Consider the following 139,362-nt stretch of genomic DNA (forward strand, 5'->3'; position numbering starts at 1 on the left):
TCAATAAAGATCTCTATAATGTTTGTTTTTTTAAAATAAAAGGATTAGATGAAAACTTATGAAAAACTACATTGCATTATAGCAATTTATGCTTTGGTAATTTTCTTTATATATTAATTTATTAATAAATAATCATATTACATAATTAATTATATTACATCATAATATATATCAAATGATTATCAAAGTTGTTAAACTAAACTCAGTTCAAGATTTGGATAACGGGTTGGATGGGTTGACTCAAATACTTCTAAAATGAAATTATTTTAATTTTAAAAAATAAAATAAAACAATATCATATAATGACAAGTACTAAAGTATTACGCTAATGTTATGATATTATGTAATATATTGCATCCTTCTTATTATACACAATATAAATATTAAAAGAAATTATTATAATTAATTAAGCCTTTTATTATTCACAAAATTTGTTAGTATCAGAGCCCTCCTTGTGTTATTTCTCTTAATGGGTCCTAGAAATAATCAAACCATGGCCTCCACAAATCAGTCTAATATGCTAATTATTGCTCCTTCTCCATTTTCTACTGCACCGATGACTAATTTATAGTTAATTGAACAAACCGAACCCTCACCGAACCAAGCCTAATCTAACTCTCTCCTAGCCAAACCCAACCGAGGGTAAGAAAGAAAGGAGGAGGGGGAAAAATTCAAGTCTAACCGAACCTAATCCTTTCTTTAGTCAAACTCAAACTAAGATGGGAAAGAAATGAGGAGGGGAGAAAATTCAAGCCCAGCCGAACCTTCTCCAATCCTGGCCTAATAGAACCTCGTACCTTGTAAAAGAGCCCGAATTTGTTCGAAGTTTTTCACGATTTCATTAGCAACCACACATGTTTAATTGCAAATTTGCAATCAAATATTTTGTTTTGTTTTTTCTGATCCCAACCGAGCTTGCAACCACACGTACGATTACGACCCAAGATTCATTTTTGCAACAAATTTGTGGCTGCAGAAGTACTAAGGTCACGGATTTAGATATGGACGCAAAAAAAAATTACAGCCCGATCACACGATCTCTCCTTCTCTCTCACAATCTCCAGCCACCATACCCACCTCAAGCAGCCACTTCTCCTCAAATGTTATTGCCTCCATCACGCGCTTGAGGTGAATATTTCTCTTTCTCCATCCAGATCTCCCATGTCCCTTGGGTTTTGTCTAACAATATCGTGATGGTTTTTTAATGTTGTTCTTGTTGCTTTCCTCTGTTGACTCCTTTTCCTTGAGTTTATTGTTAGCTTTTTCTGTCTTGCTTCAGCCAGTTGTGTTGGGAGATTGCTTTTCTGGTTCAGTTTGCTAGTCGGGTTTGCTTGCTCTAATTTTTCCACGTTGAGTTCATCACTTTTTTTCCTAATCTAATGGTTGTGCTAGATTATGTATTTATTTGCTCTCTTTTAAAAAAAAGATTTTTAGCTGTCTATTTTGGAGCTGGCAAGGGTTTTTTTTTTTTTTAAAAACAATAGGTTTGGCTCTAAATTAATCTCATGTCTTGTTGAGAGTTTCTAGTCAGTTTTGGGGTCTAGTTAGCCATCTATTCAATCCCTTATTTATTTTTTCCTTGGTTTCTATTCTTTAATATATTTTATATTCAATTCAAATCAAGAAAGAAATAAAAAAACAAACAAATTAACGATTCCAATATAAGCTGTTATTTACTTTGGTTTATTGATTTATTTAATCTAATTTTCATGAAAATCTATTTTTTTATTAATTTTTTTAGTGTTTTTGAATTGTTTAGATATATTGATATTAAAAATAATTTTTTAAAAAAATATTATTTTTATATAATTTTAAACGAAAATACTTTTAAAACAACAGATAACATAATTTTAAAAACCCCTCGTAATATTAATTAATGATGTTAGTTTACGAACTTTATGGAATTTTCATTGGGTAACCGAACTCTTAACTCATATTTTTTAAAAAATCCTATTTGTAAAATTATTTATTTGGATTTGCTATAATAATATTTCTGATTACTAATTGAATTTTAAGTTTTCAATTATTTCACAATATTAACATGTTGCTTTGATGTATGGGAGGGTTGCTTGACAAGCTTTGTAAAATTAAGTCTATAATAATTTTTCTGATTACTATTTGAATTTCAAATTTCAAATTCTTACAATATTAACACGTTGCCTTGATTTATGGCAGGGTTGCTAGCTTGGCAAGCTTTGTACGTAAAAGTACGTGTAAGAGAGGACACTGAATAAATTTAGAGGAAAACATTTAAGATTTATGTACAAGAAGTAGAGCCAATAACATTTGGCTTGTAAATCTTAATCGTGCTATCTATATTTAATTGAAATATTTAAATTTAGAATAAAAATTGGAATTTCAATTTATTTTCAAATTGATAAAAAAAAAATTAAATTATTTACAACCAAGATTCAGTCACAAACGGAAGCACCCCTTTAAAATTATATATATATGCGTGCGTGCGTGCGTTTTCATTTAATTAAGTGATTTTTCAATAAAAATGACTTGATACATGCAAAAATCTAAATTATATATAAAAGAATCCTATATAAGACTAATGAAACTTAGTCTAAACTAGTTATGGCTTGTGCTATGTTATGGATTTGTATTTTTTTTAAAATAAAAAACAATGTCTTATGTGCTGCTAATGCATTTTAAAAAAATTTAAAAAAATAATAACTCAGGTTATAGCCCTGATTAAATTTAATAAGCTGGTTTTATTTTAATTAAATGTTAAAAAAATGGACAATAATAATAAAATAGCAAAAGAATTCTTAAAATAAAGATCATGATAACTTAAAAATAAAACTTTTAGAAGCATTAAATTGAATAAAAAAAAGATAAAAAACCCAATCTGAGATAGCATGATTGATATGTAACCTGGGTAATATGGGGCGAGTCAACCCAGGTTATCTGACAAAACATTATACCTAGATCATAAGATCAGAATAACACTATATAAAAAATCAAAGAAAACTACAAGGAGAATTTTTATATATATATAAAAAAAAACAATGTTGAATGAGGAAATAAAAAAAATAAGTAAAAGAATATATATCAACATGTTAATTATACTAGAAGCATCATACATGGAAATACAATGAAGCCCAATCCCCAGCAAATCAAACGCTAAAATATAAAATTTAGGGGGAAGTTTAATTAAACAAAAATATCTAAAATAAAAGATGATAATTAAAAGAATGAGGGTGAAAATCAAACTAAAAAATAAATTAGAGGGCAACTAAAAATTTATAATTGAATGGTTAAACTGAAAACAAAAATAACTTTAACAAAAAGAAAAAAAATAAAAGAATGAGGATCAAATTGAAAAAAAAATAAAACATAAACTTTGATTGACGGATGAAATTGAAAATCGATAAAACTTTTATAAAAGGGTTAAAGAGAAAAATCAAAAATAAAAAAAATAAGGACCGGATTGAAAAAATAATATATGACAAATTAGAATTGAACCATTAAATAAAAAACAAACAAAACTTTTACAAAAAGACTAAGGATAAAAATTAGAAATAAAAAGAATAAAATCGAAGTTAAAATATCAACAACAAGCAGGATTACCTTGTAATTATGGGGGGTGAAGAAAAAGAAGAAGAAAATCAATCAGTGACAAACGGTCCACCCGTCACCAACACGCGCCTCATCAAGAGAAAGAGAATGTAACAAAGCTTGTAACAATACGACATAAGGGCAGTGGTGACCACTAAGAGGCACCACACACACTATTCAAAATATACGGGCGCTTCTTGTGCTCTGGCACGTGCAATGCATGCATCGACAACTTTTTATATTTTAATATTATTTAATATTGATTAAATAGTAAGTTAAAAAAACAACTTGAAAAGACAATAATGACCCTAGACTGGAGGTAATTTTTTTTTACTTTAAGGGCATTTAAGTAATTTAAATGTGTATTCAAAAGTGAAAAACTAAAATTGCCCCTAGACGCCATGCAATTTTTTTTTGTTGCTTTCAAGGGTATTTTAGTAGTTTTAGTGTTCATAAAAAAAACTATCATGTCTCTGTTAGCCAGCCTAAATGTTATTTGATTGAGAGGCACGCATGACGTCATGGGTCGGACCAAACTTTTTCTCAACATGAAAAAACAAAGCTCAAGAGATAGTTGTGTTTTTAAAGAAGTAAAAGAATTCGATAACCAGGTTAAACCTTGTTTAATTTGATAATATAATAAAAAATTAGACAACAACAACAAATAAAATTTTCTTTAAAAAATTGTTTCGTTCAAAACTGGGTTAACACGCGAAACTCGTAACCTATCACATGAGATTGTCATTTGTAAGAAAGGACATGGAAAAAAAAATTCCAAACCAACCCGGTTAAATCTTTCTAACTCGTGACCCAAGAGGCTAACAAAGTTTTAATCAATAAAATAACGAGGGATGAAACAAAAAAAAAAATTAGTGAAAAATAATTAAAAACAAAACAAATAAATATCAAAAAGAATAATAACTAAAATATTGAGGAATGCAATTGAAAAGATAATTCAATTAAAAGAATAATTAGAAATAAAATATCAATATTAAAAGAACGTGGACAAAATCTTAAAGGTGAAAAAACCAAATGATGATTAAATTGAAAAAAAAATTCAATTCCATTGATAATCTAAAACAAAATAAATAATAGTAAAAAAAAAATAGATCAAATATAAAAGAAAAATAAATTGAATGATTGTTTTAAAAATACATAGAAGAAGGATTTGAGATCGAGAAAGAAAGAGAAAAGAATGAAAAAAAATTATCATTAGTGCAAAGTGCAAACCCCTATATTTTTTTGCCACACCAGTAGTCCAAGAATGAAGGCGACATTGTGAGAATTAAAATGCCATCATGAAGGCCAGAGTATTGCCGCCGGATGACATCTCATACAACCAAGAGAAAAAAATAAAAAATAAAAGCCAGGGCAAAGACAATTTCAATGCAAGGGAAATTTGGTGATTTAGATGCACACGTGAAAAGAAAAAACTGAAAGTATCCCCTTCCTATCAGTCCATTATTTTTGGCATATTGGTCATTTTACAGTGGAAATTAAAAAAAATAATAATAAAGGCACAATTGTTATTTTAGTGCTATAATCTATATATAATGAGTCAATAAAGGAATAAATATTATTTTACTGTTCTAATATGTAGCGAGTCTGTATATAGTCATAAATCCACGGCAAAGCGGGGAGCCCTTGTAGTTTCTTTTATTACTTTTTTTAATTAAATTAATACTGACGACGAGTCTTCCTGCCATTGTTTTGGCTATCTTTAGCTACTGAAAAATCGAAAGCCACCAGTTTTGGCCCCCGAAACTAATTTACCTCACACCAACTTTTTTGGCTGTTTGTTTATTCTAGGCTGCAGGTTTTAAAGGGTTTACAATACAAGCATTTCTCCATGAAACCGTCTGAGAGCGTCGAGTCCGTACAAGAACTGAAACTGAAATGGTGCGTGCCATTGAATCAAGAAGATCTGCATACAAGCGTGAATCCTCCTTTCAAAATGTCTTTTTTGCTGTCATTTTAGAGAGAGCTTTTTGTTTGCATGTTGTTTCGATAGAGAGAGAAAGTGGAGGGAAGCTTGAGAGAAAACCAGAGGACACGAGGTCTGCGTGTGCATTTATTTTTTTAGTTTACTTTGAGGGAGAAGGTGAGGGTGTGGTTTTTAGGGCAGGATAATTGTCATTGGCCGTTGGATGTGTTGACTTGGTGTGTTGGATGATTGAGATTGATTGCGAGATTAATCCGGTAACACGTGAGTTAACTAGGTGTCCCACGAGTTGGATTGATAACTATGAACATATGAAACGGAAACTGAAATTAGTGACGGAGGCAGTTATAAACCAACCAAAACCGCCATATCAATACCTTTAGATCTTTTCCACCAAGAGGGCGGATTAATTCGAACCATTATAATAAAAAAGAATATTTAATTTGATCACTTTGGTGTATACAAAGTTCAGTTCTAAACAAATATTATAAACCAGTTCATTGCCAGTGCAATCAATTTTTTTAAAATGTAAAAGAAAAAGTGAAGGGAAATTTTTGTTTGATAGTTTTATATCAAATCATATGAAGCCGATTTGACATGAATCACCGATTTCAGGAGTCAAGAGACAATTTTAATTATTAATAAAATATAATTTAAATTTTTATAAAACTTCAAGATCATAATTTTTTTTAAAAAAATATTGAGATGATATCAGATTAGATGGAGCTCGGTCACCTCACAACCTGAGTCATAGACTCCACTTAGTTAGTTTTTTTTTAAAAAATATTTTTTATTTAACTAACAGTTGAATAAAATAGATAATACCATGATTATCTTTCCCACACTAATTTGATATCAAGATATTTTATTTATATATAACAATAGAGTAAAAAAGAAGAAGAAATTAAGCAATAATTAGACGTGATCTCAACTCAAAATCATTTTTGTGAAACACTTTCAATTACAACGTCAAACACATGTTAAACATGTTACCAAATAACAAGCTGAAGAATCTCTACAAATGCTAAAAGTTTTACGGTTGCTGAGCAGGATGTCATGTCTGTGTGCACACAACCAGATTTTCGTTTCGCCGCAATAATTCATTGTTTTATCGTGGCCACCAGCGAGATGCATTCATGAATAATACTGTTCTCATTTGATACCCCATGAAGATCTGGTGATCAGCTAAAACAAAACGAAACCACTCTTCAAAATTAAAGAACTCAAGAGATTCAAAAGATCTTCTCGCCGTGAATATGGTAAATTAACACTAAACTACACATCTGGTTAGTATCATTTTTTTTAATATATAAAAAATTAAAAGTATAAATAATATTTTAATAGTATTATTTAAACCTAACCAAGTAAATTAATTTTTAAACCTATAGTCAACTCTTTACCAAACCCAGAATACAACTTTCATATCTACAACTCAATTCATCATATTATTACATGGATGAATCCAAGCCGGAATAGGAATTAACCATAAAGGAAAATAACTATTAAATCGATCACAGTAACACCAGTTACAATACCTATTATCCAAAGAGAAATCTTTTCAATATTATAGGTTATTTATCCCACTTTCCTTCGTATTTAATGAAGCAGTTCCGCTAGATACATGAACAATCATAAATAATTACGTGATTATATCATTTCGACGAGATAAAAAAATTTATTCTCTTATTTATTATTTTATTACTCTTTTTTTAAATTTTTAATTAAAAAATAAAACAACAAGTAAGAAAATGATTAATAACCCCCAGTTATCGATGTAAGATAGAAGCTTGTAAAATGGTGGCACATGTAGGAGCTATCTGGATACTTAACAGATTTTGCTAGAGACATGAACAGTAATAATTATGTGATGATATATGAGATAAAAGAATGTATGCTCTTATTTATTATTTTAATATTTTTTTAATTAAATATTAATTAAAAAAATAATTAGAAAATAAAACACTAAGTACAAAAATAATTAATAACCCCCAGTTCTCAATGTAAGAAGTGGATGAAAGGGTCTAGAAGCTTGTAAGGTGGTACGTATATAGTAGTTATTTGGATGCTTAACAGATTTTTTTTCATGTGCCTTTTCTTTCATCTATATTTGTTTTCGTGGTGGTATTGTGATTTTAAAAAGAATTGTTTTTTTTTTAATTTAATTTATTTTTTAATTTTTTAAATTATATGTTGATATTAAAAATAAATTTTAAAAAATTTAAAAAATATTATTTCAATGCAATTTTTTATTTTAAAAGCTGCTATTGTCCCAATGTTAAACAGTATATTCGTATAAGAAACCCAAATTCCTGAGATAGCAATACGTGTCAAAAGTTTAACAGAAACCCAACTGAAATATTTGAATCGCGTGTCCTGCGGGTTACGAAGTGTACGTATAACAAGATGACTAGCTGTTGCATTTTATTTACGAAGGTAAGGGTTGAAGTAATTAATACAACAAGGGTATATATATATAGACAAAAATACCATCAAAATATGGAGAACTTGCAAACGCCTGTATATGACATAATCTCTAAGCAAACTGAGTGGAAGCATCGCATGTTCTTATTATTCTAAGAAAAAATAAAATTCTCATTCAATTGTACAATTGTCGTTGAACGACACCATCCACTTGCAGATACTCAACACCCTTAATTGTTTACCTCAAGTTAGGAGAGAGTTAAAATCTCCCCCCTACACCTCCATCACATGGGCAGATTGTCTACCAAACTATGAAGACTCTCCGCGCAATTAGCCTCCTAATTACTACTAATTGACTGTTAGTGTAGATGGTTGTTTGATTCCACAACAGATCAAGCAAAGTATGCATGAACGTGGGCGAGGAAACGAGAGAGAAAAGTCTCTGTATGGCCGCCGGCTGCTATGAAGAGGCAGGTGGGTACAAGACCGCGTTTGTTTGGAAAAGTGAAGGGCTCTTTGGATTTGACTTGGAAGCAGTCCCAGTCTTCACTTCACTCACTCCATCAAACAGGGCCCACAACAAGAGTTGCATCATAAGCTCGCAACTGGGTGTCCTTGTACTATTCTCTTGCTTTGACCGACTCTGGTCAGGTCAGTCACTCTTGGCCACCAAGAAACTCAAAATTGGCCACCAAGAAAAGGTGCCCTTCCCTAATAACACTAAACGTGCTCCACTCCGTTTATGTTTTGGATTCCTAACCCTTCAAATATTTTATTACGAGTTTCACATCCTCTTACTTTCCAACCACCTGTCACGCAACTTCCTTCTCCAGTTTTCCCTCCCCCTTATATAACTAACCAACATCATCCCTCACTCTCACTCATCAAGTTCACACAATTCACTCCTTTCCTCTCACAAAACAACAGCTGCTCTCTCTTTCTCTTAAGTTAGCAATTCACCCTCCTTCTCTCCCGAGATTCAGATCAAATAAAGCAGGTCCGATGGCACTAGAAGCCTTAAACTCTCCAACTACTGCAACCCCATCGTTTCAGTTTGAGGAGTCAAGCACCCACTGCGTGGTTGAGCCATGGGCAAAGCGCAAGCGCTCTAAGCGTCCACGTCTTGACCACCAACCAACCGAAGAAGAGTATCTCGCTCTCTGTCTTGTCATGCTAGCTCGCGGTTCTACAAATCTCCCAATCCCCGCCTTAGACGGCCACCACAAAAAATCCCTCGCCCCGCCAACTGCATCCACGTCATCGGAGCAAAAAATAAGTTACAAGTGTTCCGTATGCAACAAGGAGTTTCCTTCATACCAAGCCCTAGGCGGGCACAAGGCAAGTCACAGAAAACTCGCTGGGGGCGGCGAAGACCAAACTACTTCCTGTACAACTACTTCTGCCACGACAACACCCGTGTCTAACGGAAGTGGCAGGGTTCATGAGTGCTCAATCTGCCACAGAACTTTTCCCACCGGACAAGCCCTGGGTGGTCACAAGAGGTGTCACTACGAAGGCATCATAGGAGGCGCCGAAAAGAGTGGTGTGACTTCAACTTCTGAAGGAGCTGGATCTACAAACACTCGCACTCATAGCCACAATCACAGTCACCATGACTTTGACCTTAATGTTCCAGCCTTGCCAGAGTTCTCTTCAGATTTCTTTGTATCCGGTGATGATGAAGTTATGAGCCCTCTACCGGCAGCAAAAAGGATTCGTATTTTGATGGCACCCAGAATTGAAGTTTCTCAAGCTCAGTAGAAAAATCGAACTTCTGTTAGGTTGTACTGCTAGGAATTTCCATTTAGGGATTTAATTATTTCAGTTGTTTTGATTGATTAATTTTTTGTTTTTTGTGTGTAGCAGTTGAATATTTCAGTTGCTTCCATGGAATGAATTCATTTAATTATAATTTTCTTAGCTAAATTTGTTGGATCAGTTAAATTAAATTTGTTTTTCAAGTTTCCATGTATTGGGTTATTACTCTTTTATCTATTCGATCTCCAAACGCACGATCGAATCCTTTTAAGTTTTTACCTTTTGGGCATTGTGCTTGGACCTTTGTTTGTGCGATGACCTAACCTCCTCATGATGAGCTGCACAACCCCGCTTGAGCGGCGGGGCAAGTGGTTGTGGTAAGTTTGTTGGAAATCCAGTTTGAGGCCACCTAGCGCAGCATGAGTCACGAAGCAGCGAAAAAAGTAAGACAAAAAGCAGAGAGTGACGGTTGGAACACATTGGCATTCTAGTTACAAATGCAATCCATGAGCTTCACGCGCATGTTGTAATTATTATATTATATATATTGTTTTGATCTGTGCATTTGGCATGTTTTCATAATGCAAGTGATTAGGATGCCAAGTGGCATCTACTTCAGCAATTGTCCTTCGAAGGAGAGTTGCCATTATATAGAAGTAATATAATGTTTACTGCCGGTCACCTTACCTTGTCCAAGTTTTCATCGTCGTCCACCACTGTCCCTTGATGATCGTGTTCTCACCTGAAAGTTCGTCGAGAGGGAAGGGCGGGGCATCAGGGCATGTACGTGACCTAATTAACCTTCCATATAAAACAACCGGACGCGTTTTGAGATCAAATCAAGCACAACTCGATACACAGGTGACATGCTAACAACACCACATCATTATTAGTGCTGATCTGGCGTATCTAACCATATCTTTACAGACATGACTTGTGATGAGAATGAGTCTTATAATATACAGAAAATTAATGCAAACTACATATGAATAATTGGTTGCCATTTGGTGTGGTGCCAGACGAAATTAAGAACAAGTAGGGCAGTATTAATCGGTTCAAAGTCACCAATTATTTTAGGTCAAGTATAATGTTGTACAGTATGTAAACACGATCCGAAGAATATGAAATTATCGAACGTCGAATAGCAAGATTCTGCTAGAGAATGTGAAAGCGTTTCCGAGCGGTCGACCAATGGACGGTTCCCATCCAATTGAAGGTTGCTCGAGGATCTGACCAAGCCAGATCAAGTTGCTTTGGACATGTTTTCCTCATTGCCAATATTAATAGAGTAGTTACAAAATGAAGGAGTGGCATTTGCGTGTGGGACAGACGGTTGATCGAGTAAAACAAGAGACGGAGAAGAAGGAAGGATGCTGAGAAACTTTGTGAGAATCTCAGTCATTTGGCACGAGATTAATTGAACTTCTTAACGGAAGATAGGAAATATGAAGAAGTCAACTGTATGAGACTATTCCACGCCACTAATTAAGAAAGTATGCTTCCAGGGGGGGTTTTATGTATCTCCACCTATCTGTTAATTAATTATGCTGGTCTTCTAGATACAGTGTCTATCGAGTGAGCAAGGCCCGTTTAGCATTGGATTTTTTTAAAAAATAAATTTTAAAAATAATTAAAAAACATAATTAATTTTTAAATAAAAAACTATTTAAAAAGTAATATCTACTATATTATCAAATATGCCCTTAATATACTCCACTTTTAATAGCAACTCCGTGTGATTTCTATTCATTAATCAATAGCTATTGTTTTATAACGTGGTTCAATCATATTTAAAAAAATTATTTTTTTTAACTTTAAATTTTTTAAAAAAGCTGAATAAAAATAAATTTTTAGTTTTTATTTATTGAATTTTTTTTAAATTAATTTTTAAGTATTTTTATATTATTTTAATATGCTAATATAAAAAATAAAATTTTAAGAATATATTATTTTAATATATTTTTTTAATAAAAATACATCTCAATCACAAAGTCACTCTCAGCGTGAGCTATACAATCGTGGTCCACTCCACCTATCTTAAAATTTCAGTTGATCAATGAATTATTAGTCGGTTCGGTTGGCAAAATGAGTTAAGGGGAATAACAGGGATCTCAGAGAATTAAATAATTAATATTAATGAATTAAACTCGCCTTGTCAAATAGCTCTCGTAGCTCAGTTGGTTAGAGCACCCGTTTAGTAAGCGGGAGGTCTTGAGTTCGACTCTCAACGAGAGCAACTTGGTTATTTTCCCAGTATGTCGAACTTCGAGTTTTTGCCGCACAACATAGGGCATAATTTTTTTTTTTGAAAAAAAGAGCGAAAGATGAAGACTGGTTCTCAACATCTTCAATTTAGTTACCAGATATGAAAATATTCATTTTAAGCCAAGTCTTCGTGAGAAAAATATGTACGGATCGAGGGCTGATAAGCTTATTGTAAACAAAAATGTCAACAAAAAATCATGCATCGGAGTAGACAACCAGACGCCTTCATGATGTTATTTGAATTGAATGTCACCGAAGATCATTATTTCATCGGTGAGAGTGTAATTTGAAAAGCAGTTAAAATTCTGAGACCAGATGTTCTGGAGAGTGTTTTGAATTGTGTTTAGCTGCGTTTTAAAAAAATATTTGTTTTAAAAAAAATATTAAATTAATGCTTTTAATATTTTTTAATAATTTTGATATACAAATATTAAAAAAATATTAAATTTTTTAATATATTTTTAAATAAAAAATACTCAACAACATAACACGCTATTCAACTACAAAGTAAATATCTACTCCAAAGCACCATGTTTTGACAAGTTCTTTGCATCAATTGATTGTACTTGTACGATATTGTATGATTTCAAAGATGATGTTCAAGTGTACTTGAGGTATTAGTCTAGTGGTGGAAGAAACTTGTTTTTTTTTTTTGCATCCGGGTTCGAACCTCCCTGTACACGCCTGTCACCCCATGGTGTCTTACATGCTCACTCGGTTTACAGGATATTTAGTGAACCATGAGATTAATCATGTACGTGCAAGCTGGCCGGACATCCATGTAAATTAAAAAAAAAAAAATGGCGTCCAAGTCTAACAGGTGAAGATTAATTTTTTATTTTATTGAAATTGGGGCTTGAAACCCAAAAAAAACTTAAATGAAACACGGTAACATTGTCCCAATGAGGTCAAAATACATAAGGAAATATAACCCCGATGGAGGATGATAAGAAGTAGCAGAGTACGTGGAGGAAGTGTTGCATGGCTCAAGGAGCTGAATACGTGGAAGCAGCTGAGTTCGTGGACTGCTATTGTTTTGGTTTTATCATTGTTTTTATCGCCAAGTTGAATTAGTCAAATAATCAAAGTGGTGGAAGTAGGAATGCTAATCGCAATCCTGGTCTTCAGCTCCACTTTGGGAATCCCTGTTATTTCGAATTATTGTTATTTTGGGTGGCCTATTTAGGTTCACAAACTCTGTATGGAAGAGGGCATTGAATTAATAAAACAATCTTTCCTTTCTCTCCTCTGTTCCTTCCTTATCTCTTGTCCCAAATTCTCTTCTTATCAGTGGTATCAGAGCCAGGTCCCGGAGTTAGCCATGATGGATGAATCCTCGGAATGCCGAACAAAAGGTGGTGGGCCCCCAATCACGATGTAATCCATGGATCAGCTCTATTGGATAGGCGGTGTGCTCCAGATGCTTCATGAACGTGTCCTGATCCCAACACGGTGAAGAGGAGTTGACCTAGAAAGAGCAAAAACTCTCAAGTCAGGTAGTGCTCTCCGGATGCTTCATGGACGTGTTCTGACCCCAACACGGTGAAGTAGAGAATGAAGAATCCTGGTTGGTAGAGAGTGGACAGATGAATGATCGGTTTGAGGGGAGGCTCGGTGGTCCTTTGTTCGAGGGGAGGATTGTTGGGTATACGACCAAAGTCCCACATTGGCTAGAAATGGGGAGGATCATGGGTATATAAGGATGGACAAATATCTCCATTGGTATGAGGCCTTTTGGGTATAGCCCAAGAGCAAATCCATGAGGGCTTAGGCCCAAAGTGGACAATATCATACCAATGTGGAGATAGGTGGTGTCCATAATCCTTACAAGTGGTATCAGAGCGCGGTTCAACCCATGGACACGCGTGGTAAAAATAATGCAGAGTTTCGTGCTAAGATCACTGAAGCTCTTGGACGACACGACGCCAATTTTGATGAATTAAATCAGAATTTTAATCGGGTCAACGACGCTCTTCAAGGAGTCATGGCTGAACTCCAAGCAATGAGAATTGCTCAGACCCATCGTTCCAGTGAGAGGGAAGTAAATCCTTTTGCTGGGGGAAGTTCTTCTCATGACAGGTCATCTTCTTCACACACTTCTACTTTCGACAGAAGTCATTCCAACCTTAAGCTGAACTTTCCAACCTATGCTGGTGAGGGTGAAGACCCAACAGGTTGGATTTTTAAGGCAGAGCAGTACTTTGAATTTCAGAATGTTGATGCTCCGCGACAGGTTCAATTGGCTTCTTTTCACTTAACAAGTGTAGCACTCCAATGGTATCGCTGGTATACCAAGGGCAAAGGGCAGCTACGCTGGCATGAGTTTGTCCAAGCTCTGCTCCATCGTTTTGGACCAACTGATTATGACGATCCATCTGAGGCACTTTCCCGTCTTAAACAAGTCACTACTGTCAATGCGTATCAGGAGGCATTTGAGAAATTATCTCATAAGGTCGATGAGCTCCCAGAGACGTTTTTGGTGGGCTGTTTTATTGCAGGGCTGAAGGATGAAATTCGTTTGGATGTGCGAGTGAAGCAACCAAAAACACTGTCGGAATGCATTAGCGTCGCTCATCTAATTGAGGAACGCAACCAGTTCCAAAGGAGGACGAACAACACATTCAGAACTACGGCAACCTCAGGCCAGGTGAGACAGCAGACTTCCACAATGGGACTACTAGGACCTGCCCCTTCTCAGCGACCACCACAGGTTTCCCATTTCCCTGGTGGACCTGCACGAAGACTTACTGGACAGGAGGCACGAGAACGGCGGGAAAAGGGCTTATGTTTTTACTGTGATGAAAAGTATGTTCAAGGGCATCGTTGCTCCAGACCCCAATTATTCATGATGGTAGATGTGCAGTCGCAGGGGGATGAAGATGAGGTGGACATGGATATTGAGCCTGACGAAGAAGCATTACCCGAAATATCATTCCATGCATTAGTGGGTACATCACACCCACGAACTTTTCGGGTAACAGGGAGGATTGGCCACAAGGAATTAATTGTGCTCATTGATGGGGGGTGCACCCATAATTTTATTGATCAATCGGTGGTCATTAAGTTAGGATTGCATGTGGTTAAGGGGAAGACATTCAAAGTGACAGTAGGGAATAAAGAAGTAATTGAATGTACGGGGAGGTGTTTTGGACTCTCATTATCTCTCCAAGGAATCACGATTCGGGCTGATTTCTTTGTTCTGCCCGTGGCTGCCTGTCAAGTAGTGCTAGGAGTCCAATGGCTAGAAACTTTGGGACCAATCAAGACTGACTACAAGAAGCTTCGGATGTCCTTCAAACAATCAGGCAGAACCCACGTTCTACACGGAATAACAGGTTCAGAGTTGGCGCCGCTGAGTGAGAAGGAATTGTTGCACTTATCTGGTATGGGGTTCTTTGTTCACATGGTTTCGGAGGTGCAGTCCAGCCAAGACACTCCATTACCACCAGACCTGGAGCAAATTCTATCACAATATTCTCACATATTTGATGAACCCACCAACCTGCCACCTACGCGCAGCCACGACCATCGCATTCCTTTACTACCAAATCAACCACCAGTTAACACCCGACCTTACAGGTATCCCCACTATCAAAAGAATGAGATCGAAAAATTGGTCAAAGAATTCCTTCAGTCCGGAATTATTCGCCCAAGCCGGAGTCCGTTTTCATCACCCGTCTTATTGATAAAAAAATCAGATGGGTCTTGGCGCTTTTGCGTCGATTATCGGGCACTTAATGAGATTACGGTCAAAGATAAATTTCCCATACCTGTCATTGATGAGCTTTTGGATGAACTACATGGCGCGAAGTATTTTTCAAAATTAGACTTGCGCTTCGGTTACCACCAGATCAGGGTACATCAGGAGGATATTCAGAAGACGGCGTTCCGCACTCATGATGGTCACTATGAGTTTTTGGTAATGCCGTTTGGGTTGACCAACGCTCCAGCATCCTTTCAGAGTCTCATGAATGATATCTTCAGGCCACATTTGCGAAGATTTATCCTCGTTTTTTTTGACGATATTTTGGTGTATAGCAGGTCTTGGGAGGATCATCTGCTGCATGTTAAACAGGTGCTGGGAATTCTGGCTGACCACCAGCTATTTGTCAAACTCTCCAAATGCCAGTTTGGGGTGCTATCGGTGGGGTATTTGGGCCACCTCATTTCTTCGGAGGGTGTGGCAGTGGACCCAGAGAAAATACACGCCGTTCAGAACTGGCCGGTGCCAACATCTCCTAAAGGTGTCCGTGGCTTCCTGGGTTTGGCTGGTTATTATCGCAAATTTGTAAGCGGATTTGGTGTAATCGCGGCCCCCTTAACAAAACTTCTCACTAAAGATGGGTTTTGTTGGACTGAAGAATGTGAATTGGCTTTTGACAAATTAAAGGAAGCTCTCGTCTCCCCCCCAGTTTTACGACTGCCCAATTTTTCCCAGCCATTCGTTGTTGAATGTGATGCTTGCGGAGACGGGTTAGGGGCAATCTTGTCTCAAGACAACCAACCGATTGCCTACTACAGTGAGGCTTTGAAGGGCAAATCAAAGTTATTATCCACTTACGACAAGGAGATGTTGGCAGTGGTGAAAGCCGTGAGGAAGTGGCGACCTTACCTGTTGGGCAGACCCTTTGTGATTAAGACAGATCACAGAAGCCTCAAATATTTATTAGAGCAACGCCTCACAACGCCGTCTCAAGCTCGGTGGCTGCCAAAAATAATGGGTTTTGATTACACCATTCAATATCGCCAAGGGAAGGAGAACCAAGGTGCTGATGCTCTCTCACGCGTGGCGGCCTTCCAATTTCAGGCCTTGACTGTGCCAATTGCCGATTGGTGGGAAATCTTGCAGCAAGAGGTACTCAATCATCCTTATTATAATTCCTTGCTTACTAATCAACCCTTAAATTGTGTTCAACGAGATGGAGTTTGGATGCAAAATGGACGAATTCTTTTAAGTCCCAATTCCACGCTGTTACCTGCTGTCTTGGCCGATGGACATTCTTCACCATCAGGTGGCCATTTTGGTTATTTAAAGACCCTCACGAGAATCTCAGCCAGTTTTGTGTGGCCTGGTATCCGCACCTCAGTAAAAAGCTTTATCCGAGATTGTGAGGTGTGCCAACGTTGCAAGCATGAGACTCTCCGACCAGCAGGTTTGCTTCAACCCCTTCCTATTCCTCAACGAATCTGGACAGATATATCCATGGATTTTGTCGAAGGATTGCCACTGTCACAAGGATATAATGTGATCATGGTGGTGGTAGATCGTCTCTCAAAGTATGCCCATTTTGTTCCCTTAAAACATCCCTACACGGCGGTATCAGTAGCAAAAAAGTTCCTCAATAACGTGGTGAAGCTTCATGGGATGCCTCTCTCCATTGTGAGTGATCGTGACAAAGTTTTTCTTAGCACTTTCTGGAAGTCCTTGTTCAAATTACAGGGAACAAAGTTGTGTTATAGCTCCAGTTATCATCCACAATCCGACGGACAAACGGAGGTGGTCAACCGAACTCTTGAGCAATACTTGCGTTGCTTCTCTTCGGATCAACCAAAAGGCTGGGTGGAATGGCTTGCTTGGGCAGAATATGGGTATAACACAGCAGTTCATTCGGCAACAAAAATGTCTCCCTTTGAAGCAGTTTATGGGGTTCCTCCTCCGAACATGACCTCTTACATTCCAGGCACAACAAAGGTCCAAGCAGTGGATAACTTACTGCAAACAAGGGAAGTCATCATGCGCGACCTCAGGAGAAATTTGTTGGAAGCACAAACTCGTATGAAGTCTCGAGCTGACCTGCATCGACGGGAGGTCACCTACGATGTTGGAGATTATGTGTTTCTTAAGCTTCAACCCTACCGTCAAAAGTCTGTAGCGTTCAGGAGTTCTTTGAAGCTTTCTCCCAGGTTTTTTGGACCATTCAGAATTTTAGCTCGCGTGGGGGCTGTGGCTTACAAGCTAGACCTACCAGCAGGGGCACACATTCATGATGTGTTTCACGTCAGCTTGCTCAAAAAGAAATGGGGACCGGTTGTTGACGATACCGTGATAACTCTTCCCCCTGTGTCTACAGATGACGTCATACTACCAGAACCTGAATTGATTTTGGATAGAAGGGTGGTCCAAAAGGGCAAATATCGTCCCAAAACAGAGGTCTTAGTTCAGTGGAAGGGAGCCTTGCCAGAAGATGCTTCGTGGGAGAATTTGTGGCGTTTCGCCAAGACATATCCTCAATTTAACCTTGAGGACAAGGTTCTTCGCAGGGGGATGGATTGATAAGAAGTAGCAGAGTACGTGGAGGAAGTGTTGCATGGCTCAAGGAGCTGAATACGTGGAAACAGCTGAGTTCGTGGACTGCTATTGTTTTGGTTTTATCATTGTTTTTATCGCCAAGTTGAATTAGTCAAATAATCAAAGTGGTGGAAGTAGGAATGCTAATCGCAATCCTGGTCTTCAGCTCCACTTTGGGAATCCCTGTTATTTCGAATTATTGTTATTTTGGGTGGCCTATTTAGGTTCACAAACTCTGTATGGAAGAGGGCATTGAATTAATAAAACAATCTTTCCTTTCTCTCCTCTGTTCCTTCCTTATCTCTTGTCCCAAATTCTCTTCTTATCAGAGGATCGCTAAGGATCCAATCGTTTCTATCAAAAGGGTTTCTAGACAGCCTAGAATTAGCTAATCAGTCTGCTGCTACATTTACTTCGTGGAAAAGCATGTTGCACCTGAACATCCCTAGTTCTCTTCAACAATTACTTTACTTAGTTATTAAAGTAAAATTCAAGTCCATTACAACAATATCTTGTGTTATGAGTGTAACAACTAGCATGAAATCTGACTCTAGGTCGAATTCCCAGCATCTAGACTAGCTCAAACATTAAATATGACTTCCATTAATATATTTTTGGATTAAATATCATGTAATGGATAAAACCCTCTAACCTCTTTACAATAATTCATTTTATACAACCCTTCACGTAAAACTTGATACATCAAAAAATAATCATCCATTACTTATATAAAATCTATATAGAATATTGATGACAATATGTAATAACAAAATTTCTGATTTAAGAATAAAATCGATAAAATATGAAACGTACCCATTAAATAAGCTATTATTTATTTCATTATAAAATATTAAAATTACAAAATCAAATTCAATTTTATCAAATGACAAACAAATATAATTTTTTAAAATCTCAATCAAACTCTAACAAGTACAAATCATACATTCATACAATAAATTTCTATAGAAAAAGCTACATATATTACATAAAAATGTTAAAAATTAACATTTTAAAAATGAACCACAACAAAAAATGGGTAGTTTTTCTTATTTGATATGGTGAATCTTCAAAAACAATTTAATAAGAATAGGGATACTAACATATCGTGTGTTGGGGTTGTCGAATTTGTGATGATAAGAGCTTGATTTGTGACAAAATGAGAGGGCGTTGTGTGCTATTTTCTATAGAATAAAAGGGAAGAAGAAGAAATGGGGGAGGGGGTGGTCGTCTGCCAGGTTATAACTTAAATATTACCAACAAGTATTAGCGACGTGCATATTTTCTCAGTAATTTCATTTGTAATAATGACGTGTTATCTTTTTTTCTTCTTCATTTCCAACTGTAATCCCTCGGTAGTCATCGACGATAATTTTTCTTTGATGAATACCGAGAGAAATAACAAGGTAATATCCTGTCAGTAAATATCACTATAATTTATTAAAAGTATTGTTTTATATATATATATATATATTTCTACATGTATTTGATAATTTTCTTGTGACCAGATCATTAGCACTAGCCTAAATAAGCATACAACAAATCAGTTTAAATTCTGAACAAGAACTAAAAATAGACCTTTTCATCTGGGCTTGTTCCTAGAAAAAAACAGAGTCCATAAAATTATGCATGCCGCTGTAAAACAAGGCCACGGATCAACAAAATTGCCTATTCATCAAATGCTAAATGAAAAGTTCACTTCGTAGTGACTGACATCTCCATTCATTTTCCTTACTCTACATATCGCGGAATAATAGGATCCAGAACTCTAACCTTGTGAATTCAATTGTAGCAATGGAGCTCGTATAAAAAACAATTTCAGTACAGTATTTTTTTTTATTTTTTATTTTTATTTTAGAATAACTTTCGGTATATTGATAATAGGTATGAATCATGCATTAATGATTATTCCGAGATCAATCTTGTACTAGCAGTTAAAGTATATGGTAAAACTCGTGTAAATGTTGAAGGATAATGAAGGGATTGAAGGGAAAAGCTGCCATTTGTGGTGTAATCATGACTCAAAAACAAAAATCAAATATTTTTTTATCTAAATAGAATTTTGTTAGAGATTTTAGTAACGAAAAAGGAACAAGACCAAAAGATTCAGCACGATTCCGGACACCCATGTTAAAGCGGTCGCAAGTTTGTGTCTTTGGTTTGATGTAGTTTTTCTTCACGTCAACGGCCCATCGAGTGAAGCTAGGAACATGGATGACAGGTCAGGTATTCACTGATTGTTCGATGAAGCGTTGAATATTATATTTTATTTGAAAATATATTAAAATAATTTATATATATATTTTAAAATGTATTTCTTATATCAGTGTATTAAAATAATAAAAAATATAAAAATATTAATCTAAAACAAAACATTCATTTTCAAAAAACAACAAAACAATTCAACTAGAACATCAAACATGTCTTTAATCCCAAGACACGGTGCTAATACCATAAAAGTCTGTAAAACAAATTGACTTTTCCTCATTTTTGTTGGAAAATCAATGTGTTACATAGATTTAAACATCATTTATTAATTTAATTATTTTTTATAACAAAAACACCATGTATTTATCTTACCTCCTATGCCTGGCAGGGGCGTTCTGCCTGCCCATGAGCTGGCATCAGGTTAATTAGCACCAAAAAGATTAGGCAAAAAAGCATTCATGTTCTTATTCTTAAGAAGCAAAATGGTCCCACTACACTTGTTACGTGGTCTAAAAGATGAATTGATGTCTCTTGTTGAGGCCAAGAGGAAGAGAGCTCAATCGAGTGGCAAGGAAAGGTGCTAAGGTTCACGGTATACGACTGAGTATGTATTTAATTACCTAGTACATCATTTAATTACTTAGGAACGGTTTGTTTTTTACTATGCATGAACACTTTTGAAAAATTGATTTTTTTATTTTTACTTTAAATTATTTTTTATTTAATATTTTTTTAAAGAAACCGACAACACTAGTACCAAACATGGGTGATGCCAAATCTATGGAGATTTCCACTCTTACCACCTCTTTTATCTCTCTCTCTCTTTTTAGCAGCCCACAAATTTGAGGGTCTGGTGGTGGTGGCCTACATGAAGTTTTTGTGGCCGATGGAATTTTCATGGGTCAATAGCCTACAGAGAGTTTACTGATCTTCTGAATAATCTTAATTATTACAGCAGACTCGGATATATTTCATAATAAAACTTTGTTTTATGATAATCATCTTATAAAAATGTTATCACCTTGAAAATGTTAATATTTTTCCGAATTCATAATAAAAAGTATATATCTTATTATTTACCATGGTGATTGGCTTGATCTTTTCTCTCTTTCTTTTTTTTTTTTTTATTATTATTAACACTGAAAGTATTTTTGAGCTTGTAGTCACATATTAAATCTTAGTTTTTTTTTTAATGCGACCAGTCTACACTGGAATATGTGTTTAACAGAAAATATTTTTCTTATGATGTACTATGAATTCAAAGTTAAGATAGATTATAACATAAAAGGCATACATAGCTAATCACAGGTTTAACTAACCCTTGCAAGGGTGTGTTTATTTTTGCAAATCAATTCATTTTTTAAAGTGCCTTTTAGATTACTCTTAACTTGAAAAAATATTAAATTTATTTTTAAAAAATATTTTTTTATAGTTTTGATATGTTGATGTTAAAAATTTTAAAAAAAATCTTAAAAAATTATTTTAATATATTTATAATTAAAAATATACTTTTACAGAAACATTATGAAACACGTCTAAAAAATTAAAAGTCTTTTGTCCTTCTAACACAAATTAATAAAATTTTTAAAAATTAACACATGTTAGAAAAATACTAGAAAAGTAGCGTAGTTTAAACACAATCATTATTAGAAATAATAGGTGTACACAACCACTATAGAGAATAATAGTTGTTTCAAAATTCATGTTTCTTTTAAATTAATTAACAAGCACAAAAGTCAATAAATTTTTTTTATGAAAATTCAATGGTAAGGAGAGAAGCTGATGTGATATTGGAGAAAAAGAGGGAAGAAAAAAAAAATGGGTCACCGGGGCTCTGTTTTTTACACATTTGTTACCATTAAAGGCTAATTGGTTAGGAGTTTTGTTTAGTGCTAATTTAGGATTAATAATGACCTCGTTTGATGGTCTTTCAATTGCAATTAGAATCATCTCGACGAGATTTTTCTAATGATATCGAGCTTATCAAAAATAAATTCCTAGTGTTTTCCTGATAACCCATTGTTTATTTTTTGTTTTTTTTTCCTTCCCACATTTCTCTCTCCCACCATATCACTTTATCTTTTTTTCTTGACTATAAGATTTTAAATCTTATATTTTTATCATTAGATGTTCATAAAATTTTAAAGATTAATTAATTTACAAGAGTTATGTCTTCTGAAACATGATTAAATAATAGTTATTGAAAATAGTAGTTGTGTACAAAATTAATACTAAAAAACATAATTATATTTAAACTATCTTATTTTTTAATTCAACCTAATTTATTTTTCTAAATTTTTTACCAAACTGAGTTTTTTTAAAAAATATATTAAAAAATGAAGCACACGAATTAATTAAGTAGCCGACTAGGCTTGGCTCTATGAGACCATCTCACACTTCCACTTATGGGGCGACTAGACTATAACTTCGTACTCGTACTTTCAAAAAAGCAATTTAAAAGAAAACAAAAGGCAATGGGCCCACTGCAATCTTACGGCTCATAACACCTAAAAAGTAAAATCCAATGGCTTACCTTGATTTGCAGAACAAGAGACGCGAAAACACGGAGTCGCTCGTGCCCAGAGTTTGGAAGATATTCGCCTCAACAACCACGAAACGCTAACGAAATCCCCACCGTTCAATCCAAAATAACCTTAACTTAACCACAGTTACTTTTTTAGCTAAGCCCCCTAACCACACCCACTTTTTCCTTCTCTTATACGCCTTCACCACTCCCAAAAGCTCACTCCTTTCCCCCCCACTTAAAATTAATCCTCCTTTGCTTTCTCATATATATACATACATATTTATATATATATATAAAAGAAAAATACCAGAATTATATTCTTTATCATCAACAAGAAAAGCATCAAGATTTTATCAGACGGTGGATATGAGCTGCAACGGTTGCCGAGTGCTGCGAAAGGGGTGCAGCGAGACATGCGTATTGAGATCGTGTCTGCATTGGATCACCAACCCTGAAGCCCAAGGTAACGCTACTTTGTTTCTCGCCAAATTTTTTGGCCGTAGTGATCTCATGTCTCTCATCTCCGCCGTACCCGAAGCCCAACGCCCTGGTATGTATAAACATACAAATACAAACCAAGTTGTATATATATTTATTTATACAAACCAATTAATCTTTCCTTTTTGTTTGTTTTGAAGTATAGCTTTGTTTCAGTCGCTGTTATTTGAGGCGTGCGGGAGAACGGTGAATCCGGTTAACGGAGTGGTGGGGCTATTGTGGAGCGGTAACTGGCATATGTGTCAGGAGGCTGTGGAGACTGTGCTTTCCGGTGGAGCCTTACAGCCGTTACCTGGGATTCTCACCGGAGTCTTAGCGCCGAATTGCGATGAATCATCTGACAGATTCTCTGCGGCTGCGTACGCAGTACATAACATGGCGCGGAATCAATCAAGATCGTTTGCTAAAGAGAATAATAAAGAAGTGGTGTCTGATCATCGTATCAACCTGTGTCTCGCTAGAGGAAAAGGTGGAAGAGATAAAAGAGGAAGAGACGCGGTGTCGTTTTATACAGGAGGGGAATCGGAGACAATAAGCTTTGAAAGCAGCGGTGGTGATAAGAAAAGGCTTTTGAATCTGTTTGTTTGATTAATAAAAAAGAAACAGAGTTTTGTTGTAACTTATTATTATTATTATTTTTTCTCTATATGAATATAATGCTGGAATTTTGATTCGGTGCGTTTTTGGCTAGGTTTCTTTCCTTTGTAATTTGATTTTTACTAGTTTTTCAGTTTCTGAATTAACGAAATTTACTGTTTGCGTGTAGCTGGTGGGTATTATTAATTGGGAATGAGTACCTCAGATTTGATCTCATCTAAATTTTTTAAAGAAATTTTTTATTTTTTTTTAAATTATTTTTAAAAATACTTTTATAATACAAAAAGCAAAGGGTTTAAAAAATTTATCAACAACATCATTAACATTAATGTTAATTAATTTCTTAGGGAACACTAGGTAACGCAGCTGCGGCTGTGATTTTAAAAAATTTGAATTTTTTTTTATTAAAATTAAATATAATTTGTATATTTTGGATCGTTTTTGATGTACTAATATCAAAAATAATTTTTAAAAAATAAAAAAATATCATTAACATGTATTTTAGCATGAAAAGTTATTTAAAAAGCATCTCCAATCACACTATCAAACACACTTTTAGGTAGTGAAGGGGTGGGGTCTTCGTCCCGTCCGGTCCGGCCCGTACATATGCAGAAGCGGAGGATGGGAGCATCAAAGAGATAGAGATAAGAACCATGTGGCTCCAGGATGGAGACCTATGGTCTGACACCCACCTGACGGAGGTGGTTCTACCTAAGACTGAGATTCCCATAAACCTTCTAGACGAACCACATCTTTTAGACTTTTACACCTTTTTAACATCTAGCATGCCATTTTGGTTGAATAGTGCCTTTTATATTTGTTTTTTTAGTTTATTTTTTTTATATTTTTAAATTGTTTTAATATTTTATGTTAAAAATAAGTATCAAATTGTAGCATTACTTGTAAAAACAATTATAGTTATAATATTATTATTATATACACATATACCAAATTTTAATTGGATGGCTCTAAGGTTAGATTAGAGAAAAATTCAACGGAGAAAAAGTATTGTGATTGCAGGGAATTTTGTGATTGTTATTAAATTTGAACTAGCAAGTATCAAATTTTTTTGAAGCATGATTTAAAATTTTTTTAACTTGATTTCTTATTTTATCTAAATTTTAAATTAAATTATATAGAAATTATTCCAATGTGATATAATTAATTTATTTCACTCTTGTTTTTTTACATTTGGCTCACTTTTGTTTTTCTTTTAATTTTTAATATATTTACAAGTAAAAAATACTTTGAAAAATAAAATTTATAATATTTTTAATTTCTCAAACAAGTTAGGTTTTTTTTTATTGGAACGGAAAAATATATTTTTCCGGATTGTTTGTTTTTGTGTTTTAAAAATGTTTTAAAAAAAATTAAATTTTTTTAATTTTTTTGCTTTAAATTAATATTTTCAAATTATTTTGATGTGGTGATGTGAAAAATAACTTTGAAAAAATAAAAAAATATATTATTTTAATACATTAAAAACAAAATTACCGTATTGAAAAAAAAAACCCTCTTCGTTAATAAAGTTCGGTGCAGTAGTTGTTGTTAGAATCTAGAACTGTACTTTCCAGAATAAATTATGTTAATTTGATTCAGAAGTCTAAATTGTTGAAATGCAAGTTAGGCGTGTGGATTTTTACACATGATGGAAAACAATGTTGATTCTAGTCAATCAATTACTACATATCACATGTTTTAAAAGAAGAGAGCGTGTGCCCAATTGTACGAGGATGAAATCCTCAACTCTGTCGACAGTGGTCCTCCTCCACAAAATGGAGTTCAGATCTGCTACCAATTTCATTTGCCTCCTCCATCCTTGAAGGGAGCTACCATGCACTGTTCTCACCAAACATTTGTAAAACATAAATGGTATGTACTATGTATATATGTGAACTCTGTATCATCTGTCTAGTTCGGCTATATATCTCTGCTAGCTGCTAAGGTTCATGGATGGCGATTGAGTTAATTAATGACCTCTATTATTCATGGTTTCTCTAATATCTCACTCCGCTCATTTATTATTGTAATAGTATTTATTTTTTAAAATATTTTTTATTTAAAAATATATTAAAATAATATAATACTTGTTGTACCGTGGGCAAACGGGTCCCAGCACGTACCGGAGAAGCGTGAACTTCACATGAAGTCAGATGATTTTTTGACCCACGATCTGAAAGCAGCCAAGCAGCCTGTAGATGGAGCGAAAGCATAATAGAATTACGTACTTGGAATGGAACTGAAGATGGGAGTGAAAAGGATGGGTCCCGGCTGGGATTTTGCGGAGCAAAAAATGGTGCGGGCACGTCAGCTTCCTCCCCCAAATCCTCCTCCATTGGAAGTGCGTTCCACGGCATTTTAATACCAAAAAAAAATAATAAATCTCTCACAAAAAGACAACGTGATATGATATCGTATATGAAAAGAGCACACAATTAGTTAAAGAGAAAAAAGAGAGTCGATATTATACCAATCCTTTCGACTCGCCGCGTCTCGTAGCATATGCCGTGGATCCCACGTCATCTTCATGGATCACCATTTTAGGATACTTCCTTGATTCACCATTCCATCCTAGCAATGGGTGGTGGGTGATGCAAGAGTTAATAGGCTAAATGCGTGGTGCTTGCTAGAGAGAAGAAGTATGCTTATCATCATCATCATCATCATCAATTCAAGGAAAATGAATGGAATGACGTGAGGCCGAAAGAGACGAGGGAATCTTATTGTGATCGTACGTATGGATCACAATTCCTCACCTTAACACCGTCGTAATTCTTGACATATAACATTATAGAAGGCGATTACCTCCGACGAGGAGGAGTTACTATTTGTTTTATAACTAATATGGTCTCTTCAAGTAATTCAATTGCTACAAACAGATGATTACTATGATAAAGCCAATGGCCTTGCGCATGCATGATGTTATTGAACCTTTCATGCGATTGAAGTATGAAATGTGATTCTACGATAAATATACAATTAGTTCATTGGAAGCTGACCGCATAAAAGCAGTTGGGCAAAAGAAAAATACCGAACACAAAATAATGGGGAATAGGAAGGGCGGAAAGGCGACTTAGCCATGACGCACGAGGCTAGTCATTTGGTAATCAGCACGCACGACAACCATTTCTCTTGCGAATGCCAATTGTACAAGTTTCATTGATAGCGAAGTGAAGTGCTTAACCAAATTTATGTTGTATTTGGTTGCATGGATTAGCCAATTCCAGAAAAGGAGCAAGGAGGCGGGGAGAAGTGAGGTGAACCACCCCATAAAAGAGGTGATTCACATCACAGCACAGCGTGACCAATAACATGACAAGGGCCCCTTTACATAAAAAGAAAAATAACTGCAAAGATGCTTATAAAGCAGGCCCCGAAAAAGTCTAATATAGCAATGGAAATCCATTTTCAAGCCAATAGGCCCAATACAGAGTAATTTCTTTCCAATCGTGGAATGAAATTTCTATTAACTTTGAACTACAACTTTCTTTGTCTCGGTTTTGATTCGGGTCACTAGCTCCTGATCAAGTAATGCGAAAACATGTAGCAAATACACAACAGATTGATGGACGCAGAAACAAACTGTAACAGATCGTCGTGGGGGCACCAAATGCAAGATCGCACAAGTCACAGACACTCAGCTAAACAAAACAGTAGCAAACAAGAACTTGAAGAACGCAAAATAATAAAACAAAAAAAATTGAGGAAACTTAGAAAAGAGAGATTGGAAACATCATTATGTATATTTACATGCGCTGTACTCTGCCCTGTAGAGAGGTTACCTCTATACAATCTAATTATGACTTTGAAAATGGCAACTTCATGCCATCTATGCATACAAAATAGCTACTTTTGCTTTATCCATCCAATACTTCTCCCCTCGGTTCCTTGAATCACAGGATAAAGGGGTTGATTTGATGTTGTTAGCATTTGGGAATGAATTAGGTGATATGAGCTTTTTACACTTGTGTTGTCAGGCTGGAAGGCACTCGGTTTAGTTGTAAAATATGAGTTCTCAGGCTACATTCTTTCACCTGGCAACATGGGCACTTTCAGTTAAAAAGCTAAAAGCATTACAGGAAAATGGTACGAGTAGAAGTAATCTACAGGGTCGAAATATAGATGGCTCCTCTAATAAGCATACCAAAGGCACTAAAATGAATTTTACTTCTACCTCCTCAATTCTTTGTAAAAGTAAAAACCAAAATTACCTGCAAGGCTGCAATAGTTGACAATAGATCCTTGCACTGATAAAGCCTATTACGCTCCTTCTGAGTTAATTTTTCAAGTTCCGCAACCAAAGAATTTACTTCCCCAACCTACCAATGGTGAAAGCAAAGGACAAATAAACTGTTAAAGACATTGAAAATGACTGCATCAACCCACAAAACTGATGGATATGACGGAATTTGAAGCCATCTTGTCAAGCATTATTCAATTTACAACACATTGTTCATAATTCAGCTTACACTCAGTCGCAGGAACACAAAAAAAAAAGCCGTCGTAATGAAGTTTTTATATTTCATCTTTGCGAGTCTTGGGCAAGAGCAGTCAAGCATTTACAGTATCAGGTTCCTGGCAGGACATGATATTCTAACGGCAATTCCATAAAATTTATGGAACTTCTTTTGAGGGTTAGGATTCTGGAGGGGAATTCACTGGCAGGCCCAAATGTCCCCGAGCAAAACAATGTGCGGTGGCCGCTTCTATCCTATAAATCCCATCCACCTATCTCATAAAATTTTGAGCATATACACTGGACTATTGGCAAATTGAGAAAAAAAAAAGGGATTAAACACGAGATAAGCCAAAAATTTGGGCAACATGAGCTGAAGGTCCTTCCTGATTATGACAATGAATATTTGACAAAATGATCTAGATACATGTTAGTAAGGCTGGGCAGCAAAAAATGACACTTTTCCCTAAACCTGAAGAACAATACTCAATTACTCATTGAAAATGGCAAGGCACTGCATGTTTACTATATGTTGGTACCAACTATAATATGTACTGCAGTGAGATAGCATGTACAGGGTCCGGCTTATCATCACAAATTACATAGTTTATATCTGCAACAAGTCAATCAATAACTCTTTTCTGAACAAAATTCTGAAAAGCAAAAAGCACGAATGCAAGTATGAAGCAAACGTTGGACAGGCATAGGATTAAAAAAAAAACTTTGAGGAGTGGGAAGAGGAAAATAGAGTGACCTTTGATATCAATAAGCAAATTGAGGATGCCATTGCCTGCATCACATCAACAGCTGAACAGATAGCATCCTTCAGATTTTGGACATCTGCCTGTAGAATTATGAATCAGATAAGCCATTATCAGAAACCCAATTGAAACAAAGTACCAAAAATGAAAATCAAGAGAAGGAAAATGGCACATACCCTTGCCCCATCAACAATTGGCAAACGGAGCGTGCTAGCCTGCAACGCTTCAATGGCCCCTGATAAAGAACGGGAGTAATCCTGGTCAATCAATGCCAGTTCTTCTAAACACAACATCTGCAGCAATCATGAGTCATTAGTTTAAAACAGAATACCCAAATAGAAATCACTAGAAATAAATAACTTCAAGCTCCAATCATGCATAAATCTCCATTAAAATAAAGCTTTGGTCTTGGCCTTTGTTCCTTAATAAAAAAGAACCTTGAATAGCATTCATGGCAATGACATGGCTGAAAGTATGCCATATGGTTTGGAAGTCTTTAACAATCCATTCAAGAACTCAGCCCAATGAGAGTCAGTTTATATGGAAATGTGTGTGTGTGATAAACAGAGAGGATTTAAAAATCAGCTTAAAATGATAAATGCCACATCTTAAAATTCAAATTGTTAGAAATATTATAAGAGAAATTAAAAGGTACACCAGTAAAATTTGCATAAATACTGAAATGAAAAGACAACATAGAAAAACATAGTGCTTCTATGATGGGATCAAGTCAGTCGTATCTTACTTGCTCCTTGAGGATGGAAATCAGCTTCAAATTTTGCCTTAGCCATTGTAACTCTGTTCTTTTTGCTCTCACAGATTCACACAGTTTTGATGTTGTTACGTGTGCATTATACAGGCTTTTCTGGTATAGATAAGAAAAATTACACAAGAAAATTCCTCTAAATAATTTGACAGGTTGAGTTAAAGGAATTTGCATAATGAACGAGTTACCCAAAATAAAAATGAGTGGCAATTGTAAGCATAATTCATACATAAATCATCTTGCCAAAAGTGGACAAAACCTGGTGTTAACATTGTTCAGATATCCTAAAATGGCTTGACTTTGGCCATAATTGTACTAAATGCTTGAAGTAATAGATGGACACATCTACAATGCATGTATCTTCTCCAACAGGACCAGCTATTACAATCTTACAGGCTTCAGTAAAAAATCTTAATCCCACATGAATAATAAATGTGAATAACACGTGACACAATTGACTCGGTCAAAACAATTTAAAAGGGAACTACAATTCAGGGGGAAGGGATCATTTTTAGCCAAAGCTTCTGGAAAGAATTATGAGAAACTAGCACCCATGAACAGTCAAAATGATCAGAATAAGCTAACTGAAGAATCAGCTGTCTCCATCATATTAAATACAAGGGTAAAAACCAAAAAACAACCTTTTCTACATCTTGTCAACATGGTTTCATGAACCATAAAATTTCTCTGTTAATAACACAGTTTTCAATCCCATGATTAAGATTTCTTATCAAACCCCATATAAAAGATTGCTGCTCAATAAGATGATATAGTTATGAAGCTAGGTTGGCACATGAAAAGCAATATTCTAGAAATTTATATTCACCTTAGATTTGCATCCGTACACAAAACCTTATAGAATCAACTCTTACAAATTTGACACAGATTTTTCATTCCACTGATCCCCTACTCTGTTTTATTATTATATTAACAGTGACAATACCTTTGCATTCAACCGCTGAGCAGACAGAGAAGAATCAGCTCTGGCATTGATAAAACGCAATTGCAACAACCGATTATGAAAAATCCTTAACAAATGCACCTCCACGATCCGATTCTCCCCAATCTTCCCTCTCCTAATATCAGCAGCAAAGCTCAGAATTGAAGGGGTACTATTCACGTTGCTCAAATTACTACTCACAACACCTCCCACGGCATTCCTCACCCTCGATGGACTCATTCCCCTCATAGGAGACCGTGCAGCAGCCGATGATATCCCAAACTTACTAGGCGACCCAGGCCGTAACGCCCCACCACGAATAGGAGACATCTGTCCCCTACTATTGACAACTCCTTTTGGAGAAGATACTGGACTATCACTTCCAAACTTCTTTGGTGCAATAAGTTTGGCCGGTGTAGGTCCTTTCAATCCATTATTCCTAGAAACTGGTGACCCAGGCTCTGGTTGCCGCCTGATTCTACTATTAGTCTCTTGCCAAAACCTTGCCGGCTCGATAAAGCCCCGCCCCCCCTGTCCTGCAACACCAACAGCATTTCCACTACTCTCTGAAGTAGTACCAGATGATACACTCTCAGTATCCGAAGCCAAAGGATGTTCACTATGAACATCAGATCCATTCACGTCAATAGGCTTCGTGGAATCGATTGTGCTAGAATCAGAACTCAATCTGCTTTCAATTGATGAGCTGGTATTGTTGTTGTTATCCGCCATTGAATTTTGCAATGCCCTAACAACATTCAAATTGACTCCAGACCCAGCAAATTTCTTTCTATCATCAGTACAATCCATGCTTCTTCTAATCATTGGATTCGGCTGCCTAAATCTCCCTGGCCACCGATGTTGCTCTATAGGCCCTGAATTCTCTACTTGATCAGCTCTTCTGGTCTGTATTGTAGTGGTTGCTTTGCGCCTCTCTGGTGTTCCTTTTCTTACACTAATGGGAGACGGAGCTGGTTTCGCTTTATTCAATTGAAACGAAAACGACTCTCCTTGAAACGACACCGATAATCTTCTCGTTGAAGTTATCAACATTCTCTGGGCATTTGTCATCTCACCACTGTCAACAACCCCACAATTGGTATTTCCTATTCTCAAATCAAGAGAGTTAGTTCTTGGTGTAGCAGGACGCCTACGCTCCACTGATTGTGACCGTTTGATTGTGGAAGCAGCGGAAGTCGTTGAAGTCGCTGTTCGTCGTGAAATCGACGGTGAAGCGCACCGTCTTGACGTTGAAGTGGTGGATGCCGATGCCGATGACATGTATCGAGAACTGACTTCTCGGGATTTTGGACGGCGAGGAGCGAGAGCATTGTCAGGGTCTGAAGGTAATAACGGAGGTCTTGTTGGGTTTTGGCTTTGCGTTGTTCTAGTTGTTGATGTCGTTTTGGGGTTTATTGGTGTTGAAACTGCAGCTACCATTGTCATAACAACAAAAATTCAAAATTCAATTCAGATACCATTCTTCTTCAAAACCCTAATTTCTGTTTAAAACCCTTTCAGTTAACTTTAAATAAAAGAAAAAAATGGAATGATTATAAAGGAAATTAAGGAGAGAAATTAGTGAATGTGAGTCGATTTGGTGAGAGTGTGAGGGAATTTGTAATGAGTTTTTTTCTCTTTGAGAGAAAAAAAAGTGACCGGAGAGGTTTTCTTCCGACCGTTACCTTTAGCCGGCGTGGGAGAGGAGAGAGGGTGGCGTAGTTTGGGCGAGATTTAGGAGCATAACTGTCGTCCTAGGCTTTTTCTGTTTTTGGACTTCTTTTTTTCTTTTAATAAACAAGAATATATATATATATATATATATAACACGGTTTTTGAAGATTTGATAACTTACTCGCGGGTTTTATATGCGGTTGAAGACTCGCGGGTTAAGGCGGTGACGTGGTTAAGAATGGGGGTATTTTTGGAGATGGGGAAAGGGGAACGTGGCCTTTTTGTGACGTGGCTATACATGGAAGCGAGTTTATGGTTTATTTTTGTACGCTACTGGAGGTGCCTGAAAAGGGGCGCACTGTGTGATTCTTCGGAGAGACGTTACGCAAACGACACTGCGCTGAATTTGATTTCTTTAGACTTATGGAAAAAATAGCCGTTTTGTCCGGTGGAGACATGACTCACTGGTGCATGTAAAAGCAGTAGAGGCGGTGTTTTAAAGTGGTTTTATTATGATAATATATTTTTTATTTATTTTTTAAATTTTATTTTTGATATCAATATATATTCAAAAATATAAATAAAAAGATAATTTAAAATTAATTTTTTTTTATAAAAAAAAATGCAGTTGGACCATAAAATTCAACAGTATCTAAATACAGGACTTTTATACAGGTTTTTTTCTTCACCTCCTTTTATACTCCCAACGGCTGGGATTACCAGATTTTACTGTTAAGACAAGGAAAAGGGCTGAGCCACGTTCTGTTTTTACTGTTCACAGACAAGATCTCTAATGGTAATGCAAGCTGGCATTGCTAAAATGGCAGTGCGTTAACAAAGGTATCAAATTAATGTTAACGCAATGTTTTCCACAACTAAACCTCTTACCTTCGTCTTCATTGAATAGGGGATTTAAAAACCTTATTACTTGATTGCTTAACATATAAAAAGGTCATCCTCAAAGTCGTCGTTACTGTGGGAAGGACAAAGACATCTGCAGTAAGGGAATACGAGGAATAAAGGCATAAATAGGTTTTGATTAAAGTATTTTAATATTTGTTTTTTTTTAAGTATTTTTTATTTAGAAATATATTAAAATAATTTTTTTTTAATTTTTAAATTTTATTTTTAATATTAAAACGATGGAAAATATAATAAAAAACACAATTCATCAACATTATTTGATGATATCTATTTCTTTAAGTTACCCCCAGTAATCGACTGTGTATCATCTTGCTTGATAAAATGGAAAGTTACATTCAAAGTAAAACACCAGGTTAAGATAACCCAATTATGCTGAGCTGAATAGAGAGAGGCAGATGGAACGGAGAGACTTCAACACCATCACAAAAGTACACTCACAATGATGTTTTGTCGGGTTTTATTTTGGATTTTAAGTATATATTTGATATTACAATATTTTTTTTGTTTTAAATATATTAAAATAATATTTTTAATTTAGTTTCTTTGCGGTGATACCAAACACTTTAGTACGCTTTGCTTCTTTATGAGTTTTACTTTTTCATGGAGAAGATAAGGGAAGAATGTAATCACCAACTAAATTAAATTATACGAAGCAAAGCCAGTTGCGTCCGCAATAACCAAAGGCTAACTAACTATTGATTAGTCTCTTTCTTTATTTTATTTTATTTTATTTTATTTTGTTGAAAAAGGACTGCCATCCTGCTTTGAGTTTTTATAACTCAACTCTCTGTTAAGCTAATCCCAAGTAATCACGAGTGCTTTACTTGTATCAATCCGTGTGTGTGGTATCAAAACCAATCCAACTTCTTTCCATTCCAGATCCCTACATTTCTAGGTTATAGTTATTTTATAATATTATCTGAAAATATAAAATAAATTATTTGTAATAAAAAAAAATACAAAATTTTTAAAAATACGGTGCAAACAGGCAACAGTTGATAGAAAAGCCTCTCTTTCTAGGATGCCCTGTCCCATGCTGTCCGTTTCTGCCCCTGCCTCTCTGTATGAATCTTTTCCCTTGCTTTTTTTTTTTTATGGATTCTTCCTCCAAATTACACAGACACTGCAGCCTCAGAAATATATGCTCTAGGTTATAACTTTCATGGTCTAACTCCTTTGATGGTAATCGGTGGTTTGGGCGGTGACAGGTTTCCTGTCAAGGATTCATAAATACGATGAAAATTATGCAGTTTGTTTGTTTTTTTTTATATAATTATTACTAGTATTATTGTAGAAAAATGTAGAAACCAAAACTGCTTGTTTGCCTTTGTTTTGTGTCGTCGCATGAGAGCTCTTGCCCAAAATCCCCACTAAAACATTAAGGAAATAAAACCCCACCGTTTTATCTTAAATCGTATAAGAACTTCAAACTATTTAAACTTTTGAAGATAAACACGATGAACCGAACAGGTAAAGTCCATCGCATATATACGGAATGGTTTAACAAACTGAAAAGCTGATTAGGACATCATTTGGTTCCAAGCTAACTCGTTAATAACTTAACATTGATGACAATCAATTTAAAATCATAACTTTACCAACAAATCATGATCATTAATTAGGAGTTAGAAAGTGTCGTGAATTAAGCAACAATTTACATTATAAGTGGTTTTAAAGTAACCAAGCTTTTTATCAACCTATGTTTCTGAACTTATGTACGAGACCCCACTTTGAAGGCTACGATAAATGTTTTTTTTTTTTTCCTCCTTGGTCCCAATGCTTTGATAAGTGCGATGTTCATCTTTCCACTAACAAGCCCAGAAAAGAAAACAAGAGAAGGGCGAGACGGTAGGGACTAGAAGATAGTCGAGTCTCCCTAGCTCTTCCAATTCTTATCACGATACCCTGTGTTATCATTGAGAGATTGCGAAGAGAGAATGACTTGCGAGAATATTGGTGAGCTAGCTAGGTGAGGTGTTGATTTTCAAAATTGGATGGTAATAAGATTTAGCTTGGAGAAGAAGAGATCGTTTTTATTTCTGGGTCTGGTCGATGAGGGTTGGTGTGTGGATAGCTCAATTTTCCTCGATCGTTTTCTCCTTTTAGGTTTGGTTTGGTCACCCTCTACATCATTTTCTAAGATAGACACTGTTCATGGTTAGCACTCAATTTTCGAGAGAGACACCATGATTGTTATTCTCTCCATGTTCTTGGCTTGTTTTCTGCTTGTTGCTTAGTAGGTATCCTCCGGGTCAAAGAATTTAGGTTGCAGGAATAGATTTAGTTTTATATTCTTTTTTAATAATTTTAATCATGCATAATATTCAAGGTAAATATTTATTTGCAAGGGATATCGGTAGTCAAAAATTGCAAAAGAAAACTGTACCAGTTGCCATTAAAATTCAAGCACGCATAGAGGACAATAGACGTGGTGGTGAAAACAATACACAGCTACTGTGTATAATCGTATTTTTAAAACTAGTCATATATCACGTGCAATATAAAATTATTATTTTTTGCCATCCCTGCCGATGTCTTACATGATTTCTACTAGCAATATAAATTTTTTAAATGGGATACCAGTACTGGAATTGTGCTTATTGAATTTGAATTCTAGTTTTGTTTGTAAACTGAACCAAGAAAATTACAAAAAACCATTGTTAAACAGACCACATCAAACAAATTAACAAAAAAATTAAAACTAGAAGGGAAATTATTGTGCACTAAGACAAAAAAACACTATTTATTATAATAATAAAATTACCTTTAATCATAAAACCTTTTAACTATATATCGGAGACAAGATGATATTTTTACCGTAATATTATTGTCATTTCAAATTATACTAGAATAGATAGATCTTCTTTTGACATAAGAAAACTAATTAGTTACAAAAACAAAAAAACTTACATTCAAGAGCTTTTTAGTCTTTTTAATTTTTTAACACAATAAAATAACTTAATTACTCTTAAATCTAAAATTTATTCAACCGTCTTCTAGGGGTTTTTTCATCCTTTCATCCTGGTTTTTTTGTTTGTTAATATAAAGGTAACTCGAGCATAATTTTGTATTTTAATTAATGTTAAATATTCTTTAAAAAAACTTGTTGGCGTGTGCATTGGGTGACATGTGCGGGGTTGTTTGGTGACGTGTTTGAATCATCTCGAAGGCCCCTTTATTATGCGGTGACGCGTGTGACCAATGAGCCTCTAGTTTGATGCCACCTATCTTTTTTTCCCTCTTCTATTCCCCCTCCTCCTTAATTTTGTGTATGTCTTTAAAAATCTCAAAGCAAACCTTCAATTTGTTTTTCCTTCAGATTTGGTTCCTGTTTATTTTATTACTATTTGTTTTATTTCAGGTAATTTATAAAATTTAAACTCTTTTTTAATTTATCCCTTTTGATCCTTATTCTTTTGATTGCTCTCTCTCTCTCTCTCTCTCTCTATATATATATATATATATATATATATATATATATATATATATATATATTCAACATTAAATTGGTTAAAAATTTAGATTTTTTATTAAGGCCGGGATTTAGATTTAACATGTTGCAAGTTTTAGAGATTAACTTATGTTTAAAAGGTTTGTCCAGGTTTGATTTTTTTTTTCCCTTTATTTGATCTTATATTTTTTAAATTTCATCTTTTAATATTTATTTAATTAAAAATTGGGCCATGTTATTTTTATTTATTTGCTTTCGATAAAAGTTTTCAGTAATTTTGAAAATGAATTATGTTATCTCAAGCATTTTTATTTGTCATTTTTATTGAATTTTCTTCAGCTAATTTTTTAATTTTTTTTAATCATGTTCTTTAATATTAAATTGATTAGGAATTAAGATTTTTTGTGAGTTTAAGATATTAACTCAGGTTTAGGAGGTTCACTCATGTTTGTATGGTTTTTTTAAAAAAAACTTATGTATTTTTAACTTCATCCTTCAATATTTATATTATTAGTGATTACAGCCTATTTTTTTTAAAAAAAAAAATGACACAAGTTGTCTCAAGCCTTTTTATTTATTATTTTTTTAATTTACTTTCTTAAATTTTTTCAATTAATATCTTTTATGGATTTGATTCTTCATCATTATATCATATTGGATTTCATTTTCAAAAAGGCATGCTGCACCTTATCATCTAATCAGTCCTTCCTGTAAAGTAAATTGTTATAAAACTTTATATTAAGAATTTTACTTTCAAAAGATTCGAATCAAATAAACTGCTCAAAGAAAAAAATATTCCTTGTATGTAGTAAGCATACAGCTGAGGAGGCATCATAACATACTGCTAAACTTAATCTTATTCCTACATTACCCAATCAATTCAAATAGTTACTCATCCTCTATTTTTATTATTGTTCTATTCTTTTACAATATAAAGCGAAAAAAAAAAAAACAAGAAGCTCTGCCCTCCCTTTCTGGCGATGCTCTGTCTGTCGATACAAACAATGCAAGCGCGGAGCATCGCCAACTGGTTATAGTGACAAATCACATTGATTGCTCCAGCTCTCAAACAAGCTAGATTCTAAATGTCTCCGAATCGTTTGTCTCTTGCCTTCTGAACCTAAAAGATCGAATGAAAAGGACATAAATTCCTTTAATTCCAAGATAATTCATTATTTGAAGGGAAATAGATCTGTTCTAGGCAAGAGATCTGCATAACAAGCATGAGCAGGCAATGCAACGAACATGCAGCAAAATCCGTTAATTACCATGTTAAATCTCAAATAAAGCCAATGCAAATGGATAAAAAAAAAAGAAGTTGAAGGAGTGAAATTAGAAAAGGGATATGAACTTTTTCTTGATCTAGCAAATCAGTCCCTGATGTTGGCAAAAAAAAAAAACTGTATTTCTTTAGGCTTCAAATTTGATCCCTAAGCTTTAATTATTCTAAATAAATTAAATTGAGTTTTGTTTAGTAAAATCAAGAATTAACCGAGTGATGAAACATTTTCTTGACACCTCGAGATCATTATATGCACATGTGGAAAACAAATTATTAATACAAACCGCAAATCAAAGCAATTTATAAGGACCAAATAGAAAGAAAAGAAAATTGAATGACCAAAATGTATAAAGTTCTATTTTCTCTATGTTTGTTTCTCGAAATTCAATTTCCGGAAAACTATTTTCCAAACTTTCTTGTGTTTGTTTGCCATTAGAAAAGTTGGTCAACGGAAAACACTTTTCAGTCAAAGAAAAATTTGGCTTGGTTTTCAGGAAAGTGTTTTCCAGGAAAATTTGGGCAGAAAACACTTTTTGGAAGTTGTGAAAATTTTAGAAATGTCATATTATTTGCTGATTATATCAAATTTGGTCCTTAAACTTTTGATTGCTATATATATTTTCTTTTGAATATTTATTTTTCAATTTCATCTCTTAAAATTTAATTTTTATATTAACTTTGGTCCTCATTTTTATAATTGTTATTTGCTTTTCCCTTATTATTTTTTTATTGAAATTTTTTATGTATCAAATTTGGTCCTCATTCTTTTGATTGTTACTTATTTTATTTGAAATAATTTATGAAATGTTAATTATTATTATTTTAATTTATTCATCTTTCATTTTTTTTTATTTTTTAGATTTGATTTCTATTATTTTGATTATTATTTATTTTATTTGAGATAATTTATAAAATTATTATTTTTTTCAATTTCATTCTCATTCAACTTTTTAATTTAAGAGATTTGTTCCTTATTATTTTAATAAACTTGAGAAAAATAAAATATTAATAAGTTATTTTCCAGCTCATTTTCCATGACATAACCAAATACTGGAAAGTGTTTTCCAACTTATTTTTCATTACACTACCAAATATCAGAAAATAATTCACTTTCCTGGAATTCACTTTCCAAAAAAAAAATACTTTCCAGCAAACAAACGAGACCTTAATAAAAAGAAGAAGCAATGTTTGAATAAATAGTAGTTTTGACCTAAAAAATTAAGCTAGTAGACTAAGAGAGTATATATTAATGGTAATTTGACTTGGTAAGTGGAAGGATCATATGCAAATCATAATAATGGTTGATGCTCAGGTCATAATTTCTCATTTCCTTGTGGAAAAAGATGTAGTAGCAGTTTTGACTACAGAATTACAAAAGATAAATACCACCCATCTCCAGTTGTTTCTGTGAATTTATGCTAGAAAGAGTTTTCCAAAAGTTATTCTGAGATCCTTCCAAAGGAGTGCTGATTTGTCAGACCATCACCCGAGTTTACTTTCCGGAGTACTCCCGTTGTGCTCAGATCATAGCGGGGCAAGGACCTTTATCTGCCTGTTTCTCTATGCGTTTAGTGGCTCCCTGCTCGTTACAAGATTCTCCCTTTTGTTTTAGTTCTTGACTACATATTTGCCCGGCAGCGTATCCTTTCGGCTATTTTCCAATTGGAAGTTGTTTTGCTTCGCTAATTACGTTTAACAGGACGATAATTAGGGCCTTAAAAGTTAAAACTAAGGAATTCATTATTCGAAGTAGTCTTGTCATTTCGCTCTAAAATCGGATGATCTGTGTTACATTTACCTGAGGATATTTATTTATCATAATGTAAAACAACTTAAGAGCAACAATGAAAAATGAGAAATCTAACAAAAAAAATAAAAAACGGAATTCATGCGATACTAATGATTTTTTATCACTTGTTGGTCAGAATACAACATTTCCGTGCAAGATTTTAGCTCACAGAACCTAGCAAATTGCTTGAACAGGTTGAATAACGAGATCCGGAAAGGAGGGATTCTCCGCAATTTTTTGGCCCATTCATTACCTGCGCTCCGAATAAAAATCTTTCAAATCCATTTGATCTTAACAAAAAACTCGAGGCTTGCATGCATGTTCAAAACATCTTTCAGAATTCATTCGTCAAGGGGAAAAAAAATTCTTTTGGAAACACGAATTTGATAGTAACCAGAACCCAACCAACTTCTAATCAGGGGTGAGGCGACACAGGGTTAGGGAGCTACCAAGAACAAACCCATCATGGGAGACCAAAATATATCGCACTTGCACCAATCACAATCTGGTACTTAAATTCATCAAAAAGGTCTCCGGGTAGGGTTCATCTTCATACACATTTGTTGAACACACAAGTGGAAGCTTGCACCAAAAACCAAATCTGTAGATCCCTATACTATCTAATGTTAAAACAAAGCTCTAAACAAAACAGAAATTATAAAAACAATAACATAAACAAGGTGATATGAGCGCACAAAAAGAACAAGTAAAATACTCTAAAAGAAATTCTAAGAATTAACATTCCAAAAGGTGACACTTCTATTGGATCGAATGCTGAACAGAATATATAATTTGAATGTCTGAATCGCGCATATTACATCAGTGAGGGGGACAAAAGAAAAGGAAACAAAAACTCCCTCGCATCATATTTCAAACAGAGCCTTCAAAAATAGATATCAAAAAGGTCCCCAATCAGCGGTACTGCAATCAGAAACAAACACAAATAAGTCTCACCTCGCTTAATAAACAAATTCGGCAACAATAATGCAGATTGGTCTTGGGAAATGACACATCAAAAAATTAAATGGGAGAAAATTTTCCTATTTGCTTCCTTTTATTCCTCTTTACAAAGTGAGGGTCAAAGGCTCAAATTCTCCAGGGCGAATTCAACCAGTGACCCATTCATAAAAAATAATCCCTCAACAAATCCAGGCCAGGTCAATTTAATTCCTGGTTGTTTCATTTTAACTTACCGGATGTATCTAACCAAACGCTTCACTAAGGAATATTTAAATTGCACTATAAGAACTTACCAATCTAAAAGAAAAGGGCATTTCAAAAAGAAGATAATACAACTACACAACTGTATAAGCCAACAAATAAACGTAAAATAGAAACCAACGAAGTTAACAAATGTTTCTGAACTCTTACCTTGATGAAGCCTATTTCCTTGGCATTGCTGCGGAAGCACTGCCTACAACACATCAGTCCATACTTCCTGATTATCCCATGTGGGTTTCCACACACCCGGCTGCCAACAAGGAGATTCCAATCAAAATCCATAACTAAATACAGTAGGTAAAGTTCTATACATCGCAATCAATAAACATAAAATTCACTCGGGAAAAAGAGTCTGCCCACATAGCAACTAGAGAACTTGTGAAAAAATAACTTGAACTGAAATGGATTAACATCAATTTTTTTAGCAATACGGAACAAGGAAAACAATGCAATCGAGCAATAGAACAAGGTTTAGATTCTGCATAAGATTCACTAGCCTAAGCTTCGTCAAACAAATGAGAATTCCATGAGTTGTTATTTCTTATTCAACAACTATCTAACCGAAAACAGATAACATGCAGATATCGAACCAAAATCAAATAGAAACAACATGGAAATCACCAGATCAAGACGACGATAGAGAGATGATAGGTTTGAAGAAATACCAGGTGCGAGATCCAGGACCGTAGTTCTTGGGATGCGAGTTCCAGATATTTGAGTGCCCCATTTCGTTCCTTTAATCGACGGAGAAAACCCTAACTCGCTGCGCCGCTCTCAAGTGCCACTAACCCTAACCGCGATTTCTTCGAGATGGAAAGAGATAGGCTTGCAGTTTTATAGGTCGAAAGCGGACCCACGTGATTTTTTTTTTCTTTTTTTGTCTACAATTTCGCTGTTTTTTTCCAGGTTCTAATTGCTGCGAGGCAGAGATTCATGTACAACCCCAGAACGTAAACTCCAAGGTCCCAAATTTTAATATTTAATAGGAAAAATTATATCTAACATGTTAAAAATTATATCTGCTTATCAAATTTTAAAAAATTACCTTTTATATTTTAAATTTTATACTACACTAGTATTTAATATTCTCGAAAAGAATTAATTATTTATAAATTTACTACTATTTTTTATTTAATAACTAAAATAATGTTTTTTTGGTTTTTCTACCTATAGGTCATGATCGATCTTCTTTCTTACTCGCATGACTGAGTATCCCACCACATATTGAAGTCATCCTATTACGAATGTGTTTGGAAATGCAATGCAAACTATATTTTTTAAAATATTTTTTTTTATTTGAAATGAAATTTTTTTATATTTTTAGATCATTTTGATGTGCTAACATCAAAAATAATTTTAAAAAATAAAAAAACTTTATTTTAATGCATTTTTAAGTGAAAAACACTTTAAACCGTCACCACTATCACAATCTTAAACACGCTCTACATATCTTCCTCATCAACCACCACAAAAAGATTCTATAAAAATTGAAAATAAATTATTTTTTAATAGAACCTAAAAAAACAAAACTTAAACCGGGCAAATATTCTAAACCAGTGATCCGAGTCGTGAAATCAGGATTATCTTGTAAAAAAAACATGAAAAAATCACGAAGTTAAATTTTTAAACAAAAAAATTAAAAAACAATATAAATAGTAATTAAAACAATGAAGATTGAATCTGATGTAAAAACTAAATGAAAGAAAATAATTAGGGACTAAAAAAATAAAAATCAAAAGAATGAATACTAGAATTTGATTAAAAAAGTAAATTAAGTAAAATGAGACAAAATAATAATAATAATAAATCAAGAAAAGTATAAGAAAATAACAATCAAAATAATGAAAACCAAAATTGAATTAAAACAATTAAATGAAGTAAAATGTTAAGGGATGAAGTTGAAAAAAAAGCAATAAAAGGGTAAAACACAAAAAAAAAAAAAACAATCACAAGAACGAGAACTAAATTGGATAAAAAACTAAATGAAATAAAATGTCAATTGATGAAATTTTTTTTTTAAAAAAAGCATTAAAAGTAAAAGAAATAACAATAAAAAAATAGGAGCCAAAATTGATAGAAAAAAAAACTGAAGGACAAATTCAGTTTTTTGCAAAAGGTTGACACGGATTTCTAGAATAAAAGAGAATAAAAGAGAGAAAAGAGAAAGAAAAAAAAAGTCACTATACCCAACTGCATTTCCGATATATGTACACACACACCACCAACAGGAAGATGATGACATGCCGCTCCAAACGTTGTCGTGAACAAATGATTTTTGTAATCTAACGGTCTCACACGCGCTGACGAGTATATTGCACACGCCATCAATTTTTTAAAAATAATATTTAATCTTTTCAAATTACTGAACAACCTCTAGTTCAACCCCAAAAAAACATAAGAAAAAATCAAAAATACCCTTGAAACCATGCATATATTTTTTATTATTTTAAGGGCAATCCCATAACTTCATTATTTAAAAAATAAAAACACAAAAAGCCTTTTTTCAAGGTTAATGGTTTGTTGCTCTTAAGGGTAATACTGTAATTTTAATGTGCAAACAATAGTAAAAAGACAAAAAAAAAAAAACCCTTGAACCAAAGACAACAAGGTCATTTAACCGAGAAAAAAATGTGCGTGAATCAATTTATCACCATTGAAAATATTATTTCACTCAATTGCAAGTTTTGTAGTTTTGATGAGAAGGGTAAAATCATTATCATATTGTTCCAATAAACAAACAGTGTAATGTATTTGTTCCAATAAACAGTGTAATGTGTGCAGTGAAACACTTATGACTTTTAGGGTTTTTTTTTTTTTTTTAATTCAATCAAAGAACTCAACTGGTATATAAAAGTTTCTCCTGCGTTAGCAATGTGATTGGCCACTTTCAGCAAATCACTCCATCATCTGAGCGTGCCAATCAATGCCTTAAATGGACTTTCTTCACCAATCTTCTCTCCGTTTGTAAGAATATCTAGTGACCAGTCCGATTCCAATCACCTCAAAGAGACTCATGCCAGATGGAAACAAAAGGACGATGATACAATGCAAGTCACTCATAAATGACAACAGCACAACAGCATGGAACACAATTTATATAGCCGCAAAAACATGGTTTATTCCGCTGGAGATGAACACATAAAGATAAGGAAGAGGTGGAACATATCCACACGGCGGGGCGGAGAGGAAAGGGAGGATATCTTGTACATGGAGCCTCCCCTTCTCTTTTATTATGATAAATTACTGATATCCCAAACGCAATCATCCGGATAACTGTTGTTTGAGAAGTCTTTCCTCGTCTTCAAAGAGATGATAAGAAAGCGCGCTCAAGATATGGAGGTGCACCTAGCCCAGTGAAAACAATCCCACAAGGATTTGTTTTCGCGCTTTCTTGAGAATTGAACAGTTTCAGTTTCATTTCTTCTCAGCATCTTCCACATGACATGCACATCCGCGTACTCACAAGCTCTTACATCATGCCGTAGCTTCAGTAGTCCTGTTTTTGTTTCAAAACATTATTTTAAAAATGAAATCAAACATACTTGGTCCTAAGAAAAATCAATTTCCAAAGCCATCACGAGAAGGGGAACTAAACTCTATATCACTAGCTGATGTCTATGTTAATTAGTACAACAAAAAAAAAAGGAAATTGGTTCAAATCTGAGTTATGCCTCATTCTCCCTGATAATAATGCGCAGGCTCATTTCCACGATAACAGGCAGGGGACAGAGAGACAAGTACCAGTGAACGGGGAGATACTAACCGCGTTTGCGAATCCAAAGACGCAAAGCGATGCCGTTCCAAACTCTTCGCAGCTTATCACACAACCCCATGGAGGAAGTTTTTCCGCCCTCCCTCCCTCCGAGGAGAGATAATATAAAGAGATCAAGAACGAACGAGCTGATTTTACCACTGCATCAAAATACCAGTACAAAATTATTCTTAATTTAATACTCCTAGCTACCGATCAAAAACAAAAACAAGCAATTGATTGCTGGTTATTAAAATAATACTAAAGACTTCAAATTCGAATCGGAAGACTAATAAATTGTTTTTACTAATACTAATTACCAGCATTAGGAATATGTAAAAACCTCCTCTCTTTTGCTTCCCTGTTCTCTCTCCCACCTCTCTATTCCTGAAACACTCAAGTTAATATCGCTCTCCTCCGCTGACGCATCACTTCTCAATGTGTGCCACGTGTCTGTTTGACGTGAAGATCCTGACGTTGTTTGAGGGAGGCGTGGTGGTTGGTTTGTTACCACGTGGAGAACAACAATAGGAGGTCACTTCTTCGAGATTGTACGGCCATGTGATCGTGTTATTCTCTGTGGACCGAGACCTTGCTTGCCCTCCTCAAGCTTTTCCAGGTGCCACGTGTTGATGCTAAAGGTTCAAGCGCGTGTCTTGTCTTTGAGGAGAGGGGCAAAAACAATTGCTGCGTGTTGGAAACGCACGAGGTGAAGGAAGTGAGATGTCTGTGTGAAGGCCAAAGCTTTAGTCAGTAACGTGGCATTCTAGCATTAGTTGGTCGGAAAGATAATGTCACCAGCGTACGGTGGCAGGCGAGACCCCACCACGGTTGATGGAGAGTGATTTGCATCTACACGAGGAGCATTTTGATAGCTTTATACATAGAAGGTTCTGATTTTTTTTACAGGACCAAATTGGAATCAGATTCACGTCCAAACAAATAGTACACAAATTTCAGCCTTGGATCATCAACAATCACATATAGAAGAATCCAAAACATCAAAATTTAAATTTGATTATTCTAACATGATTTAAAAGCAGGAGAGGGGCATGAATGTTTCTTTCCTTATTTTTACGTTTTAAAAACATTTTTAAAAAAAATTAATTTTTTTTTATATTTTTAACTTGACTTCAAATTAATATTTTTTTGGTGTTTTTAGACTGATATCAAAAATAATTTTTAAAAAATAAAAAAATATTATTTTGATATATTTTTTAGTGAAAAACATTTTAAAAAACAACAACGACCACACTTCCAAACACGCTCATTAAGTTACCTTTGTAAGTTTGGAATGCATGACAAGTAAATTCTCAACACCTATAGACACGCATCCTCCATTAATATTAGCCAACAAATATCGATACTCACAGAATTCTTAGAACAATCTGCTTATGACATTTGACTTGAAACAACAAGAGGAGGCGTGAGCATGAACGCATGCGGTTTAATATTGTAGCTACCATTAGGGGTGAGCAAAAAAACCAAAAAACATATTAAACCGAGATAACAAAAAAAAACCGAAAAAACTGAACTGTAAAAAAAAACCGATTAGAAAAATTAAAAAAAATGGTTCAGTTCGGTTTTAAAAGGCTGAAATTGAATAAACTGAACCGAACCGGTTCAAATAGAAATAAAAAAACCGGTACTATAAATACCTTTAAACCCATCTACAGTTCTACATTTCAGTCTCTTCTTCTAACCTAGCCGCGGTCCCCCCTCACTCCCTCTTGATTAAATCTTCATCTCTTCTCTATTCTCTCTCATCTACAATTCTACATTTCAGTCTCTTCTTCTAACCTAGCAAACCTAGTCGTCACCCCCCTCACTCCCTCTTGATCAAATCTTCATCTCTATTCTCTCTCATCTTCATATCTGCTTTGTAGTTTCTTCTTCTAACCCTAGCAAATCCAGTCGCCGCCCCCTCCCTCTTGTTCAATCTCTCGATCAGATCTTCATCTCTCCCATCTACATATCTACTTTTTAGTTTCTTCTTCCAACCCTAGCAAACCCAGCCACCGCCGCCCTCCCTCTTGTTCAATCTCTCGATCAGATCTTTATCTCTCTCATCTACAGATCTACTTTTTAGTTTCTTCTTCCAACCCTAGCAAACCCAGCCGCCGCCTCCTTCCTCTTGTTCAATCTCTCGATCAAATCTTCATCTTTCAATCTTTCTGTCTCTAAATCAAAACTAGCAGTCGCTCCTTCAAGTTCTTTGTCTCTCCAAGTTGGATGAGAAATTTGATGTTGTCTATTCTCTTTTCTAAATTGTTTTTTCTTTTTTTTTCTTTTTAGTTTTTATCAGTTTATATTAACCTATTTTGTTAAACTTTTTAGATGAACTATTCAAGAGAATCATATGCACTTTTAATGTCCATATTTGCGCGCCTCAATAATTGGTTTTTTTCTCTATAAATTGAGAAATAAATTGAAGTCCAAAATAGAATAACATCAAGTGTCGTAACCCAATTTTTGACCTATTTTAATTATTATTATTTTATTTACTGGAAAAAAATAAAAAAAATGATGATGGAAAAATAATAATAATAATGATGGAAAAACAAGTAAAATGAAATAAATGAAGAATGAATTAAAATTTGGGTTAAGGGCAACATGATTAGAAGTTTTGAGGTTTAATTAAACTTTGAAATTAATCTAATTAATCCAATCAAGGGTTTAATTGGAGAATTGATAAGTTTTAGACTTAGTTGGACTTTGGATTTAATTAAATTAATGAAATCAGGGACTTAATTGAAGAAATAGCAAAGTTTGGGGTTAATTGGGGGCACAATTGCAAAACAGATTAAAGTCCAAGGATTAGTTTGTAAAAAGCGCTGAAAAACAGGGGTCCAATTACAATTTATCCAGGGATTACACGATTTCAGAACTTCAGTGACTAGATTGCAAATGGCCATTCCCATCACACAAACGGCGCCGTTTCTAGAAATCAGTCGTCGCCTTTTTCGTCTCCTTCCACAGGAACGGTTTCTGCAGTAATGGCTTTGAAGCCGTTTCAATTGTAGAGATGCTTGGCATTCTCTGGCTATAAAGCCAGAGAAGATGAGAGAGCGCACAGGGGGGAATCACAGAAACGAAAGGAAAAAAAGAGAGCCACGAATAGAGGGGGACCAGAAATAAACAAGCAGAAATAAAAAAGGAAGAAACGCTGAAACAGGCCGGAGAGATTGCTGGCCCTCCTTCGGAACTCCAGCTTAGGGGATTCCAATTTCCCCTCTCCCCAGAGCACAGGCTCAACACACCAAACGCACAGAGACATAGCAGAGGAAATGAAGCAGACTCAGGGGGGAGAAAACGAACACCAAAGGAAGGAAACAGAGGACTAAACCCAGCTTTGGTTTAGTCCCAGAATTCAAGCATAACACAGAATAAAACAGAGCAAGAAAACAAAGAAAAAAACAAGCAGAAAAGGAAGAATCACCCGAGAGAACCGACATCGTCATCTTTTTAATTCCTTCATCTCAAGAACTGAGAAAACAGAAGAACTAAGAAAAAAAAAAGCAGAAAAGGCGGTGGGCAAGGCAGCAAAGGAAAGCAGAAGGGAAGAACCTAAGCAGAGGAAGGCCACCGTGACCAGCACCATCGTTGCTACTGCTTTCGATTTTTTTCAGAACCAGGTAAGTAAGCTTCACTTCCCCCACTTTTCATTTTAATTCACTCCCTTTACCTGCACATGCACGCGTGATTTAATTCACGCGTGCTTTATGTTGCCCAGCCGGGTCACTGGCTTGGGCCAGTGACCGGGCCGGGCCGGGCCGGGCTGGCTGGGTCCAGCCCAGCCCCCACATGGGCTGAGCTAGGCCCAGCCCTAAAAAACATAAATAATAAAAAATAGAAAAATAAAAAAATAAAAAAAGAAAAAAAAGAAAAAATGTGTATGCATAAATAAAAATAATATAAATTTATTAGTTTATTCACTGACGCCAGAGTCAGGAATAAAAATACCGGTTTAAATTTATATTATTTTTATTCATTATATTTTATTTTATTTAGCTAGAAAAATAAAAATATGTGGATGTGTAAAAATAAATTTATTTTATTTGTTTATTCACTGACGCCAGAGTCAGGAATAAAAATATTGATCCAAATTTATTTTATAGCTACGTAATATTTACCAACGCCAGAGTTGGAATTATTCGTAGTTGAATATTCACTGGCGCCAGAGTCAGGAATATTGCAAGTAAACTATCAGAGCATAAACCAATAAATATTTAGCAATTTAAGACAAAATCAGCAATGCAGTCTGTCTCAGGCAGAACGTTTAAGGGGTGATAATATCTTCCTTTTTACGTAACCAATCCCGTACCATAGAATCTCTGTTGACCAGTTAGGGTTCCTAGTGACCATAATACTAGGTGGCGACTCCTTAAACAAGACTTTTCCCCTAAAAGAACAAGATGCCAGATATCTGTTCTTTTTTCCATAATCAAAGATTATATTTTAGGGCCGCCGCGATGTCGGGTGCGACAAACATCAAGTCAAATAACAAAACTCAAATAAAAGTCTAAAGAAATTAAACATAATACCATAGGCTAAGGACTAATCAACATATTAGAATATCCTTCATCATTTATGATCATATGCGTGTATGAACCGTGTCTCGGGTTTGATTTTTCTAAAACAAACAACAAAGCAAACATGTTAGATAGAACCTATTTTGGTTTAAATTATCATGTTATAGCAATAAAATCTAGTGTTTTCTGTTGTTTATGGTTGTGTTAATTAGCTGCAACACTGACTATCTGTTTGTTTTTGCGTTTCAAAAGTGCTTTTGAAAAAATTTGAATTTTTTTTCTTTGCTTTAATTTTTTTTTTTGTTTTTAGATCATTTTGATGTGTTGATGTCAAAAATGATTTAAAAAAATATATTATTTTAATGCATTTCCGAGTGAAAAACACTTTGAAGAGCAACCACTACCACACTCTCAAACACCCAAATTAAACAAATCACCTAAATGATCAATAAAGCCCCATGGAGAACTTATAACAACTCTAAAGTTTAAAAAAGGTTGCATATAGTATGCTAGCAGCCGATAATAGATACGAAAATGATAAACATTCACTGGTATTAAACAAATAGAGCCATGTTAAAGGCCAAAATAATCCAAGTATAGGGATTCATACCCAGATGAGAGCTTTGATATTGCCTTCAAATATTTGAACAAATGAAAAATGATTAAGAATTGACCAATAACGGCCACTCCATAACCTTGTGGTGGTAAAAAAAACCCAAAAGAAACCTATAAGAGCCAAATATAAAATGTCTTTTAAAATACTTAGCCATTGAACATTGTACTTCTAGCAAAATAAAATTGTGTTTACCATGTAAAGTTGCATTATAGGAGAAGAAAAGAGTGTCAATAACAAATCCATAAACCACTTATCCTATAAATTGTTTCTTGAGGTAGCCAATATGTTATGTTTTGAAAGAACTTTTGATATAAAATTGAACCAAAGATGTTGCGATGGCCTTAAAAATAGCAAATCATATTCATCCATATGTAATGATTTTAATTTAGTCAAAAGAACTAAATGATGACAACAAAGTCATTTTCACAAATGTTCACTATAAGCAATCAAATAACTTAATTTTCACACGCTAACACACACAATACGATAAAAAGAGATCTTGTACTTAAATCTGAAAAAAAATAATCAAAAAGCTATTATGCATAGCCAAAATTATAAGCTAGTAAGCCTAGCAACAAAAAAATAAAGAGCAAGTATCAATTTAAACATACACTTTAATGGAAGAAAAGAGTAAACCAAGTAATTTCATTCTTAACCTGTGATTATATCTTATAAATATTACATAATAACACCCAAAACTAAAATTGCAAGCCAAGAAAATTGTGACAAATGACTAAAGTTGGATAAAATTGCAATGATAATTAGAGTTTTGGCATTTATTAAGGTTAGTAAAGAGAAAGAATCACAGAAAGAAGCAAATTTTAGTATGTCCATACTATACAATTAAATCTTCAGATAAAAGATACAAAACTCCATTTTACTACCCTAACACCTAAAATGAGAGAGTAAAGATTAAAATGACTCATTTATCACTATGTCAATGTTATATTCATAACTTGAATTGCTAGTAGATGAAAATCCTAATAATGGGATTCATTAGCATCATAGGTAAACAACATCCTTCTTCTTGGAACATATTTATTAGTAGTTGGAATCCAAGTTTCCTCCCCTCCCATGATGCATCTTAAATACAAAGTTGTGAAGGCTCAAATGCCTCGTTAATTATATGAACATATTCTTTTTGCATAACAAAACAACTAAACTTGCATTTCATCGAACACAATTTATCCCTTTTAGGATAGGTATGTAAAAATCAAAACTGAACTATCATAAAATTAAAGAAGTTAGGGTTTAATACCTAATAGTGAAAGTTTTGGTGACAACCGAGTACGATTCTAGCTGATTCAAATACCATCCTATAAACCTAACTTTAAATTTAGAACTTGAACAAGATGATCTTGATGTTGAAAATGGGTGTGAAAGGGGATGGTTTGTAGACATACAAGAGATGCATGTAGATTTTTAAGGAAAATATTTGTTTTCTTAGTTATTTTTTCCTATTCAATTTAAGAAATTAAATATTATACTTTATAATTTTATTTGTCCTAATTTGCTAAGGACTTTCATTATTTTTCCTTTATTTTCAGGTTTTCTAGTTTATTTAGGTTGTTTTTTGAGTTTATTTAAAGAATTGTAAAGTACCTCATATTTTTTCCCTTTGCCTTGGGTTGTCTTGCGATACCTTTTACAGCTTAGCTCGCAACAATACCTTGATCAACCTGAAGTCCAACAGAAGCAAGCCTAACCACAAACCCAACAATAATAACAAAAGCAATAGAAATCAATCAATTCATGATAAGTTCCTTGCAAAAAGAAGAAGAAGAAGAAGAAATGGACGGAAACAATAAAAAAAAAGATAGCAATAACAAACAACACAATATTTTACCTAACAGGGTCATCGCATAAAAAATCTTAATTCTAAATTTTATTTCTTAAAAATTCACCACACTAAGTAACTTTTATTTGAGGTTTACAATTCCTCAAATAAACTCAAAAAACAACATAAACAAACTAGGAAACTTGAAAATAAAGGAATGACAATAAAAATCCTAAAAAGACTAGGAAAAATAATATCCTAAACTAAATAGGAAAAAAATAAAAATAACTAAGAAAATAAATAATTTTTCTGAAAACCTCCACTAGTCTCCCCGAGTTGGAAAGAACTTGTCTTCAAGTTTAAGTTGGTCTTATCTCGATCTCATAGATATCCAATCAAGACTCTCCAATCTCTTTTATTTCTTCATTTTAGATTAATAACAATTTTATATATGAACTTCAATCCCTTTATGTTAAAATTTCCATAAAAAAACAACAATTGACAAATTATTTATTTGTTTTTTAAAGTAATGAATTATAAACTTCAAACTTGCTTCATCAACATATGTTATATCCATATAATCCTTGAACATGCTTACCTTTGTGATAACAATAAACTTGTAATCGAAAGGATCGACATAGTTTAAATCAATAATTTTCTTTTGATGAGCACCTTCCATGTTTTTTTTAACTCAACCTCTAAATTATCAATGAGAAAAAAATCTTCATAATAATTACTCTGATCAAGAAGCTATTCATGCCTCTAAGACAAGTTCTCAAAATTGATTATGGTTTTGTGATAACTCTCCTTGTTGTTCTCCAGTCTTCTTTTCTTCATCTCCGCTAATATACAAGATAATTTGTCATCTTGTCTATGCATGTTTACTATCATCAGTCGACAACTTGATTTTGTAATTTATCTTTGCATGTCTTTTATCACTAATTTTTAAACTTCTCTTTCGCGAGGGAGAAACACTTCACCCCTCTTACACGAGTACGTCCTGTTTTGCAACCACTTCTTCCATTCCTAATTATTTAACAACTTATAATAACTGACTATCAGGAATTGTTGAGCTCTAATATCATATAAAAACTCTAACTTCAGATGCAGGTAGAAATAACATAAGAAAGACAATATTAATAAACAACACAAGATTCTATTTAATAGGATCACTATATTAAAAACATTAATTTAAAAATTTATTTCTTAATAATTCACCAGACAAGTAGTTTAAGAATACGTTTGGGAACGTGGTGCAAACCGCGTTCCCAAAAAATTAAAAAAAAAAAATTTTTTTGCTAAAATTTAATATGTTTTGCATGTTTAAAATCGTTTTGATGTGCTGATGTCAAAATATTTTTTAAAAATTGAAAAAACATCATTGGCATGCATTTCGGCACGAAAAATTATTTGAGAAGTAACCACAACCACAACCACATTGTCAAATACACTCTAAGAGACTAACCACTGATAGAATAAACTAAAAAACAATCTCCTATAAAAAAAACCTATATAAATTTAAGAAGTAAAATTATTAAATATACCGAAGAATACAAATAACAAGAGACTTCTGTATGATTTCTTTTTAAATCTGAGTGGGAAGGGGTAGGGTAGCTAAATAACATCTCCCCCACGTTAGGTTTGGATCCAATCTTCCCTCACTTATTTCAGGGATGGCAAATGCCTGGAAAAGAGAAAACAACAAACAGCCTAAACTCCTATCTCCCATCCTTCTCATCCTCTCACTCTCTCTCCTTCTCCTCCTCTTTCTCTTCTTCTTCTCTGCTCGGTCCCCGTCGAATCCTCCTAACTCCACACTATTTGTAACCCAAGTTTACCCAATCCCTTCTTTTAATTGCTTAGAATCTCCACAAGCTCACCCTGTGATTGCCAACATTGTGGAAAACCTCAAATACCCCTTTCTCTACTCTCTCTCAGATTTTGGGTCTTTGCCTGACAAGCCCCACAAGAACATTGTGAGGCTTCTGAAAGGAAAGCCTTTCAGGAAGCCAGATATTTCTGCCACGATTCAGCAGCTTCTTGAAGGGATGAAAGGAAGAAATGGGTTGGTGGTGGATGTTGGGGCTAACGTGGGAATGGCGAGTTTTGCAGCCGCGGTAATGGGTTTTAAAGTGCTGGCTTTCGAGCCAGTGATTGATAACCTTAAGAGGATTTGTGATGGGATTTGGTTTAATCGTGTTGCGGACCTGGTTACTGTTTTCGAGGCTGCTGTCTCTGATCGGATTGGGAATATTACTTTTTATAAGGTAAAAATTCACTCTTTTTCCAAAATTTACTCACTTCTAATTAATCTAATTTATCGAAGATATATTGGATTTTAGGGCTGATAATTATAATTGATTGATTTGATTTAGCCTAATTTGAAACTATCTACTGTATCGTCATCTGTGTCATTGATTTGATTTAGCCTAATTTGAACCATACTTCTATCTGCTGTATTGAATACTCGAGTCATCTTAGACCCTTTTAAATTGGCAGCTGGTAGGTCGGCTTGACAATAGTGCTGTCTCTGCCAATGGTGCAAAGTTGGCGTTCAAGTCCAACGAAGAAATAGCCTTTCAAGTAAGGACCATTCCCCTTGATGAGCTAATTCCAAATTCAGAACCTGTGTTGCTTCTCAAAATTGATGTCCAAGGATGGGAATATCATGTGTTGAAAGGGGCCGTAAAATTATTGTCAAGAAAGAAAGATGCTGCTCCCTACCTAATCTACGAGGAGGATGAACGGTTGCTGCAAGCGAGCAACAGTAGTGCCAAAGAGATCCGGGATTTCCTCCATGGTGTTGGATATAGCCATTGTGTCCAGCATGGTACAGATGCCCATTGCACCAAGGGTTAACGAGCACAAGACCGTTTCTTGGGAAACACAACCCACCTAACTGAATGGCCTAGTTTCCAGACCTCACCTCACCCCTTGCAAGGAAATGTAAGACATTTGGCTGCTTGGTGTTTGTCATTTCTTCGTGCCGTGAGAAATTTTCAGATATGTAGAGTTTGCATGCAAGACACTTGGCTGGCTGCTTTGGTGTGTGCCACTTCTTGCCACGGGAATTTTTCATGCAAGTAGTAAGCTGTTGTAGGTGACTGCAATATAGGGCCTTGGCATCTGTACTGGCTGAGAAAGGTCAAGTTTTCTTGGATGCGCATTCGAGCTTTTCGATTGTAACTTTTATGGATGCAATGATGTTTTTCTTCTCCTCTCTTTTGTTTAAGAAAATCTATGATTGATTTTTAGCCTATTATTTGTGCTTGTAAAACCTGTATTCACTAAAAAATTGATATAGGAGAGTTCGCAATCCTTGTAACAACATGAGTGGCGATCATCTCGCAATGATAAAATCTTGCCTTAATTTGCATGGCCATGGCTGATGTTGTTCGATTGGAGTTACAAAATCTGCTCGATGCTAAATTTTAACAGAAAAGCGTCAGAGAGTGCATTACATTCAATGAGGAAAGCAAGAATTAAGGTGATAAATTAACACGAGAAACAGCAAACACATTGACCAAGGGCACATCTTCTGGCGCCCACCAAGTTACTGTGGACGGTTATAACTTGAACGTCTGAGCCCTATCATGCCGAGGCAGAACCTTTACAGTGATTTATCATATAAATCAGACCATGATTGAGCATGCAAAACTCAGGATCACAATCTTGTCGAGCAAAATACAAAAAGCCACCATTATCTGGGATGGCCCATGTGACGTTATTCAGGTGCAGCATCAGACCTGATTCGCTCGTACAGTTGGTAGATCAGAGTAGATCTGGACATCTGAGGTTCCCTTTCCAGCACCGCCATCACATCCTTAACAGTAATAGTACGAACCACCTTCGTTTGAGGCACAATTGCTTGATTCCTTCCAAATTTCCTAACAGCTCCTGCCAAAGGAAAAAAAAAAGGCAAGGTGAAAAACCAACAAATGTAACGAACATCATTATACATATGTGATCACGAGCTGAGTTTGCTTCAGCACATGTCCCGCTAATAGTCACACTTACCAGATGCAGAAGGAACTGCAGGGCTCCTTTTTTCTGCTTCAAGATTTTCTTTCACATTTCTTCCAGATGGTGATTGAGGATTGCGGTTCACATCATTAACTGGCTGGGAACTAGATGCCCCCTCCATCCCTACTTCACGTTTCTGCCGTGCTTGTTCAGCCATTAGTTGCCATTTTGACAACATGTCATCTCCCCCAACAGCAGCTCGAGCAGCAACATTAGCAGCTGTTGTCCTCATTTTATCATCCTCCTCTTTGTTAGCCTACGTAGTTGTAGTCGTAGAAATTAGAAAAACAAAGATCTATTTTACTGGCTAGAAGGCAAACTTTTAATACTTGCCAACATCTTTGATACCTTCACTGACTTCACGCGACCTTCATCTTTCTCCTTGTCACCTTCACCTCCATTTTCACCCTCGGGCTGCATTTAGAGATATTGAGGTCATAAAAAATTAAGGAATTCATGCTTGCATAAATATATCATATGGTGAAATATCACGCAATATACTTGTGCATTGTTCTTTATGAACATGTACTTAATAAAATCATAGATAATGATAGTAAAAGAAAGTACAGTGCCATATAAAGCACGCACATCGTTAACTTTTTGGAGCTTTTCTGCTTCAGCCTGCCTTTTCTCCCATTCTTCCCGAGCTTTCCGGTTCATTGTCATTATCTGTTGCCTAACATCCGAAGTAATTAGAGTCTGGTGTCTTGGCTTCTCAGCATCAACACGCTGTAAGATCCAATTAAAATCATGAAAAGACAATTGAAGTGAGAAAATAAATACAAGCAGAGACAGATTAAAAAACTCACCTGTTTTGAGAGCCTGATCAGGTCACTTATCAGTCCACGCATCCTTTCCTCCACGCACTAAAAATGGAATTCCATAAGAAAACGTGAGAGAATTATCACAAAGAATGCACCAAGAACAAGCAACTCACCAAGGACAAGCATCGCCCAACATCATTGCCAATGTTCTTCAAACCACATTTGGCCACTGGAGACAGACGAACCCAACACATATCAAACCATGTGAATGATACAGCCTTCCATAAAGCACAAAGCGCATGGAGAAATGAGTTTACAACAGCCATAAGAACAGAAATACTAACTGATCTCTCCTAATTTTTTCTGCAAAGGTTTTTTCTGCAAAATCAGCCTTTCTTCTTCTTCCTGTACAACCCTCCGTGATGCTTCTGAAACTCGACTGTCCTCCTTTGTCCCTGAAAATAGTTGTTCTTCCTCTTCCTATTTCAAAGCAAAATATCAAAAGAATTACAAGCCTATTTGTCAAAGGGAGTGCTTTTACTGGCTAGGTGATACTTTTGAACAGGCAATCTTGATGATTGTAAAAAATACCATACCCTGAGATTAACTCCACTGACAGCAGTGACATCATTGAGTTGTTCAATGCTTTGATCAGAAAAAGCCCCAGATACCTTTTGCTTCTTACTGCACGTTATCCCACAGATTATGCATCAAACATGATCAAAAACAAGCTTTTAAAAAGAAAAAAGAAATAAATGATCAAATTAAAATCACTCTCGCTCCATAAAAAGGAGCTATTTCACCTTGATGCAAGAGGCGATGAACCAAGTGCTTCAAATGGCTTCTTTTGGCCAACAGAATGTTTTTTGGGAGGTGTTCTTGCACTAACTCCAGCAGGAGAAGCTACAGATGGGTTTCGCGAGCTTACCTGATGGCACATAGAAGCAAAGGGGATATTATTCATCAAATAAACAGAGAATGACTAGTTTAATCATTACGAAAGTTTTGTGTGTGAAATTGAGTATGCAAAACAAGATATTTCTGATATGAGATAAATAAACAAAACTTTAAAAAACTTCATGTGATTGGAGAATCTGTTTTATGTAGCATTACTCAGTCAAACCAAAAGGAAATAAGCTAGTAAAGACAAATTCATTCACATGTTCCATGAAAGGACGAGGATGTCTTTAGCTATATACCATATTGATGCAGGAACTTTAAGAAGAATTTACATTTACTTGGTAATTTTAGTTTATGATGCAGGAGCTTTTTTGGAAAAATAAATATTTTTCTTAGTTAATTTTATGTTTTCCTATTCTATATTATTATGTTTTTCTAGTTTTTTTTTCCTATTTAATGGGAATAGTTTTCCTAATTTATTCTTTTTATTTAGTATTACTAGGGTTTTCTAGTTTTATATATATATAGGTTGTGATAGCCTTTTGGCAAGTAGAGATATGGATGGATAAAATTAAGTATTTTAAGAGTCTCCTCGTAGTTATGGTGTTCTTGATCCTCAAGGATTTTGACTTATACCAAACCCCATTATCCCTCGCTTCCATTTGTTTAAGTTGGTATCAGAGTCCAACGATTCCTCTGGTTTTGGTTTGAAGTTAATGAGGATTTTTATCAAATCTCAACAATTCCTGGTGATTAGTTGATGTGAGATATTGAATAACCATGATTGGAAAAGATCACAGAACAAGACATGCCCATGTCGGAGGAGATGAGAAGGTTCCTTCTTGAAACATCCCGGAACTAATGTGTTGTTTTCGTCTGCATTAGTTGCTCTTATTGGAAATCCTGATGGTAGCGGGCTACACAAAGATGTTGTGTTAGGATACACAATGGGACGGTCCGAACAAAGGAGCTAGGAACCCACAATGAAGCTACCTGCACAAAGGTGTTTGGAACTCATGATGCATGGCTCACAAATAAAAAGATTTTCGTGGTGGATAACGGTTTCTGACTGAAGTCTAAACTTGAGAACAGATTCCTTCTAATCCAAGGAGACTGATGCAAGAGTTTTTTAGAAAAACAGATATTTTCCTTAGTTAATTTTATGTTTTTCTATTTTTATTTTCTTATAGCTTTTCTAGTTTTTTTGTTTTCTATTTGAAAGGAATAGTTTTTCTAATTTATTTTTTTATTTAGTATTACTCGGGTTTTCTAGTTTTTTTTATATATAAAATGTTGTAATAGTCATTTGGCAAATGGAGACGTGGATAAAAAAATTAAATATTTTGAGAGTTTCCTATAGTTACAATGTTTTTGGTCCTTTAAGGTTTTGACTTGTAGCGAACCATATTCTTCGCTCTAATTTGTGTCAGTTTCTTATTTAGTTCACAAATCCTTACATTATTTTGAATTCAATATCAGTCCTAATAATAGTGCTTGGTTATTTGTATAACCTATAAATCATTAGTATTATAAATCCTTAGTGTTAAAAGGACCCTGCCTTCTTTTCATATAAGGATTAGGATTTAAACCTATAACTAGTATAAATAGGGCTGCCTATGCCAAGATGCCTTGTATTTTTAGAGATGGAGATTGATTTCCACTTTAGAGGTTGCTACAAACCCTAAACCTATTTTTCTAGTTCCAGCTTTAATTTTCTTCTAGTTTTAGCCATCATATTTAATCTTCTTTGCAGTTTTGAGTTGATTTCTCTTCCCACGCTACGTCATATTTGCTCACCTAAAAAGTACTCTAGTGGGATGACATTTGCGTGTCATATCCAAGTATCTTGGACAAGGCTACATTTTTCAATCAATTTCAAAGTACTTGCATGGAGGAAATTAAATTTCTAGTAAAAGATTTTCAAATTGCTAAACACATATGATTAATTAATTAATTCACGCCACTGTCATTGCACTTCACTAGAAGAAACGTAAAGCCCAATACAACCGAATAAATCATCACAGACTAAGTGTGTGTTTCATATTGCGAAGCAGAGTGCTTTTCAATTGAAAATGCATCAAAATGATTTTTTTTCATTTTAACATCAATACATCAAAATAATCAAAAAACACTAAAAAACACCAATTTGATGCCTTTTCAAAGCAAACACACTTTTAAAAAGCATTCAAAATCAGAAGCTACTGCACTCCCAAACAAGGTCTAAAAGATTTGGGCTTGTGAAGCACTTAGAAACTCCAACCTAATAACTTTTGCTAACTAGTCCAACCACCATCAAGTGATTTAATAAAGAGTCAGGGATGCTGTGCAATTTGCATCTAGTGGTTCAAATAACAACAAGGAAGATGGTAGATAAACTATGAAATCAAGAACTCAAAAAAACTAAATGTTGTTGAAATATATTCATGATCAGTGCGAGAGTACCTGGCCATTAGGGTCCAGTTGAGTCGCAATTGAAGGGGAAACAGAATTGGGAGGAACCATACCACCGGATGTTGAAAAAACAACTTTAGAAGATTGCTTGTCTAAAGATTGATCCTTTAAATTTCCTGAAATGGCATTTCCCTGTTCAACGGGTGCAGGAGGCAGCACTTGAGGGCTCAACAACTGGGGTTTGTTCTGCTGCTCACCAGCCTGTTCAAGAGAGCCCGGTTTTACATAATTCACTGATGAGAATGGAGCAGGACTTTGCTCTCTATTTGGTGGTGCTTGCCAAGGAACTGAATTCTGTTGTACAGCTGATTTGTTTGTATAATGGGAAACAGAACCACTGTGCACTCTACTAGGATCATTAGCAGAATTTTGCCTCTCAAACTTCGGCGTGCTTATCATGTTATGTGGTGGCCCTCCTACTTGTGTCACACCCATGTTCTGATGATGTGAAATTTGCCTTGTTTGTTGATCATGGGGTTGTGGCTTCACAGATGGTCCTGAAGTACTAACTTTGGTCCCAGGATATTGATTGTAATTACCACCACTGCTTCCATACATTGGAAAGGAAGTTGGTGGAAAGTGCACATGTTGTGGCTGTTTGTTCTGCCCTTGCATTGAAATAGAAGATCGCTCCCTTTCTTGATTGACAATACTGGTATTGGAAGAATGCAACTGGCTAGCTTGCATTCCAAGAGAATCTGGCTGCCATTCTACCGTTTTGGATTTCTGAGAATTGACAATGCTTGAATCAGTCTGCAATTGGACTGCTGACGGAGGATTACGAGATGGTTCTGAAGAAATAGATCCCCTTGGGTGAAGTACAAAATGATGTGGATCAGGAAATTGAGCAGCACTGATTCCAGCAGGCATTCTCACATTGTTTTGGCGACCAGCTTGAGACTGTAACTGGGATTGGTTGGAACCTGACTGCAATATAGGACAAGCTGGCTTCAGCCTAGTATCACCTAAGAGAGTCCTTAGCTCATTATAATGTCACTAAACCCATTCATTACTTGCCTGTGATTGCAGTTGTGCAACTGCCAACCTGAGCACTTGATCCCCAACAATATTTCTCATAAGTCTAACAAATTGGTCTTTCGCAATTTCATTTTTCTAAAAATGACAAAGGAAGATATATCATGATAACAATCAGTCCAGTGCATGAAAGAGAAAGCACAAAAGTCATGTCAGATACCCACCCTCAGTTTATTAAATAAAGTTTGCAGCTGCATCTCTCTGTCTTTATCAAGATGAGGTTTCAAGGCAGGCAACAATAATACAAAGGGTATCTGCTTGCTATTCTTTTGGTTACCAGCCTGATCTGTGCCTGCAGTTTGCTGATTGCCTATCTTCTGAAAATTTAAAAATTGAGAATCAACATCTGAAATTTGCATTTTATCAGGCTCGGATTTTGGGGTAGGATTTTGCTCAGAACTCTGCGCCCCGATAGATTGAGGAGTCTGGACAGGAGCTTGTTCCACAAGTTCTTGTTTAATATCATCTTGGAATTTTTTCTGAAGCACTGGTGGGTGGGTTGGTTCCTGCGGGACATCCCCCTTTTGTTGTTGGTTATCAGCATTAGGTACATGCTGCTTTGTCTCCATTGCAGATGACTGCTGCTCCTGATGATGTTGTTGTTCGACACTTTTTGCATCAAGTTCTTCGGTGTTACTGGCATTGTCATTTTGCCCCACAGTTGGCCAATTTGGAAATTGTTGACTGGAACTTTGATTGTTTTCGTGGGACAAAACTACAGTATTTTTCAGTTGTGTACAAAAAAAATTATCAGAATTTTGAAAACACAATATTCCAGACAGGCTAAAATACCAAGCACAAGTACAAAAAACATTGCTGATATAATTAACATGACGAACATACAAAAAGGCTAAAGACAAGCACAACTAATATTGCCACCATGATAAACTGATTGACTAATTAATGACTTAAATTATCACAACACCCAAAACACTCCACAACTTTTTTAAAAAAAAATCTCCAACTTTATGCGCTTACATCGCAATGCTAATTTCCGCCATCTTATTTCTCAGCCTAAATCATATAATTAAGCTATCAGTAAATCATAAGAAACTGAATTATATAATTAGAAGGCGGTTGAATGAAAGATCAAATAAGTACCCGAACTCGAATCAGACGGCTGAGAGGTGGAGACATCACCCCCGATGTCCCGATTTAAGGCAGCTTGAAAAGCCTCCACGTCAGCACCGGAATGCATGGTTTCGTCCTTTAAACACAAAACCCTCGAAACTGAAAACCTAAAATTCATAATATTATATAAAAAAGTAAAAGAAGAAGACAGAAATGCGTACCTCGTCTTCTTCAAGAAGCTTCATTATGTTAGGGTCCATTATAAACCAAACAGCCTGTGATTGATATTACAACTATGTTGCTTTTTACACAATCTGTTTGCTTTTGGAATGGATAAGATTTCGAGGTGCGAAATAAATAGAGATGAAATTAATTTAGAAATTAAGTAACAGAAGCAATAGTGGAGCTAATTCATTCAATTTTATTTTTATGTTCGAGAGACAGAGACAGAACAAGAGACAGGTTTTTCGGAGAAGAGAGTGGAAACCGTTGCAGTCTTGTGTCCCCTTTTCCGTCTTATATATAGTAATAATATAGGGACCTGGTGATCCAGAACTGGTTTTTTTTTGCCTTTCCTTGTTGCCCGAACCGTTTCCTTGTGAGGGGCTTGGTTTTATTGTTTGTGTGGGCTTTGGGTTTTAGAGACCAGTCCTTCATGCGCTCTTTTATTCGGAGGCCTGTTTCAATTTTTTGGTGTTTTTAATTTGAGAATGAAAATGAAAATAATTATTTATAAATTAAAAAATAATAGGGGATGAAATTTAAAAAAATTATAGAGGATTAACCCAATAGAATAAAACCCAAAAAAAATAAAACAAAACCCAAAAACACAAAAAGATAAAAAATAAAAAAACATGAGCTCTAAAGAGAGAAGAAAAAACAGGGGAACAAGGATGAACCTCTTAAATCTGGTCTAATCTCTAAAATCTATAACTTGTGAAATCTTGAACCTGAATTGAATTCAATCAAGAAATTTAACTCCCAACAAATTTAATCTTGAATGATGAAATCGAGGAAAAATATTAATAAAAAAATTGCAAAAACAAAAAACAACAACAAAAGAATGAGGATAAAATTAAACAAGAAAAAACCCAGTGAGGATGAAGTTTGAAAAAACAATTAATGATCCCAAACAAAATAAATTGCAATTAAAAGAATTATGACCAAACTTGAAAGATTAAAAAATCATAGAGAGTGAAATTAAAAATCATTTATAATTTAATAGATTATTTATAGATTAAGAAATGGTAGGGGTGAAATAAAAAGAAAATTGTAAAGGGCTAACCCAGGAGAATTAAACTAAAAAAATAACAAAAAATAAAAAAATAAGAAAATATTAATTTAGAAAAGGAGGAAAAAACCAAGCAAACTCAGCGAATCTCTTAAACTTGTTCTAATCTCTAAAAGTTGCATCTTGTGAAATCTTTGATCAAGATTCAATTAAGAAACGTAGTTCTCAACCAATTTAATTTTGAATGATGAGATGGATAAAAAAAATTAATTAAAAAATACTACAAAAGTAACAAAAAGAATGAGGATAAAATTTGATAGGAAAAAACAAATGAGCATGCAATTTAATGAAAAAACTTAAAAATTATCCCATATAAAAAAAATAGCAATTAAAAGAATAAGGGTAAAATTTTAAAGATTAGAAAAATCATAAGGGGTAAAATTGAAAAAACATTTGTAAAAACCTAGAAAACTTGGGCAAACGTCTTAAACCTAGTCAAATTTTAAAAACTCGTAACCCATGAAACTCTGGATCCAGGTCCAATTAAGGAGTTTATTTTAAGCCAATTTAAAAATATTAATTTTTAAAACTTGTAAAAGCAAAAAAAAATGATAATCAAAAGAACATGGATTAAATTTGATAGGAAAAAGAAAACAAAAGAGGATGAAATCATAAAACAAAACCAATTTAAAAAATGATTCCGGATAAAAACTTGTCAAGACAAAGAAATTAGTAATTGAAAGAATAAGAATTAAATTTGATAGAAAAAAAGAGAGCAAAGAAGGGTAAAATCGCAAAACAAAATCAACTTTAAAAATGACTCAAAATAAAAAAATAGCAATAAAAAAATAAAGATCAAATTTGAAAGATAAAAAAATTCAAAAATGGTGAAATTAAAAATACATGTTAATTTTATAGATTATTGAAGATAAAAAAAAATCATAATAATAAAAAAAACCAAATATGAAGAACCACCAAATTGAAGGGTTATTCTTTATTTTTTAAGCGATTTGCGCGAAAATCTAGATAAGGAGAAAGAAGAAAGGGGGAAAGCCCCTCACGCGTGAAGGGTGGGACACATGCCGTGAAAGGTGTCACACATGCCGCCTCACGAACAGCTTCTACCACCAAACTGTCGTGAAGGGTGGCACACATGCCGCCTCATCGGATTAGGGATGCCGAGACTTTTCAAATACTGCCTTGGAGGGTGGTGTTTGGTGGCTAGAAAGCCCCTCACGCGTCGCTAAAACGGTGCATGGGATCGCTCATACGTTAGTGCGTGCAAGTAGTTTTTTTAATTATATTTAATAAATATAATTTACAACAATGTCGTCCCTTGGCACCCTTGAAATTTACAACAAAAACAAAATAAAATGACAAAAAAGCTATTAGGTGAAGGTTTAATTAATTTTGTCTTTAAATGTATCAAAGTAATCACACTATTCTAAAAAAAAATACTTTTAATTAGCTGGCATTGAATTATTTTTTTCAAGAGTTAAATGAATAATTTTATTGTGCATTAAAAACACATAATTACCAATATATCCCCACACAATGCTTAAAAAACATTTATGTCTTTGTAAAAAGACCACTTTACCACCAAATCCAAGTTAAAAATTAAATGATAAGGGAGTAATATAATAATTACACAATTATAATAAATTGTAAATTATATCTTGAAACACAGTAATATCACATGAACTTTAATGTTCTTGATAATATTACATATATTTTAAATGGTATGAGAGAAATATTGCGATAATTACTGTATTTTTTCTCTTTATCCTTAAAAAAAGCACTGTTATTGTTTGCCTTTAAAAAAAGGGGTCAAATGGTCATTTTACAACATATAAATGTCAATGTATAATTGCAAGATAATATAAATGGTTTTTCATAAATTTTTTGGACTTGTAAATACTACATTGCTCTTGTGAAACCTAAAAGCCAATAGACCCCAAAGAAAGACTGTATAGACATGACCAAAGGATCAAATGCGAATGGGACATGACTGCTCTCATAAAAATTGGTCTACAGACATCAACTTATGATCAAAGCTATATCAATTGGCCTGTAAATTTGCAAAAGACTTGCTTAGCTTATACAAGGTATATATATCAATTCTTACAAGAGGGCTTAAATGCATAAAAGGAGGAACAATGGAAAAGAAAAATTACTATTCTTGAAGAGACATGTAATGCAGTCTTTAGAATGCTCCTTTACTGAGAAACAAACACTAAAGGGATGCATCCCTTCGCCACTGTTCAGTTAGCCTGAGACCTCTACATCGATTCTTGATCAAGAATATCCTAACCTGAGTTACTTATATATATATATATATATATATATATATATATATATATATATATATATATACAAGTCCATCAAACAAAGTTATAATAGTTATCAAGATGCATTCAATCCGAGGTCTCCTCAGCCTCTCTAGTGGAGGAGTCACGTACAGAAGAAGGGGGCAATTGCCCCTCTTCAATTTTCGAAATATTCATTTTAGGCTTGTTTAATTATATCATTTCAAATTTAACTACTTTATGCATGAGAAACATAGCCACTTTTTCTTTGTTGTAAAGGGTATTTGAACCTGGAGCATTTCCCTATCGCATTTATAACGCATACTTGATGAAATTGTTCTAACTACAATTGCAAGGATTGAGTTTGCTCTTTTATCCCTATTTTTTTATAAGTTGGCATATCTAACCCGATGATGTCTAGATTTTCCTCACAAGCATGTTAGGATGTTGTGTTGTATATGTCAAAAGCACTGCACCATCTCTAGTTTGAAAGGGGACAACACTACAGCATCCCAAATGATCTGTTACACACTGAACTACTGCTTTCTGTAATTTTAGGCACTGGATTACTGCCATTCACAAGGCATGGTTCATAGAGATGTGAAACCTCAAAATGAGATGATTGATCATCAGGTCCAAAAACTACGCTTGATTGACTGGGGACTCGCAGAGTTTTACCATCCCGGAAAAGAGTACAATGCGAGAGTAGCTTCATGGTATTCATGAATTTATGAAGTCTAGATTAGTAAATGTAGATGTTAAAAGTATTTTCTTCTCTAACACTAAGGTGGAGATTTCAAAGGGTACTTTGTTTTAAAGTAATTTACATGAAGGTACAGTCGGCTGAAGCACTACGAGAAATTATGTTTTTCCAAGCTGCTACTGTTGCTCTAACCCCTTCATAAAAGAGTCATAAATTCTGTAAGCTTTTAGCGGAAAATGCAAGTAAGGTATCTATTGGCGTTCATATATTTTAAGGGTCCAAAACTCCTTATTGATTTACAAGACTGTGACTATTCTCTGGGCATGTGGAGCCTGGGCTGTTTGCTTGCGACGATGGTGAAAATTCTGGTGGATCTGCCTGTTCCTTGTATTGTAATTAAATCTAATACGAGATAATTGCAAATGTACTGTGGTGTAATTTTATATGATTATATGATCATAAATGTTTTGCACAAATATTTCCCTGCAGATATCGCGAAAGGAGTCATTCTGTTGCGGCCGTGACAATTATGACGAGCTCGTCAGAATTGTGGAGGTAATTTTATGTCTGGTATTTGACAAAATAATCTTACGGTCAGACTTGATCAGTTGCTTGTTTGATAGTACAAGAGGACATGGTATCTCTAGTTTGTATGCACTATTCTATATAGTCATGGGACATCATAGTAATTGGTCATCACTTTTCTTCAGGTTCTTGGAACAGATGAGTTTAAAGCTTTATTTGAACAAGTCTTTTTAGCCTTAAAGAAAGAAAGAAAGAAGATTTGTTGTGGTTTCTGCCCACCCACATCCTCTCCCCTGCTACCTTTATACACAACCTTTCTCCTTTCAATTTCTAAAAACATTCAAGTCAATTTTCTGCCTTTGACATATACTTATGGTACACAATGCTTATTCAGTTCTTCTGCTGGTACAGCAGAAAGCCACGGTCTCAGTTCATCACTTCAGAAAACAGGCATCTAGTTTCCCCAGAGGTCATGTGAATTATTTTTCTAGGGATGAAATATTAGTTTCCAAATAATCTTTGTAAGAATCATTTCGGCTTTGGCCATGGATTCTTTTTTTAACGCAAGTATTGGTTCTTTGGTTTCATTTGTGTGGCAAGCAGGCCATTGATTTTCTTGATAAGCTTCTTCGTTAGGATCATCAATACAGGATTACAGCTGGAGAGGCAATGGTATGTTTTAGTATAATTTCTTTGGGATTTAACGGATCTGTGCCTAACGTAATCTAACGGATAGCTACGCGCATACATTCTTCAATTAATTTATTTTCTACCTTCACTGGCATGTTAGTAATGGCGCAATCTCAAGGAATTGAAGCAAAACCCAAGAATCTAAAGATAAAGTCGACAACGTAACCAAGGCATCATAGTAATATAAACACACTCCACAATACATGGCAATTGACATCCATGAATTTGAATGAATTGCTTTGCAAAGTTCCAAACTCGATTACAAGACAATAAAGATTGAGCGTTGAATCCGTATCCACTAGTTCTTCTCCCACACTTCATCTTCATTTCTTGAGGTGGGGGAAACACGCATAGACGTCAGATTTGGGGTGTTTGGCTTCTGCATGCTCTCTGCATTTCACCTCTGATGTGGTGCAAATGAATGTCTGCATACACACCTTACACTGCAGACAAAATACAAGACAGAGAAAAACAAAATTTTCAATTCATAATTCCAAATGCTTATTTTTAATAACTGAATTGTTGGATCCAACGCATCCAAGGGGTAATCTTATTGAGTCGACCACAATAATCTCAAGATTTCCCATTGAGACGATAACATGGCTGAAGCCAATGGAAAACATAGATATGACACGATCAAGGCATCTCTCTCAATAACCACACAAGGAAGAGTAAGTATTGAAGAGGTTGGTTTTCTTCCTTTGATCAATTCATGCCTAGATAATTATTAATTGGTAAAAACAAAATCAATCGCATTTGGCCTAATATCAGCTCCAGTTTCGCTTTATGAAGTAACAGGAGCTGCAATTTCTTGGAATTAAAATTTTAAAAATTTAGCAGGCGGAAAGAGGAAAGAGCAAGGAAGAAATTACCTGGATCGACATGGCTTTCTTGTTTGCTTCAAGCTGACTTCCTGCATATAGATCGGACCACAAATTCGAGTCAGTTTATGAAAAAAACCACATAGATCTCCTAGACAAACATCGAGCAGTCAGATGAACTAAAAGAGAGAGAGATTTGGGTTGCTAGGGTTTTATGAATAGTTAACTAATTACCCTTGGAACCAGCTTTTTGCTTATCCAGGTTCCTCTCGCGAGCCATCTTTGCCTTCTGCCCGTTGCCTCCTCCCATTTTTTCTTCTTCGATTGAACTGAGGTCGGGTGTTGGAGTGGAGGAAATGTGATTTGGGTATCTGCCGCTTTAAGATAGGAGAGAACACCCCGGCAAAACCTTCCTAGAGGATACCTATTTATCTTCAGACCCCAGTGGAGGCCAGAGAAGATGTGCAATCATTAAATTTATTTGTGATTTTAACTATTAAGAAGAAGGGAGAAAAAAAAAAGGAGGAGGAAGGACTTAATCCTCTAGAACGACGTCGTAGCTTATGTTTCTGCGGGGGAGAGGGTTTGTGTGAGGACTAGAATTGAAACTATTTTTTGTGTGCTGAGTGATCCACGAGGGAGTTGCTTAGAAACTTCGTCGGAGGCAGGTTTGGATCCTATTCGTGGACTAGAGTAGGTGGAATAATTTAGGGGTGTGTCCATGTCATGTCATGGAAGTGGATAGACCGATAGAGTCCATGGAAAAGAAGCGTGTGAGTTATCAAAATGAACCACACAGCTGGAGCTCACTTTTAACTTGTGGTGGTTTGTGTACGTATGTGACGAGGCTCTAGCACACATGACTGGTGGACCCATGCAACCCAGCCCAATTTGGCAGCCTAACAGAACCAACCGCTTCTTTTCTTTTTGGTACTTTGAGCGAGTGAGAAAAGCCTTAAATACCCTTTATGGAATTTGTTAGAAACTAAGGCCTGCTTGTGATTCGGGGAAAATGAATTTTTAGAAATTATTTTCAAAAACTTCTCATTTTTATTTATTATTAAAAAAGTTGGTTAATAAAAAATATTTTTGATTCAAAAAAAATTCATTTGATTTTAATAAAAAAAAAATTATTTTAGATGGAATATATTTTCTAGAAGTTGAGGAAATTTTAAAATATCATGTTATTTGTTAATTATATCAAATATTGTCCTCAATCTTTTAATTGCTATATATTTTATTTTTAATATTATTTATTTTTCAATTTTATCCCTTGAAATTTTATTTAATTTAATTTTTATATCAACTTTGCTCCTCATTTGTTTTATTATTATTTGTTTTTATCTTATCCTATTCTTAATTGGATTTTTTTATCTATAAGATCTAATCCCCATTCTTTTTATTACTATTTCTTTTACTTGAAATAATTTATGAAAATTGAAATTTTTTTTAATATCATATTCCTTTAAAAATTTTATCTATCAGATTTGGTCTCTGATCTTTTTATTTATATTTTTTTATTTGAAAAAAATTATAAAATTATATTTTTTTTCAATTTCATACTCCATAATTTTTTCATTTATTATATTTTATCCTCGTTCTTTAAATAAATTTTAAAAAATATACTAATAAGTTATTTTTCATAGCATAATAAAATACTAGAAAGTGTTTTTTAATATATTTTTTCATGATACTATCAAACATTTAAAAATAATAAACTTTTAAGAAATTCATTTTACAAAAAAAATTTATATTTTGACAAACAAACAGGGTTTAATTATTCACAAAATCAAACCTTGAAGAAAGCTGCAAGCAGGAATTAAAGGCTTAAAAAAACATGAAATGTTATACATGAATTTTACATATGTGAAGCTCGTAGTTTTTCCCTTGTGTTTTATTTGAGAAATTAACCCATTAAACTTAAAAAATTTGGTTAAATATCATGAGATGGTATTTTTAATCTACGCTAGGGATACCTAATCTTAATAAAACAAGAATTTGCCCTCTATTGTTATAATTATATATAAAAAAAACTCTAAAACATGTGGAAAAAATAATATTGTGATCCCCATTAAAAATATCATTTTTTCCTTCTCAAAACAAAACAAATAACTCACTATGAAAGGTAATATGGTATTTTCATAGGAATTCCATTAATCATTTTTACGAGAGGTAAATCGGTTTTTTTTTCTAATGGATAATGAAATAAACCCTTATAAGTTGAATTTTCTTAGGTTTTTGTCTAGGGATATTTTTGTATTTTTACCCAGGTTTTTTTGTTATTATCATATCTTTAGGGGTAATTTTAGAATTTAATAAATATAGATATTATTTTAAAATAGAATGTTTGACACATGCAGTGCATGTGTCAACACGTGCAGGGCCAATCAGTGGTCAAACATTGCTTTCCATGGCGGTGTTTACATTGTCTCGGTGTCGCTTCAGTAACGAGGTAGGATGTGTGACCAACAGTCTTTTAATTCAACACCGATAACCTTTTTTTATTTTATTTTAAAAAAAATAAGCAAGTGATAGGTCCCCTACTCATCCCCAAATTATAACCACCACAGTGGTTGAAATATTAGGGAAGATGCTTTTTTTGGTCTAAAAACTCATTTTCCAACCCATGTTTTGCCCTAAACCATCTAGAAAACATCTTAGATATCTTGACAAACTCATTCATGACCTAAAAAAAACCTAAAAAACCATCCAAAACTTGTAATCAACCCAAAATAAAAAATCTTCTCGAACTCAAATATGTTTTTTAAAAAATTTGAAAGTGAAAAAACACATTAGCGGTACTCTCGTCACCAAATAGAACTTGTTGACACTGAGATCAACCGTTTTGATGGCCACAATCAGTGTCAACCAAGGTTGTCAATTCCGTTCCGTTTCGTCTGAAATGGCCGAAACATTCCATATCAATTCAAAAAACGGAACAAAACGGAATAATTTTCATCTCATTTTAAATCTCGGTCCGTTCCGGATTTTTCGGCTAAATTTCAGCCGGAACGTTCCAGTTCCATTCCACATGTTCCGTTCCACTCTTGAAAAGCCATTGAATCAAACTGAACCTTATTCAATTTAATTAATTAAACCATCCAAATATAAAAAGCTCTTTTTCATTACTATTTTCAATAACAATGATATTAATAATAATATTGAAAATTATTATTACTATTTTCATTAACAATGATATTAATTTTTTAAAATTAGATTTATCACTAATATATATAGTTTATATTCATGTTTATACTTTGTATAAATTTTAGCAAAACAATGGATGCTTTAGATTCCATTAGTCTTTATAACATTGACCTAATTTTATATTTAAAATATTTGTGTTAAAACATTTTACTTTCATAATATTTTGATATTTTATTTAAGTTGAATTACTTTAAGTTAATCTTGACTATTTAGAAATATTTTAAATTTTGAAATTATATTTGTTTGGCATTGTGTTTGTATTGCATAAATTATAATTAATTTATCTTGAATTTGAATTATGTTTGTTGAATTATATATATATGAACAGTACAATTCCAAAACGGCACGCCGAAATACTCCGAAACTGAAACATTCAATTCCAATTGAAAAAACGAAACATCTACCGAAACGGAATTGATAACCTTGGTGTCAACGATGATTCTCTCTCTACCACTAGAATCTAATGACTTTCTCTCTCATTTCTCAAACCAATGATTGAAAAATTAAAAAAATAAAGTTTTGGACCAAAATTCATTTTTTTTAGAATTTTAAAATTAGAGGGACTCAATTTTTATAATTCAGAAAGTATGAGAACTAAATCGAACATTTCACCTAAAAGTTTGAAAACGACACCCATATCCTCTATATTTTTTACTTATCCTCTATTTTTTTGTGTTTCCATTCTTTAACAATTTTAGCTAAATTAAATTTTAATTAGGTCCTTAAAGGGTTTTTTTTAAAAAAAAAAATTAATAAAAAACTCATGGGCATAGTGAATCAATAGTGCCCATGAGTGTGTATCTACAATGTGTGGGTGAACAATATTTCTCCCATGCTTTTTAGAGTATTGTTATCTAGTTTGTCGGCACACATTTCGTTACAAGTCGAATCAATTTTGTTTTAACTCAAAAACTTGAATATGCAGGTGTTTGTAACGCGGTTTTTGCCTTGAAGTAAAACTTTAATCATAAATTGAAAAGTTGATGCATGAATTTAAAAAAATAAATCAAAAATCATGTACATCAATAAAATACAAAATACATCGTTGATAATAACTAAAGATTGAACTAGAAAATAAAAGATATATGTAAATTAAAATATATAATCTCATAATGCAATCCATAGTTTAGCCTTCTAGTTAAATAACAACACAAAAGTTTGTTTAATTAATTTATTTTAATTAATATCAACTAAAACTGAATAATTGCTAGGTTGAGTATCTCACACATAAATTGAATTAATCAAAATTAATTAATTTATATTCAAATAAAAAATAAATTAAAATAAAAAGGGGCTAGGCTACTGGGCCTAAATTGCCTAACCATATGGCTCGTTAAGAGAAAATGCAGGCATGCGGGCTTTACCTGTGTTTTTTTATACCTTCAATGAGGGCGGGTATGTACGATTGAACATTGTCTTAGATACCAATGGAGATGGGCCCATTTGTAGAAAAATTAGAAAGGCTTTATAAAGATAGAGGTGGAGAATTCATTCTTGTATCTACATTGGCATTCTTGCTAGTATAAAAGCCATTAGACGACGTGTCACTTGTCCACTCCTTTCTTGCCCGTGAAGTTATACTTGACGGAGTCGTTTTCGTGTAGTGTTTTTTCTTCAGTGTTAATCGCATCCATGGAATTCATTTACAGTGATTTTTGAAGTCGCGTGAAGACTCCATACTTCGACTGAAGGTATAATCTATGAATACTCGTCCGGGAGACACCACAAGACCTCCACTCCTCCTATCCTACCCTATCCTATCCACCACCGCCATTTTATTATTTTTCCTTTTTCTCAACCCCCCCTCCCTTGATTATTAAAGGAAGATGGCGTTCATCACTGCCACATATAGATTGAGATAAGGACGCCTTTGCATCATAAGATATTCAAAGAAAAAACACGATCAGTATCGTTGAATAATGGAAATTCGTGAACTTGGCAAGGCTATGTGAATAGATCAACGATGAAATATACAGGCAAATATACTTCTGGACAGTTTGAGCCAGTCAAGATCGGACATGTCATCAAACTTATAAATGCCAAAAAGAAAACCATAATTTATTTGTTTTTAGGGTTATGGCTCTCTTGAAAATATTGATCATGATCGGGGGTATTTTTGGGCACGTAAATAAACGCACTTTTCTTTTAGGTATTTAAGATTCTAATAATTTCTTCCTTTATTGCCTCTTCAGACTTGTTCCAAAACAATTCTTTTTAACCCCGGGCAAGATCAAAACTTTTACAGTGGATTTTTTGAGTTGGATTTAATTAGAATTTTTAATAAAAAATCGTATTTAGAATTATCTTAATAATTGAATTTTAAATAAATTTAATTCTTAAAAATAAAAAAATATAGTTCAGAGATCACTGCACTAAAAACAATTAATGTTAAAACTAGAAAAACCTGTCAACTTATTATTTTTTTTAAAGAATTTTAAAAATAAAATAAAAATAATAAGGATAATATATGAAATAAATTGAATTAATTTTATTTAAACTTATAAATTTTATTTATTTATTAATTTAAATTGATCTAAAAAATTGATTTTAAACGGTCTATTAAAAAAGAAGAAAAAACAGTTGAAAAGGCGACCGTGGCCAATTGTACATTTTTTAGACAGCAGAATATGCTTTGCTCTACCCTGCGAGCTTCCTTTCCCTCTGCATCTCTTGTGCTTAATCCCTTTATTACTTCTTCTGTCTTCTCCATTTTCTCTCCCATCAAAAAACAAAACAAAAAAAGCTCTCTCTCTTTTTATGCTTTGATAAGAGATGGAGCTTGTTAAAGAGCTGCTTGTGACTGGTGTTGTTGCTGTTTTGTTTTCTTTTCTGATAGCCAAACTTGTTTCTTTGGCTGCGTCTGGTGGTGATTCCAGCAGTAAAAATGCCAATCGAGAAGTTATTACTGCAGCAGAGATTGTCGGTGAAGAAGAAGGAAAAGTGATCACCGAAGAGTTACGGTTCCGTGAAAGATTGCAAGTCGAGGGGCTTAAGACCGAAACTAAAACAGAATTTGTTGAACAAGCAACAGAAAAGATCGATGAATTCATCACGGGAATCTTTGCTTTCGAGAACGTTAACGAGGCCGTGAATCGCGAGGAGATACTGCTTGAAATCGAGGCGCGTGAATTGGCTCTAGAATTGATCGAGGCAATTTTAAGAGAAGAAGAGTACAAGTTAAAGGGAGGAGAATTTGACAATGAAGAGGTCAAACATGTAAATTTGGCTAGTTCAATTAATGAAAACAGAGAAGATGAATCAGTTGGAATTGAATTAGATGCTGTCGAGACTGATTCAAAAGAGAAGATGAATGAGATTGAAGTCAATGATGACGAGGATGATGATTGGGAAGGGATAGAAAGGAGTGAATTGGAGACAATGTTTGGAGAAGCAGCAAGGTTTGTTGTGGAGTCAGGAGATAAAGATGGGAGATTTGCAGGTGTAGGGAGCGATGTGCAAATGGAGTTGTATGGACTTCATAAGGTTGCCACCGAGGGGCCTTGCCTCCAGAAGCCTCCCATGGCTCTCAAGGTTTCTGCCCGTGCCAAGTGGTATTAAACTTTCCTCAATTAACTTCCCCATGTCTCCGTTTACATTTTTTTTCTTCTTATTATTTTTACATTATTATTATTATTCTCTTGTTTGTTAATTTGACTGAATGGGAGCAGATAAACGTTTTCCATTGAGAGAGAAGTTAGGATAAGATAGTCTCCAGGTAAAATACTTTGTTTTAATGATATAAAAAGTGAGAGTTTCCGAAATGTAGATCAGGAAAATGAAAATGCCGATAAATTGAGGCAGCTTGCTCATTACAGATGTCAGCACGAGATGAACATTTGTCAAACAAGGTTAGAGAAGAGCTCTGAATTAAAAATAAATAAATGAAAATCAGAAAACGAACACATGGAGATCATTAGAAATCCACGCTTGGGCAGGTTGTATTATAAATGACGTTTTTTGTCTGTCTCCCTCTAAGGTTAGGTCTACAATAGTTTTTCTTGCTTAAAAAAAAAAATATAAATTTAAAGCTTTGCTGTATCTTGAAGTTATGTTGCTTCAACCCTATAATAAATATATCAATTAATACCTTAAAAATATGATTTCACGCTTCAAATCTTGTTGGCTATACCTGGACCTTTTCCTGGTACTGTTCCAACTGCTTAGATATAGCCAAAAATCAAGACAGCTTAGCAAACAAAATACAAGATTATGGCGTTCATCAGCTGTAATCTTTTGCTAGGTGGACTGTTAACCTAAGAAAAAGAAAATGAATGCACAGAACAACACCTTAGGGGCTGCCTGTACCAAAAAGTTACACCGTATAGTTTGATAGCTAGTTATAATAACAGGGTTGACAGCTGCTATGTATGAGTGATCGAGGGAACTGGTTACGTTGTGCAAGGAATGCTTGGCAAAGGCTGGGAAACATGAGTCCAGAGGCAGCTATGGAGCAGTATATTGTCCTTGTATCTGATAGAGCCCCAGGGTGGATGGAAGACAAACCTGGTGTAGGTATTTTCCATTGCAGCGTTCTGTTTCCTATAATGACTTTGACTGAAAAGAGTCTCTGGTTAATTTTACTTTACAGGGAGACAGTAAACCAGGATCATCTGAAGTGACAAATCCTGTTGCTGTAACTCCAGATTTAAGTACATTTTCATCCCGGCAACCAGATTGTACAGAAGCAATGTATGTCCTAAATGTTTGGCTATTTTGATTTTTCCCCTAAATCATTTATTTGTTAGTCTTTGTTTTTTCCTGAGCTTATTATTATAACATGATAATATCACTGTGTCCTCGTGTAGGACATGTAAGAATCCAGAACCGAAGCTTGGTGCTGAAGAAAGGGATTTGACTGGGGCCTCAAACTGGATAACAGGGTATAAATCGTTAATTCATGCATATTGCATTTTCTTCCATATGCCTTTTTCTCCTAAGCTGTTGCAGGAACTTGCGGGTTCCTGAAAGGCTTTGAACTGAATCTTGTTATTTTCATAGGACAATATGATTAGTGTGGTTTCTATGCTCTGCGCAGCAGAAGGGTAGGAAGTATTTTGGAGAAATCTTTAGTTGATGTTATTTATCGCAAGTCTGATGTAAGGTTTCTCTATAACCGCTACTTAAAAAAAACAAGCATCAGTATTATAGTAAAAAAAAGAAAAATTTACAGGGGTTCCCCGCTATGCCTGGGGGTAGCTCAGGTGTAGGGGTATGGGAGTTTGGGTTGGGATTTTAGGTTGTTGACTTGGGGTTTTCCGTTGTACCAAAAAGAAGAAAAATGTTGGTGGTTGCTGTCTAATTTGAATAATCCGTAATTACCTCCTGGAATGTCTTTCTTCAATCATGATTGAATTCAACGAGGTTGAGAAGAAATCCCTTCAAAGAATATTTTGTACTGTCGAAAAAGAAACCACAGGCATCACACTATAAATATAAAAGATTTTTGGTATAATTGGTGGATGATGACCATTCTCTGCATCATCACATTCTTATGAGAAAACTTGTTTCTGCCACTTATTGAAATCAATTCTAATAAGATTCTTATCTAGCTTTCGTCTGCAACTTGACAATCACTAGCGACAATCTATTGGGAATCTGCCATCCATGATTTGTGTCATATTCTTGAGCATTTCTCTAATGAATTTTCATTTTAGTCGTCACTCATTTCTTTCTTATTGAAAGGTCTTACTACCAATGATCCCAATATACAAGCCACAGGGCTTACACGTAACCAATTTAATATGAAAATTTTCAGGCCGAAGAATGACAAGCATTGCTCTGCTGCTTGAAATCTCCAACCATGGAACCCTTCTCCTTTGGCTGAACCACAGACAAGACTAAATCTTGTTGCTAAGTATAATCTTTGCTTCAATTATGTAAGGTTCTTGCCTGTTTATACTATAATTTATATGTCCTTGGAAGTGAACTATGCATTGTATGATACTAATAACGTGGGTGTGCAGTGCATTGTTGAATTTGTATATATACAACGTGTATGTATGTCCCATGATTCATCGCCCAGCTGGTTGGGATCATTGAATTATAATATATATGATGTTAATGCACCATTCTTCCTGAGGCATATTTGAGCATGCTTATGCCAGTCTTTCCGGGTAATTGTCCCGACTCCTTTTTAATTATAATCCCTGAAAAAATATGAAGCGATGTTGGGATTACGTGAAAGAATGTGTTATAAGACTTGCGCACTAATTAAGCGATTGCTGTTTGTCAAATACTTGTTACGATTATACATTCACATGCAAGTAAAGTGCTCCTCGCGTTTGGAATTGTTGGGAGGGAAAGTAGTTGCCTATAGTCTCTGTTTTTCTTCGCAAGTTAAAGTCTCCCTTTTTTTCTTTCTTTTTCCTATTTCCTTAGCATTTGCAATCCAATAATATGGGGCATCCCTTGACGCTGTTTAGGATATAGATGAGACAGGGTGGATGATATTGTGCACTTGGAGTTTAGATATGTTTAACCGAGTTAAGTTTTCTCTCTCTTTTTGGCTGTTCAGCCGAAAAAAGTAGAGAAAAATTAATCAGTCAAATAATTTGCAGAATGTCATGGTTGCTGGTATGGCAAGTTACATGACCAAGACCATTTGACTGCGCTGTGAGCTCATGATTTTGGTTCCCCGAAGTTGTCACAAGGGCTCTTAGATTTTAATTTCCCGTTCTTTGGAAGTGGACAATAAATTTGAATTCGTTTCCAAGTAATTCTGAAACGAGTTATAACTTATAAGCGAAGCTCAGAATGTGGTAAGCGTGGCCAAGTGTTAGGGATGGCTTCCATGCCTGACTGTCTTATCGCATTTCTTTGTGGTGGCCATGGATGACACCAGCACTGATTAATGTAAACGACTGCTATTTATTAGAGCATGCTGCTAAACGCTGACAAACTCACTAAGATAGAGAATACATTAAAAGCTAATTTGGAGAAATGTTATCCTTATTCCCCTGATTAGCGATGCTAGAAAAATTAGTAAATGGCATATTAAGATCGTTTTTCTGACACGGAACCAGTGCTATGGACATTGTTGTGATCATATGCCCCGCCGTCCCCGGTACCTATGCCGCCACCATAACCCGAGCCATACCTCCACCATTACCACGCCAGCGAAACCCACCTCCAAAGTGGCCATCCCCTCCAACGCCACCCCAGCCAACACCACCACCTAGGCCCACAGCATTCCCATTGGCATTGCCGTAGCCTCCACCTCCACTACCCGGCCCATAGCCATTATCGCTACCATAGCTTCGTTTTTCTTGAAACAAATAAGACTTAAGTTTTCCCTACCCAACTCTTGAATTCCTGCCCGCAAGTTTTTAGCCATGTGATATACATATATTTTCCCGGTCACGCACCATGTATTTCAGAATTTTTTTCTATAGAAGATAACCAGGTTATTTTTCACGCTATCGCTATAGCTTGGATAAAAAAAGTAGTATTTAGACCATAGAAAATCTTTCAATATTATTATTAAATTTGATATAATATTTTAAACTTGAAAACTCACGATTGAATTCTTTACTTCACTCGAGTTTTAATAAAATGAAGTAAAAGCTCTCTAGCTTTATTAATTAAAAAAATCCAAATTAAAAAAAATTAAAAAAAAATAACAAATTAATCATAGTCAAGTTATCAAATTCATGATTAGCCTTATCGATTGAAAAGATTCAAAGAAAAAAAATAAAATTAAAAAAAAATGACAAATTAATCATAGTCAAGTTATCAAATTCATGATTTGAGTTATAAATTTTATTGGGTTGAATGGATTTTTTTATTATATAATAAAAATATTAAAATGAATTTACAATCAACTCAATATTAAAAAATAAATTTTAATTAAAAAAATCAACCTTAAAGAGTGAAAATGAAATAAAAAGATATAAAAAAAGAAAAAGAAAACTTAAATGATGACCTGGATGACTTAACATAGTTAGGCCTACTACAACAAAGCTCGGGCACATGGGCGTGAAATAGGCAGGTCATCCAACCTTTTAAAATACATATATACACACACACACACACACACACAAACGATTACCCATCTATTGCATAAAAGATAATATAATTCCTAGTGTTGCTTGAACCTGCGACTTTTGACTAATTAAAGACACATATTAACCAATTAAGCTACGACATAAAGAAGTTAATGGATCATTGTATTTTTAAAATTTTATTTTTTGAGCCTAAGTCTATATTAATAAAAAAAGCCTCAGACATCGTGATAACCCAACATATTTAACGTCAAATCCAAATGACATGTGTCTGGCTTGCTTCCAGGTCCAATATTTTTAGATTCAGTTGTGTATTAAGCTCAAGTACACATAAGTCTAGCAAATTGCCAGATATAATATTATTTGATTCAGCTACGCGCTAAGCCCAATTACATATGAGTATGATGAGTTGTCATACCCAACGTCCTTGAATTCAGCCTCGCGTTAATCCTAAATGGATCCGGTGAGCTGCCACACTTAATATCATTGGGTTCAGGAGTTCAGCTATATGCTGAGCTCAAGTACATATGAGCCTGATGAGTTTCCAGACCCAATTATCTTGGGTTCAACTATGCACTAAATTTAAATAGACGTAGAACTGGTGAGCTGTCAGACTCAACATTCTTGAATTCAGCTACGCGTTTAGCTCAAATACAAATGAGCCCGATAAGCTGTCAGGTCAATCACCTTTAGATTCAGCTACGTACTGAGCTCAAATATGTATGAGTTTTGCTAATTGCTAGATCTAACGACCTTGAGTTCAGTTACGCGGTGAACCCAAATAGACGTGGGTTTGGCGAGCTGCCACACCCAACATTCTTGGATTCAACTGCGCGCCGAGTTCATGTACATACGGGTCTAGTGAGTTGCTAGACTTAATGATTTTAGGTTCAACTACACGTTGAGCCCAAACAGATATAAGTCTGGCGAGTTGTTAAACTTAACATCATTGAGTTCAACTACACTCTAAGCTTAAGTACATGTGGGCCTGACGAGATGTCAGACCCAATGTCTTTGAGTTCAGCCACGTGCTAAGCCAAAAAAGATATAGATATGACTAGCTACTAGACCCATCGCCTGAGGGCTTAGCATCGTGCCTAGTTCAAGTGAGTATGAGCCTGACGATTATTATGGGGCCCCGTGTTGCACCACGATACTTTGTTTGTTTATTTTTATTACTTTTAAACATAAAATATTTATGTCTAGAATAATTACCTTTCTACACTCTTAGAAGTATAAAAGTCTTGAAAGGATCTATCATATTTCCATCAATATTTATATTGTATAAAGGATATTTTTTCTTCATTGATATTATCTAGGAGATATTTATCCCTCGTAATTGCTATCATGAGTAAATGACATTACAACCCCTCTATTTAAGTAACATAACAAGGTTTAAGGGCTATATATACCTCTTGAAGCACCCAAGTAAAGGGTTTACAATTTCTATTTTCTAAGTATTCATAATTTAATTATCAAATCATTAATCATGAAAAAAACAAGAACAAACACTCTTATTCTTGGAATTTAAAACTTATTCTTTTATTTATTGCAATCTATTACTTAAAAATTTTATCATCTGAGAGTCCCAGACCTTATAAAAAAGATCTGGTTTGCAGGTGTTGAGTTTTTTTACCACCATCTACTTTCCAAGTTCTAGAGAAAATAATATTAACATTTATATATAATTATCCACTATCCAAACATTAAAAAATCTTCTTCCTCATCATATTAAATCTTGAAACATTACCGGATGTTATAAAACAATTAAAGAATATATATTAACCTAGCTAGTTCAATGTACGCATGCTATTTAGTTTTGTTAATTATTTCTCGCAAGATGACGATGACAGTCGCATTGGAGGGTGGATTAAATTATTGGAGGGCTCAAATTATAAATATCATAAAGCTTTAGAAACATCATAAAATACTTTGAAAACTTTTTGCAGGCCAGTAATAATTTTTAAGGGTCTAACTTGAAAGCATGCTGAGACTAACGTAGTTTTTTTTTTTTTTTTTGTGGCAAGCCACAGCTTTATGGAGCTCTACCTTTACCTGCTCAGATAGAGCCACTCATGAAGATTTTTTAATGTCAATGAAGATTAAATTAAGATGTACGGAGATATGATTAAAAAGTTAATTTTTTCATGGTATAACTTAATCTCTTGCATGGTCTATAAGTAAGAGCAACGTTTTGTATTTAGGGATAATTGCATTATTAATTAATACACCAATGTTATACTTTTTTTTCAATTAAGGACTTAAACTTTAATTTTTTCATTTGAGTACATCAATTTTATCAAAATTCTCAATCAGGTATTTGCATCCACCCTCCTCAATTTCTTATTTATTCGATAAAGTGCCATTTATCCTTAAATCTCTCTTGATAGAATCATTAAACCACACCCAACCATTGATTCTTTCCATTATTTTCTTCTTCTCTATCCCTTTTGTTTTATGTGTCTGCCGACTAAAATGTTGATCACAGGATTTGATTGGATACCAACATGGAGAAGAAGAAGAAGAGGCATGAATGGGCAAATGGTCCTTTGTTCACATTGTTTTCGCATATTAATTATTCGGTTGTGACACTGACTCCCACAAAACCCAAAGAGTGAGGGGGAATTGGCTAGATTTATCGATGCTCATTTAATTTTTTTTTTAATAACATAGTGATTAACAAATATACTAAAAAATAACGTAGTTATATTTCTCAAAGTAATATATAGTTTCATGAGAGGCGCAAGCGCAAAAGCTGGAAAATGACCTTTGTTATTGTAGTTATAGCTTCTTCTTTTTTTATTTTAAATTTCATATTAGAAAAAAATATATTTTTTAGAAATATTGAGTATATATATTAATGGGCTTTAAATTTCGCATTTAAACAAAAAAAAAGGGTCTTGTCCGGGTCACGGGTTGATCAACTGGCTCGACCGGGTTTGGCCGGGTCGTTGCACCGGCCGGTCTTTTGACAAACCCGGACCGGTCCAGCTCCCGGTTCGACCCACCAGGCCGGTCCGGGTTTAATAACTATAGTTATAAGGTCATGACGCACTTCTTGCTTGATCGCGCATGATCCACCGGCATGTTTTCTATAACTGTTATATTTTAAAAAATAAGTTATTATGATATTTTGGATATATATTCTTAGTCAATGTGTTATTTTTTAAAAAACCACTCCATCCCAACTGCATTCTTACAAATGTGTAAGATAATAAATACTGCTATTTTAGCAACATTAATAATAATAATAAAAAACTAATAGGATCGATGTTTTATATTGTGCCTTCCAAGAGCTTTCACAGTGGATCCCCACAATACTTATTTTGTTATTTTTACTTAATTATTTAATGTTGTGTTAATTAAAAAATAAATCATCTTAAAAATTAAACTTGATGATTTATTTTTTAATAATGAGCATGGAGATTTTACAATGTTAGTCGATTTCTCATCAATCACTCGGTTGATGTTTAATTTAATAAAATAAAATAAAATTTTATTAATATAAAAGAATTAGAATTTCACGAATCAAATTTCAAGTTTAAATAAATGTTGAGTCTTTTTTATTTGCTAGCATTAATAACAGGACTGATTTGCCCGAACTCCACTCAAAACTCTATCTTGAAAAAATAGTTATAAAATACTACAATTTACAATTTTTTTAACCTAATTTTTCAAATCATAACAGCAAAAATGATTACAATATCAAAAGCAGATTTATTGTCAATGTTTTTATATCATATAGTTAAATAAAAGGAGTTCATGAGGAGCGGTTGGGAGATGGCTATATTTACCTTTCTCCGTTGCTAGTCCTTAAATGAAAGCTGTAATCAAACAAAAAGCAGACAAACAAGTGATGATGACTGATGGATACGTAACGAGTTACATATACAAGAATTTCAAAATAGAAGACAATGGGGCAATTATTAGTGGCGGGGCCCATTCCAGCTAGTTGTCGAAAAAAATATAGCTGTAAGATTGTGAGAAACAACCACATGGGTGTCTGTCATGATTAAACATTACAACGATTCCATTATCTAATCAAAGAAAAAGGCTCTCTTTTCCTAGGGACCTTTGATTACTTTGTGATGATTGTTAATTGGACAGCACCACCTCTTGTCCTCAGCTTTTGTTTCCATAAAGTTTTGTTTTCATAGCTCTCTTTTCTCAGCCATGCATTTACTCCATCTAGATGGCCCAAAATCTCCACCCACCACCCACCACGATTTGGCACTGATAATTGCTCATTACGGCAGTAGTTAGAGGCCATGACTTCAGTCCTTCACCAGTGCTCTTTCCACTAATTAAACACAGGCGGATGATTATTTCGTGCAAGTGAGGTGAGGTGAGGCGAGGGTTAAAAACACAGTATATTTTCGCCATGTCAAGCCACATGGGATAACATATATTATTGGTAGCCAAAAAATGGATCCACAGAGGCGATTGGCGTTCTTTCTGTAGTCAAGTTTAATAAAATACGCTTGTCTTGTTCAGTTTGGAAACTTCATTTTCTTTATAAGTTGCGAAAGAAAAGGAAACACTGCCTAAAAGCAGTATATCTGTTTATATTACGTTGAGTGAAAGCAGGAATCCATAATTTACGACAGATTTTAAAGCAGCTATGATTCCCATGTCACTGGCTCTTACGCGTGATGACCTGTAAAGTTTAGAAAGAATGGCAGATTTCGTGAATTCCCGCTCCCCACTGACTACTGAGGTCTATCTAATCTATCCTCTCAAGTGGGATTGTTCAGATAGAACCTGCAAATTCTGTGGCCAACTGCTCGCGGAGGATGAAGACATGGAAGCACCTGTCTACAAAACATGTGGCTGCAAGAAGAAGTGCTTATAACTGGCAAGATAAGAGAGTACAAATACACCCAGTAAACTGAATATTACTTGATTCACAGTGTAGCTCATCATTAACTGGGAACTTTCTCAAGTGTCCCAAGAGAAATCCAAAGACACTGGCCTTGTAATGCTGGCCAACGGCCATGAGATGGCTTCGGAATATTGGAAATCACATACGAAAACTCGTAATCCTTCAACATCGCACCCCTGTGATCGGCATCCGACTCTGTAGGAAAATGCATTACCTTTAGTGCTTGCCTTTTAAGACAGAGATACTCAATAAGCCGGTCACTAATTGGAATAACATTCAGGAATCCAGAGATAATGGTGCCACGTGGGAAAATGATTATTTAACAGCCATCAATACCTTGCATTTCTACTCTAGGACTGCTTTTACTCATGCATATATCTGTCCCTAACTGTAGTATCAAAACTTGATTGGTTTCCATATATAAGAAAACCAGAGTATATTACACTAGTGCCATTGCAGAAGATTTGAAGAGTTAAACAACTAGTTATAAAGCACTGCTAAATTTGATAAGCTTCATAACCTCCTCCGCTAGCTCCAATTCCTATCCGGAGTTCTAGACAACAATTCATTCGAGCCAAACCAGGTTTCATCCTGTTATATATATAAACCCCGTGGAGACCGACCTAGGAGCCAAGAGAATCTTCCCTATTCCTATGCAAACCTCAGTTTCTATTCTCCCTGCACTTTAAAACAGGATAAGTTACCAGAAGTATAACATTTTATATACTGCCTGAATTCTCCAATATGAGGTCGGAAAGACATGTCATGAAGATGAAAGACTTGAAGTTCGGGCCTCAACTGATAGCTACACTTCTGGTTCTGTGCTTCTGTTACACGTATGCGGTAGCAGAAGTGAAGAAGCAAACGAAGAAGACTTTCATAATTCAAATGGACAAGTCCAATATGCCAGCGACTTACTATGATCATTTCCAATGGTATGATTCATCTTTAAAATCCGTATCAGAATCTGCTGACATGCTTTACACTTACAACAACATAATCCATGGCTTTTCCACCCAACTCACACCAGACGAAGCTGAATTACTTGAAAAACAATCCGGAATTCTATCGGTCCTACCTGAAATGATTTACAAGCTGCACACAACTCATACCCCGGAGTTCCTTGGATTGGGAAAAAGTGATGCTGTCCTCCTCCCTGCATCTGCCTCCCTAAGTGAGGTGATTGTTGGAGTACTGGACACCGGTGTCTGGCCAGAGATAAAAAGCTTTGGTGACACAGGGCTTGGCCCAATACCAAGTACCTGGAAAGGTTCTTGTCAGGTGGGTAAGAACTTCAATTCATCAAGCTGTAACCGGAAACTGATAGGTGCACAATATTTCTCAAAAGGGTATGAAGCAGCATTCGGACCTATTGACGAAACAATGGAGTCAAAGTCACCAAGAGACGATGATGGCCATGGAACCCACACTGCAACTACAGCAGCTGGATCAGCTGTCTCAGGAGCTAGCCTTTTCGGGTATGCTTCTGGGATAGCACGTGGAATGGCTACAGAAGCTCGAGTAGCAGCTTACAAGGTGTGTTGGTTGGGTGGATGTTTTAGCTCTGATATTTTAGCAGCAATGGAAAAGGCTGTTGCAGATGGCGTTAATGTCATGTCAATGTCTATTGGAGGAGGACTCTCAGATTACACTCGAGATACAGTTGCGATTGGAGCTTTCCGAGCAGCAGCACAGGGAATTCTTGTCTCATGCTCGGCTGGAAATGGTGGGCCAAGTCCAGGCAGCTTGTCTAATGTCGCTCCTTGGATAACCACTGTAGGTGCTGGAACGTTGGACCGTGATTTCCCAGCCTTTGTGAGCCTTGGAGATGGTAAGAAGTACTCGGGTATATCGCTTTATAGTGGAAAGCCATTATCTGATTCGTTGGTGCCCCTGGTTTATGCTGGTAACGTGAGCAATTCCACAAGCGGCAGCCTTTGCATGACAGGAACTTTGATTCCTGCACAAGTTGCAGGGAAAATTGTGATATGTGATCGAGGGGGGAATAGCAGGGTCCAAAAGGGCTTGGTGGTGAAAGATTCTGGTGGCCTAGGGATGATTCTTGCAAACACAGAGCTGTATGGGGAAGAGCTAGTCGCTGACGCACATCTTCTTCCCACAGCCGCTGTGGGCCTAAGAACCGCAAATGCAATTAAGAATTATGCCTTCCTTGATCCAAAGCCAATGGGCACGATTGCTTCTGGAGGTACAAAGCTTGGAGTTGAACCATCGCCTGTGGTAGCGGCATTCAGTTCCAGAGGTCCAAATCTGGTCACTCCAGAAGTACTCAAACCAGACCTAATAGCACCTGGAGTCAACATACTAGCGGGATGGACTGGGGGAGCTGGCCCAACTGGGCTAACAAACGACAAGAGGCATGTAGAATTCAATATCATTTCAGGTACATCAATGTCATGTCCCCATGTAAGTGGGTTGGCTGCACTCATCAAGGCTGCTCACCAGGACTGGAGTCCAGCAGCCATTAAGTCCGCTCTCATGACCACAGCCTATGCAACATACAAAAATGGGGAAAACTTATTAGACGTGGCTACAGGACAACCATCTACGCCATTCGATTATGGAGCTGGACATGTAAATCCAGTAGCAGCCCTTGATCCTGGCCTCGTCTATGATGCCACTGTTGATGACTACATAAGCTTCTTTTGTGCTTTAAACTATAGTGCATCAGACATTAAACAAATCACAACTAAAGACTTCATTTGCGACTCAAGCAAGAAATACAGCCTGGGGGATCTTAATTACCCATCGTTCTCTGTTCCACTACAAACTGCTTCAGGCAAGGAGGGCGGAGATGGGGTGAAAAGTACAGTCAAATACACCAGGACTCTGACAAATGTTGGTGCTCCAGCAACATACAAGGTTTCGATGACATCACAAACTACATCTGTTAAGATGTTAGTTGAGCCAGAATCCCTGAGCTTTGCCAAAGAATATGAGAAAAAGAGTTACACGGTGACTTTTACCGCTACATCCATGCCCTCCGGTACGAACAGCTTTGCTCATCTGGAGTGGTCAGACGGGAAGCATGTTGTCCGTAGTCCAATAGCTTTCAGCTGGACATGATCCGAAATCTTGAAGAAATCCCATAAATGATTATCATTCATAGGACATGTGCCTGAATTTCTGTGTATTTTTAATCTCTTCTCTGATGTTCCAACAAATGTGCCGGTTGAACCAGCTGTAACGTTTATATTTGCTCTCTGAGGTGATCAGAGGACGTAGAAAAAAAAGGGAGAATAATTGTACAGAAGCCCATGGAAAGAATTGTATGTGAACTGAAAATGGATCTCCAGTTGTCTTTATAAGAGGCTCTGAATCTAAAGCCTTTAAACAATTTATGCTTCATGGCTGAAGATTAAAGAGGGAGTTAATTATTTTCGCGTATGCATCAAGTGAAACCGAACTTCAACAAGAGGAGAAATCCAGTCGCCAAACGAAAAGGCTCCCATGTTGAAATTGCTTACGTGAAGTTATCATATGCCCAAGAACTAATTGGGAAAAGGGGTTTCACAAAGACCTAGCTTAAGAAGAACACGAGGGGGTGTAAAATCATCAAAGACATCCCTCAAACTAATTTAACTGAAATAAGAAGTACAATATAGACACAATGTAGTGTTGAAGTTCTAATAACAAGAAGATTTGTGGAGATTCCCGCCATTCATCAGTTTTGACATCCTATGGAATGAATTCCTCACCATATCACTAGCTCCTTCAGCAGTTGCCTAGTTCAACTGATTCACTATCGGTCTACAACATCATGGAAGAAGTATCAACTACTTAATTATGTAACCTGAGGTTCATTTTTTATCAAACAATGGCAAGCTGCAGTCCAGCACTACAGTAGAATCATATTAACAAAAACACACTGAGCAACCCAACAACCTCAAGACATTAGAAGGATACGCAAGCTGTATCCACAAAGCCCGTTCCAAAGCCAATGTTCAGTTTATGACCACCACCTGAGCAAACCGCCTTTGCGTGTGCTTCCATCAATGGCTTCTCCAAGCCATCATTATCGCCAAGCTATTCGAGTCCATTATCTTGTCTTCACTAAAACTAACCCTATCTTCTAAGTAATTCTCACTAGAATCAGAATTTGATTTCCCTTTCCCTGCACATGCAATTGCTCCTAATATTAACCCAGACCGAATTCCTGTACAATTAGAGGATATCTTCGTAATTATAATGAGACGAAATCTGTTTTAGTTAATTACTACTGGGGATGAAGAGGAAATCATGAGGGAATTTCTATTTACTCTACCAGCAAGCATTCAGGAGAACTTCGTAGGCGTCTTGGTGGCCAGCTTCCATGGCGACGTGCATGAGCGGAGGGAGGCCATTGCTGTCGAAGCAAGTAACTTTGTTTCTGTTTCTGTATTTATTTTAGTTGATTATAAAATATGATTCTTGCTGGTTATAATAATAAATAAATAAAAACTAATTAATGGTAATATAAATGGTAAATGATAAAATTTTAAAAATAACAATTTAAATAAAAAAACTAAAAAAAACTGATAAACTTTTTAAACCTAAACAAAGATTTTAAACTCACAATCTATTAAATTCTCAACCCGGGTTCTTAATGATCAGCAAAAGTAAAACCAGCAAAGTAGACTGGAGTAATCAAAATGGAAATACTCTGTTTTGCTGCGTGACGCTTTGGGTGCAATTTATGTCCGTTACCAGTCTCTGTTTCTTTCTTATTGTACCAAAAAAAAAAAAATTTGCCTTCATTGCCAAGAAGTTCTGTGAGACGTTTTCATCTCCATAAAATAATTTGTAGACATCGTAGATAATTCATAAAACACTGAAAGGAGTTCATCGATTAGTGAAGTGTAGATATAAAGGCATCACGAGATACAGCTACAAACTTGCACCAAGTCAAATAATAAAACATCAGGTTCTTTGTTAGAAATTTACTCTGGTTGCCACTTCGCCAGGAAGATGCTGCATGGAAACCGGGTACTTTTGGGGGATATTCTGATTTCGGCTTTTAAATCATCATTTATTTCATTGACGTACAAACTATCCTGGCATGTAGAATTTCTATGATCCATTAAATTGAACAATGGGATTTCGACACTACAGTACCTTGAACATAGAAATAGGTTGAAGAGCAAGCTGCTTCTTTTTTTTTTACAGTGCCATGACAATTGGAAACTTCATGGGAAAAAAAGAGAAAAAAAACACAAGAAATGCATAAACTTTGCTTCATAACAAATACTCAAGACTGATTGTCATCACTTTCTTCTTTTTTGGCCAATTCCATGCCCTGGAATGTGACAGTAGATGACCTATACTGGCTTCCAAAGGCAGTGCCAAAGCCCCATCCAAGGCCTAGACCAACCCCACAGCCTGCACCTGCAAAACAAAGGTCCTAATTCTGAACAATTCTTGAATGCATTATTTATAGACCAAGAGATATATATGAATGATAGTCTAAGATCTACATTTGAGGAAAGAGACAAGAAGGTGCATACCTGCACCAAGACCCAAAATATTCACAGGCATGCCTGCACCAGACAAACATATACGTAAGCAAATTGGTAGCTCAGTTCACACTCAAAGGGAAGATTTACGCAGAGTCTCAAACAGCAAGTCAGATGAGGTGACTATTCTACCACACACATCAACCAGACAAGTTTTATATCAAGGATCATGGGATCGTCATGCAAAATTCTAAATATCACAAAGATGTTCTTGACGATCGGATATCATTCACAACAGTTATTGGATGTAGCTCATATTTTGCAAAACATGAGAACACAATCAGCTGTTTTCTGTCGGCTGTGGTAGAAGGTAAAGGCAACACTAGATCAATTCATTGAAATTATGCCCCAGCCATGAATAGCAAGCGACACATAGCTCCACTGAGCAAGATTGAAGTACCGAGACTAGTTGGGTTGAACAAGAATTGAAGTCCAACCACACTTAGCCAAACGGATCCATGCATCACCCACATCTACCAGACAATCAACGCTGTAGAAGGACAGTTTGTTGTTTTCTCTCCAGAAAGACCAGCTAATGTGAAGACTACACTAAAAATACCCTTACCACCTTAAGAGAATGGCAAAGCGATGATTGTTAGATTCTTCATTCCTTAGGTTCTACGAATTTCTCAACAATTTCACTGTCCAAGCAAAGTATTTATTTATATATACTGCCCTGGAAAAAAAAAAAAACCCAAAAATACATGACAAAGAAGAAGAAGAAGAAGATGAGCAGAAGATTCAAAATTGAATTTGGATCAATAGCAGTGATAAAGCAGTGTTTAGTTATGAAAAATTAAGGACAACAATTTAAGAAAATAAGGCAACCCCGTAATCAAAACTTGAGGCAGAAATCACTCCCAACCCAACCGCCTATTCCAATCAAATAAGAACCCCACAATTCAGAGAAGCAGCATGATATTTTTAGCTTAGCTGGGTTTTCTTCAAATAACATCACAAGCAAGACTTTAAAGTGAAATAAAAAAAAGAAAGGGAAAAGGAACTGACCCCCAAAACCCCAGCCTACGCCAAAGCCACAACCAACACCGAAACCTGAAATCAAATTTCGCATAAACGACAGAGAGATAGAAGAAGAAAATCAGAATTAATTGTAGTAATAAGCATACCGAATCCAACACCAGGTCCACTAAAATTTGTAAGCACCATTGCTTTTGGAGCTGCGCAGCAACAGTTGGTATATAAATAAAATAAAATCAATCAGAGGCACTTAAGAGTAAGAATATACCGTAGTCGAGTGGAGGTACGATTTCAAAAATACAACTCTCTCTCTCTCTTTTCCTTCGCTTCTATAACTGAAGAAGGAACAAATACCCAGCCCACCAAGAATTCAAAATAGGCCTCTCAAGCCTACAAACTATTGTTATATTAACTGGCCCGGTCCACTTAGAAGGGATGCCATCTACCAATTCCCAATTCCCTTCCATTAACTCAACTTTTGACTGCTTTTAGGTAAAGCTACATGATGATGATCGTCACCAAATTGTCGGAAATCATCTTATCAATCAAAATTTTATTTTTGCAGGCCGCGGAATGCGAGCAACACCGTAGACTTTCGATGGAAGGGTCAGGGGTGTCAGGGAGTGGGAGGATCTCAGCCAAGCTGTTGCCGACTATTCAATCCTGTTACACCCACACTCTGGTAGTCTCGTGTTGCGGCAACATCGTCATCAGATTTTTTCGGGAAAAACTAACATTTCAAGTTTTCAACAATATATACAGAAACATAGAAAAACTTCCAGTGGAATAAATTTAGTACGAAATATATCTGAGTTGTTTTTTACCCGGATCTCACATGCAAAATCGATCAACTTGACTGTTCATATGCAACCACTAGATCAATCAGCCTGACTGATGAATCACGACTAGATAAGACATTGCCAGGTTTGGGCCTCTCTCCAACCCCAAACAGTACTATTTAGGCCTCGACCCAAGTCCTAACTATCCTCCCATGCAAATTCTCAAGAAGTCCCATGAGTAGCAGTAGCACACACCATAAAGCAAAAGAGACAAGTTCCAAGGAAGTCAGTGTAACGCTGCATTATCCTCTACAATTGACAATACGATGCCCACCCTTCTCGGTCAAGGGTTATTTCTTGTCCGGATATCTCCTCAAAAGATGCAAAGCAAGCATTAATCTCTGCATCAATGGAGAACACTTATCTTTCTACTAATTACATAACAAGATATTATAACCAATTACTCAGCTTCTTATATATTCTTTATCGTTATACTACCCTTAACGAGTTAAGCTAACATGATCAAATTATATAAATATTATTATTATTATTTTAAAAAAATAATAATATATATATATATATATATATATATTAATATAATAGGTAAGAGTTTAAGACGAAACAATTTAACTTCACACAAGTTCATTTATAACCCAAAACATAAAACTATATTCAGAACAATAGAGTAGACCACACACTCCCCCCACCATATTTTTCTCCTGCTCTCACTTTTGATACATTATCTTTCTTCCTATATTTATTGATTTAAACATTAGATAATTTTTTATTTCGATAAAAAAAAACTTATTTTTGGAATGAACGTGGAAATCATGTTTTTTTTTAATTAACTTAAAATAATAATTTCTCTGCCCGTTAAAATCATGTCAAATCCTTAATCATAATAAAGAAGCAATTCTATACTCAGTTATTAAATAATTTCTTCAAATTTATTTACTAATAAAATAAATAATTAAACTTATTATATATCAAGAATTCAATTTGTGTTGAAATAGTAACTAAATACTATTTATCCTGGAATTGTTTTTGAGATAGAAGAGAAAGTTACATGGTGTTTCAAGCGAAGTTAGTTTTACGTACAATCGGTTTATCACACTAAGATAAATTCTTTTCAATCATATATTAGCTGTTTTAAAAAATCTGCTTGTTAAAGATTTTATTTAAAATTTAGTTTAGCAGCTCTTGTTAGCCTTTAAAGATGTGTCAAGAATAATCTGAGAGGGATGCCTGATAGTAAAGGTATGTACTTTCTCTTTAGCTATTACTAAATGATATGCCCGCACTAAATGATATGCCCGCACGATGCTGTGAGTTTATGACTTGTTTATGTGTTGTCGTGGGTTTATAGAAAAAATAAAAAAAATTATATAAAGAAAAACTGTTATAATCCATAATATTTTTAAGGAAAAAACTACGAAGTTAAAGTCTCAACCAGTTTAATATTAATAAAAAAATCGACAAAGATAATTTTAGAAAAAATCATAACAAAAAAAAAATGAAAGGAAAATAAACCATGCAGGGAAACACTGTAGCAATCAATATTGTTTCATGAGAAAATCTACATTTGTAATTCTCAACTAGTTCTATATAAAAAACAAAAAAAAGCAAAACAATAGAAAAAAATGGGAAAAAAACATGTGGGGAAAGTTAAAGTTAAATTCTCAACCTGTTCAATATTAAAAAAAAAATCAACAAAGATAATTAAAAAAAAACATGTGGGGAAATACTGTAGCCAGACAAAAATCATCTAGGGAAACACTGTAGCAATCCATAATGTTTTAAAGAAAAAAACTACAAAACTAAATTTTCAACCAATTCAATATGAAAAAAATAAAATTGACAAAGACCTTTCTGGAAAAAAACAAAAAAAAAATAATTTAAAAAAAAACTATGTAGGGAAACAATGTAGTAATTCATAATATTTTAAAGAAAAAAATTATAAAACTAAATTCTCAATTAGCTCAATATTAAAAAAAGTAAAATCGACAAAAAAAATTATGAAAAAAAAAACATGTGGGGAAATATTGCAACAAATCAAAAACCATGTAGGGAAACACTGTAGCAATCCACAATGTTTTTTTTTAGAAAAACTACGAAGCTAAATTCTCAAGCAGCTCAATATGAAAAAAATAAAATCGACAAAGATTATTTTAGAAAAAAAAATAAAGGAAAAATTCATAATAAAAAGAAAAAAAAACCTTGTATGGATATATTATAGCAATTTGCAGTGTTTTAAAGAAAAAAACTACATAGCTAAATTCTCAACCAGTTCAATATTAAAAAAATTGGCAAAGATAATTTTGAAAAAAAAACACAGAAACAAAATAAAAATTAAAAAAAACATGTATGAAAAGTTAGAATACTTTCCCCACATATTTTAGAGTATTGATTAATGATTTAAATATCGAAGTAACATTTAAAAAAAAAAATTTACTATAAAAACAATTGCTAATTTAATCGTTCATAACCTCGTGATAGAATAAGATTTTTTTTTTGTATTTAAAAAATATTTTTACATAAATTTAATTTTTTGCTTTAAATGTTGTTTAGTATTTTCAAGTGTTTAATGTATTTTAATAGACTAATATCACAAATTATTTTTTTAAAAGCAACCACTTGTAAACTAAACTGAACACTAAAAATTTTCAGTATCATTTATCACTGAAATATTTCAAGGGCCACAAGATTTTCTAATTTTTTACAAGTAGAAGAGTAATCTAATGAAGCAGGATGCAGACAGCAAGATAATACCAACTAAATTGGTAGGTTTTACGAGGAAATAGACTTGGACCAACTGCAAATGCAACTTTCTTTAAAATGGCTGACATAATACCAGTTACAATGGAGCACAAAGCCTTGATCACTCTCCAATTATTATATTTTGAAAACAGAGATTATAGCAACAAAACCCAAAACCAACCATATCAAGGCACAACCTTGTAAGCTTTCATCTTGTCTATCCACGAAACGAATGATTTCTTGGAATTGCGAAATCCCAAAAATCCATGTTCCTTGCTCTTATTCAAACAAATGACAGAACCCGGTACACTGAACATCAAATCTGCAAACCACCATCCCCCAACTTGCTCCAGCTTGTTAGGCAGTAGCTGGTTCTCCCTCACAATTTCCTCCCACACTGGTCCCTTGTCTTTCATCTTCTCCGCAAAGGTCACACTACTCTCCCCCTCCTCAAATCCATACTTTTCAATCCCAAACTCTTCTGCTAAAACCGTCCACAAATGCTTCCATTTGAACAGATCCCCGTTTTGGATATTAAAAGCTTCATTTTGAGCATTAGGATCCACGCACGCCCAAATTTCATGCTCTGCGATCAGATCTGCATCAGAAGCAATTGAGTAACTATTCCATGCCTCTTTCGATCCACGAAAGATCAGCGGAACTCCCTCGTGCTTGCATATTGCAGCGTAAACAGAAATAGTCACAATCATATTCATCAAGCTATAAGGTGAAAACCCAAATATAACACCAGGCCGGTGAACAGACCAAGTCACCCCTTCTTTCTTTGCCACTTCCTCGAACATAACATCTTCCAATGTGTAATAAAAATTGGGAAATCTTAATCTGGGCAGATCTTCCGTGAAAGGTGAATCATGAGCTTCAATATTCTTGCCTAATAACGCAAAGGGACCCGCATAATGCTTCCCTCCGGTTTGGAGGCAGACATGGCGGAGATTGGAAGCGTTTGGTATAACAGCCTGGAGGACGTTGCGGAACATGAGACCGTTAATCTCACAGTTCTCCTCCTCCGTGGATTTGCTGGCCCAGGTAACATAAAAGACGTGGGTGACATCGGTGAGTTTAGAAAGCTTGGATTGGGTTTCGGCAGTATTGGAGATGTCGCACTGGATGTACTCCACCGGATGATCCTCGTTCCAGTTGGGGCGGGAACGTCGGGCGACGCCGTAGACTTTCCATGGGCCACCAGGCGTGTCTGAGAGTGGGAGAATCTCCGCCAAGCTGTTGCCAACAATCCCGGTAACACCTAGAATCAGGGCCACGCTTTGGTAACCTCTTGATGCTTCATCATCTTCGGTTTTTTTCTGCAAATTGAAGAAAAATAAATGATATATACATATATACATGTGTGTCTGTGTGGGTTGTGGCCTTGTGGGTGTATGATAGATAACAGCGAGAGGGTTGTTGAATCCTTACCTTGGCAGCGCCAATAGCACCAGACCACCACCAGCTCATTTTTCTCTATTCTTTTGATTGAATTTGAATCAGGAGGAGACAGGAAAGGATGATAGTAGATAAAATAAATCAGGAAAGCCCAAGGAGATCCTCGCTAGCTGATAACTTTTTCTGTAACTACGATAGTGTTTTTTAAAATATTTCTGGCTTAGAAATATTTCTTTTTATTTTTAAAATTTATTTTAAATAATTTTAAATATTAAAAAATAATTTAAATCAAAATAAAAATTTTATTTCTTTTAAAAATAAAAACAAACAGCACCTAACGGTCAAAGCTGTATCGTTGTTTGTTCTGTAGGTTTGAATCGTTGTTCGTTCTGCACGTGTCTTGGTCCGCTTCGATAACCGTACTAAAAGTGGTTTTTTCCATTATTATCAGACGCGAGCCATGACATGCGTGGCAAACTCCTGGCCTTGGGATCGCTGCAAGTCCACCGATAGCATAAATACAATTTTCTAGTGAAAGCACAGAAGAAGAAAATATTCGATTAAATAAGTTTTTGCGTCTATTTTAATTATAGTATGTCCAAGATTTTGAATTAAGAAGATGTGTTTTCAAACCTTAATTATACATCCTCCAATTAATAACTTGTTGCGGCATTATGGAACACGTGTTCTAATAGAAAACGAAAATAAATTGAGAGAGGGTGTCGTGAGCAAACCTATTACTCCATAAGGTTAGTCTATAGCAATTAAATAATCTATATTTAATGTTATTTTTAGATAATATTAACCCATACTCAGTTTCGTTTTTCTATAAATTAATCAAATCCTGACTGACGCCTCTGGCGGACCAAATGATTTTGAAGTATAATGATAGTTAAATGTTTTTTTTTTTTAGTTTAACGTGGGTGTCCGGGCCAGCTTGCGCGTATCTCGACTAATCCTACGGGCTTGAAAATTAACGACCATTTAAGCCTCCAGTGACCATCATATGAGTAACCACAGGGCTCGAACCTAAGACCACAGAGGGAGCAAATCTCTTGGTTTCAAGCTCTTACCACTGGACCACCACCTAAATAGTTGACAGTTAAATGTTTTATTTTGCTTGGTAGGTTCGTAGTTTTTTTCCATTACATGATACAAACTCATTTTATGTTAGCTTGATTCCTATAATAATTTTTCTATCCTTAAATTATTATTTCGGCTTACATGTTATATGTGGTTTTTTTTTTAGTTTTTTAGTTTAACGTGGATGTCCGGGCCAGCTTGCGCGCACCTCGACTAATCTCATGGACCCTGAAGTTAACGACCATGTAAGCCTCCAGTGGCTATCATATGAGCAACCACAGAGCTCGAACCTGAGACCACAGAGGGAGCAAACCTCTTGGTCCCAAACTCTTACCACTGGACCACCACCTAGATGGTTGTTATATGTGGTTTTTACTAAATATATAAGTGGAATATTTTATATGGTTCTTACTAATAGAAGGCCCGCTTTATGCCGCACAGTGGATTAAAAATACAATTTAATGTAAAAAAAGATATTTAAACGGTGCTAACATGTTTAAGAAAAACTCATTACTCAAGTTATAGATTTAATTGAGTCCAATAAGATGGTTTTCATTTAATTTTATGATAAGAAAAAAAGCAACAATAGCAAGTAGACTGAATTAAAAAAAAAAAGTGATCATGACAATTTGCACATAAAAACGCTTGCCAAAAAAAAAACAACTATGACATTCAATTCTCAGACAATCCAATATTAAGGATGAAATAAAAAAAAACAAAAAAAAACAACCAAAGTGACCCCCGTCATCCAAAATTAGAATGTCAAACCCGTGACATGGATAGTGAAGCCATAAAAACCCAATCGAAAGAAAGAAAAAAACTACAATGTCCAATTCCCAATAATTTAAATGTAGAAGGATGAAATGAAAAAAAATCAACAAAAAACTGTCAAGCCCACGATCTAGGTCTTGAGATCAAGATAAACCCATAGAAAGAAAAATAAAAAAAAATCATAAAGCGTAATTTCTAATAAACCTAATATTAAAGGATGAAGTTGAAAAATAAAATCAATGTAAAAAAATATTTAAAGAAAACCAATGTCAATCAGGTTTAAACTTTTAATATCAACCAGAATGATAAGGTTCATATGACCGAAATCATCCCATTAAAGAAAATCACGAAGTTCAATTCATGATCAATAAGGATGAAATTAATTTTTTTTTTTTAAAAAATCAAAGTAAAAATAACAATTAAAAAATAAAAATCAAATTTAACATTTATCACTCTCATTCCCAAAGTAAAAACAAGTAAAAATAATTTCAGCGTTATTGTTATTCTATGTATAACATTCGGGATGTAAATAATAGATTTTCAAACTATAATGGGTGATTACAATTTGTACCAAAATATAGGATGATTTATGTAATTTTCTATGAGAAAAAAGTTAGTGATTGAAAAAAGAGGATACAAACTCTTTCTTTTCCCGTGCAAATCAGTCTCAATATTAGTTAAAATAAAGGACTAAATATTTGTTTAAGCTTTAAATTTGATATCTAAACTCTAATTTTTTTAAATTAATAAAATTAAATTTATTTTATCAAACTAGATATTAATCGAGCAACATAACATTTTATTAATACCGCAGGATCCCCAGGTATGAAAAACAAATCACCAACAAATCGATGCAATATTATAGGATGAGTTAACAAGCCATACCCGTCAGATTAACAAGCCATGCCCGTCAAAAGAGAATTAAGATCGATAAGCCCCAACAAAAAGAAATGAAATTAGAGGCCCCTGTAGACCTCTCTTTGGCTATTTCTTAGGAATAGGAGGGCGTGGATTGCTTCTTCTAATCAACTTTCCAAAGTGGAAGGTGAAACTGTTCTTGCATTTTGTCTTTGTAATTTACCACTCCTATAGTTTTGTACCAGTTATCTTCTTGCGTTGTGGTGTACGTCATTAATTGCCCTTGGACGTCAAATGATAGTATTGACTAGTGAGTTCGGTATTTAATATAATTAAAAAAACTGCATCTTCAAGTGTTGCATCTTTTTGACACATCTATATGTTAGCTTGGAATTTTGTGGTTTCACCTCCATCCATATGTAATCCTGGTGACATCTATCTCATTCAGACGGAAGCACAAAAGGTAAAAGGATTAGTATGAACTACAGTGCCGGCTCCTAGCTGGTTTGCAAGATTTCCGAGAGAAACAAGCATGAACAGACGTGAATGATAATTAGCGATGAATGGTAGTTGAAAGAGTAAGGAGGTCATGTGTGTTGGAAGACTTTGTTTGAAAAGGTGGTAAGATTGGACCTTTAAAGTTGTATGCTTGGTGGTATGATTTTTTTCTTTGAATGCGTACAGTGTTGCTCCTGATCAATCAATTCCTGGGAAAAAACTAATAGTCAAGCTACTTAGCAAACCTATTGCATTGGAACCTGACGATGAACTTATGTTGCCTAGCAAACTAAGTTATACTATTGATGGGAAGTGAACCCAATTGTCGAACAGATATTTGCATATAGACGCAGTGAAGGCAAGAGATTGGCAAAAGGAAACAACATACACTCACTTGTCTTTGTACTGTTGAATTTAACAGTCTGAAAACACTCTACGTGAAAAAAGATCAACAGCAAGAATAGAGAGCGGATCAGTCTGCTTTGGTGATTTCTTAAATGAAAAGCCACAACACCCCCTGTTTTTTCCCCTCCTAGCAGTGATATTTCCACCAACAGTTCCAAAGGCAAAAGCACAAACATTTCAAGCTGCAAAATCATTAGGTGAGGTTGCAAAATCTCGTCAGATATTATTGTAGTGAAAAAAAGAAAAGAAGCGAAAGACAAATGAAGGAATGAGTTGCTCGCTGTCTATACACATGCAAGTAAACTGATAATTCAAAATCCATCCCTTTCTTTTCCTGCAATATCTAGAAAAATGAAATACAATAAATCAAATTGAAAACTAACCGTGAATACCTTGAGATTTTGCTCTTTCCTTTCTCCAAGCTCTTCATTCTGATCACAAGTGTGCAAAAGTTCCCTGTAAGCAGCACTCCTTTTCTTCTGGTTGGCTTGAAGTTTCAAAAAACTTCGAGGAATTCTAAATCCTCCAAACACCGACCCACACTCTCCATCCACTGTTCCATCCTCATTTTTATCCTGTAATCTAGGCACAAACATACTCTCATTCAACAATTGACGAACAATTTCAGGAGAAAAAACCCAATTGGTTTCTGAGCAAAAACAACAGAAACAGAAAGAGGGAGCCTTTTTTCTATGCTTTCAAACAAAGACTGGCCATTTTCAAGCTAGTATGAAAAATTAGGCATGTACAAACACGAGGGTCAGTCAATATAGTTTTATTTTCCCCTTCATTTATGCATAGTTTTAGAAAGTCAACAACAGTAATAACCTTATATGTCAAGCTTCAATTTTTTCTGTTATAGTGGCTTACTTTCTAGGCAAACAAAAAGGAACTAAACAGAGGTTAAGGAAATATATATATATATATATATATATCAAAAGATTAGTATAGTGAACAGATACCTTTGAAAAGAGAAGGACCCATGATGATGATTACTGTGAGCAACTTTGTTCCATTGAGGATTTTTCCTCTGCGTAACAGAAAACCCAGGATACTGCAATTCCCGAAAGGAAAATAGAAGAAAGAATAGGGACAGGAAATAAGTACCACCCACCTCTAAAGAAAAGAAAAGAAAAGAAACTGAAGAAAAAGGCAAGAATCAGAATTACCCACCTCCATCCCAAAGAGTATCACCACGTCTATAAATCAGATTAAAAATAATTAGCAATCAAACAAAAAATAATAATAGAAAAGGGGGGGAAGTTGAAGAGAAAGCAAGAATCCTAAATAGTATAATTGCTTCCCTCTTCAAGATCAAGAAGAACAAGAAGCCTTCCCTTCTCAAAATCATGCCCTAGCTCTCTGTAATAATTCCTTCTCTTTTTGGTCTCGATTCCAAGAGAGGCGACATCATTGAATATCACCCTCTTGAATCTGTCTTACTCTCTGTAATAATTCCTTTTCTTTTCTTGTTGTGTCTTGAAATTATTATTTGAAAAAAAAAGAGTTAATTTTCTACCTTTTCGTTTTTTTTTTTTGTTAATTTTAAATGGTTTTTTTAGATGGAGAAAAATCACGAGGACATGAAAAGAATAACACTTGCAAATGCTTATGGATTTTTTTAGATATGTGTTTTTGACTGATTTATTTTTTGTTTAATAGCCTCTTTCGTGATTAAATGTATTATTTTGATTAGTTTATACGATTTGTTTGCTTTCTTGGAATAACTGGGGATATAGATTTCTCTGGCTTTCTTGTGTTGATGAGAAGAGAAGAAGAAACGCTTAGATTTCTCTGGTTTTCTTGGAATTTGTAATGTGAAGCTACATCCTTGACTGCTCAGTTCAACTCCTAATTTAATTTGGTGTGTTGTGGATAAGAAAGAAAGCTGCAGTTACCTTTTTAAGCAGAAGATATCTGATCTACGAATATATCTTTTAGCTGATTACTTTTAAGCACAAAACCACAGTGTATTGTGCTTACTCAAAATATTTTAGTGAATCCATTTTTTATTTTCTTCATCGCTTCTTTCATTCTGTAGGTTATGTGTTAGACTTACCTGGTAACCGCTGCTGCAAATATTTTAGCATTCCTTTGCACAGCCTTTTTGAAGCTAAAGGTATCGCTGACAATATCGTACATGCAACCAGGAAAAGAGGAGGATTGGTATTGGCTACATTACTACAATTCTTATCATAAATGTTTGTGGTGATTTGGTTGGTTAGAAAGTGTCTCTAGCAACTAGATTTACTGTCTTGTTTGTTGTTCAACTAACTTTTATTTGCAAGTTGGTGGCCTTAGGTTTTAGAAACAGTAGTGATGAACTCTATCTCTACTACTGTCTCAATTTAATGACATACAAAGAGCACCAACAGCAAGGCTATATAGAATCTGCTATGATTCGTGTAGAAATCCATTTTGGTTGAGTTGCTGATGTTTTTTTTTCCCCTTGTTTTACAGGTAGGAACGACAGCAGAACGTTAGAGGTTTACATCTGAGGAAATTTTTTATGTCAGGATTGGGGGAGTCAAAGTAAATTCTGGGATTTTCTAATGTTTCCACATTTGTATAAAGTTTTGATTGTTACATGGATGGTGTTAATGCAAGAAGAACACTAATTTTCTGCCTTCAGCTCAGCACATTGAGATATGCAGAACCTTGCAAAATTAGTTACCAAGTCAAAGTAGTTGTAATCAAATATATTAAAATATAAATGGGTTGATAAAATAGCGTTTGCCATTGGAACCTGGTGAAAAATATATTACCATCATTTTCAGTTTTTTTTTTTTTTTTAAAAAAAAAAACTGGTGAAAAATATAGGATTGTCATTGCTACAATATCTACACCTGGAGGATGAACAGTTTGATTTTGTGGTGAAACCTTATTTTACTTTATAAAATTTTATTTTTTGTTTGAAATTAATTATTAAATTGGATTATTTGATAATTAATAAGTTGATGTCAAAAATAAATTTTAAAAATTAAAAAAAATATTATTTTCATATATTTTTAAATAAAATTATTATCCAAATACAAAACATTACCTAAAATCCATCTTTTTTTAGCTGTTTATTATTATTATTATTATTTAATGTTAATGTTTCCCCAAGTATTACAAAGTTTAAGTTATCTATCTTATGGGCTCTGGGTCCTGACATGAAAGAGAGGCAACCCAAGTTGTTAATTGATACTACTAGTAGCCCAAAAGGAAGAGAGATTTTTCCCTGTTTATTCTAAATTCCTGACAAGAACAACCAAAAGAGAAACAGACCTCCAGCAAATGCATTTTTCTTCAGAATACAGATATATGCTTTAATAGAATTCACCCACAAGAAGAACAATCCATCGATCTTCAAAATTATTTTTGAAAACAACCTACTACAGCGGTAAAAAAGAAGCAAACCTAGACCCACCCAGCTCAAGGCACAATCTTATGAGCCTTCAACTTGTCCACCCACGAAATCAGTGAATTCTTGGAATTCCTAAACCCCAGAAACCCATGCTCCTTACTCTTATTCATACACGAAATAATGGACTCTGCACCCAACACAAAATCTGCAAACCACCACACTCCTACCTCCTCCAACTTGTTAGGCAACAGCTGATTATCCTTCACAATTTTCTCCCACACTGCTCCTTTATCCTTCATCAACTCCGTCAAGCTCACTTTCTTCCCACTCTCAGGCAAACCATATTTTTTTATCCCGAACTGTTCAGCCAAAACCTTCCACAAATGCTTCCACTTAAAAACATCTCCATTGTGGATATTAAACGCTTCATTTCGTGCATTAGGATCCACAGCTGCCCAAATTTCCTGCTCAGCAATCAGATCTGCATCAGATGCGATGGAATAAGCATCCCAAACAGACTCGGTCCCAGGGAACAGTAAAGGCATCCCTTCATGTTTACATATAGCAGCGTAAACACAAAGGGTGCCCATTATGTTCATCAAACTATATGGAGAAAACCCCAAAATTGTATGCGGCCTGTGCACAGACCAAGTCACTCCCTCTTTCTTTGCCACTTCCCCGGCCAGAATGTCTTCCAAATCGTAGTAAAAATTGGGTGCGTTTAATCTGGGCAGATCCTCCGTGTAAGGAGTGTCATGTGGTTCGATCTTGCCTACCAACTCGAATGGACCAACATAGTGTTTAAGACCAGTTTGGAGGCAAACATGTTTGAGATTGAGGGCGTTGGGGATAACAGCCTGGAGGACATTGCGGAACATGAGGTTATTAGCTTCGATGTTCTCGGCCTCCGTGAATCGGAGGGCCCATGTGACATAGAAAATATGAGTAACATCAGTTAGCTGGGAGAGTTTTGCTTGAGTTTCCGCCGTGTTAGATATGTCACATTGGATGTATTCAACAGGGTGGTCTAAGTTCCAATTTGGTCGTGGACGACGGGCCACTCCGTAGACTTTCCATGGTCCACCAGGTGTGTCGGAGAGTGGAAGGATTTCAGCTAAGCTGTTGCCAACAATGCCAGTTACGCCTATTACTAGAGCCACGCTATGGTGTCCTCGGAACGCGTTGCCATTTTCAGACTGCTGCTGCAAAACATTTGCCCAAAAAATGAAACGTTAAGTAACAACATAATTCAAAAGTTGAAATAAAGTGAAGATTTGCAAATGGGATGGTTTGTTTTTACCTTGGCACCTCCAATTGCACCTGCCCACCACCGGCTCATTTTCTAGACTGGATTATTGAAGAAGTAGGAGAAATGGTAATGGATTATAAAGGGGAAAAAGGGAGGGATATAAAGGATACAAGAAGAGTCTAACTAACGGTCAATCTTTACTGTCTCGCAAGCTTGTCTGTTTTATTATTATTATTATTATTAACATGGATATTTGAACTAATTTACACGTATTTTGATTAATTTTACGGGTTCTAAAATTAATGATTATGTAAGTTTTCAATGGCCCTGAAATTTATAAAACTCGAACTAGTAATTTTTAAAGAATAAATTTAAAACATGATCAATTGAAGATTTCTATATGTTGTTTTGGGTGAGCAGGTCATCGGGTTGATTTTGGAGTTTGTAATGCTGCTCTGTAGTGCTATTTTTTGAAGGTTATCATATAGATATGGCATGATGACGGTTTGGAATGGTTTTAAAATAATTTTTTCAGGCCCGGCCCGTGATTATCATCTATCTTGATTGTGTGTACATTGTCAAAAGTTATATAGAAAAATTAATTTGTTGATATGATTTTTTAAATGGTATAAATATAATTATTTTTTATTTATACCTCAATAGAAAAAAACTATTTTAACAATTCATTTATATTTAATTTTAATACTTTTATAAAAATTTAATTGATGAAATAATTTTTTTTAATATTTTAATATTTTTAATAAATATATAAAAGTGATTTTTTTTGTCACACATCATTTGAATTTTTCATTAGAGCTGCAAAATAAAGTAAAATAAAAACTAAAAATTTAGGTATTTATTTTGGGCGGGGGTTTGAGATTGAGTTTTAATCTATTTTTTGTTAAAATTTGATTTGATTTTGCTTTAAATTAATTTTTCTTAGTGTTTTTTAATATTTTTATAAATTTAATAATGAGGTGTTTTCAATCTCTTGCTAGAAGGTCATGAGAGGCTCCTATATTTTTGTATATACCAACTATTTTTTCAAGTTTAATGACATTTTATTTTGCTAAAAAACAAACCTAAATACTATTTGTTTTCTCCATAATAACAAAAAAAAAAACAAAATTAAAAAAACTAAAACACTCGAGGTTTAAAACTTTATATCTCAAAAGCGATGGAGTCATTTCACTGTAAATAAAAAAGTGAAAAGGATTAAAAGCTCCAGAATGCCAGCCTTAAAATTAATGATATTTCCTTAGCCCTTAATTTTTTATTTATTTGTTTTTGGCACAGGTGTGGTATATGGTAGAAGAACACGACAAACGTGAGGTTGGTCGAATGTTTTTATTATTTTCTTTTTATCTAAAGTTACAATACAAATCCGCGGACATGGGCTTTTGCTGGAAGAGGGAAAAGCTGAATTGTTCTGTCAAAGCTCACAACAAACATTTATTTGTCTTTTATGAGCTGGGCAACATTCAAAGTAACCCAGACACTTGGTTAGCTTCATCGCAACAAACTCTCTTTCCAGACCCTCGTAGTATGATGCTTTTAATTAGAAATGTACTGTCATGATGTTATTTTATATTTCATTATTTATTTTAACAATAAAATATCAAAATTATCTAAATATAATTTAATTTAATTTTTTAAAAAATAAATTTAAAAAATATTTTAAAAAATAATTTGAATTATAAAAACCCTCCTAAGGTTTAGGTTTGGGTATCTGCAGCTGCACGTTGGATCGGTGTCTATACCTCGTATGTTTTTGTGTTTTAAAGTTTTTTTGAAAAAAATATTTTTTTAAAATTAATATTTTTTTGATGTTTTTTAAATTATTTTGATGCTGTTAAAAATAATTTTTTAAAAAATAAAAAAATATATTTTTTTAAATTAATATTTTTTTGATATTTTTTAAATTATTTTGATACTCTGATGTTAAAAATAATTTTTTAAAAAATAAAAAAATATATTATTTTGATGTATTTCTAAATGAAAAACACTTTGAAAAGCAACTACAACCACAATCACAAACACACTTTCAAACACTAGCCCTATTTGAAAGTGCGGTCTGAACAGATGTTTGTGAAAATTTATATTTTTTTATTTAAAATTATATTTTTATGTTTTTAAATTGTTTTGATAAAATTAAAAAATTATTTTAATAATTTCTAAACAAAAAATATTTTAAAAAAAAATCAAAACTCCTCTCCTGATATCCTACATCCTACATGGATATACTAATCTGGTGTCGTTGAGTGCTAACCCTAAAAAAGGCCATTACACAAATGGACTACTCCATTGAAGGTTAAGACCGGCTATAGGTCCAATATCTTCAGTCCATTTTCAAGAAGTCCACCCTGCAGATTCCACACCTCTAGGAGTCGAGGCCTCTAGCTCTTAAGCCCCGCAATATTTACATTCGTAGTACTTAAACTCAGCCTCACCCAAAACCTTTTTTTTTATAACTTATTTTTCTTTTTTTAAAATTATTTTGTGATTTTATATATGGAACTGATAATTTTTATTTTTAAAATATATTATCTTACATTTTTACATTGCTGATATAAATTCTCGTTGTCATTTTATTAAATAACACTGAATAAATATATATTGACTTAATTTATATGTGTGTGTGTGTGTGTAAGTAAATAAACGTATAAAATGGAGATCTTTTTCTATTTGGTAACATGATCAAATAATTAATTCAAGCCCATTTTATTGATGCATGATTTGACCTAATGATTGTTTTAATGAACGGATGAAAATTAAATTCAACCATGTTCACTAGAACCACACACACACACACACACACATATAAATCTGGAGATGGAGTGGTCGTAGTAATTTTATTTTATTTTTTTAATAATTAATGCAATGGTGGTAATCTTGGAAGAATATTTCAGCCACCTTTAATCTTCCCTTCAGCAGTATTTAGTATTGTGATTCAATTTTAATTTTTTTTTGAACTATTTGCTTCCTCATGATAAATTTAAAATAAATACTGCAGGTACTAGTAGTTCTCACATGTTCACCAACTTGAAAAGGTTACAGCTTAATTACTCAAAATGTTCCAGAAATTGATCACTGTCATTGTGCTCGAGATTCCATCTTCCTGTTTAATAAAATAAACATCATGGTCTGCATATTTTTTTAAGGAGATCCAACGGAAAAACTAGTGGCCAAAAAAGTATATCGAAGGTATCGAGTCCACCGCAATAAAATCTGGAAGTCGCAAATCACAGTATCTCTCCCTCAGCACGCAACAATCCTGATCCCCATCTACCTTCCATTGATCGAGCCACAACAGCTTTCTTACTCCTTGCCCTTTCCATCTCTCTCTCCACCCCTTCATTTCCTATGGTGGACAGCCCTGAAAAGTTGCAAGCAAAAGTGGCTGTCAAACACTAGACTAAATAGTTCAAGCAATAGCTAGGTTGCAAGCAAAAGTGATTGTCACTCGCAACAATGGAGTACTAAATAGTTCAAGCAATAGGCACATGCACCAAGTTTAAGGAAGAAATTGAGTGAAACATCTGAATTCGAAACAGTTGTTTAAGTATGCATTATAATGTGTATGATGAAAGCTCATATCGCTTACTGGAGATAAAACCTTTTTTCTCTATCATAATTCTCATCATCTCATCATGTTTTTGCTTGTCATAATTCTCAGAGTCACCATCCAGTTCTTGCACTCTACTTGATTGATTGCTTGATGTTTTTGACTTCAGATTGGCAAAAAGCCACGTAGCTTCCATCTGTTTGCTGATCATACGTGCTGCATGGTATGGAATTTTCACACCTTTGGCTGTTTCAGTCTTGATGCAGCCATTCAGGTACATTACACAGTCCATCAAGCTTTCTTTGGCCAACCTTTTTATGTCAAAGGCCTGTGATCTTCTCCATAGGCTCTTGCTGTGAGAATTTGCAGGAGTAGACAGGCACAGAGCTCTAGTTAAGTCACTAATGGCAGCATCTGGGTTCCCAAGCTGCAAGCGACACTGAGCTCGGTCACTGTAAAGTGCCACTCTCTCTTTTCTTAACCTCAATGGACATAAATCTAGTGCTTCAGTATACTTCACCGATGCTTCTTCTATGTTTCCTAGCCAAAACATGTGGTTGCCCTGTTGTTTTATCAAACCCGCCAAAACCCTTCTCTCTTCAACCATTTCTTCAGTCATTGTTTTCTCTCGTTTTCTCCTCTCTACCTTCAAATCCCAAATTTCTTGCATAACTTTTTGAACTTCGCTGTTCTTTAATTTCAACATGCTTTGTCTGTAATAAAAAAGAAGTACTCTTGCGATTGCATCTCCTACATTTGATCGATTGCCAAGGCTCCTGAGTTCAACCAAATCTACAAGAAACAAGGCGGAAACTTCTATAACTTTAAACCTGGTATCTTGGTCCTTGAGAAGTAATAGAAGACAATCAATACCAATATACTGCCAATCATCTGAAGATCTCGAGAGATTACAGAGACTTCTTACAACTTCTTTGGATTCAGCAATACTCTTTCTTCCGTGTTTGCTGTAACATAAAATTCTAATGAGTCCAACCCCAGAAGGTGATACGTGATTCATCACCAATCCACCCCACATTTCACACAAATCTCTTAAAAAATCCTGCCTACAAATGAGATTCAGAGACCTTTCTTTGCAAGCAAAGCAATTTAAGAGATTGAGAGACCAGCGTTGAAGTTGGCAAGCCCACTCCTCTGCTTTCCTGTTCTCAGTGTCCAGCCCTCCAACACCTCTTGTGAGCAAGTCACTATGATACTTCAGCCTCTCCTTTGCATCCCGTACCCCAACGAATTTTGAGTACACCACTTCAAGGCAATTGGAAGCTAACTGCATAGCTGATTTCACCACATCTTCTTCATACATTGCTACTGCATCAAACGTTTTCTCAAAGCTTGCAAGGTGACCCAGAGCTCGAACGGCAACTCTTTGCTCTACCCAACTAATCTTTCCTCTTAAAAGATCCATTAATGGAGGTATCACACCAGATTGAACAGCTTTCTCTGCAAACTTAACCTTGTTCATGGTGTAAGAGCCAATAATATGAGCTGCATAGTAAGGGATGTAAATGTTTTGATCCTTAAGAAGCCAACTTCTATTATCAATACCTTTCTGGATCAAACTTGCCATGCAGTGGAAAACACCGAGGGATGGGAACTCTGGATCATCTGGTTGTGTCATAGCAATATTCCATAGACCGCTAAGAACCAGAGCAAGTGCTTGGCTGTCTCTGAAAGGCATTTCCTTGAAACAACTCTGTAGTCCTGCTCTCCTGATCATTGAGTCTGGCTCTTTCATCGTGCAAAAGAAACAACTGGGATTGATGCAGTTCTGTTCAGTACCAATATCAATAATGCTTTCGTTACTGCTGGTAGTGGTTATGGTGTGAATTATCTTCTCCTTTTTCTTCAGGGAATCCATAGTTCGGTGGCAAATGAAAGAATTGGTTTAGTGTTTTTTTTTAAAAAAAATTCGTAGGGTTAGCTTGGGGTTTGTAACATATAAAATTTAACCAGAGGACATGAAAAAGCGGGGGCCAGCTGGTGTAGTGACACCTAGTCACCTAGCTGTAGTGTGCACGTGAAAATCTTTAATAATATATAAATTCAGATTTTCTCAGAAGCATTTTCCAAGATCGAATGTTTGTCTTTTGTTCTCGAGAAAGGTTAAGACTCGGTTGTTTCACCAGCAGCTAAATTTATTATAACAGCTCTTACAGAGATTGTACTTCGCTGCATGTATTTACGAGCTCGAGAATGGAAGATCCAATAGTTACAAGATGCTATTCATATACATTCTTCTAGAGGGTACTATAAAGGCATTAATTTGAAATATCATAAACAAGGAGGAAACTACTGATACGTACTACGATCACCATGCTCGATGTAAGAGGATAGGACGAGAGATTTTGTTTGTTTGGAGCTCAATGGAGGGTGCAGCATCTACCTTTCTTCAATACACAGAACCCAAAACAATAGTAATTGCCATTGTTCGCCATTAAATACCAATGGAATTACTCTCTATTCTGATGAAAAATCTACACTTTTATATTACTCAGCAGTTTATGAACCTATCTAAAACAATCTATAAATTATACGTTGTTTACTGCTGTATGCTCTCCAAGTGCTTCCCAGATCATAAAGCAAGTGGTCCTCATCAGTCCTTTAAGGGGGGGGGGGGGGGGGGGAACGTATCGACGTACTATCTACAATTCTTCGCCCCACAAAACCAGAAAAAAAATGAGAAATTTCGGCCAATTGCCATTCCTTAATTTTAATATTTGACAGGACTCGTCATTCTATGAACCGATCTTCCTGAGCAGTTCATGGACCCCGAGGAATGCATAAATTAAGCATCATTTCTCTTCCATCATGCCAAGTGCTTCTCAGTTCATAAAGCTGGTGGTCCTATCACTCCTTAGCATTTTAGACCTTCCACATAGCAGCTCTTCTTTGCTGTTGAATCTCACTCTTTTCACCCTCTAAATCCTCTTATTTATATATACACTCCCAATGTCCTGTGGTAAAGAATCACTTAATCAAGAAGATTAAATCTTTGCAATTTCCTAGATGTTACAAAAGAATAAAAGTTCTGAAATTAATTGAAACAAAGTTTCCTGATTTTCTGTATAGGTTCTTCACCATGCATGTTGGGTTCCTTCATCAACTTCTTTATTGCTACTCTCACTGTCGCATTCTCATTAGAATCTTGTTTTAATCACAACTACTTGCGAAAGTGTAAAACATAAAACATTAACAGTAGAGAACCTTAGCACCAAATGTAGATCGTCACTAAATCAACTGCGACTTCAGTGAGTGTTTATTTTCTTCTAGTTAGGAAAACTTTATGATGAAGGAGATATTTTTTTTTCAATGTATAACTTTATATTAATAGATATAATTATATGAAAATTTTTCTAAAAAATCTCAGAGGCAATGTTTCTGACCCACAACTCATAAATTGACCCATGTGATTTGCTAGTTGATCCTGTAATACTGTGACCTATTTTCCTTTTCAGGTCAATCACCAAGCCAGGTATGACAACCATAATTTTTTTTTTTTCATTAAAATAAATGCTGAAAATATTGGTGGTGGTGGTGAGAGAATCCTCATCCATCTAAACTCTAAAGAACGAACGGGGTCTTTCTTCTTTATCTGGGCTCAGTTTAGGGCATTTAGCCTATGGTTCTGGACCTCCGTTCGGTTCTTAGTTCACCGCTTTCTTTTGAGTCTTTAACTTTTGTTATTAAGCCCATTGACTTTAAAAGTCCATTTAAGTTCTGCCAACCATGCTCAATGTAAGACCATCATTCCAGCAAAGCGACGGGCTTGGGTCATATCGTCCAGCAACAGAATGAATCCCACCCTCCAAAAAGATGTTTTATGATATTTTTTTTATGCGAATTGTATCAATTTTTATTTTTGACGTGTATGATTTTTTAAAACTTATCTAATCAAGTCTATTTGTACACTCCAGCGGAATCAAGTCATTATTCAACCAAGGTAACTCAAGTTATTTTCATGCTTAATTATACAAAATCAACTCTAATTGACTTATTTTATAGCTAATTTATAAAAAATTCAACAAACCCTAAACAATAATTTAATCACAGTTATACCAATCATGAATTAACTATAAAATCATAACATTAACAGCAATGTAGGATGTTTATCGTACCTTTTGGACTGGGAAGTGGTTTTGGCTAAGGAGTGGTGGCAGTAACTGGGGGTGGCGGTTTCTAATGAGAAAAACATGCTTCAAGGCTTGGAGAAGAAGGAGATGCGATTTCTGGGTATATTTAATAGATATAAAAATACTAAAAAATGGTAAAAGAACCAAAAAGCCATTGTAAGAGAGTTCCGGTATAATTTATCTTTAAAGGTAATAAAGTCATTTAATTGTTTAAAAAAATCAAGAAGACTAAGATGCCCCTAATGTAAGTTAAGTTATTTTTTAATTAAATGGAAAATATGTAATTTTTTTGTGCAAAAAGATAAAAAGACTAATTTACCCCTATATAATCTAAAAAGAACAATGATAATATATATGATGAAAAGACCATATAGACTCTAATACTTAAATCAATGATTTTTTTTATTCAAGGATAATTTCATAATTACACTTTTACAGTATTCTTGATAAACAGTAATTTTGCTATGAGAATTAGGTTTTTGTTAATAATTTGTTATTGTCTACTTTATTTACTTTCAGTGTTAATCTAGACACATGTATGATAGTGATCCCTCCAAAAAATGTGTGAATTTCATAAGCTCACGATATGACCGGAGATGAATTTGAGTTGGACTACATGTCTCCCATTGTTATGAACAAAAAGCTCTCCGGTAAGCATAGGAAAGCCAAGTCCTATGGCAGCGATAGCTTTTGCTTGTCTTTCTCCAGCAACGGAAAGCTAGTCCTGGGAATATGAAAGCGATACCTTTTGGTTGCCCTTTGTCATGGATCTATTCATTTGGAACATAGACCCATCTCAAGCAGCCAGCAAAAGATGAGAGTTGAGACCATAGCTATCGACACAAGAACAAACCGAAGAATGGACCAAGCAGGCTACATATAACAACTAGCTTTCTCTCCCATTTGTGTCAGGGAAGAGCTGACGCCAAACATGCACTTCGGTGAGCATTTTGGCTTGGGAATGGGGAGATTCCGCCCTAAGAATTAACAATGGGCATTTTTTTCATTTATTATATTTTTCAAAGCGACAATTTGCAAATAATTCGCCATCAGGAGAAGATATATCGCTAATGAAATCTACCTCACATCAAATAAGGAACAAACTGCACTATAAAAACATCAAACTTCCTACTTCTGAAACACCATGAACTTAATATGCCCTTTTGCGAATGGAGAACTGTAAATATGCAAATAGTAAAAACAGCGGGATGATCTCAAAATATACACAGTTTAACCTTCTAATTCCCTCGAGATTGTTGTAGGCAATTCAGGGTAGCTAGTTCCTACTCAGTTGCAGAGTGACCACGACCTCCAAATTCATTTGTTCCAATGCTACAAGTCTACAACAGTACATCACAAAAAAAACAAGTAACATCCTAAACAACAACAAACAACAGACACCGGCAAAGCCATTCACCATGCTGAAGTGTAAGAGGGCAGCTACGAGCTCAACTGAACAACACCACTAATAATGGAGTAAAACTTGAAAAAAAAAAAAAAAAAAAACCCAATACCGAGACTTGTAGGAAAATTGTGATTAGAATAACTCCCTCAGTCTATACATGCCTATAGGTTTAGCAGTCTCCTATTCTTGGTCAGCCAAACAAGCACCTTCTGCCCATAGATATTGCTGATCATCATTTGACTGTTCCTTTCTATCAGAGCAATTAAACCTCTTTGGACTTCACCCTGCTCTTGCAAAAATGGGAAGAGGACAACAAGTGATCAAAACCCGCTTGATTTTGTGCTTAAAATATATATGCTTGATACAGTAAAAGAAAAAATAAAAGGTACTAAACCTATACTAGTCATGCATGAAGTAGGTAGTAGCAAAGTTTTGGCGAGCTTGGCAAAACTTCTCGAAATTTTTTCGAAAAGCACTGTGGCTCTTCATATTGATGGAATATATTTCATAAAACTATTACGTGATCTAACAACCATTAAAAGGCCTATTAACTACCAATCATTGTCAAAATGGAATTTCAACAAATGCAAGTCTAAAACCATCATCACCCCAGTACAGAGACTGATTTTGAGTTAAGTAGTCTACCACACGAAACAAAGAATAGTACACAATCTCTGAGAAAATCAAAGATGTAACAGACTCAATTCCTCACAGAAAAATATGTCTCTCATGTTGAGAATTGACTAGAATATATTCAGACCAATTCAAGCAGTTTGAGCCTGGGAAATCCAGATTGTCAATACACTCGCACTATAAAGTTCAATTAAACAACATGAATGGCATATAGAAACAATTTGATACTGATATTCTCAGTTAGATACGTTGAAGAATAAAGTGATGCTTACTATCTGCACATTACACCTGGTTTGCAGTTATCCAACAAGCAGGTGAGATATATCTTGGAGTGCAATGATCTAACCTGAGATACTGATAGTGCCTTCTGGATAACAAAGTTTCCGAAAGGATCCACAAGGAGCATGGAAGCACCTGGATTGCTTAGCAACTCCAAGATTATTTGTGTGGATTGATCCTCACTTGTTGTTAACAAGCACTTCTCCACAACATTACTTCCATACTTGTTACATGAAAGAGCCATGTAGCTCCCTTCAAACTGTGTGAGGAGATTTTCTGTGATTTGTGGCATCTTTAAATCCAGAATATGTTGCACTACATAGTTTCTAGAGAAAATTATGGAAAATTACAAGAACCATATTAAGTTAATATTACGCTTGAATGTGTAGTAAAGCATTGATGAGGTTTAGTAAAACAAACCCATAATGATCTTCAGCCAGGAGTAGTGCATTTGCTATGATCTCAGCTACCAGTCGATCTCTGTGTTCTCCCTCAGAGTATTCAACACATCGCTGCAGCACACAGCATCCACTCTTGTTGGTTGCAATCTCAAAGCACTTTTCTGCCACCTGTTTCAAAATATACTGCAAAAGAAAATCCACTATCAGATAATCATGAAGCCAAAATATGATTTGGTTTCAGGCAATATTTTAATTGCAGAATAACAGCAAGTCTAGCTTGTTGAAGATAACAAGTGCATCAAAAAAGAGGATTACAAGTGTTAGAGCAAAAAGTTCCAATATCCTGTAATTTTAAAGCAGATTTTGGTGATGAAATACCTATATTTCCCTATTTCACATTTTATGCAAGTCTAATTGTGCAACTACGTTGAGATAGAATGCCTTGTAAAAGAAGGTGATGGACAAAAACAAGAAAGTGAGGAAATTATGATAGAACGTTAGAGAGAAAGATAAGAGAAACATGAGGCAACAGACATAAAATAACCCATGGTAAATAGGTAACACTATGGATTCAAATGAAAAGATTTTAGAAAGCTGTGGATCCAACCACGGCAAGATCAAGTAAATTTCCATTATTGCAGCCTACAAACTACCATAAGTTTTTGCAAGCTTGTTGATGTTCCCAAGCTTTACACCTTAATTCAGGTGGTGGAGATGTAATGTTTATAGCTATATCCTCCCCCCAAACTGCACACCAATGATTAGGCACAGAAAAACGTTTCACATCCAGTCTAAAAAAGAGCTTGTAGAAAGGAAGAACCTTGCAAAGTCCCAAAGATTCAAATCCAAATCAAAGCATAACATGTGGAAGTCCTGATATTCTAAAGAATGAACTATGAAGAGAGCACGGAATAAACAAATAATTAAAGACAGGAGAAAATCAATACAAGCTATACGAAAATAAGGGTTTCATTTTACAAGTTTTTATGAAATTTCTGAAAATTTTGCTAAAATTTTTTCAATTGTTATAGCAGGTAAGGGTCAAAGTTGACCCAAGAAATCCTGTGCTGATATTTTCAAACCTCAGTCAGCTATATAATTAGCTAAAGCAGCCAATCACTTTACTTCAGAAATCTCTGATATGGTGTTTACAATAGCTCACATCAGATGTTCACGACAACTAAAACAAGAGAATTTCAACTTGCAAATTGATTTGAAATTCTATTGCAATTTTTTTAAAAAAACAGGCGCAAAATCAGAAGCAATCAGAACAGAAGCCATAAAGTTATCATAGATCCCAGCCAGATGAATAATGAGTGCAACCAGTATATATCAAGTGCAAGCAATGGCATAAACTTATACTAAACTTCTTCAAAAGAAACCCAACAAAAGCCAAAGCTATGGAAGCCTATGACAACCCACAGAGAAGTTGCCAGCTATCCTTTATTGAGAAAAGTGACTAGAGTTATAATAGTGTGGGAGAAAAAATTGCAGCCCTTTTCTTCCCCATAAAAGATAAAAGATTTTCACAATCTTAAACGAAAGATTCCACTGGAAACGGTTAAATATTCAGGATTTTAGGCTATAGCATAAATGCATATACAGAAAGGAGAATATTGCAGTAGTAATTGCACCTCTAAGAAGTTCAGGTAGATGGGGAAAACTAGAATTTGTTTATAACCCAACTAAGTATCCATTAAGTAAAACTTAAAAGATGGAAAAATTGAATTATTCAAAGATAGAAAAGGGTATAAAAAAGAACTTAATCGATAAACAAAATCACTTGACAGAGACAAAATGTGAAAACAAGTAAAATAATCACCACGTTGAAGGGAAGTGATGGAGCAAATTATCTAGAACACAAATAGCAGCAGGACAAGAAATAATAACCCACATTACACTCCATCAGAAATATGAAATAATAACCCAGATTACACTATGGAGATATAACACAGGATTGCAACAAACTATTTGTTTTTTGGGGATGGGGGGTTCAATGAATTGAAGATCACCTTATTGTCTTGAGGAGAAAAATGCTTCATAGAATGCTGGATCACATGATGACCATTGGAATCCTTTATCAATGCAACAGCACCTTGGTTTAGAGCTGATACAACTAAAGAAACTTGCAGAGGGTTTGTAATACAATTCAACAACTTCTGTACAGCCCGAGTTCTATTGCCAAAAAGAATAAATAAATCAATTCAGCAGTTAATATAGTAAGAAGAAACAAACTTAGCCGCTGTATGTCAGTTTCTTTAAGCAAAAACAAAAGACAGATACCACATTCTCAATTTGCACAGAAAATAGGAATGAATAAAATAACAGCCGAATGTATGTACATACCCATGCACATCAAGACAAATCCTCACGAGTTGAAAATCCGTTCGAGTTAGCATTCGCAAAACCCGAGTCCTCTGTTCCTCACTAATCACCTCTATAAGCTTTTGTACAACATAATTCCCAAATGGGTCCGCTATCAACCCCCCAACATAGTCTATCACTTCGTAAAACAACATATCAATTTGTTCTCTTGTTGCACTCTCAATAAGCCTTTGTAAGAACTTACATCCGTGTTGATCCTTAGCCAATGCCACGATCTTACCACTCAAATCCTCCCAGGACACGTAATCTTGTAACCAAGGTGGCCTCCTCCCATAATTCTGGCTTTTAGACACCAAAACATTATTCATCGACCCATAATGCGATTCTCTTTGCATTAATCCTCTCCGGTTGTTAAGGTTTGGATTTTGATACGCACCACCATAAACGAAAGTATTACTCCTCAAATCAGAATTAGAACCAGCCATCATTGGATTGTGAACAAAATCTTGAACCCTCGTAGCCCCGAAAGCATTTATATCATTGTTTTGGGTTGGCAAAAAACCAACCTGGCCGCTAGAGGCAAGATCATCCAAAATTTTAAAATCTACAACAGACCCATTAAAGATATTGTCATGAGAACCTGAATATAAAGTTTGATTATCATGAGATACATTGAGTCTTAAGAAGAGAGATTCAAGAGTTTCTAGGTAGGGGTTTTGAGTAGAAGTTTCAGGGCTCGCAAGGCTTTGATCGATTAAACGGGAAAAGGGAGTCTCAGGGGAAAACGGCGCCGTTCCAGCAAGAAATCTGCGGCGCTGCTGCTGCTGGTAAGGGTCCATAATTCAGGATGAAAAGAAAAAAGAAGTGAGAAAAAGGCAGATAAGGGTTGGGAGGGTTATGGGTTAAATGCAAGTTTTGAGAGGTTTGGGGGTTTAAAGGAGAGAAAATTGGTGATTTGATTGGAGAAGAAGATTGTTATGGAGAGATTTTACTGGTGTTAATAGAGTTCGTATGATAAGGGAAATATAGTTGACTGGAAGAGTTATAGATGGAGAGTGAGACTGCAAGTGTGAGAGAGGCAATTTTGCATGCTTTTTTTGGTAAGTATTCATGCAAGGAAGGAAAGAAACCTTCAAGTGTTTGTGTCCTCTTTTCTTTTCTTTTCTCTTCCCTTGCCTTTTTCTTTTGTTTACGCGGCGTATGTGTTTCTTCTGCTTCTTGTGGGTGTCCAAATAGGTTAACAAAGCAGCAATTTTTTCTTACTCGTTCTTTTGCCCTCGCATGTGTATTCTGTGCCTTTATTAATATTATTTTTTTTTTCTTTTTTTAAGGTTGTTTCTGGCCTCCTGTTTATCTGGGACCCATCGTTGAGGGTATGGGAGCTCAGGATTGTAAGACTTCGACGTCCAATTTGGGCAATTAGTATTCAAAATGAAAAAGAAAAGCGAATTAACACGGCAACAACAAATTTTAAAGAAATGAAATATTTTATGTATGTCACCGTTTAAAGAGGTGATATTTAATTAAATATGATGTTTGTAAATTGGGATATCAATTATAATTTTATTATAATTTTATTGTGATTCGAAACATGATAAAATTATAATTAATAGTGTAATTTATGATCGCTACATTAATTAAATTACTGGTTGACACTAAAAAACAGAAATAAACTACCATGTGAACAATAAGTTCTTAAAATTTTAACTATAATCTATTTTTGAGTCTACAAGTTAGAAAAAAATATACATTTTAACTCATAAAATATATTTTGAAGAAATATTTTATAAAATCATAGTTTTTGTGTGAACCGATCAACATGTTTATGCAATTTTCTTGATCGGTTCACACAACTATCTCGATTGACCAACCAGTTGAGTTGGAGAATAGGTAGTGAGGTTTTTGCCCCATCTAAATCTAACAAAAAAAAAATATGAGACTTAATATTTACTTTGTTAATATGACATTTAATTTAGTTAATGATTTTAGAGAGTTAAAAAAATTATATTTTTAACAAGATTTGGATAGTGTTTTTCCTATATAAAAACTATATCTAAAATTTTGTCTCACTTAAAAAAACCTGTAAAAAACCATAATAACCAAACTCAACAAAATCTCATATTTCATAATCATAAGTAGCCCACGAATGCAAATAAAAAAACATATATACATGAAAAATGAATTTCAATTACTTAAATAATACAACATTCAAGCAATTGATGAAATCCCAAAATATATAAATATAACTCATCTATTTATCTACGTCTACGACATCTACTAGATGATCCGAGCTCATTAATAGCATAACTCGATCCGGCTTTTTATACTTGCCTGAATGGCTTCATCCTCTGCCATGACATCATCAAGAGTTAATCTATTTTCAAAGGTTTCAAGTCTAGTGCGACAAACATTTAACCATTGGGATTCATAGATGTAACTTTCATTTTCTTCGTCAATATTACAAAGCATGAATACGGTCCCTTAACCCTCCTGTAGCATAAAGTCAACTTAATATTTATAAAATATTAATTTTAAATTAAAAGATCAATATATAAAAACCAATGTTTAACATAGATTGATTATAATATATTAGATTACTTATGATATTTTAAAATTGCTGGATATGTTCGGGAACATGCTCGAGATCCGGAGTAATGACTTGATGTGTAATATTCATGTGCCAAATCAAACACTTCTCATTTGTAATCACAAGATGCATATCTATAAATATCTCATTCATTCATGCATCCCATTATGATATATAAACTTTAATGCAACTTAACTAATTATAATAATCATTTTTACCCCAATTAGTTATAGCATACAAAGCTTCACTCATATCGATATCGTTTGGAATGTGTTGTTCGTTGCTGAACTGACACGTTACCTGATATGGAAAATGTTGCTCGACAATATCAACAAGATCACTGATGTCTATGTATCCATCCTAATAGTGCAAATAGCTAGATAAACCGTTAATCTTTCATTACCTTTAAAATAGAAATTTCTTAGATACTAAACAAATACAATTCGGTGAAGTCAAGTTTTTTTATTTAAAAAATGACTCAAAAAATACTTGGATAGCATACTGCCTATCTAGCTTGCTCCAATAAAATGCCAACTCATGCTACCCGTTGTTATAATCCAATTTTTTACCCTTATTTTTTTATCTAAATATTCTCAAAATATAAAAAGTAAAAAAAATATATATTCTTGATATATTTATATCATTTTCAGCATCATTTCAAAAAAATTTAAAATTTAAAAATATATTTTCAACGTATTTAGCAATTAACACATATATTTTAAAATTATTGATTAATTCTTGATATTAAATTGGCATTGAAGTTGTATTTTTTTAAAATATCAAAATACAAAAAAAAAAGTTAAAAATAAAAATATATAGAAAAGAAGACCAAAAGTGCAAGGAAAAAAAATTAAGAAATAAAGTGAATTTGATTTTTGGTCACCAAGCAATTAGGAAAGAAGAGAGAAAAAATTTTGCCTATAAAATGGTGAAAGAATCTCACCAGAGAGGGAGAGGGAAAAAACCACAAATAATCACCAAAACACTCCCTCTCCCATAAAAAGAAAAAACAACAACAACAATAAAGATTCTCATGGAAAAAAACAAAAAAGTTTACCTTTTCTACAAACTCGCACTCTCCAACACAAAAATTAAAAAATAACTTGGCAGCTTCCACGAGAGTTCTTCGCAACGGAAATGGATGATTGGGATCACGCAAGCAACTTTAAAGCCTAGTTGTAAGTTGCAACTAACTACAACAATTTCCATTGCATTTCCCACATTAATCCTCACATGTTTCTAGTAATTTTGACTTATTATCAACATCGAGAATCAAAATTGTTAGTAGTGTATTTTTTTCTTTGATTCCTATATGCCTGAAAAGTTCGTGTGTGCTAAACCAAACCCATTATTAGAAAGCATCACAAAATGGTGACTGAAGTCATTAACAAAAAAACTAAGTAGTATGGCAAAAGAATTGTTCATCTATACTGATATCACTGTATATTGTAATAGTTCTTTGAGTTCTCTTCCTTCTACTTGGTATGGTTGGGGTGGGTTATTAGAGGGTTTGGATTCTTTTAGAGCATGAGATGTGGCTCTCGGCTCATGGGTTGGTGTTGGGTGCTCTGTGTTTATTGCTCGGTTCTATCAGTCTTTGCTGTTGGATGGGCTTTGTGTTGATCGGTTGATTAGTTCTGTTGGTGGCTCTAGCATGACTAGTGAGGACTGGTTTGGATGGAGCTAGGGTGGGGGCTGCTTTTTCCCAGGTTTGAGAGAACACCATCATTGTGCATTTAATACACAGCCTACTTTCACCTACGTTGGCCCTCTGTTCAACACAGGGCACTTTTCAATCTGCATTGCCAGTTTATTGATCTCTCTTGCTTAGTTTCTGCTCATGTCTTGATGTAACCAGGTTCTGTTTTTTTTTTTTCTATTCGGTTTCTTTCTTGGTTTGGCATTAGTGGCTTTTGTGCTTCTGTCGTCATTTCATTATGCCCTGTGTGGGCTTTTTTTTGGTATTTTTTGCTCAGCCTGTGTCCTTGATTTCTTTCATACTTTCACATCAGTTGGGGTATATATAACAAAAAAAATTCTTAGTGGTTTTCCCTGCATTCTTTCTCGCTGTTTGGGCTCCTGTTGCTGCCCTCTCAGTTTTGTTTTCTTGGTGTGTGCTCTTTGGCTTCTTTTTTTTATCATTATCTTTTGACCATGCCTTTTCTTATGCATCCTTTTTTTTGACAGGTTTTCTGACGCCCTGCAAAGCTTCTCATCCTTTCATTTGCTGCGTCTATCTTGGTTTTGCAGGTGGGTTATCGTTCTCTATTGTTTTTTATGGGTTGCCTTTTCTTGGTGGCTTTGTATTGCTTGCTTGGCTATGTTTGTGGTCTGTGATTCTTTTTTTATTTGGTCATCAGATGCTTCATCTTCTTCTGTTTTTTCTTGCTTATGTTCTGTTCTTTGCCTGTCTTTTTTTTTGCTTTTTTTTGGGGTGGGAACACTTGCCTTGTCCACTAACTGTTTGATTATAAGTTTGATTATCTCTTTACACCTCTTGCTTCGTGTCAGCTTTTCTGTGTTTCTTTCCTTTTTTCCCCTGCTATGTGTGAAGGACAAGCAATCCATGGAATTCGTTGGATTGGTTGTGATTGTTTTTGTGCAAGAGGTTTGATCTTTAATCTTGGTTTAGGGTCGTCATTAAATTAAGATTAGGCATGACCAGTGTGGTTACTGTGCTACCTTTGATTTCTATGTTTTTTGTCCTTCCATTGTTTGGGATGAGAGGCTTTCAACCAGCCATCTTATTTTGAATGTTGGAGAGTGCACCACTGAGTTAAATGTGTCATTGTCATGCTTATGTGAATTGTCAGTGCTTCGCATCCATTAATTTGTTTTTTGTTCATTATTTACACTGAGATTTTGGTTCAACCATTTCTGTCTCATAAGCTGGATTTGTGTGCATTTATTTAGGCTCGCTTGATGTTATCTACATATATATCTTCTTGAAATCTCGGTTGTTTGGTTGTCATGTCATTTTTTTAAAAGATGGTCATAATGCTAGCCTACGTTTAAAAATGTAATATGGCCAATGAAGATTGCCTTGCTCATAATAAGGGTTTCTTAATGTTATGGCTTGCTTTTAGACTTAGATGCAACAAGCATGTGTTATGAAATATAGATTAGAGACAAGCTGTGAGACTGGAGTAATGAATTGTACATATTTTTTTTTTGTTTTTCCTTCACACACAGACTTTTTCAAAGCTTATACTTGGTCTAGAGTGTTTTTCAAACATCACCATTCCAGCACCTCCTTTTCTGCCAATCTCCCCTGATTCGTTTTTTTTATATGTGTGTTTGGGTGTTTGACCTCTGTCTTATTCCATAAAATGGTAGCACAAAATAGTTTAGCAGAGTTGGTAAACTGCAGGGAAGAAAAGCCTGCTCTTTTTTTAGTTGGGATTAAGAGAAGACTCGCTGGATATGTGTGTGCAGAATTATTGTGTCCTAGATTCTATATTTTGGGCAGCAATCAAAGTTGTCAAGTTATATTTGTGATTTTGAAAATTTAGTGAATTGAGTCATTTTATAATCTTTTTAATCTATTTAGGTTTGGGTTGAGAGATTAATGATCCTTTTTTTGTTAAGATTTTCATTGATGAAGGGATTGATCAATAGAATTGGATGATCAAGAGCCATGAACCCTTATGAATTAATTTGAGAAGCTACTTTTGAGTAAAGAAATGTGGTTCTGAAATTATAATGTACAGTGTGGATAAGAGCATCATTGTGAATTTTACGGGATTCTTCTACCAGTCTCATGGCTATGTAGGCATGCTTTTGATGGATATAACTGACAAAAGTGGTCAGCTAGGGAGGAGGGGTTGAGGTATGTGTTTTATACTGAAGATTGAGGTTATAAAAGAATTATGGTGATTGAGAATTAACATGTTTTTTTATTGCTGTCAATGCATGTTAACTTTAATGGTGCTGGGAAATCAACTTTGTTTTAAGATTAAGCTTCAGAGCATGATTATTTCATTAGTTGACTCTGGTAATCTAAATGAGTTAAACGTTTGCATTGAAATGAAATGAAGTGTGGCTAAATCTTTGCCTACTTGCACGATACCCTTGCTATGAAAAGATCAAGACAACAGTCATAAGGGGCAATATAGAGGATTGTTATTGGTTAGAATTTTCTTGGTTGCACATTTAGGCTTTGGATAACTTTCATGAAGTTGCCATTCATTTGGACTAGATAATGCAGCCTTTACAAGGATTATCATGCTTAATTCTTTGATGTATGAGACTATGACAGATCAAAAGGTGATATTAGATGGAGATGACATCACATTAGATTTTGGCAAGTGGAGAAATTCAAGGAATGGCTAGAAATGAGAATCAGATTGTGAGAGTTAGGGACTATACCATAATCAAGAGAAACTGTCCACCTTTACATGGTAATATATTCAAGTTTTCCAAATGTTGGAATTTTTTTATGCAACCAGGTGTCTTATATGCAAGAACATGTGTACGTTCTAAAAGTTAAACTTATCTAGTCCCAGTATTCTACCAATGCTATCCTTTCTATCATATCCTGCTTAACTATCCTACCCATCCTCTATTGTCTAATAAGTGGCTGGTCTCTTTCACTCTATACAATAGAAGGGATGCATGCACTTTCCACCAAGTCATATAAGAAGGGAAACCGATAAGAGGCACTAAATTGATACCAATATGTAGTTTTTTCGCAAACAATATCATGTTGTGGTTCTCCATAAAAAATTAAGTTTCTTTCAGTAATATTTTAATGATTTTTTAAAAAATACATCTCCATAATTTGGCATGCCTTTCCAAAATATAAAGCTCCACAAGGATCTGTTTCTCCTTATGTTGAAAAAGTGCAGCTATCAAGTTCATCATCAAACCATGAGCATAGATATTTCCAATGTATTATTAAAAATGACAAATATCAACTGAAACCAAGAATTAAACCAAGTGCTGAAAAGAAATGCAATGTCCGATTTCCTACCTCTAAGGTTATCACGCAAGGATAAAAAATGAAACTGGCAATTAAATTATTATGTGTTAAGTTTTTCTGTTGGAGCAGGTGGTTCACTACCTTAGCATTTACCAAAAAAAAATATGTTGGCTCAACATATTGTTCTTTTCCTGTTAAGTGTCACCACTTTGTATATTATTGTATTCCTGTTTTCAAAGCACATATGATTGTTAAACAAACGTCATGGAAAGAGGGTGCGTGCGCGCACGCAAGGATAAAAAATTAAATTGGGAATTAAGTTATTATGTTTTTATCTTTTAAGTTTGAGCTTGAGGAAGCTTTTGTTTGTTGGTTTTTTTTTATAAGGGGTGTATATATGTATAGATATATACATGTTTTGGTTGCAATAGAAAAGAAAGAATGTGTGTATTGTGGTAGGACCATGCCTCTTTTTATTTTGTACATTTTTAATGTGGTGGGAAACTAACTGTAAGGCTAACTGATTGTCCATATTTTTTATTGTCCAAGTTATTTTCGTTGTCATTTTTTATCATTGAGGAGCATCCTTTCTATTGCTCATAGAACCATATATTATAGGAGCAATGTTCCTTTTTAGCATGTTATTAGGTTCAATCATAAAGAGACATGATGGGAACAGATAGTTGTTGTGGGATTGCCATCCTGAGTGAGTTTAATGGGATGATATGACTATTGCTAACAGTCAAACTTTTAAAGAATTGTTATGAGAATTGAAGGAGAAAGGGTGTTTGATAAATAATGTTGTTCGAGAATTGCTCAGGCCAAAAATACTTAAAATAGCGTTGCCTTTCATCTTGATTTATCAATGGATGCAGTTGCCTTTCATCTTGATTTATCAATGGATGCAGGCTACTGCATATTTAAGCTAAGACAAAACTTATGAGGTTTTTGTCGTTTTTGTCGATGTTTGGGGAGTTCATAACCTGCACTTTGTATTTTTGTTATGATCATTGCGTCTAACATTTTCTCATTTTTAATTTTTTTGTCAATGGTGTTTTCTATCAATAACATCAAGAAATACATCTTCCATGCATCCCTCCGTGCTCAGGTGTGTCGCGTCTGGGTGCCGAAACTAAACGATGAAACAAGCAGTTTCAATTGCTTGTTTGTTGTCAGGTCAGATAATTCTTTATCATGATTTTTGTCACGTAACATTTATAAGGAAATAATTTTCAATTGCTTGTTTGTTGTCAGGTCAGATAATTTTCAATTGCTTTTTTGTTGTCCACCTCTTTTCTTTTCTTGTAATTTTCCTTGCAATCTAACATTTGATTTGCTTTTTTTCTAAGGAAATCCTTATTTTTCCTTTTCTCACTTTCGTTTATTTTCTTTATTTCTAAGGAAATCCTAACCTCATTGGCACTGCTGTCCCTATGGTATTTTAATCTAGAGATTTCTGAGCTTCTCCCATATAAGCATCAATGCACTGTCTACTCTTCACTCTGATCCTTTACATTGTTTTTTGCCATTTATTCTTTGCCTTGTAACACACCTTAACCTTTTATTTCTCAGCTTTGGCCAAATGCTCCCGCCTTTCGCAAACGCTATTAGATCAATTGAAGAATAAATTAATGAAAATAGAAAGATAATCAAGGAAGTTCTTTGCATGGATCCATATTATCACAAGGTACATTAAAAAACAATGTCATTGGTTTTTTTATTTTATGCTATTGATCCTTTCTTTCTACTTTTGTTTCTTTTTGCATTGCGTAGCATGACCGTCTCATATGCTTTTTAAATGTGCAGAATGACCGATTCACTTACAGAGCTTCAATAGCTGACTTGACCTTTATAGAGGGTGGTGGTACGATAGTTGTCCCCATAGCACAAAATCATTATCTGGCGAAGGAAAAGATCCGAGATGTACTGAGCATCCTGCAGTGACACCAACACCAACACCAACACCAACACCAACACCAACACCATGGTAACAAAAAAATAGAAAGTTAAAAATAGAAGCAACAAAAGTAACCATGATCAATTTGCGAAAACCAAGTCAAACGGACTCTTGGGCATGCTAATTTTTAAAGTATCATGCCAAACTCTTTTTTTTTTCCTTATAAAAAAAGATTTAATTTTTTTTTTTATGAACATAGAAAAGATGCTACAACTTAGGACGACTCCAAAATAAAAATACCCGGTGTCATTGAGCCGTCATGCTAAAGTAATTAAAGTAATTGTATTAATAGTAACGTTTTTTATTTGAAAATATATTAAAATAATATTATTATTTTTTTTAAAATTTATTTTTGATATATATACATCAAAACAATTCAAAAACATTAAAAATATAATTTTAAACAAATAATATTTTAACCACAATTCTAAAAAAAAAAGCAATCAATCAACCAAACCCATTTCCACAGGTACACACGGCCTCTTTAAGCACAGTGTAAAATTGTAATGTTGCGTTTGGGGAAAACTGAATACTGCACCGACTACCTTATTTATTAGTCGTTGAGGAAGAAGCTGCTTGTGTACAATACTTTAAACAAATTAATGAAACTCCCTTTGGCTGTCCAAAACGTGCCCTCAAAGAAAGGAAGATGACATTCGTCCAAAGAGAAGGTAGAAAGGACAGAAACCACCGGCTGCATATGGCATTTTCTGGTCCAAAACAATATTTTTTTGAAATTTCACCATGATGATGTTCTTATGGAACCCCATCTGTTCTTCCACAACTGCATTAATATCAGAATATGCAACCCAGCTAAAAACACAGCAATTCTCCCTCATTATAAGTTGATTTTCTCATGTTAGGTGTGTTCAAGTTAAGAATTTTCTTAAACAGATTTGAGTTTGTATGACTGCAAATCATAAGAAGCAAGGTCAAAAGAAAAGACAATAATGATGGGCAATAAAGTTGCAGAAATGAAGTACGGTCCATATGTACAGGTCAAAAAAGGATCAACTCATTCTGTTGTATTTATTAGTTCCTTCCAGGAACCGACAGTGCTAGGTTGACTATCGTACAAGATAAACTGTCACGTCAAAAAAATAAACTAACAAGCTCATCCTAGAATTTCGTAGGGGTAAACAAGGCACGCTTATCAACGTATCTTCTTGCTAAAACTGTGGTCCTTCAACCACCAAAACAGAGAAAAGAATGTTCTTACGTGGTTGATGATAGGAACATGACCATCCGGCTTCTTTGAGCGAAATTGTTGAGGGGACCTGCTACATTGATTGTTTGACATTGTACACTTGCTTTATGTATGCACCAAGGTTAGTGATTCCAAACATAAATGTGAATTTTACTTGTTGAAAGAATCTCAATGTGTCATATAATATATATCGCATGGCAGCCTCTGAATGACTGTCATTATTCTAATGGTCTGAGGTTTCTGCAAACTGCACCAACTCAATTTCCATTGCAAGTAATCCTCTCCGATAGTTCTAAGCTGAGCCCATTAGAAGGACTTGTACCGCAACGAGAAACAAGATAAATGATAAATGATACATATGCAACCGTGCCACTTCCGATCAGAAAGCCAAAGAGCAAGCCCTTAACTTCAGATATAAAGAAATCAATCAAAAGATACCCATTGATCAGGATAACCAGGACAGCAATAGTCCACGCCAGTCTCTACAATATAAATGAGCAGAACATTAGATACAGAAAAAACGATGCAAAAGTTTATATCAATTGGGAATCATCTTTTATATAGAAGATGATTGATCTCATTTATACTCATTTTCAGACACAATAAAAATTTGCTGAAAGCACATAGGTGCTAGTAAATAATTGAAAGGTCGTTTGCAGCTTGAGAAGATTATAAGAAGTCTTAAACTACATGAAATGATAGATTTGTCATGGCCGGCAATCTAAATGCTAGAACTACATAGCAGATAGAGGAGAAAATATGAAAAATTGGTTTCTTAATTTATGAAGTTAATGCATAGTCTCTAGACTAACAGAACTTCTTGCTGATTTGTTTTTCTATTTACATAGAGGGACTTTGCATTTTGTGCAACTGGAAGCCCTTGGCAATATATTCCGCAAATCAAACTGCAGATGCAATACTATAACTGTTAAAATGGTATTGAAAAACCAATTTATAGGAACCAAGACCTCTGTAGCCTGATGTTCTGACATGAAGAACAACAGGTATTGAACATGGAACTTTTCTGGTTCTATTTCAACCGTGACAGCTACCAATGTATCACACATGACAGCACAGACAACACAAAACTTACTAGAAATGTGAGTCAACAGTTTACCTCAAGAACAGGCCCGATTTTAAATACCCCCATGACCTGCTCCTTGGCTACCAAGGTCAGAAGAGGGATAAGTGCGAAAGGAATCTGCATCGACTGGAGCACATTAAGCCACTCATTCAGAATATCCAAAGAAGCTTCAGATGTGTTGAAAATGATGGCAACAATAATAGTTGGGATAATAGCAAAACTCCGTGTTATCAATGCCCTCGTCCATTTCTTTAAACGCAGGTTGAGAAAACCTCCCATGATAAATTGCCCAGCATAGGTGCCAGTTATTGTACTACTTTGTCCAGCAGCCAACAAGCCAATACCCCAGATATAAAGAATTGGAAAGAGTCCTCCACCGTACTTCTCCTCAAGATACTGCCCTGCATTAACTAGTCCTATACTACTGGCTTGTGGAGTACCATAAAACCCCTTAGCAAACACGGTTGTAACGAACAAATTTATCATAAAAGAGACAAAAAGAGCTACTGAGGACTCAATTGAATAGTAAGTCAGTGCCTCTTGCACCCGGGCTTTCTTCTGAGGATCGATCTTTCTAGACTGTACCAAAGCAGAATGTAAGAACACATTGTGCGGCATTATGACACAACCCACCACACCCACAGCTTGTCGAATTGTCTTTGAACCAAGTCTTGGAATTAAAATACCTACAAGAAGGATCATAATCAATCAGAAGAATGGGTGCAGCCAGTGAAGATATTCACAGAAACAAAATCCAAACACTGAACAGCAGAGTTTTCACTTCCTCTACCAAATAAAATTCTTACCCTTTAAAAGTTCTTTTCCACTTGGCTTGGCATCACCACACATCCAGGCAAATGATAAAGCCATTGTCGCAATCAGAACCGCAAAAACACCTTCTAACTTCCTTACTCCATAATTCTCTAGAAATAAAAACATGAAACTGTCCACACAGAAAAGAGAACAAAAAACCCCAGTTAATAAAACAAATCATCAAACAAGTGCAAATATTAACTACTATCTTCCAGAACTAAAAAAAACGAGCATCAGAGAATTATCCAAAAAGATAAGAATGACAATTAACGAGCAATGTTGACTTGATGACCAACTTCACAACGAAGACAATATAACTCGATCCGAAATTATCAGTTTATTTCAAACCAAATTCTATAAAACCTGTCAAAATCATAAAAAAAAAAAAATGGAAAAGAAAACAATAGGATTTGGATTCAAGAGTAAATCCAGCAAAAACCAAAAATTATAAACCACAAACAATTCAACACAGCACATACCAATCCGATGCCGTAATTAGAACTCCGGCCCAAAGAGGCAAGAACCCATTACTCAAAATCTGAATAGCAATAGCACTCCCAATAACCTCCTGTATATCAGCACCAATAAGTGCCACCTCCGCCATAAACCACAAAATATACCTAGCCCAATTCGAATACTCATCTCTACACAACTCCGCCAAGTGCCGCCCCGTCGCGACCCCAACACGAGCTGACAACATCTGGATCAACAACCCCATGACTGTTGCCCACAGTAAGAGCCATAACAACGAGTACCCAGCAATCGCCCCTGCCTGAAGATCCCCTTCTAAATTCCCTGGATCTAAAAACGCTATGCTCATTAAGAACCCAGGTCCTGTGAATAGCCAGAGTTTTCTCCATGAGAATGGTGGGACATAATCAACGGCGTCTATTGAGTGTGGTCCTTCCACGTCAACGATCACGATTTTCTCTCGCGCTTCGAATGCTACTTCATCGGAATAATTCTCGCTTTGTAACGATTGAGATTGTGATGAGGATGATAACGGCAACAGACGGTTTGATTCCTCATCTTTTTCGTCGTCTTTAGAATCCTCTCCTCCAGATGGCGAACTCATTTTTTGAAATTCCGTTTTAAATTAGAATATTCCGTTGTGGAGTGGAGTGGAGAGGTGCAGACAGGGGTGACCTTAATCTCCGATATGGTGAAGTCCGATGTGAATTTGTTAGGATGGTGGAATTATGATTTTATGTGCTACTGTCTTCTTCTATTTTAATGATGGTTATTGTAGAGTAGGTTTCATGTAATAGATGATCATTGCAGTAGGATATTATATAGCCAATCATGTATTGACGCGCGATAAATTGGTTGGCTTTTTTTACGGAACTTTGAAGAAACAAGAAATTATAACTTTGAAATTGCTTCGAGAGCATAAATCTGTTCTCTATGTTTTTTTTTGGCTGAATTTTAGTTAAAATAGCTAGTTTTTTTAAAAAAATAATCACATAAAGAGTTGTATTATGTTTTTAATAAATTATTATATATGTACTAAAAGAAATGGTGTTTTCCTAAAAAGAAAAGAGGTAAAATTATAAAATAATAATAATAATACACTGTATATCACGTGGATGAATGGGATATGATAGAAATTGCAGCAGAAAGGCCCACGAGAAAATGTGAACAGAAAGAAGGACGATGAGCACCATTCTTTTTCCTCATGGAAGAAGGAATTCATGCCATCCAGCACAACGAGCGATGCGAGACAAGGCATATGCTGACTTCTCATTGTCTTCAAAAAAGCAACGATGAACATCTCATGGCTGTAGCCTGGTAGGCCGTGGCATCTCAGCTCATGGCCATTGACTTGAGCTAATGAAGGTAACATGCGTGGAAGCAGATGATGTTTGAGGTACTTTTTGTAGATTTCTTGCTTTTATTGCCGCATGGTAGCCAATTCCCTGTCGTTTAATTCTGATTTAAAAAACAAAGAAGGAGTCATAAATATCCATGAATCGAAGGAACGATCCTTACGCAGTCTATAACACAACGTTCAATAACCACGACGAAATAAACAGCTTCAGTTTTTGATGGTCATGGTACAAGTGAAGAAGTACTAAACAGAGAATAATCGGAAGAAGAGACTAACTATGGATCCGGATGGTACACAGATTTGATTCCCACATTATCATCTAAAATAAAAATAAAATCGTATGGATGGCACAATGTGAATGATTAGTACTAAGACCACAATTAGCCTTAAAATAACAGGTTTGTGTCCAAGCACATGAACTATCCTGGGTGCTGTCGCTTGGATGCAGAGCCAAGCTATTTTTTATATAAAAAATAATATATAGGTATTTAAATGAGATTAAAAAAAGATATGAAAAATTAGTCATGAAAAAATATGTAACAACGCTAATTAGAGTTAAGTCAATACGAGATATTCCATCAAATTCAAGATCCAGATTATATAACTAGAATAACTCAATAAAAAAAAAAGAATTATAAAGCCTTTTAAAAAAAGTGTATTAACTTTTTTAACATTTGACCTAAGTCATTAAATCCGAAGCACTCGATTTAGAAAATTTTATGAAGTTGAAAAATTAAATATTAAAAGATGAAATTGAAAAAAAAAATTCAATCATACAAAATAATTTTAAAAAACAGCAATTCAAATAATGAAGATCAAAATTATTATTACTACTATTATTAATAAGTAATATCATCACTGTTATTATTATCTCTATTGTTATTAAAACTATTGTCGTTTTTATTATTGTTATTACTAACACTAATATTGCTATTATTATTTAGTAGTAGAAGTCGTATTATTATTATTTTCACAACTATTACCACTATCATCATCACTATTATTATTATGGTTACTATTACTATTGTCATTATTATGTTATTATCACTACTGTTATTATTAATATTTTTATTATCATTCTTCTTCTTTTTCTTCTTCTTTATATTATTATTATTATTATAACCATAATTTTTGTTATTATTATCATTATCATTATCATTACATTTATTATCATCATCATTACTACTATTATTATTATAACAAACTATTATTACTACTACTATTACCACTATTATCACCACCACTACCTATATCATTTTTATTATTATTACCATTACTATAACAATTATCACTATCATTACTATTATTATCAAAATTATTTTCATTATCACCACTATCACCATCATGATAAACTATTATTATTATTATTACTATTACCATTATTATCATTATCAATAGTATTACTATTAGTGTTGTTGTTGTTGTTGTCACAATTATTATCATTGAAAAAACAAAAATCATAAACTTGATTTAAATAATAAAATTGAAAGCCATAAAAAATTTGACAAGAGGGCAAAGGGAAAAAAAATAAGAAATTAAAAGTAGAAAGACTGAATTGAGAAAAAAATATACAAATTAAAAACCAAGGGTTAAATTAAAAATAAATAAAGCTTTATCAGAAATGAAAAATAACAAAAATACAAATATTAAAACTAAAAAGATCGAATCTGAAATACCAATAACAATGAGGACTATGGTATATTAATTTGTCGAAGTAGAAGAGAGAAATGAGAGGGAAAGAAAAGAACCAATCATATTTGAACGACACGAGCCAATTCTAATGGAAAAGACTATTATTTTTTTTACTCTTGGAGTTTTTTTATTATTTTATTATTTATTAAAATGTTGAATAGAAAAAAAATACTCTCAAACAAATTAATAATAACTAATATATCATGTAAAAATATGAAAATATCCCTAATTAAAAGACAATCATTTTTTTTTAAAACTAAGATCATAAACATCACTCCATTATTTTAATGATTTAATGAATAGTAAAGAGTGTCAATCTCCACAGTAAAATCAACTTCCCCTTTGGAATGTTTTTTATTAGCCACGCCAAATCTAGGTATACGCTAAGGATGCCAAAAGAGTCTTCTGATGCACTTGCGTGACATTGCATATCTCCACCAAGACCCAACCAGAAGGCGACAAAGACAAGAGAAGGCCTAATTTCATTGACAAAAAAACATCACATAATGTTTGATCGTACTGCAAATCACAATCCTACAATTTCTTGTCCGCATTGCTTGCTATACACGTCCAGACTGGGTAAGAAACAGGCTTAGAGACAGGAGACATGATGTACGATAAAATTACTCGTGCGATCGAGGACTAAAAGCAAAGGCAGCCATTTTGTTTTATCATCCTCCTTTCTCCATGATGCATGTGCATGTATTATTGCTGGTTCCCATCATTAATAAAGCATTTTATCTTTAATAACATGGGCCATGCATGCCCGGATCTACGATTTAACGGGCAATTTATTTTCCATTCACAAAGCAACACATGTGGCTAGACCGCTGTCTTCGTGTCAAATAGGAGTCCTGGCAGAATGTATATAGCTGGTATTGTTTTTTTAAAGTTTTTTTTATTTGAAAATATATTAAAATAAATATTTTTTAATTTTCACATTAACATATAAAAAACCATTAAAAAATATTAATTTAATATTTTTTTCAGATAACGCAAAGTTATCATACTCTTAAATACAATACCCTGAATACTTACTGAGAAAAAAGTTTGAGCATGCTTAGGCGTGGCCGACATATGGCTTTCAATGGCTGGGCCTTTGCCATGGTGAAACCAGGCCTCTCGGTCATATCCACCGATTTATCATCAATTCTCTGCCACTCAAAACACTGAATCAGCGAGCCCAATGCCAACCCCACCATTCTTAAGGCCAAGCCTTCTCCAGGACAGCTCCTCCTGCCATACCCAAAAGGCATCAGCCTAAAACCATCTCTAGCCCCCTCCAGGCCATTAAATCTATCAGGCCTGAATTTCCTTGGGTCCAACCAGATTTTAGGATCATTGTGTATGGCCCACATGTTCACAAATAGCATAGTGCCATGTGGAATGCGGAAACCTCCAACCAGACATTCCTCTGATGATTCATGAGGTACTAGCAGTGGAGCTGGTGGGTACATCCTTAGTGTTTCATTTATGATGCTTCGGAGGTAAGGAAGTTGGGCAAGATCGGCTTCATCAATTAGACGATCAGGTCCGATATACTCGTCGATTTCTTTTTGAGCCTTCAGGAGGACTTCCGAATGGTTGAGCAGGAGTGAAAGTGCCCATTCCATTATACTAGATGAAGTGTCTGTTCCTGCAAATAGGAGCACCTACACTCGGAAACAAGATGTTGTGATGATCAGTAGTAGTTAGAGAGTCGACAAAAGCGACGCAAACCGAATTACCATCAAGTGATCTACCAAATCCATAATGGCTGTGAAATTATTATGACCTGTGTATTGCGGTTACTTGAATATTTTAGTAATACAACACTACAAGTCCAGCAGATTTCATCCACCATGGTTAAAAAAGTTGCACAGCGTTGTCGCTTTATTATGTTTCTCGATCACATTCCACTGTCATCTTAATTTCAATGATTCCCATTACAAAATGACTAATAAAAGGAGATAATTTTTTCATCAGATCGCAGTCATTTTAAGTTTGACGATTCCCAATATAGAGTACGGGCGGATTTTGAATTATTGTCTAATTACCCTGTTGATGAGAATGTTATGTAAATCGAGCAAATGATCACAGATCTTACCAGCATAAGCCCTTTGATAATATCATCCGTGTAATACTCAGGTTCGGTTTCTTGCAATGAAAGCAGAACCTGAATCATAGTCCTTTTCCTTTCACCACAACAATCACTCTCCAAAAGTACTCTCCTTTGTTCTTCGATCAAGCACTGCATGAAACTGTCCCTCTTCACTCGGCACTCTATCAATCTCTTCTCCATCTTCTTTGATTTAATCCATGGTACGTAGTCTCCGATTATGGTTTGGCCAATTAGCGTATACATCTCAGCATGAATCGCACGAAACCTTTGTGCTTGTTCCACATCAGAAACATCGTCTCCATAATACCTCTTTCCAGCTATCATCCGCATGATGATGTTCAGAGTCAGTTCGAGGAATGCTTTCTTCATATCCACCACCTGGTTCTGATTACGAAAGAGCCAGCCGATCATCCATTTTACCTCCTCTAGGTGTGTGGCAGAGTGCATCTGGAGGCGATATGCAGATAAGACTTCAATAGACACGATCTTTCTAAGGTTTCGCCAGTGGTCACCGTAGGATGCCCAAAACAGGTTTGTACAGTTGTAACCAAGGTGTTTTCCAATGAGTAGACGAGGGCGGTTAGCAAAGACAACGTCGTTTTTGGTAAAGCATTCTTCAGCTATTGAGGGGGATGAGACAACAAGGACTCGACGGGATCCGAGTCGTAGCAAGACAACGAGCTGGCCATATCGATTGGATATATTGGACAGGGTCCTGTAAATTGGCTTCTTAAACAGGTAGAGATGGCCAATGATCGGGAGTGAAAGGAATGGACTAGGCGGGAGGTTTTGGATCTTGTCTAGGAGGTGTCTTGTGATCATATACAAGGCTAAAAAAACAGGAAAATAGAGAAATAGTGTCGCCATGATCAATTTGCCAATGGCGAATCTCCTCGTCGTTCGAAGGAGTATTACGTTAAACCCTGTGCCTTGATGAAGCTATCTGTGGATTATAAAAGAAACGCAGTTGAAGCTTGTTAAAGTATATACCTTTGATCAAGTCTGCCAAAGAAACAATCATGCTAGCTCGACCTTTGTCTAGATTTGAATTTGAGTTGAAATGTCGACATACAAAGGCCACCTACACTAAGAGACGACCATAAATTACCGAAAGCAGTACTTTCAGAAGTGGAAAAAAAGGCCATGGATTAATCTCTAAATTTTGAAACACGGCCGTGAATATCAAGCAGACAATGGTCATAGGACCAAATAAATTGAGTAGCCATCAATTCATATCGGCCTAGCTTTTTTGCTCTGCATATGTTCTGAATGAGGAATCAGCAACAAAACCGAAAAGAAAATAGCAAGAAGATTGTCGTGGCTCAAAAAAGACCAGTAATAAAGAACATGTATAGCACAAATGTCACATCATCTTTTATTCTCAGCTAGATAAGAAACAGCATCTCTTCGATAGTTTCCAAGTCATCACAGTCTAATAGCAATAATTGCACTAAAGTGGGCATCGAACAAAAGTGAAATTATTATTTTCCCAATGGTAATTACAACTTTTCACAAATTTCATTGGTAATTTTAAAATTGCATGGCTTAGTCTTTTTATATTTTTTAAATATTCTTACGTAATTATTTTTAAAATCAAAAAGTTATTTAAATTGAAATTGAGTTTTTTTTTTTATATTTCACTTTTCACTGTTTTCAGGACACAATAAAATGATTTCTTTGTCTTTAATATCAAGATTTTCTTACATTTTCTCCCGTGGCTTGTTCATATTTTTATTTTGGTTTTTTTGTGTGATTATTATATGATTTTAGAGGAAAATTTGGTGTTTATAAATACAAAAAAATAAAAAATAAAAAGTTGTTGACACATGCATTAAATGTGCTAGTAAATAAATCACTTCATCGTGTTTAAGCGACATTTTACATTGACTTATAGCGACAAAAATTAACCTTCTATAAAGTTTTTTTATTCGTCATAGCAAGACCTACCTCTCTAGAGGTATGTAAGTGTAATTTTTAGGGGTGATTATTTTCGGTTCGGTTCAGTTTTTATCAAAAAAAGTAATCAAACCGAAATTATTATTTTTTTGAAAAAAAACCAAAACCGAACCGAAACCGGGTCAAACCGACCGGTTTCGGTTCTGTTCGGTTTTTTTTAGGCCAAAAACCGGTTCAAACCGGTTTGGCTCGGTTTTTTCCGGTTCTGGCTCGGTTTTTTTCGGTTTGGCTCGGTTTTTTTCCGGTTTTTTGTCGGTTTCGGTTCGGTTTTTTTGGTTTTTTGTTTATAAAACCGAACCGGCTGGTTTTTTCAAAAATTTAATCGGTTTAATCGGTTTTTTTTTCGGTTCGGTTTTTTCGGTTATTTTTTTTCCGGTTTTCTCGGTTTAATCGGTTTTCCGGTTTTTTTACTCACCCCTAGTAATTTTCTTTGGTTTGGAACTAGATATCTCTCTCTCATCTTCTTCTTCATTCCCGCGTTTGACCTTTCAAATTTTTATAACCCTTCAATTTATTTATTTTTCTGATTTGGTTTTTATTTTTCAATCAATATTTTTTTTATTTGAATTATTTTAAATATTAAAATTTATTTTCAATTTCATTCCCCATTAATTTTTTAATCTGTCACATTTAGTTTTTATTTTTTAAATTAATATTTTTTTTTATTTTAGATCATTTTAAAATTGATTTTTGATTAAATTACTTTATGCATCCTATAATTTGATTATTTTTTTACTTTGGAACGAAGTTCTCAAATATTACACTTTGCAACATGAAATTTAAAGACAAATAACACTTTATATCCTTAGTAATTGGTGCTAGAAAAAAAATCAATAAAACATATGTATTTATTTATAAATCTATTATTATATTTGAGATAATGTCTAAACAACCCTTTCTTTTCAAAACATAACGGCGAATAAACAAACAAATTAGAAACAAAATTAGAAAACCCTATCTATTACGATTTGTTTGAGTTCATTTTTTTTTAGATCATGTAAGTTTTTTAATTTTATCATTCAATATTTTTCTATAGAATTTTCACTAATTCTGAAAATAACATAAATTATCTCAATTATTTTTATTTGTCATTCTTTTTTAAATTTATATTTTTTAAAAAATAAATTTTGGTTTTGAATTAAATTAATTAAATTGATTTCTTAAATATAAACATGTCATGCTACTCCATGATGTTTTTGTTTTCTTAAATATAGCTTTTTGGGGTCATTTTTTTTAATTGATTGGTTTTTATTATTATTATTAGGCTTCAATATTTTGTTTATTATAATTTAATTTCCTATTTTGTTTAGATTTAGGTTTCATGGGATTATCACATTTCTAATATAAAAAAAAACAACAAGGAAAATAAAAAAAGATTTTGAAATAATAACATTCAGACTTAATTTATGCTTGTAAAGGAAAACAGATAGCTGGCAAGCTGGTTGCTTGAAAATAAATAGGTAGTTAAAATAATCTAATAAAATTCAAGCCTAATTCAAAAGTCAAGAATAGATCTAGGATTTAGTTTGTGTTAATTATTGGAGACAAGCAAGCCCCACCATGTGCAAGTGGGATTACCTAATCTCCCACTTAGCACATGGTGGAGGACTCCCCCTCACTCCCATTAATTGTATATTAATGTGCCCCCTTGTGAAGTGTTTGTTAGTGTATCGAGAGAACACAGAGAAGAAGAACCGACGAGTTGCAGAGAGTGAAAACACAGAGAGAAGAGAGAACAGAGAAGTGTAGAGAGAGCTTTAGTGTAGAGTTGAGTTGAGAAGATTCTCCTCCTCCTTTGTTTGTATTGTTTGTAAGCTTCATTAATACAAACCAGTAGCTCCGTGGAGTAGGCAAGTTGCCGAACCACGTAAATTGTGTGTGTTTGAGTTCTGGAAATATCCCAACAACTGGTATCAGAGCTTGTTCTTGACAAAGAGGGTGTTTGATCCAAACTCAAAAATCAAAGTTCTCCAAATGTGTTTTTGAACATACCATCGTGTAGAGGACAACCGGACGAATCCACTGTTGCAAACCCGGCGAAGAACCGACGTCCTGCATGCCCGCACGCGCCAACACGCGCCGACGCCCAGACTGCCCACGCGCACCAACGCGCCGTACGCGCGCCACGCTCCATCTTCGCCCGGCTTCTGCAAAACGGGTCGGGCTGACCCGCCACGTCAGCACAGCCGTACGGTCAACGTCCACGT

The 139,362-nt window shown here is 34.8% G+C and overlaps 19 protein-coding genes, 2 long non-coding RNA genes and 1 other non-coding gene across 27 annotated transcripts; 9 read left to right on the forward strand and 13 right to left on the reverse strand.

Moving 5' to 3' along the window:
• Positions 1 to 522: 522 nt before the first annotated feature.
• Positions 523 to 2,365, forward strand: LOC112326469 (uncharacterized). Its single transcript, XR_002980038.2, has 2 exons — positions 523 to 1,128; positions 2,176 to 2,365. It is a non-coding gene; the product is annotated as an uncharacterized LOC112326469 (long non-coding RNA).
• A 6,430-nt stretch (positions 2,366 to 8,795) lies between these two features.
• LOC7472663 (zinc finger protein ZAT10) lies at positions 8,796 to 9,853 on the forward strand. Its single transcript, XM_002301116.4, has one exon. The coding sequence runs from the start codon at positions 8,930 to 8,932 to the stop codon at positions 9,686 to 9,688; it is 759 nt and encodes a 252-aa protein (XP_002301152.2). The 5' UTR covers positions 8,796 to 8,929; the 3' UTR covers positions 9,689 to 9,853.
• Positions 9,854 to 11,847: 1,994 nt separating this feature from the next.
• On the forward strand, positions 11,848 to 11,921 carry TRNAT-AGU (transfer RNA threonine (anticodon AGU)). The gene has a single exon. It is a non-coding gene; the product is annotated as a tRNA-Thr (tRNA).
• An 11,254-nt stretch (positions 11,922 to 23,175) lies between these two features.
• Positions 23,176 to 24,234, forward strand: LOC7462849 (LOB domain-containing protein 39). Its single transcript, XM_002301117.4, has 2 exons — positions 23,176 to 23,521; positions 23,615 to 24,234. The coding sequence occupies exons 1-2, from the start codon at positions 23,338 to 23,340 to the stop codon at positions 24,055 to 24,057; spliced, it is 627 nt and encodes a 208-aa protein (XP_002301153.4). The 5' UTR covers positions 23,176 to 23,337; the 3' UTR covers positions 24,058 to 24,234.
• Positions 24,235 to 27,752: 3,518 nt separating this feature from the next.
• Positions 27,753 to 32,784, reverse strand: LOC7462850 (QWRF motif-containing protein 2). Of its 3 annotated transcripts, XM_052450708.1 has the most exons (7): positions 32,675 to 32,775; positions 30,993 to 32,422; positions 30,029 to 30,148; positions 29,460 to 29,576; positions 29,277 to 29,366; positions 28,278 to 28,385; positions 27,753 to 28,100 (listed from the first exon to the last, which is right to left on the reverse strand). In XM_052450708.1, the coding sequence occupies exons 2-7, from the start codon at positions 32,268 to 32,270 to the stop codon at positions 28,026 to 28,028; spliced, it is 1,788 nt and encodes a 595-aa protein (XP_052306668.1). In that variant the 5' UTR covers positions 32,271 to 32,422; positions 32,675 to 32,775; the 3' UTR covers positions 27,753 to 28,025. The 3 variants fall into 3 exon arrangements, with proteins under 3 accessions (XP_052306668.1, XP_024451696.2, XP_024451697.2); XM_024595928.2 differs by having other exon boundaries at positions 30,993 to 32,783; XM_024595929.2 differs by lacking the exon at positions 30,029 to 30,148 and having other exon boundaries at positions 30,993 to 32,784.
• Positions 32,785 to 40,844: 8,060 nt separating this feature from the next.
• On the reverse strand, positions 40,845 to 42,262 carry LOC18096278 (40S ribosomal protein S29). The gene is made up of 3 exons (XM_024594872.2): positions 41,996 to 42,262; positions 41,481 to 41,580; positions 40,845 to 41,030 (listed from the first exon to the last, which is right to left on the reverse strand). The coding sequence occupies exons 1-3, from the start codon at positions 42,055 to 42,057 to the stop codon at positions 41,022 to 41,024; spliced, it is 171 nt and encodes a 56-aa protein (XP_024450640.1). The 5' UTR covers positions 42,058 to 42,262; the 3' UTR covers positions 40,845 to 41,021.
• An 11,326-nt stretch (positions 42,263 to 53,588) lies between these two features.
• On the forward strand, positions 53,589 to 55,263 carry LOC7472666 (uncharacterized). The gene is made up of 2 exons (XM_002301118.3): positions 53,589 to 54,273; positions 54,506 to 55,263. Exons 1-2 carry the CDS (start codon positions 53,680 to 53,682, stop codon positions 54,863 to 54,865), a joined length of 954 nt encoding a protein of 317 aa, XP_002301154.1. The 5' UTR covers positions 53,589 to 53,679; the 3' UTR covers positions 54,866 to 55,263.
• Positions 55,264 to 55,357: 94 nt separating this feature from the next.
• On the reverse strand, positions 55,358 to 62,757 carry LOC7462851 (transcription initiation factor TFIID subunit 4b). Of its 2 annotated transcripts, none has more exons than XM_002302379.3 (14): positions 62,472 to 62,757; positions 62,281 to 62,386; positions 61,344 to 61,894; positions 61,162 to 61,257; positions 60,136 to 61,071; positions 57,597 to 57,721; positions 57,390 to 57,477; positions 57,138 to 57,273; positions 56,967 to 57,022; positions 56,839 to 56,895; positions 56,618 to 56,758; positions 56,378 to 56,443; positions 56,024 to 56,285; positions 55,358 to 55,903 (listed from the first exon to the last, which is right to left on the reverse strand). In XM_002302379.3, the coding sequence occupies exons 1-14, from the start codon at positions 62,508 to 62,510 to the stop codon at positions 55,731 to 55,733; spliced, it is 2,832 nt and encodes a 943-aa protein (XP_002302415.3). In that variant the 5' UTR covers positions 62,511 to 62,757; the 3' UTR covers positions 55,358 to 55,730. The 2 variants fall into 2 exon arrangements, with proteins under 2 accessions (XP_002302415.3, XP_052306380.1); XM_052450420.1 differs by having other exon boundaries at positions 60,136 to 61,067; positions 61,158 to 61,257.
• A 2,728-nt stretch (positions 62,758 to 65,485) lies between these two features.
• Positions 65,486 to 67,493, forward strand: LOC18096280 (casein kinase II subunit alpha-2). Its single transcript, XM_052450151.1, has 5 exons — positions 65,486 to 65,551; positions 66,346 to 66,503; positions 66,822 to 66,882; positions 66,980 to 67,045; positions 67,410 to 67,493. Exons 1-5 carry the CDS (start codon positions 65,486 to 65,488, stop codon positions 67,491 to 67,493), a joined length of 435 nt encoding a protein of 144 aa, XP_052306111.1.
• Positions 67,494 to 67,867: 374 nt separating this feature from the next.
• Positions 67,868 to 69,207, reverse strand: LOC7462852 (uncharacterized protein At2g23090). Its single transcript, XM_002302381.4, has 3 exons — positions 68,761 to 69,207; positions 68,578 to 68,618; positions 67,868 to 68,148 (listed from the first exon to the last, which is right to left on the reverse strand). Exons 1-3 carry the CDS (start codon positions 68,834 to 68,836, stop codon positions 68,029 to 68,031), a joined length of 237 nt encoding a protein of 78 aa, XP_002302417.1. The 5' UTR covers positions 68,837 to 69,207; the 3' UTR covers positions 67,868 to 68,028.
• A 5,118-nt stretch (positions 69,208 to 74,325) lies between these two features.
• Positions 74,326 to 77,801, forward strand: LOC7472669 (acyl-CoA-binding domain-containing protein 3). The gene is made up of 5 exons (XM_024594036.2): positions 74,326 to 75,284; positions 76,136 to 76,241; positions 76,322 to 76,422; positions 76,539 to 76,613; positions 77,489 to 77,801. The coding sequence occupies exons 1-5, from the start codon at positions 74,506 to 74,508 to the stop codon at positions 77,520 to 77,522; spliced, it is 1,095 nt and encodes a 364-aa protein (XP_024449804.2). The 5' UTR covers positions 74,326 to 74,505; the 3' UTR covers positions 77,523 to 77,801.
• Positions 77,802 to 78,800: 999 nt separating this feature from the next.
• LOC7462853 (uncharacterized) lies at positions 78,801 to 84,003 on the reverse strand. Its single transcript, XM_024594049.2, has 2 exons — positions 83,816 to 84,003; positions 78,801 to 78,987 (listed from the first exon to the last, which is right to left on the reverse strand). The coding sequence occupies exons 1-2, from the start codon at positions 84,001 to 84,003 to the stop codon at positions 78,801 to 78,803; spliced, it is 375 nt and encodes a 124-aa protein (XP_024449817.2).
• A 647-nt stretch (positions 84,004 to 84,650) lies between these two features.
• Positions 84,651 to 87,970, forward strand: LOC7472670 (subtilisin-like protease SBT1.7). Its single transcript, XM_002301120.4, has one exon. The coding sequence runs from the start codon at positions 85,360 to 85,362 to the stop codon at positions 87,697 to 87,699; it is 2,340 nt and encodes a 779-aa protein (XP_002301156.4). The 5' UTR covers positions 84,651 to 85,359; the 3' UTR covers positions 87,700 to 87,970.
• Positions 87,971 to 89,620: 1,650 nt separating this feature from the next.
• On the reverse strand, positions 89,621 to 91,420 carry LOC7462854 (protein TRIGALACTOSYLDIACYLGLYCEROL 5, chloroplastic). The gene is made up of 4 exons (XM_052450221.1): positions 91,253 to 91,420; positions 91,134 to 91,178; positions 90,117 to 90,149; positions 89,621 to 89,997 (listed from the first exon to the last, which is right to left on the reverse strand). Exons 1-4 carry the CDS (start codon positions 91,290 to 91,292, stop codon positions 89,861 to 89,863), a joined length of 255 nt encoding a protein of 84 aa, XP_052306181.1. The 5' UTR covers positions 91,293 to 91,420; the 3' UTR covers positions 89,621 to 89,860.
• Positions 91,421 to 94,685: 3,265 nt separating this feature from the next.
• LOC18109150 (3-oxo-Delta(4,5)-steroid 5-beta-reductase) lies at positions 94,686 to 96,246 on the reverse strand. The gene is made up of 2 exons (XM_006387360.3): positions 96,074 to 96,246; positions 94,686 to 95,961 (listed from the first exon to the last, which is right to left on the reverse strand). Exons 1-2 carry the CDS (start codon positions 96,110 to 96,112, stop codon positions 94,825 to 94,827), a joined length of 1,176 nt encoding a protein of 391 aa, XP_006387422.3. The 5' UTR covers positions 96,113 to 96,246; the 3' UTR covers positions 94,686 to 94,824.
• A 3,160-nt stretch (positions 96,247 to 99,406) lies between these two features.
• Positions 99,407 to 101,453, reverse strand: LOC18109151 (uncharacterized). Of its 2 annotated transcripts, none has more exons than XM_052450352.1 (4): positions 100,829 to 101,453; positions 100,618 to 100,709; positions 100,048 to 100,237; positions 99,407 to 99,837 (listed from the first exon to the last, which is right to left on the reverse strand). In XM_052450352.1, exons 1-4 carry the CDS (start codon positions 100,832 to 100,834, stop codon positions 99,550 to 99,552), a joined length of 576 nt encoding a protein of 191 aa, XP_052306312.1. In that variant the 5' UTR covers positions 100,835 to 101,453; the 3' UTR covers positions 99,407 to 99,549. The 2 variants fall into 2 exon arrangements, with proteins under 2 accessions (XP_052306312.1, XP_052306311.1); XM_052450351.1 differs by having other exon boundaries at positions 100,039 to 100,237.
• LOC127904978 (uncharacterized) lies at positions 100,908 to 102,284 on the forward strand. The gene is made up of 3 exons (XR_008058485.1): positions 100,908 to 101,019; positions 101,697 to 101,821; positions 102,116 to 102,284. It is a non-coding gene; the product is annotated as an uncharacterized LOC127904978 (long non-coding RNA).
• A 567-nt stretch (positions 102,285 to 102,851) lies between these two features.
• LOC7472673 ((S)-8-oxocitronellyl enol synthase CYC2) lies at positions 102,852 to 104,450 on the reverse strand. 2 transcript variants are annotated; one of them, XM_002302386.4, is made up of 2 exons: positions 104,305 to 104,450; positions 102,852 to 104,206 (listed from the first exon to the last, which is right to left on the reverse strand). In XM_002302386.4, exons 1-2 carry the CDS (start codon positions 104,341 to 104,343, stop codon positions 103,073 to 103,075), a joined length of 1,173 nt encoding a protein of 390 aa, XP_002302422.4. In that variant the 5' UTR covers positions 104,344 to 104,450; the 3' UTR covers positions 102,852 to 103,072. The 2 variants fall into 2 exon arrangements, with proteins under 2 accessions (XP_002302422.4, XP_024450949.2); XM_024595181.2 differs by having other exon boundaries at positions 102,852 to 104,203; positions 104,305 to 104,445.
• A 3,295-nt stretch (positions 104,451 to 107,745) lies between these two features.
• LOC18096283 (uncharacterized) lies at positions 107,746 to 109,742 on the reverse strand. The gene has a single exon (XM_024595262.2). The coding sequence runs from the start codon at positions 109,692 to 109,694 to the stop codon at positions 107,823 to 107,825; it is 1,872 nt and encodes a 623-aa protein (XP_024451030.2). The 5' UTR covers positions 109,695 to 109,742; the 3' UTR covers positions 107,746 to 107,822.
• A 3,313-nt stretch (positions 109,743 to 113,055) lies between these two features.
• LOC7472675 (pumilio homolog 12) lies at positions 113,056 to 118,202 on the reverse strand. Its single transcript, XM_024595129.2, has 5 exons — positions 117,031 to 118,202; positions 116,697 to 116,859; positions 114,704 to 114,867; positions 114,351 to 114,609; positions 113,056 to 113,655 (listed from the first exon to the last, which is right to left on the reverse strand). The coding sequence occupies exons 1-5, from the start codon at positions 117,846 to 117,848 to the stop codon at positions 113,533 to 113,535; spliced, it is 1,527 nt and encodes a 508-aa protein (XP_024450897.2). The 5' UTR covers positions 117,849 to 118,202; the 3' UTR covers positions 113,056 to 113,532.
• A 9,265-nt stretch (positions 118,203 to 127,467) lies between these two features.
• LOC7472676 (metal transporter Nramp2) lies at positions 127,468 to 130,930 on the reverse strand. The gene is made up of 4 exons (XM_002302388.4): positions 130,058 to 130,930; positions 129,572 to 129,708; positions 128,799 to 129,451; positions 127,468 to 128,163 (listed from the first exon to the last, which is right to left on the reverse strand). Exons 1-4 carry the CDS (start codon positions 130,651 to 130,653, stop codon positions 127,939 to 127,941), a joined length of 1,611 nt encoding a protein of 536 aa, XP_002302424.2. The 5' UTR covers positions 130,654 to 130,930; the 3' UTR covers positions 127,468 to 127,938.
• A 3,117-nt stretch (positions 130,931 to 134,047) lies between these two features.
• Positions 134,048 to 136,513, reverse strand: LOC7472677 (cytochrome P450 81Q32). The gene is made up of 2 exons (XM_002302389.4): positions 135,185 to 136,513; positions 134,048 to 134,750 (listed from the first exon to the last, which is right to left on the reverse strand). The coding sequence occupies exons 1-2, from the start codon at positions 136,064 to 136,066 to the stop codon at positions 134,133 to 134,135; spliced, it is 1,500 nt and encodes a 499-aa protein (XP_002302425.4). The 5' UTR covers positions 136,067 to 136,513; the 3' UTR covers positions 134,048 to 134,132.
• Positions 136,514 to 139,362: the final 2,849 nt, after the last annotated feature.

The sequence above is a fragment of the Populus trichocarpa genome, chromosome 2, assembly GCF_000002775.5.
Source record: "Populus trichocarpa isolate Nisqually-1 chromosome 2, P.trichocarpa_v4.1, whole genome shotgun sequence".
NCBI classification, from domain to species: domain Eukaryota; kingdom Viridiplantae; phylum Streptophyta; class Magnoliopsida; order Malpighiales; family Salicaceae; genus Populus; species Populus trichocarpa.

Bases quoted from the DNA above. Each gene is read 5' to 3' on its own strand.
- LOC7472666 (XM_002301118.3), top strand. From the start codon at position 53,680: ATGGCAAATGCCTGGAAAAGAGAAAACAACAAACAGCCTAAACTCCTA. The intron at 54,274-54,505 runs GTAAAAATTCAC...TTAAATTGGCAG, and splicing joins GGAATATTACTTTTTATAAG to CTGGTAGGTCGGCTTGACAA.
- LOC7472670 (XM_002301120.4), top strand. From the start codon at position 85,360: ATGAGGTCGGAAAGACATGTCATGAAGATGAAAGACTTGAAGTTCGGG.
- LOC7472675 (XM_024595129.2), bottom strand. From the start codon at position 117,848: ATGGACCCTTACCAGCAGCAGCAGCGCCGCAGATTTCTTGCTGGAACG. The intron at 114,868-116,696 runs GTGATCTTCAAT...TTTCTTTTGCAG, and splicing joins TTTCTCCTCAAGACAATAAG to TATATTTTGAAACAGGTGGC. The intron at 114,610-114,703 runs GTTTGTTTTACT...AATTTTCTCTAG, and splicing joins CTGGCTGAAGATCATTATGG to AAACTATGTAGTGCAACATA.
- LOC7462850 (XM_024595928.2), bottom strand. From the start codon at position 32,435: ATGACAATGGTAGCTGCAGTTTCAACACCAATAAACCCCAAAACGACA. The intron at 29,577-30,028 runs GTAAGATACGAC...TGATTGCTGCAG, and splicing joins TTTCCATCCTCAAGGAGCAA to ATGTTGTGTTTAGAAGAACT. The intron at 28,386-29,276 runs GTCACTCTATTT...CACCATTGGTAG, and splicing joins TTTGCTTATTGATATCAAAG to GTTGGGGAAGTAAATTCTTT.
- LOC18096283 (XM_024595262.2), bottom strand. From the start codon at position 109,694: ATGGATTCCCTGAAGAAAAAGGAGAAGATAATTCACACCATAACCACT.
- LOC18109151 (XM_052450351.1), bottom strand. The intron at 100,238-100,617 runs GTATCTGTTCAC...GTTTGTGCCTAG, and splicing joins GGGTCCTTCTCTTTTCAAAG to ATTACAGGATAAAAATGAGG. The intron at 99,838-100,038 runs GTTAGTTTTCAA...ATGATTTTGCAG, and splicing joins AAAATCTCAAGGTATTCACG to CTTGAAATGTTTGTGCTTTT.
- LOC7472676 (XM_002302388.4), bottom strand. From the start codon at position 130,653: ATGAGTTCGCCATCTGGAGGAGAGGATTCTAAAGACGACGAAAAAGAT. The intron at 129,452-129,571 runs GTAAGAATTTTA...TCCTTCTTGTAG, and splicing joins TGGAAAAGAACTTTTAAAGG to GTATTTTAATTCCAAGACTT. The intron at 128,164-128,798 runs GTAAACTGTTGA...TTTATATTGTAG, and splicing joins AAATCGGGCCTGTTCTTGAG to AGACTGGCGTGGACTATTGC.
- LOC7462852 (XM_002302381.4), bottom strand. From the start codon at position 68,836: ATGGGAGGAGGCAACGGGCAGAAGGCAAAGATGGCTCGCGAGAGGAAC. The intron at 68,619-68,760 runs GTAATTAGTTAA...ATCTATATGCAG, and splicing joins GCAAAAAGCTGGTTCCAAGG to GAAGTCAGCTTGAAGCAAAC. The intron at 68,149-68,577 runs GTAATTTCTTCC...TTTTGTCTGCAG, and splicing joins AGAAAGCCATGTCGATCCAG to TGTAAGGTGTGTATGCAGAC.
- LOC7462853 (XM_024594049.2), bottom strand. From the start codon at position 84,003: ATGGCCTCTAACTACTGCCGTAATGAGCAATTATCAGTGCCAAATCGT. The intron at 78,988-83,815 runs GTAATCAAAGGT...AGAAAAACGAAG, and splicing joins CAATTAACAATCATCACAAA to CTATGGTAGCGATAATGGCT.
- LOC7462851 (XM_002302379.3), bottom strand. From the start codon at position 62,510: ATGGACCCTAACATAATGAAGCTTCTTGAAGAAGACGAG. The intron at 57,722-60,135 runs GTACTCTCGCAC...ATGTGCCATCAG, and splicing joins AACTGGACCCTAATGGCCAG to GTAAGCTCGCGAAACCCATC. The intron at 57,023-57,137 runs GTTAGTATTTCT...GTCTGTCTCCAG, and splicing joins GAAAAAATTAGGAGAGATCA to TGGCCAAATGTGGTTTGAAG.
- LOC18096280 (XM_052450151.1), top strand. From the start codon at position 65,486: ATGACTGCTCTCATAAAAATTGGTCTACAGACATCAACTTATGATCAA. The intron at 65,552-66,345 runs GTAAATTTGCAA...CTGTAATTTTAG, and splicing joins AAAGCTATATCAATTGGCCT to GCACTGGATTACTGCCATTC. The intron at 66,504-66,821 runs GTATTCATGAAT...GGGCATGTGGAG, and splicing joins AATGCGAGAGTAGCTTCATG to CCTGGGCTGTTTGCTTGCGA.
- LOC7472673 (XM_002302386.4), bottom strand. From the start codon at position 104,343: ATGAGCCGGTGGTGGGCAGGTGCAATTGGAGGTGCCAAG. The intron at 104,207-104,304 runs GTAAAAACAAAC...AATGTTTTGCAG, and splicing joins GTGCAATTGGAGGTGCCAAG to CAGCAGTCTGAAAATGGCAA.
- LOC18109150 (XM_006387360.3), bottom strand. From the start codon at position 96,112: ATGAGCTGGTGGTGGTCTGGTGCTATTGGCGCTGCCAAG. The intron at 95,962-96,073 runs GTAAGGATTCAA...TTCAATTTGCAG, and splicing joins GTGCTATTGGCGCTGCCAAG to AAAAAAACCGAAGATGATGA.
- LOC7472663 (XM_002301116.4), top strand. From the start codon at position 8,930: ATGGCACTAGAAGCCTTAAACTCTCCAACTACTGCAACCCCATCGTTT.
- LOC18096278 (XM_024594872.2), bottom strand. From the start codon at position 42,057: ATGGGGCACTCAAATATCTGGAACTCGCATCCCAAGAACTACGGTCCT. The intron at 41,581-41,995 runs GTATTTCTTCAA...CCTTGTTGGCAG, and splicing joins GGTCCTGGATCTCGCACCTG to CCGGGTGTGTGGAAACCCAC.
- LOC7472669 (XM_024594036.2), top strand. From the start codon at position 74,506: ATGGAGCTTGTTAAAGAGCTGCTTGTGACTGGTGTTGTTGCTGTTTTG. The intron at 75,285-76,135 runs GTATTAAACTTT...ACGTTGTGCAAG, and splicing joins GTTTCTGCCCGTGCCAAGTG to GAATGCTTGGCAAAGGCTGG. The intron at 76,242-76,321 runs GTAGGTATTTTC...TTTACTTTACAG, and splicing joins GGATGGAAGACAAACCTGGT to GGAGACAGTAAACCAGGATC.
- LOC7472677 (XM_002302389.4), bottom strand. From the start codon at position 136,066: ATGGCGACACTATTTCTCTATTTTCCTGTTTTTTTAGCCTTGTATATG. The intron at 134,751-135,184 runs GTAAGATCTGTG...TTCCGAGTGTAG, and splicing joins TTATCAAAGGGCTTATGCTG to GTGCTCCTATTTGCAGGAAC.
- LOC7462849 (XM_002301117.4), top strand. From the start codon at position 23,338: ATGAGCTGCAACGGTTGCCGAGTGCTGCGAAAGGGGTGCAGCGAGACA. The intron at 23,522-23,614 runs GTATGTATAAAC...TTTGAAGTATAG, and splicing joins ACCCGAAGCCCAACGCCCTG to CTTTGTTTCAGTCGCTGTTA.
- LOC7462854 (XM_052450221.1), bottom strand. From the start codon at position 91,292: ATGGTGCTTACAAATTTTAGTGGACCTGGTGTTGGATTCG. The intron at 90,150-91,133 runs GTCAGTTCCTTT...TGTCTGGTGCAG, and splicing joins CGTAGGCTGGGGTTTTGGGG to GCATGCCTGTGAATATTTTG. The intron at 89,998-90,116 runs GTATGCACCTTC...TTTGTTTTGCAG, and splicing joins TATTTTGGGTCTTGGTGCAG to GTGCAGGCTGTGGGGTTGGT.